Source organism: Macrotis lagotis, chromosome X, assembly GCF_037893015.1.
Source record: "Macrotis lagotis isolate mMagLag1 chromosome X, bilby.v1.9.chrom.fasta, whole genome shotgun sequence".
Taxonomy (NCBI): domain Eukaryota; kingdom Metazoa; phylum Chordata; class Mammalia; order Peramelemorphia; family Peramelidae; genus Macrotis; species Macrotis lagotis.
In genome coordinates, this window is record NC_133666.1 from 493,798,624 (window position 1) to 493,942,802 (window position 144,179).

A 144,179-nucleotide genomic window follows, 5' to 3' on the forward strand; every position below is an offset into this window, starting at 1 on the left:
AAAGTCAGGAAGAAGAGAAGATAGGGGGAGATTTCACTTATTCCCCATCATCACTGAGACTTAAAGACATTCTTATTAGACCAAATGCTTTAATTCACCTCTCTAAGCACTCAGAATCAATAAATCAATGTTCAAAAGATTCTCACATTTTGTTTTATATCTCATCAGTGACCCGAGAAGGTCCCTGAGCTAGCTGGTTATCAATAGCATCTGATGACCTTCAGAACACTACCTCATCTCATTGTTGTTAGTATGGGACACATTGTTTCTTTCTTTCCTCATCTGTAGAACTGACTGGATTTCTCTGAAGCTTCTTTGTTTTCATCTTGTGACCCTGAACTTCCTCTTGAGAGGGGGCATGAACTGACGGGAGTTTGTATAGCTATTAAATGGGACTGGCTCAGTAATTTCGGCGTGATTTTTGCTTCTTTTCTCTTTAGGGTCCAAGGTCCCTGTTTCAGGGCTCAGACCAGCTTCCAAATGGATCCCAAACTAAAAAGAATGGTGAGTACAGAGAAGGCACCTCCATCCTGACTGCCAATTAAGATTGGTGATCTGTAGAGTTGACAAGATTGCAGACATCTTATTGAAGCTATTTAAGGAAAACTGAAACTTGAGCTTCTTATATAGGAATAGAATAGGTCTCATCAGCACAAATAGGTCTTCTCTATGTGTTAAGTCCAGGTTTTGAAATACCTCTCTGAAGAAATATTTTACTAACACTTTTGATTCTTATATTTGATTCTTGAAAAGAATAAAATGGCATTTCTTCTAAAACTTTAGGAAATTCAATCCTTTTGGGAATTTAGAATCACTTAATTAATCCAACTAGATGATGGGGGGGGGTGTTCCTTCTCATTTTTTCCTCTTACTGGTAAGGTTGATGCTTGGATTGATTTGTATAAATGCTACATTGTTAATTAGTGTATGGTTAGGATTCTTGCTCAAAGTTTTATTGGTTTTATAAGTTATTTATTCTCAAGGGACCATTGCTCAAACCAATGACAGATACTCTTCACTCTGGTATATGTGAGATACCTATTCAGTGCTCAGTACTACCGAAGAACAGAGGCAAAAAATTATTGATGTGGTGTTTCATCATTGTGAAGGAGTACATCAAAATGGCAAGAGGTTATACATTACTGAGGAAGATGAATGATAGTGAAGTACAAGGGTATGTGTTGAATTTAATAATTCTAAGTTCCTTTTCCTCAACTCCCTCTGCTTTCTTTCTGAAGAGTATCAAGAAACTCCTCAGGAAAATAGTCTAAAGTTTAGAAGAAATATTTAAGTCTGAATTTCTGATGAAAAGCCAGAAATAAAGAGGGTAGGTTTACTGGCTGACCTACATGTAAATGGATACAGTCCATAAGCCAAGAAGGGGAAAAGGCCTGCTTCAATGCTATCTGGACTTTAATAAGCAACAACAAGAAAGAACCACAGATAATGTTTTCTGATGGACGAAAAATAGGGGAGAGGCAGCCTGTGATCTGGTTGTATCATAAACCCTAAAGGTTTGCCCTGATAAGAGTTTAAATCTCCCAAGTTCCTTATTGTCCATAGTCTGGAAAAAGTAAAACTTGTGAATCAACACTTTGTTGAAGATGGGATTATTACCTTTATTTTTTCACTTTCTTTAAAGAAACAGTGTTACTATGTAAAGAACAGTGTGCTAGGCCATAAGATCTGAAAAAGTGAAACATTCATCATCTAAGTTCCCAATTCAGAATTTAAGGAAGACTTATCTCTTCCTCACCACCCCCAAAAAATCATTATCTTTTCAGAACAATCTAATATTTTCTTAGTTGTCATCATCTTTTTAAAATAAAGTTGTAAATAGAAGAAAACTTTATTTTTCCCCCCACTTGGTTCTCTTTCCACAAAACAAACTTTATATCTGTCTCATACCTTGAATGGAGCCTCTATTAGGAAAATTTACAGTTTTGTTCATGAGTGAATAAAGTTTTGCTGAAATGAAGCAAGAAAAAGCTAGTTGTTTCTGAAATCCAAGTGACTTAAAGGGAAACATAGAACATTCATCATTTGAGGAATAGAAAACAAAAAGAAGGCAGCTAGTAGCACATTGAATATAATCCTGGGCCTGGAGTCAGAAAAATTGGAATTTAAATTCAAACTCACTCACCTGTTATCTATGTGATTCTGGGCAAGTCACTTAATATCTGCCTCAGTTTCCTCATTAATAAAAAACGGTTGTTGTGAGAATAAAATAAGGTAATTATCAAGTTCTTTCCAAAACTTAATAAATACTAATTATCATGACTATTTTTTATTATTAGAAATAAATTCAGAGGTCTTTTAATTTTATTTTTTTTGCTTTTTAAATGCACACCCACTGCTCTTCCCTCTAATTTCCTATTCTTCTCTCAGTTCACAGACCACTCTGGCAGGGCAACAATCCCCAGCGAACATTTACCTCACCCATTCACTTACTTGCTCCTGCAAATTCCCTTCCTCCTTCCACATTTCCTACCCCCAAAGTCAGAAATTAATCATGATTAATAAAAAAGGTTGGATTAATTCAGGGGAGCTATTAAGAAGAGATTCAAAAATAATCAGATCTGTGATTTCATTGATTCAAGGATAAAGCAAACTTTTTTTAAAAAACCAGTGCAGATGGTGCTTGCTCAGCAATTTAAAGTATTCATCAACTACCTAGGGCAATGAGAAGTCAATGACTTGCAGAGATTCATATGGTCAGTGGGTGTCAATGGCAAGACTTCAACATAAGTTATTCTGACTCCTTAACCAGGTCTCTAAGTAGTATTTTAAGCTAACTCCCTCAAGATATAACAAAAAAGTAAATTCTTCCCAGAGTATAGATATTATAATGTTATAAACATTAAAGTGATAGTCAAACAGTCTGAAAATCATCCGATGTCATCAAGAATACTTCAAGAGGGGCGCCTAGGTGGCACAGTAGATAAAGCACTGGCCCTGGAGTCAGGAATACTTGAGTTCAAATCTGGCATCAGACACTTAATAATTACCTAGCTGTGTGACCTTGGGTAAGCCACTTAACCCCATTGCCTTGCAAAAACCTAAAAAAAAAAACACTTCAAGAATCTGTGCTCTAGATGAAAGGTCACTCAAAATTTTAAAAAAAGCACCTGTTATTCAACTTCATTATCTTATCTCTTTTGCTAACTCATTTTTATTACCTTTTCTTCAGCCAAGAAAAACAATGAAATATCATGATAAAGTGAATCCAAGATTGGTCCAATACTTTCTCTTAATATGGCATATGGATCAAGGGTCAAATTTCTGTTGGTCAGATTAATAAATCCTCTTAATTCTTGTTCAGTCACTTCACTCTTTGTGACTCCATATGGAATTTTCTTGGCTTAATTTGCCATTTCTTTCTCCAGCTCATTTTACAGATGAGGAAACTGAGGCAGAGTTAAGTGACTTATTCTGGGTCATATAACTAATTAAGTGTCCAAGGCAAGATTTGAATTCATAAAGATGATGAATATTTCTGACTCCAGGTCTGGCATTTAATTCATTTAGTCATCTGACCATCTTTTAACTCTAGTTCAAACAACATAATCCAGATCTCTACCTTAAATTCATTCTAGGAGTTTTGTTGTCACTAAATAGTTTTCACTTTGCAAAACTAGCCTATGTGAGAATCTGTATTTCCCCTTAAAAAATATACCTGTGATATAGGTAAGCTCCCAACAGGTGAAACCTCATGGTGTCCAATGCTCTTGTTTCAAATGACTAGTTTTATCATAAATTTTATCATAAATTAGTCAATTATACTTTTTAAAAAATCAAAATAAAAAAATATGTGGTCACTTCCAGCCTACCCTAATGCCTTTTCTAATAACCTTTAGTGTTTTTTAAAAATCTTTGCTTCACATAAATGGTATTCTGTCTTTTTGTTTGAAGAGAATGACTTTCTCTGGGATCTGTAGCCAGATCTATAGGTATTTAAAAGACCTTTACAGTTTTTCTTCTGCTTAATATGAGTCACTTTGATTAGCAATATGAAACTCCCTAATACCATTTTTTTCATTAAGAAAAGAGAGAATTTATTTCCATGAAACAAGAGTTTTTCCCTTTCCATCATGCATTTGATGGATTAATTATTGGCAACAGTTTCTTTATAAGCAGTTCTAGTCTACTCCCAACTCTTCAAATCTTCTGAAAGGAGATAAAGTCCTTCTCCAAGAAATACATTTTAAAATGTGTTTATTTCTGTATACACTTATGTACAAATATTGTTGATAGGTATATCTAAATATATATTTATAGTTATGCATTCCATATCATGGAGATTAAGGGATAGCACCTCTATGATCTAAAAAAAAAATTTGAGTGCTCATATCAAAGAAATTTGATTTTTTTCTCTTTCTTTTATGGGGTATTTCCAGGATCTTATTATAAAATTTGGGTTAAGTAATTGGTCATAGGCTCTGTGTTATCTGCTGGCCTCCATGTGTTGTTGGTAGCTTCTGCAAAACTCCCCCCCAAATTTCCATTTAATTTCTTATACTGACCTTCTATATATCAAAACTGTAATGGAGAAAGTTGGAATGTAGAAGGGATAAATGCATTTCTAAAATACTATAGGTCTGTGAACAGACTACATGTATGTCATTAGAGTATTAGTCTACCTTCGTTTTGGCCATAGCCACCTAAAAATAATGAATTTAAGATCTAGATTTTTAAATCAATCAATGAACATTTATTAAGTGCCTAAATGCCAGGAACTAGGCTAGAAGCTGGATAATACAGATACAGTAAATAAAATCATCTATATCTTTAAGTTCATTCTTTTTTCTATAAAATATTAAATTAAATATTTAAAAATACATTTAAAGGATAGAGCACCAGCCCTGGAGTTCAAATCCAGCCTTAGATATTTAATAATTACCTAGCTGTGTGGCCTTGGGAAAGCCACTTAACCCCATTGCCTTGCAAAAAAAAAAACCTTAAAAAATTACATTTAAACAGAGCCCAACATTGTTTTTTTAAAATATATCACATGATTTCTTCACATATAAAGATAGCCTTCTCCTTTCATATCTTCTAGTTTCAAATCTAGGGGTGGGGAAACTTTTTTTCCCACTAAGGGTCAATTGGATTTTATAACATATTTTGTGGGCCTTTAAACATTTAATTTAATTACTTCACCAGTACAAATGCTCCTAGAGTTATTGAATTTCATTTCCCACCTGTGGTTGCCTTGGCAGTACCAGGGTAGGTCAGATGTTCAGAATGGGATTTGAAGAACAGGACTTGATTAGGCCTTTATTTCATTCAAAACTCCTATTTCATACTAGCAAAACATAAGACACTCTGATAGGGTTGCTGAAGATACAAAAAGCAAAAATGTCCTTTGATTTATAGAGATTACAGCCCAATGGTTCTATCCCTTCCTTATCAAAAAAGACCAAAATGACTTCACTATGTTAGAGATGAGTTACAGTGTGTCTGACTGTAACTGATCAGACCAATATGAACCAGTAATGCTCTACCACAGGTCAAGCACAAATAGTCCAGGTGAACATGTGGGATGGTTACTCTAAACCTGCGCATGTCACATTTCCTTTGAGTTGCTTCCATTATTGCTCATAGAGTACTCACTGAGGAGGGCACGTCATGCTGGGGTGATCCTGTGCCAGCCCAATAAACTGTGATAATATCCTTTCTTGCCCAGTGACCAGAAAACTAGACAACCTAGAATATGCAAAACTCTCCCAAAGAAATTCTTGTTCCTAGGATCCCTAGAAAGTATGCTTACCTCACTTCTGAGGAAATCTCTTTTCAGTCAAATTATGTCATGTGTGGGAATGTTTCCCTCTCTACAGAGGGAAAAGTTTAGGACGGTAGTAAAGGGAAATCCATACTGTCTCCATTTTAGAGGAACTCATTGAGTTAAACTGGCTTATTCCCACTGTATTCCCACAAATAAATTATTCATTCATTCAAATTATTCCTATTCCCTGCCCAGTGTCATGGATGTTGAGACTAGGAACACAGAAAACATCAAAAAGAAAGTGATGCTAACTTACCAGAAGCACAGAAAACAAGTCAAAGGAAAATTGAAATACCTACTTTAGACAAGTTGAGGGGCAGCTGGATGGCAAAGTGGATAGAGCACTGCCCTGGAGTCAGGAGTACCTGAATTCAATTCTGGCCTCAGACACTTAATAATTACCTAGCTGTGTGACCTTGGGCAAGCCACTTAACCAGATTGCCTTGCAAAAATGAGAGAGAGAGGAGAGAGAGAGAGAGAGAGAGAGGGGAGAGAGGGGAGAGGGGAGAGGGGAGAGGGGAGGGGGAGAGAGGGGGAGAGAGAGGGGAGGGGAGAGAGGGGGAGGGGGGGAGAGAGGGGGGAGGGGAGAGGGGAGAGAGAGGGGGGAGAGAAAGGGGAGAGAGAAAGAGAGAGAGAGAGAGAGAGAGAGAGAGAGAGAGAGAGAGAGAGAGAGAGAGAGAGATGAGTTTGAGGTGTGTTTCTTGGATCACTGCCATATAAATTCCTGAGATTTAAATGATAGATGCAGAAAGCCAGCTAGGAAAGTGTGGTCACCAGCTACCAACCTAGTAAAGGCTGACCCTGTAACTGAGGCTCAAAGAAACTGGCTTGTTTAATTCACAGTAATTAGTGGCAGAATTGGAAATGGAAACTAGAACACTTGACTTCCATTCAAGAACCATTCCTTTAGGACATGCTACCTCCCTTAAAATTTTTACTTTGACAACTTAAAATCATTATTGTGAATGTGCTCAGATGCCTTGGGGCTCATAAAGGGCCACATCCTGCTTCTCTAATTCTTGTGCTTTGATCACGTTTTTTTTTCCCTGTCTCTTCACTCCCTGCCAGCAGTCTCTTCTAATTGTTGTTGGTGCTCTTGGGAATCCTCTCCCTCCCATCCAACTTGCTGCTTTTTTTTTAATTTCTTGTGGACTTGGGACCTTGAAGTTGAGTTTGTAAGAGCTATGTGTAATCTAATAGTCAATAATTATAAGTGGGGAAAGTTCCTAGGGAGTAAAGGGCATGACCATGCTGTCTTTATGAGGGCCATTTTCTTTCCTGTTTTTCTTCTGTCAGGTTCTTGATTTGAGTTCTGGCTGTTTGAATATGCTATAGTTGTGGTTTCTGATCAAGTGGGAATTACCTGTCAATATAGACAATCACACGTTTAGGTCTGGAAAGGGTTTTGGAGATCTAGTCTGACCCTCCCCCACCTTTTCTAATATTAATCCTATTTCACAAGAAAGCTCCAAAAGAATGGGAAGAAAGTGAGCAGGAAAGTCATGAGAAAAAGGACAAGGTGACAAAGATAAAGAAAAAAGAATAGAATGGAATGATAAGAAACGGTCTCTCACTTTACTGGAAATTCATTTAGACAAACAGTTAAATTCTTACTATGTGTAAGTATTTTAGCTAGGCAGCAAGAATACAAAGTTAAAATTAACATAGGCCCTACCTAGAGATTACAATCTACTAAGAAATATTGTAAGTGTATATATTACATTTACCCAAGCATGAAACAAAGGAGAAAACCAAAGTACACTAGAGAAATATGAAGGAGAAACCAAATAGTAAGGAATATCAATTCTTCATTCTTTCCCTTGGGCTTTTGGCCAGGTCTTCTGACTTCAGGTCCAATGTTCTATTCATGGCACCGCCTAGTTGCCTTCTACCAGTGATTGTTACAAGTTATGATTGTAACAGTGGAAATTTCAAGCACCATAGTAAACCAGTTGAGAGATAATTTGAGGTACCTCCATTATCGTCCTCAACCAAATCTTTTTTATTCTTTTTTTTTTTTTGCAAGGCAATGGGGTTAAGTGGCTTGCCCAAGGCCACACAGCTAGGTAATTAAATGTCTGAGGCTGAATTTGAACTCAGGTACTCCTGACTCCAGGGCAGTGCTCTATCCACTGCGCCACCTGGCTGCCCCAAATCTTTTTTATTCTTAAACTCAAATGGAACCAACACCTTCAGGATTTCTTTTCTTAGTAGACCAGTTCATACTGTCCTTTCCCTTATCTGAATTCCTCTAATATTTTCTTTATCACTGGTTTGAGCACTTGCCAAGTTCTGCCTCACATTGTCTTTTAAATTTGAACATGATGTCTTGCCCTTTCAACTAGGTTGCAAATTACTAGCCTGAGATTAAGTAAAAAAAAATATCCTTTTCCTGATTTCAGAACACCTAATACAGTGGATGGTACCATAGGAACTCATTCTAGGAGCTCAATAAATGGTACTTAAATTGAATTGAAGCAATCCGAGGAGAGATTCATATTTCATTTTCACAGTATAGTCTGAGTATTCTCATTATCTTAGCATCACTATTTTGGGAGTTCATATGTTTATAAAGGGGTCTTGTAAGAGAATTACAGCTTATTAGCCATAATGCCATGGCAATGATGGAAACTGTGGCTTATTAGACAAGGAGTGAACAAATGGTCTCCCTGTGGCTTCTTGGTCTACCTCTCCTTTCTGACCCAGCACTTTATGAAATGACTTGATGAACACCAGTAGGTCCAGCTATCCCAGAGGAGCTCCCAACTGGTTTAAGTATGATATTTGAAACTCCCACTGTTACTATCAAAACTTATAACAATCACTGTTAGAAGTCAACTAACCTGAAGTCAGAAGACCTAAATTCAATCTGGTCTCAGATACTTACTAACTTTGTGACCCTGGACAAGTCAGTTAGCCTCTCAGTTTCCTCAATTGTAAAATAGAGGTAATAATAATAGTAGCTACCTTCTAGGGTTGTTGTGAAGCTCAAATGGGATAATACTTGTAAAGTACTTAATCTAGTACTTAGCATTTAACAGGTGTTTAATAAATTAGTTATAATTATCATTCTTTTGGGGTTTATCTTTTTTTTTTCTCCTGAAAGAATGGGTTGCCTGTTAATGGGCACATATGGTCACATAAGCTTTATGCAACTGACTATGCACTAGGGTGAGATACCTAATGTCTGGCATAGATCAAGAACAGGATAGGATTCTCAGGATCATAGATTTAAAGGTGTAAGGGATTTTACAGATTATCTAGTGGGGCACCTGGGAAATTGGGGACCAGACTGAGGGTAGTGCATCAGAGAGGTGATGAAAGGTAGGGATGGAAGATCAAAGACAAGTTTTTGCTCCATCATGTATTTGCTGAGAATCAACTCCATTACTTGAAATAATATACTTTGCTTCTTGCCGAAAACAGTAATGGGAATAGAATGTAAGAAACAATCAGCTGAGCTGGTATACCTGATGACAGTGCCTCTGAATTTAGAATATGAGCACATGAAGTATATTCTGGGGCTAGGCCTCTGTTCCAGATCATTGTTGATACTCTTGAAATACAATTAATGATTTCAAAAATTGACTTAGTTGAGTTGAGATTCTTTAATTTAGCTCTGCTAAACTCTCCTTGCTTACAAATTAGCTTCCAAATAGGAGGATGTTTCTTATGTTTGTCCTGTTACTGGAAGAAGTAAAATGACTACAAGATGCTCATGAAGTATAGATAATATTTCAAAAACTGATTTATTAGAGTTTGTATTCTTTAATTTAGCTTTTGCCAAACTCACCTAGTTTACAGATTAGCTTCCAAATGGAAGTATTTTGCATGCTTGTTCTTTCTTTTTTTTTTTTTGCAAGGCAAATGGGGTTAAGTGGCTTACCCAAGGCCACACAGGTAATTATTAAGTGTCTGAGACCAAGATTTGAACCCAGGTACTCCTGACTCCAAGGCCGGTGCTTTATCCACTACGCCACCTAGATGCCCCCACATGCTTGTTCTAATACTGAAAGAAGTTCAATGGAAAGAACCCAGGATTCAGACAGGGGACTTGGGTTTGAATCCTAACTTGGAGAGAAAAGTCACTTAAATCTAAAACATATTTCCTCATCTATAAAAATGAAATAATTGAACTGGATTATCTTGAGTTTCCTTCCATTTCTAATCATGTGATCTTTAACTGCTGAATCAGCACTTTAATAAACACTAACAATGAATCATGATGAATCAATAAGTATTTATTGCCTACCATCTACTCAGTATGGAAGGAATCAATTTGGAAATAGTTTTGTCAAGCTGCTTGAAATTTTACTATATACTTTGGACTGATTGAATTACAATTATTTGAATATTTACTGGAGGAAAATAAGTCACAACAAGGTTTAGTAATTTTCAAAAGTTCCCAAAACGATAAATAGAAGAGTTAGAATTTGAACCCAAATCCTCTAATTCCAAAGCCACTCTTCTTTCCATTATATCATGCAGTCTACTAATTTTCTAATGAACCTCCAAATTTCCTCACCTGGTGTCCATTATTTGGATTAAGTCTCTGTGTTTAGCTAGCCTGAAAATTTTCTGTTCTGCAAAATTTCTCTCTCAAAGGTTATCAGTGATTTCTAAATTGCTAAATCTAATAACTCAAAAATAAAATTAATAAATCTAGTGAACTTTTCTTAGCTATCATTGGACTTAACCTCTCGTCAGATTCGTATGTGCCCACTATATTTTGTTTTGCTCATTGCCCTCCTATTGGCTTTCAAGACACTATTCTCTTCTACTTTTCCTCAAACATGACAGACTGATACTTTTTCATTGTTTTTTTTTTAGTTGTTTTTTTCAAGACAATGGGGTTAAGTGGCTTGCCCAAGGCCACACAGCTAGGTAATTATTAAGCATCTGAGGTCACATTTGAATCCAGGTACTCCTGACTCCAGGGCCAGTGCTTTATCCACTGCGCCACCTAGCAGCCCAGATTGGTACTTTTTAAATGTTTTTTTTTTGGCTGATACTTTATCTTCTTTGCTAGATCAAAATTCCTTTCCCTACACCTAGACATGGGTATCCTTCAATCTTAAGTCCTATTCTCTCTCTCTATTCTTTTTTCCCTTAATGGGTTCAATTATTTATGCAAATAACTCCAAATGAAAAAGTAGAGCCTTAATCTCTCTCCTAAACTCCAATCATGCATCATCAATTGCTCTATGAATATTTCTACTTTGATGTCTTACTGGCATCTCAAATTCAACATATCCAGCATATCCAAAACAGAAGAATAAAGATGAAATATGCCACTTACCTTCTCACAGAGAGATAATGAACTTAAAATACAGGGAAAAAAATTACACATATTCAAATATGTCTGATGTGGGGATTAATTTTTTTAAATTTAAAGATTTTATTTTTTTTCCAATTATATACAATAGTAATTTCCATCATTTTTTTCTGCAAAGTTTTGAAATTTAGCATTTTTTCCCTTCTCCCTTCCCTCCCCATTTCCCCTCAGAAGGCAGTCTGAGAGTCATTTGTTTTCATGATATGCAAAAATCAAAATTGAATGTGTTGAGAGGAAAAAAACATATCCTTATTGAAGAAAATATTATGTAATATGCAAGATGACTTTTTAAAAAACTGAAGATAATAATCTTTGGTCTTTATTAAACTCCACAGTTCTCTCTCTGAATATAGATAGTATTCTCCATCACGGATTCCCTAAAGTTGTACCTGATTATTGCAATGATGGAATGAGCAAGTCCATCAAGGTTGAGCATCACCCCATGTTAAGGTGTACAATGTTCTTCTGATTCTGCTCATCTCACTTAGCATCAATTCATGCAAGTCTTTCCAGGGTTCTCTGAAATTCCATCCCTCCTGATTTCTAATAGAACAGTAGCATTCCATCACAAACATATTCCACAAATTGTTTAGTCATTCCCCAATTGATGGAAATCCCCTCAATTTCCAATTTGTTGACACTACAAAAAGAGCTACGATGAATATTTTTGTATGTGTAGGATTTTTATCCTTTTTCATGATCTCTTTAGGATATAGACAGAGTAGTGGTATGCACATTTTTATTGCCCTTTGAACATAATTCCAAATTACCCTCCAGAAAGGTTGGATCAATTCACAGCCCCACTCACATCCTCCAACATTGATTATTATCTTTTCTGGTCATGTTGGCCAATCTAAGAGGTGAGGTGGTACCTCAGAAATGCTTTAATTTGCATTTCTCTAATCAGTAATGATTTAGAACAATTTTTCTTTCTTTTTTCAATTAAATTAATTAATTTATTTAGAATTTTACAATTTTCCCCCAATCTCACTTCCCTCCCCCCACCCCCAGAATCTGTTAGTCTTTACATTGTTTCCATGCTGTACATTGATCTAAGTTGAATGTGATGAGAGAGAAATCATAACCTTAAAGGAAAAAATAAAGTATAAGAGACAGCAAAATTACATAATAAGATAATGTGTGTTTTTTTAATTAAGGGTAATAGTCTTTAGTCTTTGTTCAAACTCCACAATTCTTTCTCTGGATACAGATGTTAATCTCCATTGCAGATACCCCAAAAGTGTGGAATGAGCAAGTCCATTAGGGTTGATCATCACCCCTTTGTTGCTGTTAAGGTGTACAATTAGAACAATTTTTTATATGATTATAGATTGATTTCTTCATCTGATAATTGCCTTTGCATATCTTTTGACCATTTGTCAATTGGGGAATGACTTTTTTTTTTTATTAATTTGACTCAGTTCTCTATATACTTTAGAAATGAGTCCTTTGTCAGAAACACTAGTTGCAAAAAATTGTTTCTGTGGGGATTCATTTTTTTTTTAGGATTTTGCACTGCAAATGGGGTTAAGTGGCTTGCCCAAGGCCACACAGCTAGATAATTATTAAGTGCCTGAGGCCGGATTTGAACTCAGGTACTCCTGATTCCAGGGCCAGTACTCTATCTACTTCACCACCTAGTGGCCCCCAGTTTGGGGATTCATTTTTGCCAGACTACCTAGTTAGGACCTGAGGACTTTTTTTTTAAATTTGCCTAACCAGGTAAGGGTAGTGGGAGGGATAGATTAATATTTTAAAAGTATTTGTTATTTAAAAAAACTTTAAAATTTTAAATATTATAAAGCCCTCTTTTTTTTGCATCAGTATTGCTAATGACAAAATCCTGCTGAGTCTTCCAAAGAAAGAAAATCCTCTTAAGAAATAACCATCGGGGCGGCTAGGTGGCGTAGTGGATAAAGCACCGGCCTTGGAGTCAGGAGTACCTGGGTTCAAATCCGGTCTCAGACACTTAATAATTACCTAGCTGTGTGGCCTTGGGCAAGCCACTTAACCCCATTTGCCTTGCAAAAACCTAAAAAAAACCCATAGTTGGGGCAGCTAGGTGGTGCAGTGGATAGAGTATTGGTCCCTGAGTCAAGCAGACCTTTTAAACGCCAGCCTCAGACATTTAATAATTGCCTAGCTGTGTGACCTTGGGCAAGTCACTTAACCCCATTGCCTTAAATAAATTAAATTTAAAAAATAGAAATAACTATAGTCAGACAAAACTAATTCACCCAGAGGCTATGTCCAAAAATGTTTCTGTACAGAAGTATCCATCATCTCTCTTACATTGATGGTTCAAAATGCTTTATAATAAATTTTCTGGTGATATAGCTTGTCACTTCACTAAGATCAGAGTTCTTAAGTCTTTTTTAAAACTTTTCTTCATTTTTCAATCAATGAAAATCTGCTTTATTTCCCTCCCATTCTCCTCATTAAAAAAAAAAGAAAGAAAAATAATCCCCTTGCTATAAAGACTTATAGTCAAATAAGGCAAATTCCTATACTGGCCATATCTATGCTATGAGTTCTCTTTCAAGAGAAATTGGTCATTGTATGGATTAGAATTCTTAAGTCTTTCTTTTTTTAAAAAAAATTTTTATAAAGTAATGGGGTTAAGTGACTTGCCCAAGGTCACACAACCTACATACTAATTAAGTGTCTGAGGTCGGATTTGAACTCAGGTCCTCCTGACTCCAGAGCAGGTGCACTATCCACTAGCACCATCTAGCTGCCCCCCCCCTTAAGTCTTTCAAAGATTTTTATCTTTACTTTATTGTTATTATAAAAATTGTTCTCCTGATTCTGCTTACTTCATTCTACATCTTTGAAGAGTTCACACTCTACAGAATTCATCATTTCTTAGGGCACAATAATATCCCGTGACATTCACATGCCACAATTTGCTCAGCCATTCCCCAGCTGTATAAGCTGTGTCTTAAGGCAGTGCCTTAAATTTTTCCAAGCCATTTTCTGCAAAGCTGTCAAAATAACCTTTCTAGGATCCAGGCCTGAAAGTGTCACTCTTTTCCTCAAAAGCATTCAGTTACTCTGTCAGTTACTCAGATAAAATGCAGACTCCTCAGTCTGGCATTTAAAGTCTTTCACAAAAAAAATAAAAATAAAACATCTCACAATCAGGTTCTAACCTATCTTGTCAGATCTCTGTTCTCTTACACATTTTATGTTCAGAAAAAAACTGAACATTTCCATTTCTATTTCTATGCCTTCAAATAGGCTGTTCCTCACTGCCCAGATTTCACTCCCTTTTCACCTCTGCCTCAATGAATATTTGTCCCTAATCAAAATTCAATTCAGGTGCCACCTCTTCTGGGCAATTTCTTTTAATCCTTTCCTATCTCTGTTACTTCCCTGTTTCCCCTCCCCCGTTATTAGTGAACAACTCTCCAGAAATAAGCTGGCATTTATGGGTTTATATATCATTTTATGCTCTCATTAAAAAGTAATCCCTTTAAGAAGAGAGAGGTCATTTTCTTTTTCTTTCCTCTGTATTGAAAGCATCTTGTACAGTGCTTTAGTGGATGCTTACTAAATATTTTAAGATTAAATTGAATTGAATTAATACATAGCTTTCCAACTGGGATCTCCCCAAACATTGTCACTTGATGGAACCTGTTCTTGTTTTTGTCTTTTTTTCTTTTTTTAGGTTTTTTGGGGTTTTTTGCAAGGCAATGGGATTAAGTGGCTTGCCCAAGGCCACACAGCTAGGTAAATATTAAGTGTCTGAGGTTGAATTTAAACTCAGATACTTCTGACTCCAGGACGGGTGCTCTATCCACTGTGCCACCTAGCCACCCCTCTTATTTTTGTTTTGAACAGCATAACCTTCATAATCTCAGGGATCACCTCCACACCACAATTAGGTATAGAGTTAGACTTTTATGAAAGGCTAACCAATAAGTGCACATAAGTTTTTGATTTATTGGTCTATCTTTTCTTCAATAATATGATAAATGAACCAGCATTCCTTAGTAAGGAAGAATAACAGTTATAGAATAGTTTATGTACACATCTGTCAGAATTATTTAAAAAAAAACTCTAAGTAGCTTTTTTCCAGTCAAATACTAAACCCTGACTGTTCCAAATGTTGGGAATATAAATACGAGGTGCAGAGGGGGGAAAGAGGGGGTGGTTGTTGGGTGGTTGAATGGTAGGAGGAGAGAGAGGAGAAAGGTTACACAACCCAGGAGCATGATGAAGAAATCCAGAGTGTAGTCTAGTGAGAATGAAGAAATGTCCAGCCCTCCAGTCAGAGGGAGGGGCTAAGGGCAGAAGAGGGTAGGACTTGGGACTTGGTGAGTTCTCTAGGGAGAAAGTCACCTTTCAAGATGAAAGAGCTTTCTGGGGCATCTTGAAGACATCTGTGGAGTGCAGCCTGGAGAGAAGGGGAAAATTTCAACCTAGATTTACTGGGATGGATGCTAATAATGATGGTTTTACTTCAGTTTGTTGGCACTAACTTTCTCACTCAAATTGAAATTTTTCCAATTAGCTCCATTTTTCTATTTCACTCAGAGTTAAGCAAATACATGGGCAATTTGGGAGTGAAAAAAGCCAGAGTTTGAATCCCACCTCAAAATACTTATTTTTGAGCAAACCACATAACCTCTCTCATTCTCAGTTTCTTTATCTGTAAAATAGGGATAATAAAATTAGCACTAACTTCACAGGGCTATGGTGAAGATTAAATGAGATATGTAAAGCACTTAGCAAACTTTAAAGTACATATGTAAGTCAACAAATCTACATAGATGTAAATACTGACTATCATCATTACCACTACCACATCATGTAGGACTTTCAGAAAAGTGCTACCATCTGGTCAATTGTGCTTTATTTTTGGACAGGTTAAGGAACTTCCTCCTTCCCCATAGTTACTATTTCTACTTGAAGACTGAGGCTTGAGGAACTGAGTCTTCCCTTTATTTCCTGTGCTCCTCACAAGAAGTGATCAACAGAAACTCTTAGAGTAGTCCTTGAGGGAAATAAAAACTTTACCAGAGACAGGAGGCTCTATCATGGCACTAACTATATATGTGTGTGTGTGTGTGTGTGTGTGTGTGTGTGTGTGTGTGTGTGTGTGTGTGTGTGTGTGTGTATGTAGGCAAATATAGTACATACAGGAGCATCAGAGTTCAATTTTGTCTTCATTAGAAAATGTTTTAACTGAAGATGCTTGATTCCAAGCCAGGTCATTTTCAGCTGGGTCCTAGTTTCTCTGGATTTCTATACTCTTGTTTATCACCTTCTTCCTATTTTTGTTCTCCTATCTAGGTTGAGCTTTCTCACTCAGCACCCACCCCACAAAACATTGCCATCTAGCCCCCCATTTTTTTCTCTCAGTCTAAGCTGAGTAATGTGACCTTCTTGCCTGGGCTCCTTCTCTAAGTAGTAAGTCTTTCCTACTTTGTCTGCTTTTCATCTATTAGTTCCTGAGATTCCAGACAGATCTAATGTCTGGGAGAGGCAACATATGATTATCTGTCACCTACTTTCTGATCTTAACCTCTGATTTCATCAATAAGAGGACCTCCCAACTAAGCCTGTTCAGTTGTGTACAACTCTTTGAAGAGGAAAGAGGGGGTTTTTTTGACAAAGATACTGAAGTGGTTTACCCTTTCCTTCTCCAGCTCATTTTACAGATAAGGAAACTGAGACAAACGGGGTAAGTGACTTGCCCAGAGTCACACAGCTAGTGTCTGAGGCAGATTTAGACTCATGAAGATGAATCTTCCTGACTCCAAGTCTAGTGTTCCATCCATCTCACCACTTAACTGACCAAACAAGCCTAGGTTACTTTAGAAAGTTCCTTGAGAAATGCAGATCATCAGTTTAGCTCTAATTTATAATATGAGAGTCTCCAGGGGCACCAAAAGGCCAAAGCATTTACCCGCAGTCTCACAGCTAATATAAGTCAGTCAGGAGTGAGATATGAACCCACTTCTTTCTGACTTCAAGGCCAGTCTTCTATCTTTAAGGCCACATTTGACAATTAGTTAAAGTTATTAACAAGCTAAATAGAGTTGAGAAACAATGATCATACCAGGGATTCCCCACATAAGTACATTGTGGGGGGTAGCAAGTGGGTGGAAGACAGGAAATTCATGACAGACATGTTTGTAGTGTCTGCTGTCATGCCTATAATATGCATCTGACCCTTTCCCAGTTCTCTACGCTATTCCTATCGATAATCTCAATAATGAATATTCCTTAAATCACCAAATTATTCGGAGATCCCTTTCTGTGGAAAAGAAAAAGGGCACAATTAGTCATTTTTATTGTTGTTATTCATTCTCTTTCTCTCCATTTTTTAACCAAAAGCTGCTGGCTTGTGTCCGGGTGACTGAAGGTCTCAGCGATGGTGTAAAGCTGGAGCTGTCTCTTTCTCTGGTGTTCCAGGGAGGGCTAACTTCCTAATCAGACTCAAGGGAACAAAAACACAATAGACCTTTCTGAAGTGACATTGTTCTCAGTCTCATGGCCCCAGCACCAACTGTTAACAATGGGATCTTTCTCTTAGCAGTTCAGTTGGGAGGCCTTGTTGGGTGACCCAGGCACCCATTGCCTCTGCTGGGATGGAAACCTGAGAAGGTATGAAACTTAAAATATTAAACATCTCTTCACAGCTTTCAGAGCCATGTCATAATCAGAAGAATCAGACCTGGCTTTCCTTTTCAATCTAAGCCCTTTTGTGTGTTCGTCTTTTTTTACATTTGGTTAGGTTGCCCTCTAACTAACTAATCCTCATGTCTAAAGGTCAGAGTCTATGCCCTTTGAGTTCCCAAGCCTAGCTCTCTGGATACTCTGTCACTTGTTAATCTTTCCGGACCCTTTCCATGAGATCAACTACCTTTTAATCAGACTGGTTGAAGAGAAGATAGGCCCTTGGCAAAGATTCCCTTTCTGACTGTGAATGAATTTATTGAGTTCTTTCAGATTAGATTTAACTTGGAGGCCAGGAAGGTTGTTGCTCCAGGGTTCTTCTCAGCTCAACTCAGCAAGCAGGTCCACCCTACCTCTGGGAGTGCAGAAACTTTCCTTAGCTGTGCTTTTTAAATAAGACAGGCTTCTTAAAACTGCCCAGTAGCTTGGAGACTTCAGAGAGCTTTATCTGGGGATTTGAGGCTTAATTGCAATAGTTACCTTCTCTATCCCAGTCAGTCCAGGTAGTTTGTACCACTAAAAGAAAACTAGCAAAGCCGGTTCTATAATCTAGTACTAAAGAAACCAAAACCCCTTTAGGCTCTAAAACTTAGCCTGCATTACAAGAAATACAAACCAAGAAGAGACCACAAGTAGCCTCTGTTAGTGGAGCAAACAGGATCGAGCCTGAGAGAAGCATAGGTGAGTAGAACTGGATGATCTGGGTCTGCAGTGGCATAGACTTCACTAACCATAGAGCTCTGGACTGAGTGAGTGAGTGGATGTAGACTGAAGAAGGAAGAAGTACTCTTGGCCCAGAAATATTTGAGAGGGGAAGAGTAGAGCCAGGAGGGACAGTTTGTACTATCCAACTGTAAAAAATAGAATGGAGTTAGGGAGGGTCTGGGTTATTCTCTGGTCATATTTTTTGTTTTATGCTGATATTTTTCCGACATGACAATCATTGCTCAAAATATCATAAGCCTAATCCAGTCACCAGTAGAAGCAACCCTCAATTATGTTGTATGGAGGGCAGCTAGGTAGTCTAGTAGGTAGAACACTGGTCCTGGAGTGAGGAGGACCTGAATTCAAATCTGACCTCAAGACACTTAATACTTGCTTAGCTGTGTGACCTTGGGCAAGTCTCTTAACCCTATTGCCTTACAAAAGTAAAAAAACAATTATGTTGTATGAATCATCTGGACCAGCTAACTACTTCGGTGGATAAAGCAACCTTCCTAGATGCAGGAAAACTCATTTTCCTGAGATCATAACCAGGCTCAGACACTTACTAGCTATGTGATCCTGAGCAAGTCACTTCACCATGTTGGCCTCCATTTCCTCAACTGTAAAATGAGTTGGAAAAGGAAATGACAAACCACTCCTATCTTTGGCAAGAAAACCCAAAAAGGAGTCCCAAAGAGTCAATGTCACTGAATGACTGACCAACAACAAAAATGAATCATTTAAATTCAGAAAATTGTGATGCCTTCCTTTTAGGTTAATTTCCTCTAGCTCATTATTTGAGGCAATAATAGTAATAACAACAAACATTTATATAGTGTTTAGTATGCATGGGCATTGAGCTAAACACTTTTTAATTATTTTCTCACTTGATCCTCACAACAATTCTGGGAAGTGGGCACTATTATTATTTCCATTTTACAGTTGAAGAAACTGAAGAATTCAAGTTAAGTGACATGCCCAGAACAAATAAAGCAAGTTGTCTAATGCTAACTTTTTTCCTTTGCCTTTGCTTCTTCTTTGGTAGTCGTACTAATAAGGAAGAGTGCTAGTTTCTAATGTCAGAACACTGGATTCCAATCCTATCTCTGAAGTTCCTGAGAACTTGGGCAAGTCACTAACCTTACAGGGCCTGGATTGCTTTATCAATGGATGAAGGAATGAAAAGACACTTATCAAGTGTTCCCTAAGGCATTTTGCTAAACAAAGAAATTCCAAAATAAACCATCAAGGTAGTTCCTCCTCTCCTGGACTTAAGGTTCTAAGGGGGGGGGGGGGGGGGGAGGAAGGAATGCACCTCCGAAGGAGGTAGGGCAAAATGATATCCTGATATATTTTGAAAAGAGCTGGGTAGTGATGTGATTGACCTGGTTTTGGACAAAGTAAAATAAATACTCAACTCACACCTGGAGAAAGGAATCTGAGTTAAAATAAAGGGATTAGATTAGAAGGCCGATGAAGTCCCTTCCAGGTCTAGATTTGAAATATCAAGAATCCTGTTATCATAATACTTCTTAAGTGTGATCTTAGGCAAGTCAATTTGACCCTCTGAGTCTTCTTCTGTTAATTGAAGGTAATACTTTTACTGGCTAGTTTACATGATTATTGTGAAGAAAACATTTTGTAAGTCTTAACACATTATAGAAATGTAAGTTACTGTTATTATAATTAAATATATATGTGTGTTTTTGTTTTATGCTGATATTTTTCCAACATGACAATCATTGGTCAAAATATCATAAGCCTGATCAAATCACTAGTAGAACTAACCCTTAATTATTAATTATGTTGTATGGAGGGCCACTAGGTAGTGTAGCAGATAGGACCAATGGAGTCAGGAGGACCTGATTTCAAATCTGACCTCAAGACACTTAATACTTGCTTAGCTGTGTGACCTTGGGCAAGTCACTTAACCCCACTTGCCTTGCAAAAGTAAAAAAAAATATGTTGTATGAATCATGTGAAAACCCCTTTTGGGTTTTCTTGGCAAAGATAGGAGTGGTTTGTCATTTTCTTTTCCAACTCATTTTATAGTTGAGCAAATGGAGGCCAACAGGGTGAAGTGACTTGCCCAGGGTCACATAGCTAGTAGCCTGGGTATGAACTCAGGAAGATGAGATTTCCTGCATCTAGGAAGGTTGCTTTATCCACTGAAGTAGTGAGCTGGCCCAGCACAACTATGTGATTTTGGGTAAATCATTTAATTTCTGAGCTTCAAATATCCTCATATGCAAAATCTGAAAGACTCCATTATTGTAAGCACAAGAAATGAAGATCTCTTCATTACACTAAGTCAGGGTAGCCCTACCCACTTAGCTGAATTGAACTCAGTCCTAGAGCAAATGACTCACTTTTGTGAACTTGGATAAATCACTCAATCCCTGGTTTCTTTATCTGTATAATCAGAGGGTTGGACTAGAAGATCTTCCAGATTAACAATTTCATATCTTATAATAATTAAAAAAGACCCTGAGTAGCAGGATGTTAAAAGAGGAAAAAGACAAGGAATAAGAAGAAATATTCTGGCATCTGAGTAGATTTACAAGCAGTGAAACTGATGACAACAATTCCCTTTTACTCAGATTACAAAGACCTAGATGCTCAGATTGCTTTTCAGGAGTTTAAAAGCTTAATAATAATCATCATTCATTAAGCACCTCCTATTTACCAGAGACTCTGAAGATACAAAAATAGAAAAAATTAAAGACCCTGCCTACAATGAATTTACAATCTAATGGGGGAAGACAAAATAGAAAAAGAGACTGAGAAAGTGGGAGGGGGCAGGGCAGGTAGAAGTGCCTGACTTGAGAATTTAGTGAAGTCAGTCAAAGAAATCTCAGAGAAACAATAAATCCGAACTGAGGTTTCCCCTTAAAACAAGGTTTGGAGTTCATAGCTGTACCCTCCAGTGAGAGAAGCAGAGGACAATGATGATGTGAAGAACCAAGATGATGAGGGTTCTCCAATAATGAAGTAAGGTGGAGAATTCATAATTTGTGATTTAAATTCATATATTGCCCAGGATCACACAGCTGAAGTTGGATTTGAATTCAGGTCTTCCTGAGACTAGACCCAGCACTTTTGTCCACTGTGCCACTCAGTTGCCTTTCCATACCGAATTGAGTAGAACAGTGATTTTGTTGTTAAACTAAAATGACTTTGTGAGAAAAAATTGGAAACAATTATTTTTCCATATTTTGATGAACTGATGCTGTAGAAATTTCCCCCTACCTACGTGGAAATTAAGGAGAAATAAAATATAACAAGGCAACTAGGTGACACAGTGGATAGCATGCCAAGCCTGGAGTCAGGAAGATTAATCTTTCTGGGTTCAGATCCTAACTGTGACCCTGAGCAATTCACTTAGCCCTGATTGCCCCAGTTTCCTCATCTGTAAAATGAGGTGGAGAAGGAAATGATAAATCACTCCAAAAACATTGCCAAAAAACCCTAAATGGGGGTCAAACATCATTCTTTTTTTCTTTTTTCTTTTCATTTCTTTTTTTTTAAGTTTTTACAAGGCAAATGGAGTTAAGTGGCTTGCCCAAGGCCATACAGCTAGGTAATTATGAAGTGTCTTAGTCCAAATTTGAACTCAGGTACTCCTGACTCCAGGGCTGGTGCTCTGTCCACTGCGCCACCTAGCCACCCCAGAGTCGGACATGAAAAAAAACTGAGCAAGAACAAAAATATAACAGCATACAAGGATATGGTAAAGTAGATGATCTTACTGTTGAAACAGCTAGTTGTCCTTATATGGTTACCTCAACTCTACAGTTTTGTCTAAAATTATTAAAATATTTATTCACCTCACCTTATCTCCTGCCCTGGAACAGAAAATATTTTCTTATTCTGATAATAAATCTTTCCAGTTACATTCCAAATATTTCTCTTTCTCTCCTTTCAATTAAACCTCCTTTCTCTATTCCTTCTCTTCTTGTGAAATACTTTATTTTTCTATCTCAAGTCACTGCAGAATGCTACGGATTTTCTTAGCATTAATTAATTAAATTAATTAAACCTTTACCCTAAGATTCTGAAACTGTGACAGGCAGTCTCCTTAGCATGCCCATACATTTCTTAGTTTTTGGTTTGGTCTCCTATCTTTGACTCACAATTATTAGATTCCCCACTTATAGATAAGTCTCTCACAAAAGATATTCTTCCTCTCAGGCAAGAGAATTCCCCAACTACTTTAGAACAAATACTGAAACATGGAAAAATGATGCTTGCTCTCCATACCCATAGCATGTGAATCTATTTTTATATTTGTTAAAATGGCAAGAACTACTAATATTGATTGATTCCCTATTAGATCTCCAATCAAAGAAGAAAGACATCTTGAACTTGAAATGTAAGAATGGATCAAAGTATCATAGATTTAAAAAATGGAAAAATCATTAGAGATCATCTAAGGATTCAAATTCCTAATTTTACAAGAAGCTGAGAGCTAATGAAAATTGTCCAACATTACACAGACAATAAGTGGCAGAGCTGGGATTTGAACTCAGGTGACTAAGTAACTTTAAAGTGACTCTAAGATAAAGAGCTCATGAAATTTTAGGTCTTCTTGACAGAAAAAAAGGAAGTTCCCTTGGTTAAACCAAAAGCTCACTTCTTTAAAATTTTCTTCTACTAATTTTCCTATTGTAGTCTAAAATTTTCCAGTCATTTCTTAGACCCTGAATAAGAGAAAAATATATACTTATTTTAGGATATACATGGCTAGGCTGGAGGTTCTCAGTAGAAAAGCATCAATGTTTGTGATATATACTTTAAAATCTGAATCCTGAAATGAGTAGTTACTGTGAATAAATGGCTTAGAGTAACATGAGAGGAGATTTCAATTTTAAAAAGTCAGAGGAAGAAATAAGATGACTGATCTTGACAATTGGAAACAATATAGAAATATAGATATATAGAAAGTGAGTCTATAATGTATCCTCCAAATAGGTCAGATTTGTTTTAATGGTGCCATTTCTAGTTTGTATTTTCATAGTTTTGTGATTTCATCAAAATTGTTTCTGTACTGATGAAATAAGAAGTATAGACAAAAACAATGGGTGACAAATTATTGAATGCCTTTCCCAGGAGTTAGCTGTGCCTAGGCACCTAGGACACCAAAGGCAGAAAATAAACAAACAGAATGGAAGCTAGGAAATCTGAAAAGAAAATCAGGAGAAACCAGGAAAGCCCCGGCAGGGATGCAATTCAGCCTGAATTTAGAGTAGAAAAATTGGGGGGACCAGGAGAACCCTGAGGGTCTTACCTTCCTAGAATAATAAGGGGGGGGTGGGGGTTTGGAAGTTATCATTTTTTACCTCTTAGCTTTAAAAGACTAAAATCCCTTAGTACATCCAGGGCCATCTCCAGTCCTGCTGAATAATGTCTGGCCAAAGGACCAGATGACTCTGGAGGAGAAAGTGAGATTAATGACTTTGCACATTCCTCCCCCCACTCCCTAACCCCCTTAAATCCAATTTATTTGCATGTCATAGCATCACTTCCCCGATGTCATGGTCTTCTTTGAGAATGAAGGATATGGGGTGGCTAGGTGGCATAGTGGATAAAGCACCGGCCCTGGAGTCTGGGGTACCTGGGTTCAAATCCAGTCTCAGACACTTAATAATTACCTAGCCTTGTGGCCTTGGGCAAGCCACTTAACCTCGTTTGTCTTGCAAAAACCTAAAAAAAAAATTTTGGTGTGTGTGAGAATGAAGGACAAACAATAATAATGAAGCCCTTACAGAGGTTTCACAACCACAAAAATGTTCCCTGCCCTTCAGGAACTCACAGTGGAATACAAGGGACTACATGCAGACAACTATGAAGATATGAGCAAGAAACTTATAGGATAAATTGGAAAAAATAAATAAAAGGAAGGCATTAGAATTAAAAGGGATTGGGAAAGACTTTAAGGAAGTTTGGAGGAAGAAATGAGTGTTTCAACTCTGAGAAACAGCATGTCAAAAAGCCCAAATTGAGAGAGGGAATTTCTTGTTCAGGGAACTGCCAGTGTCACTGGATTTCTAGAAGAGGGGGTGGAAAAATAAAAGGAGAAAGAAAACTAGAAAGGTAGGATTGAGAGACGTTTATGAAGGGTTTTGAATGCCACAGAAATGTGAACCCCTGGAGTTTATTTAGCAGGGAGTAACATGGCTGAACCTGTGCTTTAGGTAATTCACTTAGACAGTTGTGGAGGATTGACTGGATTGGGAAGGGGTTTGTGGCAGGGAGATTAATCAGCAGGCAATTGGAAAAGTCCAGGTTTGAGATGAGGGCCTAAATCAAGGTGGTGGCAATATCAGAAGAGAGAAGAGATATGATGAAGATAAAATCAACAAATGTTGTCAACAGAGAGTGAGAAATTAAGAATGAAGAGATATGGGAAGAGGCTCCCAATTTACAAGGTTGGGAGGTTCATAGATGTTACACATTGCACATAGACCTTTTCAATATATCAGTTGACTTTTTTTTCCTCTCTAAAAAAAATACTGTTTGTCATATGGGATGGTTTTCTGCAAGAAGAGTGAAAGGGGGGCGGCTAGGTGGGGCAGTGGATAAAACACCGGCCCTGGAGTCAGGAGTACCTGGGTTCAAATTCGGTCTCAGACACTTAATAATTACCTAGCTGTGTGGCCTTGGGCAAGCCACTTAACCCCGTTTGCCTTACAAAAAACTAAAAAAAAAAAAAAAAAGTGAAAGGGATGAATGGAAAGCTATGGTGATGAATGAAACAGAAAATAAAAATATAAATAATAAAGAGATCCTTGGTGATTTGGAGAGAATTATTTCTGTTAAACAATGTGATTAGAAGCTAGTCTATGTAATGAGTTGAGAGTAAGGAGAGGGAAGGCATCTGTGGGAGATGGAGAAGCTTAATACATTATTATATAATAAAAGGTATGCCAGCTATCATTATTCATTCATTTATTTCTCATATCACAAAATAGTACAAACTCTTAAAATAATAACCAAATCCAAAAATGAAAAGACAGTAATATTTAGCCATAAAGAAATTCTAAGGTAGATTTAAATGTCAAATTTGTTCTTTTCTTGACTGAGAACACTAAATTTGAAGTCGAAGACTTGCATTCAAATACAACTTTCTTATTACCTGTGTGACTTTGGACAAATAATTCCATCTCTGCCTCAGTTTCCTTTTCTACAAAATTACTGGCAGACCAAGATTTTTATTTTTAATTAATTTATTTTTTTTTAGGTTTTTGCAAGACAAACTGGGGTAAGTGGCTTGCCCAAGGCCACACAGCTAGGTAATTATTAAGTGTCTGAGACCGGATTTGAACCCAGGTGCTCCTGACTCCAGGGCCGGTGCTTTATCCACTGTGCCACCTAGCTGCCCTGGACCAAGATTTTTAAAATTACTTTCAATTATAAATCTTATGACATGCAAAGTAGGGAAAGGAGTGAAATGATTGAGATATTCCTGGATACTTTATCAGAAACAATAAATTGAAAATAATCATTCCTCAAAACAAAGTTACCTTTGTTTTGCCTTGTTTTGTTGAGTTTTGTTTTGACTGCAACTAAGGCACTATCAGTAGTGCTTATTTGAACCCAAGTAGTGCTGGATTTGAACCCAAGTACTCCTGACTCCAGGGTCGGTGCTTTATCCACTGCCCCACCTAGATGCCTCTTTCAATCCCCAGTACTTAGCACATAGGAAGTTCTATGTAAAAACCTGTTGACTAGTGAGGTGGCAGAGTGGCATGTTGGAGAGAGCACAAGGGGGTCTGAGGTTGACTCCAGAATTACATGCTTAATCCTGTGGATATCACTTAAACTCTCTCAGTTGAATTTCAGTTGAAATTATTATTTTTATTTCTTTTGGTCTTCTTTTACTTCATTTTTAACCTTTAATTCTGTTGGTTTGAGATTCTAATAAAGCCAATAAAATTAAAAACATATGAAAATTCAAAAAATTAATTTAAACGAGTCTCTTGTAAAAATGCCCCTCTTCGCTTCCTTCAAGATCATTGATTTTTAAACTTCTCAGTTGCAGGAGATAAAGGACTTAATTTCTTCTTGGTTCATTTTCAGCCTTTTGGCTCTTGATCTTGTAGCTTGTGGTTTAGCTTGACCTAAACTGCTTCCTTTTAGGATGTGAAATCAGTTTAGTCATTGTTTCCACTGGAAAAAAAAAAAAATGCAGTGTGTATGAGTAGTTTGTTAGCACCACCTTCTGGCTAATGTTCTTACTCTCATCAATTAAAAATATCTCATTTTACCTTTATTTTGTCTTTATAAAATTACTATTTAAAGTTTCTACTTCATTCACAGGGAGCACTGCAAGGAATATTTACTGGAAATTTAGTTCTGATTAGTTTTTTTTTTTGCTATTTTCCTTCAAACAATAAATCATCTTGCCCATGTAAAGCACATAATTTTAAATTCTGCTGTTTTCTAATAACATCCTAATTATCTCCTTATATTATGCCAACACTGAGCTCATTATCTTTGGTTCTCTCTCATTTCAAATAAAACTTTACATTTCAGAATTATATCCCCCACCCCCATTTTCAACTTCTTTTCTTATTCTGATTTTCCAAGAGCAAACTTATTACCTAGCTGGGTAAATTTGATTACACCAATCTTGTTGACATTAAACTAATCATCTACACTTGATTACTTTTTAACAACTGAATGGCAACTCTTGCTTTCTGGTTGTTGACAAAAAGTAGGATTGCATGAAATTTGTATTAATGAGCTACAGAAATAGTAATGGAACACATAAAAATGTATGGGATAAGAAGCCAGTTCCTCTTTCAACTTTCTGCCTGGATGAATTATATTAGTCAGTTTTAATTAATTTGCTGCTATGATGCTAATTTTCAGCTCAGTCAGCCATTGATAAGGGATGAATGAATGCTGGGGGACAATTCTCTTCTTACTCCCTTTTCACTATATTATTCAACCCAAAAAGAATGTTCCTATGGGAAGCCTAGCTATATCATAGACTCATGATATTGATCTGAAATTGGAATTTAAAGATTAGTTCTATCTAGATCCTCACAATAGCCCAGTATGGTAGGCACTATGGGGATGATTTAGCCCATTTTACACATTAGGAAACAGACCAGTGAGGCTGAGTATTATTACTGTTTACTGATTCTCTCTCACCACTTGTAACTCCTCCAAACCCATCCAAATCCAATCAATTGTCAAATCCAACTCCAGTTGCTCACTGCCGCCACCCTGGTGTAGGCCCTTGGTACTTCACACCTAGGCTTCTGCAATAACCTACTAGTTGGTCTCCCAGCCTCAAGTCTCTTCCTATTCTAGCTCAGGTCTGACCTTGTCAGTAAATCTAACTTCCATGATCAAAGAATAAAATTGCTTGACGTTTAAAGCCCTTCATAACTTGGCCCTTCCTTCTTTCCAAACCTTCTTACAATCTATCCCCAAATTCTATAGTCCAGTGACATTAGCCTTCTTGCTGTCCCCTGCACACTCACACTGTTTATGTCCCAACTCCTGCATTTTTTTGACTGCCCCCCCCCATGCTTGAGCCTCTCTCCCTCCCCATTTCTGCATTCTGTCTTCCTTGGCTTCCTTCACAGCTTGACTAAGGGTCCACCCTCTACAAGAAATCTTCCCTGATCCTCCTTATTTTGGGGTCCTCTGAAATTATCTCCAATTTATCCTGTGTATATTATGTTTACATTATTGTGTATATTGGTCGATTGCATATCGTCAGCCCTTTTAGACTGAGTTCCTTGAGAGGAGGGATTATTTTTGCCTCTCTCTCTCTCTCTCTTTTTTTTTTAGTTTTTGCAAGGCAAATAGGGTTAAGTGGCTTGCCCAAGGCCACACAGCTTATTAAGTGTCTGAGGCTGGATTTGAACCCAAGTACTCCTGACTCCAGGGTCGGTGCTTTATCCACTGCCCCACCTAGATGCCTCTTTCAATCCCCAGTACTTAGCACATAGGAAGTTCTATGTAAAAACCTGTTGGCTAGTGAGGTGGCAGAGTGGCATGTTGGAGAGAGCACAAGGGGGTCTGAGGTTGACTCTAGAATTACATGCTTAATCCTGTGGATATCACTTAAACTCTCTCAGTCTGTTTCCTCATGGGTCATAATAATATGGATTGGAGGGAAGCTGTGAGTATCAATTGACATGATGTATATAAAGTTTTTTGCATCTATCACCTCACTTGCCAAGGAAGAAGAGCCTCTCTAAACAGCATTCCATAGTGCTCTAGACACCCTCTGGTCTCCAACAGCTGGTATTCCTTTCTCCATCTTCTGCTACTCACAGATGCCTGATGCCCTGGGATACCCCCACCCTGAAGCTGAACCCCTATGGATGATGATAACCTACTTGAACTCATTCTTCAATGATTAACATTTTTACCCCATCCCAATGTTTCCGAACCCCTGACTGGCATTGTTCGAACCCCAAGAATGAGATGTCCTCGTTGTCCTCTACTGACTTCTCCCTTATTTCCATCTCAATCACCTTTCTTTTCCTCCCTGCCATCTTTTAGTCTAAAACTAGCCACCCCAGTCATTGTTCTCTAGAATATCTACTCCTTTTCCATTCCCGCTCTCACTATCTTCTGGCTCATACTGAAACTTGGCTCTCTCCTAGTGACACAGTTTCTCTGGCCATCTTTCCTAGCACTGTTTAAACTTTTACTCATGCCTCCTCTAACCCATCATCCCTACTCCTTGGTTGAGGTAGTGGAGTTGGAATGCTCTTTGTTCCCTGTCACTTCTAGGCTCTTCCCCTACCATAATCAATAACCTCTCCTCCTTTGAAGTTCATTCAAGCCTCATCTACCACCCAATCAAAATCTAGGTGTAGCTACTGTCTATAGAACTATAAGACACTTCCTTTCTTCCTCAACAGGTTCAGCTTGATTGACACTTTTTCTTTACTCCCCAATTCCTACCCTCATATTAGGGTTGATTATTGATACTTCCTCAAAACACCCAAAACTCCCAATCCTCAATTTATCCACTTGCCATGACCTACTCCTCCATTCTACCTGAGCTGCATCAATAGATTCTGGTGATATCCTTGATCTTACCATCATCCACTAGAGTTCCATATTCATAAAGTTCTTTTAACTGATCATAATCTTTTGCTGCTCCTTTCCCTCTGCCTTGAATCCCCTGATCTTCATCCTGACTCTGACCTCTAATTCCTCCATCCCTTAGTTCTTTCCCAGACCATCACCCCATAATGATTACATTCTCCTCCCCCATTTTGACCCTTTGTTGAACCAATTCAGTTTTATGTTCTCATCTTTCAGGGTGCTTTCCCCCCTTAAATTATAGCTTATCTTGATAGCCTCAGCCTTGGATTACTCCCACTGTCTGGTGCCCTCACTTGGACTCATGTTCTGTTGAACAAAGAAGGAAAAAAAATCATGAAATCTTGCTAAGTCCACTACAACTTTATATTCATATTATCAACTGGACCTTTATCAAGTCAAGGCAATTAATTCATTATTATCCCGCTCATCATGGCAGCATTTTCAAATCATTTCATCCCTCCTTAAGGCTTCTATAGGACTCCTTTCTTCCATCCTCTCAGTTGAGAACTTTGCCAAAAAAAACTTAACTGGAAAAAATTGAACCTGTTCACCAAGATTTCCCTCTTTTCCCATTTTTCCTTTGTCACATCATTCTGATGCCTTCTACTATTACTACTTTCTTCACTCCTATCTCATTTGAAGAGATACTCCTTTCACAATTTTACATGTGCAAGCACCGGCCCTGGAGTCAGGAGTACCTGGGTTCAAATCCGGTCTCAGACACTTAATAATTACTTAGCTGTGTGGCCTTGGGCAAGCCACTTAACCCCATTTGCCTTGCAAAAAAATCTAAAAACAATTTTACATGTGCAACCTCTACCAGATTGCTTTCTGCAATTTGATGGGGATAGGGGTGGAAAAGGAAGATAATGGAAAAAATGTGAAACTCAAAAGTTTGCAAAAGGATTAATATTGGAAACCATCATTGCATGTAATTATTAAATAGAAAAATGAATGAATGAATTAAAAATAAATAAATAAGTAAACAAATAAATGAATAAATAAATAATTAATTACATAAACAAACAAACAAACAAACAAATACATAAATAAAGGAGAGAAACCTATTCTCCTAGACAATGAAAACCCCTCTACATCCACAAGGGATATCACTACATCCCATCTTCTCTAGCAGATTATTCCCTCAATGATTCCCCACTCTCTCTTTTATCTTCAGTCTCTCCCTGCCTATTGACTACTTCCCTACTGTCTACTAATACTTTCATTCTTTCCTCATCCTCGGATAAATTTCACTTGATCTGAACATCCCTACTAGCTAAGCATCCTATATATGTTCCCTTATTTTCTGATTAAACTCCTTGAGAAGTCTGTCTACAGTATGGACCTCATTTCCTTTCCTCTGATTCTCTTCTTAATGCTCTGACTTCTTTCCACATCATTCAGTTTAAACTGCTCTCTCTCTCCAAAGTTACCAGTGACCTATTAATTGTCAAGCCTAATGACTTTTCCTCAATCCTCATCCTCCTTGACCTCTCTGCCACAGTATCAACAACCCTCTTCACCCTGATGTTCTCTTTCTCTAGGTTGTGATGACACTACTCTCTCTTTATTCCTCTCTGATGTGCCTGATTGTTCCTCCTTTTCATGCCTGCTAATTGTGGTTGTCTTCCAAGGCTCTGGTCTGGACACTCTTATTATCTCTACTATTTCTCATTGTGATCAGTTCCTATAGAGTCAATTATAATTCAATCAAATGATTCTCAGGCCTAATTTCTAGACCTCTCTGCTGATTTCCAGTCTTGCATCTCCAATATCCAGTAGACATCTTGAACCCAATGTGTCCCAAAATTGAACTGATTGCTTTTTACTCAAAACTCTCCCTCCTTCCTAACTTTCGGCTTAATGTCAAGGCTACCACCATCCTCTCAATCATTCAGACTCAAAACTTGTATCATTCTTGACTCTTCACTCTCTCACCATCCTCATTACTATACCATATCCAAACAAATCCTACTGATTCTTCAGTCATAATATCTCTCATCTCTTGCATATATTTCTTTCTCTCCTCTTTCACTGCCTCCAACTGGGTGAGGATTCTTATCCCCTCACTCCTAGACTTATTAAAATAGCCTGTTGGTTAGTCTCCTTTGCCTCGAGTCTCTCCCTATTCCAGGTCAGATTTGACCATATCACCTCCCCATTCAATAAAATCAAATGACTCCCTGTTACTTCCAGAGTAAATTAACAGCATATATTTTACTTGACTTTTAAATCCCTTTTTACTTAGCCCCCTCTTATCTTCCCAATTTTCTTAAACTCTGCTTCTCTCCACAAACCCTTGCTGCTCCTTCACAAGACACTGTCTTCCAACTCCCTTTCATTTTCATTGTCTGTCTCCAATACCTGGAACTTTCTCCCTGCTCAATTTTGCCTTCTGACTTCCTTGACTTCCTTCAAGGCTCAACTAAAGTTCTTAGACTGCAGGAAATCTTCTTTGGTCTTTTTTTCTTTTCTTTTCTTTTCTTTTTTTTTTTAAGGTTTTTGAAAGGCAAATGGGGTTAAGTGGCTTGCCCAAGGCCACACAGCTAGGTAATTATTAAGTGTCTGAGACCAGATTTGAACCCAGGTACGCCTGACTCCAGGGCCAGTGCTCTATCCACTGCACCATCTAGCCACCCTCTTGTATTTCTTAATATTGATTCCTTTTTCCTGAGATTATCTCCAATTTATCCTGCATATATATATATATATATATATATATATATATATATATATATAGTGTTTGTATTTAATTGTTTACATGTTGTCACCCCTATTAAGCTGAGAGGTCTTTGAGAAAAGGAACTGGTTTTGTCCTTTTTTTTATGGCAATTGCTGGCATATAGTAAATGGATACTTAATAAATGCATGTTAACTTGGCCATAACTATTAATATTTGGATTAATCTGGCAATAGTAGTGGAAAGAGCACTGAACTTGATGTCTACCTCGTGTGGTTATCTTGAGGATAAACCAAAATAATATATTTAAATCACCACATAATAAAATGTCAGCTATTATTATTGATGATGATCACACAGACAAAAGTGGCAGAGAGGATTTAAACTAACTCTCCTCATTCCAATCAAATGCTCTTTCCACTACACTAATCTGCCTTTTCTACCCAGAGCAATAACACAGAAATGAGGCAGTTATTTCAGGTTATCATAACCACCCCTGGGCCTCATTTTCTAAGGATAGGAAAGTAGAATTTTTCACTTAAAAAAAAAATACATTGGTGTTATTGACAATGTAACTCTCACATTCAGTTCAATCACTTTTAACATTTAAAACTGGATTTTTTCATGTGCTTGAATAAATAGATTTATGGATTATATCATCTTGTTTTACCTGTTATCCTAACACAAAATGAATGAGTGGTTTAAAAACACCCTGGCAAAGAAGCTGGGATTGAAATTATTGACGATTTGAACATAATAGGATGGGGGGGGGGGAAGGACAACTCCCAGGATTCCTAGTTCTTTGTCAGGTATGTTACAAGGTGACAATGATGACAATCACACTTAATCTAAAACTTAACAAAGTTTTTCAAAATTTAGTGAAAAATGTTTTGAAGCCTTTTCTTACTTGATGGAAAAAGACAAAAAAAAATCTACCAACTATTAGGGAAATGCTTGTTCTTCCTAAAAATTGTTGAAATAATTCATGAAAAGCAATGTGAAAAAGAACTAAAATGCATTCTATTGATAGCAAATATTGTTGCAAGATGCATAAAAATGCTGCTGAAGATTTGAAGAAACAAGTATTATAATAAATTACATGGGAGAGGAGTGTTTCTTTTTACATTTGGATGAGAGTACTCAGCTGAGTAAGGATGACAGACAATCTGTATGTTAAAACTTAGTAAAACTTTTCTTATTTTTTAGACAGTACTAATATTTCCTTGCTGCACCCCGAGGGATCATCTTGCATGTTTTATTTTGGGAACTATTGTTTCAAGCACATTATTTTGACAGCTTTGTGGAGGCTGCATTGGAGAGGGAGAAATGAAACAGGGAGGCCAAATAGGATTGGATGATAAAGACTATTACTGACCTGCAATGCAGGAAAGGATTATTGAGTGATAAGACAAAGGGATAACCTGGAAGTGAGAGTAAGAAGTAAAGAGTATGTCTACTATTACACTTGGCCAACTTTACTTTCAACCAGGAAAAATAGTATCTGCTTGAGGAGGCAATACCGAGAGTAGTAGGAAAGTGTTTAGTCAACCTGTCTCTCTAAAGATTTGGCCTTTCATGGCTGACTGTATTCTTTAGCCCAGTTCCTTACACAGTACCCTTTAACCCCAGTTCCTTACACTGACATGTTGTTATGATCATGGATCAGGTTTCCTCTTTCTGATTGATTCAGTCACATTAGTCAGTCTATGAACTCAGACATAAAATTGTATTTGGCTCCAGCTATGCACAAGAATAAGGCCATTATCTGCCTAAATTTTTGTACTTTAAGGAGTCTATAAGGCCCTGATCATTTCCATCACTACCAACTTGCCTTAGTGCCTGCAATTCTCTGCATTAATGGCAATCTTTAAGAGTTGGATTTCTAATATTATAATTTAATGTATGTGAAAATATCTTAGGACACATTTAGAACACATCATTGGCCCTGAAATTGCAAATGAAACAGAGAAGTGGCAGATGCATACTCAACTGCATCTAAGTGTAAACTCATTTGAAATATCTGAAAATTAAACCAAAGTGACTAGTCGCATAACCCTTTCTTACCATGGCAATTACCCTTTTTCTGTTTTGCTCTTAGAAATGATCTAGCCACGTGATTCTTTAGCTCAGTTGATAAGGGCAGAGGTTTTTAACCAGAAAACTGTAAGACTTTTAGAATAATGAGAATAAATTTCTCCAGCATCCCTAACACCAATGAATAAACTAAATTGATTCACCACAGGCACTTACATGTGATGTGTATGGGGGGGGGAGAACAAGCAGAGCAGAAAAAAGTTCATTAACTGCTCAAAGGTTAATCTTTGAAAGCCCCTCAATACTGAAAAAAAAAAGATGTAAGGAGTATTAGATTTAGTGTCAGAAGATCTACCCCCATTACCAGTTGTGTGACCTTAGACAACTCATCCTATCCAAGTCTCATTTCTTCATCTGTAAAATGAGTGAGTTAGACTAGTGATCTCTAGGATTCTTTCTACTTCTAAATCTCAATGTCCTATTTGTAAAGCCAAAACAAAAATCATGAATGTTTTACAAAATGCAAATGTTAAAAAGAACGAGTGAATCATCAAAAACAATAAACACTTATTAAGTAACTATGGCATACAGAGCACTGTGCTAGGCAGTAGGAGAGAAAGCATACAAATATAAGGAAAAGTTAGAATCTAGGGGGTCTGTGGAGCATTTTGCTATGACTAATTCATGCTTTCAATCTTTAATCAGAACAGTAACCTTTTCTTGGTTGTTTGGTCAACGACATTGTCCATTCTATAGCCATTCATTTTGAAAAGGTATCCCATAGGTTAAAAAGGATTTAAGCAAGAATGTGTCAGCATATGAAGCCAAAGATTTTCACAATGCTGGAAAAATTACTCAGAAAATGTGACCTAATGAAAGATCATTGAGTGCATCATTATCATGATTATACATTCAGTCATTATGGTGAAAGAGGGTGTATTGCCTAATGGCATTGGAGTCAGGACAACACAGATATAAGTCCTGTCTCTGACAAATACCAGCTATGTGTTACCCTGAGTAAATTCCTTCTCATCTTAGACAGTATGGTGCAGAAAATTTCCATTAATATAGTTATTTTCTTTAAAGGAAGTATTCATCATAGGCCTGGATCTAAATAAGTGAACAACTAAAAAAAACATACAGAGATAAATTGATGGTGGAGAGAGAGATGAGAGATAAATGGATGGTTCAAGAAAATTGGGTTCTTTTGTGATTCAAAAGAATACTATTTCTTTTCTTTTCTTCTTCCTTTCCTTTTTTCCTTCTAACTCCAAGTTTCTATGAATCTATGATTCTAAAGAATGTAAATACTAACATCAACTTACTATATATGTATATCTGTATATACATATATGTTGGACCCACAGAGAAAGAATAAAGTAAGCTTCCCTCTAAGATTGCCTTTTGGCTGCTTTACCTACTCATCACAAGTTTGATAATAACATGCATCTTCTCATACTTCACCATGTTTGGAAGAAGGATGTAAGAAGGAAATACAATTAGCAGAGTAAAACCTTCATGAGGTTGCAGCTTGGTTTTCAATGCTCTCTCCAAACTTAAAATGTACTTCATAAATCTTGACCCTATACTGCGAAGATCCCTTTGTGGTATAGGGAAAATACAGAAAATACAGATCCCACAATCTGAGGATCAGGGTCCAAACTCTAACTTGAGACGCTTACTCTGTTTGCCCCTGAGCAAATCACTTAATCTTCCAGAGTCTCAGTTTACTCATCTGTAAAATGAGGGGCTTGAATTAGATGACCTCTGAAGACAGCTAGGTAGTGTAGCAGATAGAGGATCAGGCTTGGAGGCAAGGAAATCTACAGTCAAATGTGGCCTTAGAAACTTACCCAATGGGGGTGGCTAGGTGGCTCAGTGGATAGAGCACCGGCCCTGGAGTCAGGAGGACCTGAGTTCAAATCTGGCCTCAGATACTTAATAATTAGCTAGCTGTGTGGCCTTGGGCAAGCTACTTAACCCCATTGCCTAGCAAAAAATAAAACAAACAAAAAAAAAACCCTTACCCAATGACAAAATAATCTTTGTAAAGTTCCTGGCATATTGTCTCATGTAAATACTAGTTATTTGTTGTTGTAGTAATATTTTTATTAATATAACATTATATATGGTAATATATAATATTAACATATAATATTATTATTATCATCACCATCATCATCATCATCTCTTACATCATTTGAAGTTAGATACTCTTACCATCAAATATATTGCAGTCCCCCCATTCCTCCAAATATAGTCTTCATGAATTGCTTTGGCTGAAAAAAAATAATCCCCTTCTAGTAAAAGAATGAAAGCACATGATGCTGAGCAAAGGGAGCAGAAGAACCAAGAGAACATCAAACACATTAACAACAACATGCTGAGATAATCTACTATGGAGGGATGCAGCTTCTCTCTGCAGTTCAGAGACCTGGGAGAGTCCTTATGGACAACACCATCCACATCCAGAGGAAAACAAAACAAATGAAAAACAACCCACAGAATCTGAATGGATACTATGTTTACTTTTTAAAAGCTTCTCTTAAGTTTTTTCTTTCTATTCCTTGGTATTCTTTCTTTATCCTTAGTCCACATTCCTCATACACAAAATGGCTAATATGTAAACATCTGTAAATACACATTAGTCATTTGACTAATATATAAACAGGGCAGCTAAGTGGCATAATGAGTAGAGCACTGACCTTGGATTAAGGAGGATGGGAGTTCAAATCCAGATTCAGACACTTACTAGCTGTGTGAGGCTAGTGACTTAACACAGTACCTCTTCATTCAAATCCAATTTATGTCCTCTCTGACGTTGTGTTCTTCTTCAAAAATGAAGGACAAATATTAATTAATATGTAAGCATGTTAAACACATACACACAAAAGAATGAAAGTACATTACTAATTCTAGAACCTTGTATCTTAGTCCAATTATTTCTTAAGCTAAGAGAAGAAAGAGCTTTAATTAATGTGAAGGACTAACAATAAATGTTTTTTACTTTATTTGAACTGACATTTTCCACCTTTGACTTTACAGGCCTCCTCCATCTTCACAGTGCTTCTTCTTCTTGAGGGAGGGTTGTTCTCCTCTTCCTCCCCTCCCTCTTCTGGAATGTTAGAGAATATCTTCCAGTACATTGATCTTCATCAAAATGAATTTATTCAGGTAGGAATAAATGCCTTTGTACAATTTAAGGATGTACTCCTCAGGTGAAGAGGGTGGACTGTCAATGATTCCTTACACCTTTCATTGGAAAGCACTCACTTGAAATAAGGGGGTTGTGGGTTCAAAATATGATTCTGTCATCACTGAGACCTTAGACAAGTTATTTCTCCTACCCGGACCTAAGTTTCTTTATTTGTAAAATAAGAGAATTACAGGAGATGGGCTCTGAGTCCTTCCTAGTCTAAATTTGGCTGTGCTGAAGTTTCATGCAGAGGAGGAAACTAAATTTCAGGATGGCTAAGTAACTTGCTCAGCATCACACAGCTAATAACTGTCTGAAAGAGGACTGGAACTCAGGTGTCCCTGATTTTCAGTTCATTATTCTTATCTTTTACACTGAACTACCATTTATCTATAAAACAGAACCACCTCAAATTTTGCTCTAAGTCACAAACATGTATTGAAGTCCAGTCAAATAACCCAAGACTTACCTTAATTTTTCTTTTTCATTGAATAATTGAATTGGTAGCAAGACCTATTTATTAGAATTTTAATGGGTATTTATTGAGTAGAATAGCATTAATTTAAAAAAAAAGGGTCCTAAGTTGGGTTTTGAAGTTCAAATACATCTTTCTCTGCTGCTGAAAATACACCCTCTCTTATAACAACCAGGTCACAGTAATGATGTTAACAAACAGGGAAATCAGAAAGGCTGAAAAAAATCCAGGTTAAAATTCTGCCTTCTGGGGGGCGGAGCCAAGATGGCCACATGAAGGGATTGAGTCTTAGGAGCTCTCTGATAAAAACTCATAAACTAAGGACTCCAACTAAACTTTCGAGAGACAGAACCCACAAAGGGACCCAGTGAGGCAGTTCTCCTACTCAAGGTAACCTGGAAAAGAACAGAAAGGCTCTGCTCCCCGGGGTTGGAGGGGCGGCCCGCCAAAGGGGTGGCCCGCCAGAGCCAAAGAACTTCAGCCTCCCGGAGGCAGCCCCAGGGCGCTGAGAGCCTCAGCTCACAGCAGTGGGGGAGTCGCCTGACCTGCACCCTGGGGAGCACCGGCACGGAGTGGGGGGAGCAGTGGGGGACCTCTGCCAGAGCAAGCACGTGGAGCCCAGCCCTCAGGGCACACAGCCAGCAGCCTGGTCTTTCCGCAGCCTAAACCTGGAAACAGAAACAGGTGGAGCCAAGCCCCCAGGGCACGAGCCCATTGAGCTGAGGGAGGGGAGTGAAGAGAGACTGCAGAGCTCTGTCCTCTGCCCCTGGAACCAGACTCTGGAGCTCTGACCACATTCAGATCCTGATCGCAGTCTAGGCCCCCCCATAGAACAGCAGGCCCCCCTGCCCACCTCGGCCCCATGGCAGAGGGGGCGCTTATGGTCATTCACAGACCAGGAGGGAGGACAGAGCCTCACACACTGAGAACCTTGTGGGAGTGTCCCAAAAGCTCAGGAAGCACCCCAAAAAACAGGCTTAGGCTGGGAAAATGAACAAAGAAACAAGAGGAAGACCATTGAGAAATATTTTGCAAATGAGACCAACAAGGATCAAAATACTTAGTCTGAAGATGAGGAAGCACAAGCTCCTGCATCTAAAGACTCCAAGAAAAACAGAAATTGGGCTCAGGCTATGATAGAGCTCAAAAAAGACTTTGAAAATCAAATGAGGGAGTTGGAAGAAAAACTGGGAAAAGAAAGGAGAGAGATGCAGGAAAAACATGAAAATGAAGTCAGCAGCTTAGTCAAGGAAATCCAAAAAAATGCTGAAGAAAATAGCATGCTAAAAACCAGCTTAGGTCAAATGGATAAAACAGTTCAAAAAGTTATTGTGGAGAAGAATGCTTTAAAAAGCAAAATTGGCTTCATGGAAAAAGAGATAAGAAAACTGAGGAGAATAAATCCTTCAGACAAAGAATAGAATTCAGGGAGATTGATGAATTTACCAGAAATCAGGAATCAATGCTTCAAAACCAAAAAAATGAAAAATTAGAAGAAAATGTGAAATATCTCATTGAAAAAACAACTGATATGGAAAACAGACTTAGGAAAGATAATTTGAAAATTATTGGAATACCTGAAAGTCATGATCAGGAAAAGAGCCTTGACATCATTTTCAAAGAATTACTATAGGAAAATTGCCCTGATGTTCTAGAAGCAGAGGGCAAAATAGAAATGGAGAGAATCCACCGATCCCCCCGAGAAAGAGGTCCCAAAAAACCAACCCCCAGGAATATTATAGCCAAGTTCCAGAACTCCCAAGTCAAAGAGAAAATATTACAAGCAGCCAGAAGGACACAGTTCAAATATTGTGGAGCTGCAGTCAGGATCACACAGGACTTAGCAGCAACTACATTGGAAGTTCGTAGGGCTTGGAATACAATATACCAGAAGGCAAAAGAGCTTAGAATGCAGCCAAGAATGAACTACCCAGCAAGGCTGAATGTCCTCTTCCAGGGAAAAAGATGGACTTTCAATGAACCAGGGGACTTTCAAAGGTTCCTTTTGGAATGGCCAGAGCTGAACAGAAGGTTTGATCTTCAGATACAGGACTCAGGTGAAGCATGGAGATTGGAGGAGAGGGGGGAAATATGAGGGACTTAATGAGGATGAACTGCATGTATAGAAAAATGATACTGATAATATTCATATGAACCATCTCAGTTAATAGAGCAGGTAGAGGGAGCTTTTATAGTTGAAGCACAGGAGAAAGCTGAATTCGAAGATAAAATATGGTGTAAAAATGGAGTCAATAAGAAAAAAAAAGGGAAATGGAATGGGAGAAAAAAAAAGGAGAGGGGAATAGTCCAAGCTATTTCACATAATAAGTTTTTTTTATTACATTAAGTTATTGCAATGATATGGAAGGGGGGAGGCAAGGGAGAATGAGGGAACCTTTGCTCTCATCAGAGATGGCTAGGAGAGGAAACAGCAAATATACTCAATGGGGTATAGACAACTGGAGTAAGAAGGAGGGGGGAGCAGGGGGAAGGGGTGGGGATGTGAATAAAGGAGGAGAGGATGGACCATGGGGGGACAGTGGTCAGATATAACACATTTTCTTTTTTTTTACTTCTTGCAAGGGGCTGGGATTGGATGGCCTGCCCAGGACCATAGGGCCAGGTGGATTCTGGGCCTAAGGGGTGGTATGGGGGCTCAGGGCTTCTTGGCCCCAGGGCCAGGGATCTGTCTGCTGTGCCACTCAGCGACCCTACAGCAGAGTCAGAGTGAAAGGAGAGAGAAAATAAAGTACATGGTAGTGGAGAAATAAGAAAGGAGGGAGTTGCGATCAGCAATGGCAACATTGGAAAAATATGGAAGTAACTTTTGTGATGGACTTATCATAAAGAATGTGATCCACTCATGACAGAGTTGATGGTGTTGGAACAAAGACTAAAACACATTTTTTGTTATTATTATTTGGGGGAGGGTGCAGGGCAAGTGGGGCTGGATGGACTGCCTGGGGCCACATAGCAGGGTGATCTTTGGGTGTCTGGGGCCAGATTCGGACCCAGCCACCCCTACTATTATTACTATTTTATTTTATTTTGGGTCTTTTTTTTTTCTTTTTTTTTGGTTTTTGCAGGGCAGTGGGGATCGGGTGGCTTGCATATCACATGGCTGGGTGATTATTGGGTTTATGAGGCTGGATATGGACTTGGGTGCTCATGGCTCTAGGGCTGATGCTTCGTCCATTGCACCACCTGGCCATACCTACAAATATTACTATTATTTTTTTAATTTTAATTTTTTTCTCCCCCCTTTACTTTTTTGCCCAAGCAAGTCTATCTATATTCAATGGGGGGAGGGGTATTTTGTTTACTTGTAAACAAGTATATCTTATTAATGTAAAGAAGAACATTTGTACAAAATGAGAATAAAAAATAAATTAAAAAAAAATTCTGCCTTCTGAATTCCTGGTCAAAGAAAGTATATGTTTAAAACAGAATTTATTCCACCAGTGAATAATTAGACTCTCTCTTGGAAATGGGTCAGCAAAAGCACAGCAATTTTGTCTAGAAAGATCATAAAAGGAATGTGAGATGCAGAATATTAAGGCCAAGAGTCCAAGAAAAATCTTTTTCCCCCCTCTGAGAATATCATTTAAATAAAAATATAGATTTAGAAAAAATACCATACCATAAATATTAGTTAAAATGTGGAGAAGACAGAGGCTTAACAGGCCATTTCATACCAAACTAGAAATTCAGAATCTGTTTCAATGCAAGAAAACTGGATATAGACTGAAAAAAAAAAAGGTAGCCTGGACTAGTAGCTATAGGGCTATCCTTGGAAACCACAACATCCAGGTTAAAATTCTGCCTTCAACAAATATTGACCATGTGTTCATTGGATAAGTCACTTAATCTCTTAGTATACTTGGTACCTCTCTAAAGTTCTAGATGATAGGCTACTTCTAGTAGTGTATGAGGGGTTTCCACACTGGAAAATTTCCCTCGCCAATGAAATGAATAAAATAAAATGCCTAACAATTCCTTTAGGATTCTTATTGTCTTAAACAAAGCTGGTATATTGCATTTCATGATATCCCAAAGTAGCATAAGGGTGAGCAGTAGCCAAACACAATCAAGATGAGAAAAAAGACAAGGCCATAGCTTGACCCTTTGCTGGGAAAAGCCAAAAAAAAAAAAAAAAAAAGACTGACTGGTCTCACTAAATCCTTAAAAATTCTAAACAGAGAATATTCACTCTCCTCAGACCAATCTATGACTCCAAAGCCCATGTAGACACATGGTAACAAAAAGGTAGGTGATCATAGTCTCTTGATCTCTTGATCTCAAAATTATTTAATATATATATATATATATATATATATATATATATATAAAAGGACAGATGCTTATTAGAAAATGCCTGCATTTCTGAAGCTCTTAATAAAGATTATATATCTCAGAGCAATAATTTTTAATCACTTTCTTGGTCAATAGTCTTTCTCATTGGATAACCCTAAGAATAGTTTGTTACTCTTCTTTCTTTCTATTATATGCTTATAGTTTGCTTGCTTTTAGGCAAAGGGAAAAGAAGACAATTCAGACTTGAAATATTCTTGAATATTCAAGGGGCAGATTTCTCTAGCTATTGTTGTCCCCTTCTCTTCCCCTTTCTCCACCCTAACTTGATCACTGATTTTCCTCATAGTCCCTTAAAGAATGGGTGGCCATTGAGAGTGATTCTGTTCAACCCCTGCCTCACTTCAGACAAGAAATCTTCAAAATGATGGACATAGCTGCAGACAAACTTCGACATTTAGGAGCCACTGTAGATTCAATGGACATGGGATATCAACAGGTAAAGTACCTTATCTTGTTTCTGTTAACCACTGAGATTCTCTGACCTCCAACTGTCTATCTAAATTCTAATGGATATGGTGATGTGTCTCTTTAGTAATTATAAGATACCAGATAAACTTTTTCCTTCAAAGTGTTTGCCCTATTCCAGTTTACTTTACCCTAGGCAAGGATTTAAAATCCTACCTAATTCTACTTTATACCTATCAGATTAGCTAATTTGAGAAAAAAGGCAAATAACAAATGCTGATGGAGATGTGGAAAAATAGAGACACTAATGCATTGTTCATGGAACTGGAACTAATCCAAAAAATTTGGAACTTCACACAAAAGGTTATATAAAACTGTACGTACCCTTTGATCCAAATGTTCACCACTAGGTCTGTATCACAAAAAGATCAAAGCAAAAGGAAACTGACCTATATATACAAATTTTTTTTTATAGTAACTATTTCTATGAGGTCAAAGAACTGGAAATGGAAGAGATACCCTTCAAGTGGAATATGGCTAACAAGTTGTGACATGTGATTATGATGCAATTATTATACTATAAGAAATGACAAAGGGGATGGTTTCAGAAAAAAACTAGGAAAACTTATATGAAGTGATGCAAAATAAGGTGAGCAGAACCAGAAAACTATATATAGTAACAGCAATACTGTAAAAATGATCAACTATGAAAGACTTAACTATTCTGATCAATACAAAGATCCATGACAATTCCAAAGAACTCATGATGAAAAATGCTATCCACCTCCAGAGAGAAAATAGATGGAAACAGTACAAATTGAAGGGTTTTTTCTACTTTATTTTTATTGTCTTTCTTTTTTTTGCAACATGGCTAAGATAGAAATGTTTTGCTGACTTCACATATAATGAATATCATATTGCTTGTTTTATCAAAGGATAAGGGAAAATCTGGGAGAGAGAGAGTTTGGAACTCATAGTAAAAAAAGAATGTTAAAAAATAAGCCTAATTAAAAAAAAAAAGATTCAGACTCTCCCAATAACAAAGCCAATGGAAAGAGACAGCTTCCACTGCTTAAAAAAAAAGTTTAGTTAAATTCTACCTAACACTGAATGTGACTTAGCTAAAATGATGATTTCATAAGGGTGCATGGTCTCTCCACCAGAGAATATCCTAATTCCTCTATGCTTTTTTCCTATTTATAAAATTTACAAGGGAATATTTATTTCAAAGATTTAAGAACAACAAAATTATAAACATTTGTTGCATGATACTTCACAGGCATATATTCCCCTATACTTCTTCATTCTTTGTGAAGAGTATGTATATTCTTAGTACAATTTCTACTTAGTTTTGGTTCCACCAAGTTCATATCCAGATATGGTTTGATTGTTGGATATGTCCTTGCTTCAACTACTACTGGATTAGGCCCTGAAGATCAGTTTCTTAGACTATTCTTTGATTCCTGGGGCATCAATTTTGGACTAGTGGCAAAACCCAGCATAGTTCAGATTCTGGACCTTTCGAAACTCAAAAAATCAGAGGCTCCAATCCCTTTGTCTGAAACAGAAAAGGACAAATACAGAGGCCAATAATTCAGGTCCACATGAGTTCAGAGGAGAGAAGTCCCAAGGCCTCATGGTTAGAGCACTGCCTTTCATTGGACATCATCTGTTAAATCATTACACCAAGTACTGAGTGGTACAACCCCTTCATGTTTTTTTCACTGTAGGTACTATTATTTTTGGTTTTCCTTTAGTCCTTCATGGAGGAGTCACCTAATATACCAAGACCTCCCTCTGTGTTTTTTCTTATCATGAGGATGTAGCATTCAGTGCTAATGTAGCTCTGTCCATCTCCTGTCTCCTAATTTTTTTGCATAATTTCCCTTTATGGGAATGTCCCTATATGTCCTTTATAATATTTTTGTCCCAATTCTTATTTGTATAATTCATCACTGACACATCTAACATACTATTAGCTATTCTTATTGATCTCAGTGCAGTTGACCTTTGAAGACTCACTGAAGGGAAGGAATAAACCCATGCATTATTTATTTGTATATTAGTGACACTTTATTTCTGTTTTTTAATGTTTTTTGCAAGGCAAATGGAGTTAAGTGGTTTGCCCAAGGTCACACAGGTAATTATTAAGTGTCTGAGGTCAGATTTGAACTCAGGTACTCCTGACTCCAGGGCTGGTCTCTATCTATTGCGCCACCTAGCCGCCCGATGCTTTATTTCTAATTAAAATTTTTAAAAATATTTTTATTTCATCAAATATTTCCTAATTACAGGTAAAAAAATTTGATAATCATTTTTAAAGTTTTGAGTTCCAAATTCTCTTCCTCTCTCCTTTCCCCCTCTTTCTTAAGAAAGCAAGCAATTTGATAGTGATTATATGTAAAGATATAAAAAAATATTTGCACATCAGCCACATTGCAAAAGAAAAGACAATAACAACAAAAAAATCCAAGAAAAATAAAGAAAAAAATTTTTTAAAGTATGCTTCAAGTTGCATTCTGAGTTCATCAATTCTATATCTATGCTATTTACATAGCATTTTTCATCACATGTCCTTTGGATTTGTCTTGAATCATACTGATCAGAATAGCCAAGGATTTCATAGTTGATCATTGTTACAATACTGCCGTAACTGTGTACAGCATTCTCCTATACTTCACTTTGCATCCTGTTTGTCATTTCTTAAAGCTCAATGGTATTTCCTCACAATTATTGTTCTGTCATTCCCCAGTTCATGGATATTGCCTCAATTTCCAATTTTTCACTACCACAAAAAAATTACTATAAATATTTTGAATAAATAGGCCTTTTTCATTTTCTTTTATGGCTTTGGAATACAGATCTAGGTCTACATTTTTTTGCTGGGTCAAATGATCTGTTAAGTTTAGTAGCTCTTTGGGTAGTTCCAAATTGTTCATTACTCCAAGAATGGGACATTAGTGTTTTTTGCTTTTCCATGTCCCCTACAGCATTTGTTACTTTCCTTTTCTGTTGTCTTAAATAATTTAATAGGTATTAAATGGTATCTTAGAGTTGTATTAAATTGAATTTCACTTATCAGTAGTGATTTAGAACATTTTTTGAGATGATTATTGTCATTTCTTCTGAAAAATGTCTGTATCTGATTCTTATCAATTGAGGAATGGCTTTTATTTTTTATAAATTTGACTCAATTCTCTATATAGTTAAGAAATGAGGGGTGGCGTAGTGGATAAAGCACCAGCCTTGGAGTCAGGAGTACCTGGGTTCAAATCTGATCTCAGACACTTAATAATTACCTAGCTGTGTGGCCTTGGGCAAGCCACTTAACCCCATTTGCCTTGCAAAAAAACCTTAAAAAAAAAAAAGAAAGAAAGAAATGAGACCTTTACTAGAGAAACTTGCTGTAAATTTTTTTTCTCCAGTTTCCTGAAAATACTTTATTTTTAATTAGGCTTTCCCATAACTTCCCATGAAGAGGATAAGTTATATAATACACATTTTTCTCTCTTATTTGATTTTTTCTCAATTACATGTAAAAAAATTTTAACATTCGTTTAAAAAAAAATCTTTAGTTCCAAATTCTTTCCCTCCCTCCTACCTTCCCTACCTTGAGAAGGCAAGCAATTTGGCATAGATTATACATACTGTCATGTAAAACATATTTCCATGTTAAGCATGTTGTAAAAGAAAAGACACATGGAAAAAAACACAAGAAAAATAGTGCACAAAAGTATCAGTCTTCATGTAGACTACATCAGGTTTTTTTTTTTTTGGAGATGAGTAGCATTTTTCATCATAAATTCTTAGAAATTGTCTTGGATCATTGTATAGCTAAAAAGAGCTAAGTCATTCACAGTAGATCATCCTTAAGTATTACTGCTACTGTGTATAATGTTCTCCTGATTCTGTTCACTTGATTTTGCATAAGTCCATATAAATCTTCTCAGGTTTTTCTGAAAACATCCTAACTCATCATTTCTTATAGCACAATAGTATTTCATCACAATTATTTACCACAACTTATTTAGCTATTCTCCAATTTCTAATTCCTTGCCATCACAAATAAGAACTGCTAAAAATATTTTTGTACAAATAGTTCTCTTACCTTTTTTTAAAAACTCTTTGAGATACAGAAGTAGTAGTGGTATTGCTGGTTCAAAAGGTATGCATAGTTTTATATTCCTTTGGATATAGTTCCAAATTACTCTCTAGAATGATTGTATCAATTCACAACTCCATCAAAAATGCATTAGTCTACCAATTTTTTTCACATCTCCAACATTTGTCATTTTCCTTTTCTGTCATATTAGCTAAACTGATAGGTATGTGATGGTACCTCGGAGTAAGTTTCTTTAATCAAGAGTGATTTAGAACATTTTTTTCAGATGACTATTGATAGCTTTGATTTTTTTCTGAAAATTGCCTGTTCATATCTTTTATCCATTTATCAACTAAAGAATGACTCATAGTCTTGTAAATTTGAGTGGGCTCTCTATATAGTTGACAAATGAGGCTTTTATCAAACTTGCTGTAAAAAATTCATTCTATTTTACTTGAAAACATTTAATTTTAATTAGGTTTTCCTATAACTTTTCATGAAGATCAGTCACATAATATATATTTTAGAGATAGGAAAATTAGTCAGGCATAAAATACTTTATTAATATAATCTCAGGGGTGGCTGGGTGGCACAGTGGATAGAGTACCAGCCCTGGAGTCAGGAGTACCTGAGTTCAAATGTGGCCTCAGACACTTAATAATTACCTAGCTGTGTGGCCTTGGGAAAGCCACTTAACCCCATTTGCCTTGCAAAAACCTAAGCACATACATATGTATAATCTCAGATACCAGAGGTTGGTAACCCTTTTGGAATGTTGAACTTCAGTGAGCTATGATGCCAGCCAGTGTTTGTCTAAGTTCAGCATCAATATGTTGAATCTTCAGGATCAGGAAGAGGGGAGATGGGAGAGGGAGAGAAGCCCTGAATTTACTAAAGAAAGATAAACTTGCCCAGGACTGAAATGAAGTAGGACAAAACTCTTCTTAATGGGTGTGGTTCTAACCTGGGTAGGACAGAGAGACCTGGTCTTAATATTAAAATCAAATAAAATAAGAAGAAAAGCCAAGATAATAAGTCAAATAAACAATTATTGGCCATACAGTGATTCAAATTACATGAGACCTAATCCCACATTTCTAGGTTCTCTAGAAGACTGATACTATTTTCTCTTTCTTTTTATAATTATGCTTCATTAATTTATTTATCTTACCATTTAAAAAAAAGTGAATTTCAAATTCTTTCTTTCCCCTATCCATTGAGAAAGCAAGCTATATTTTAATGTGTTCATTTGTATTTCTGCAGTTACCTGATGGGCAGAACCTTCCAATACCACCCATTCTTCTAGCTGAACTTGGTAATGATCCAAAGAAACCCACAGTGTGTTTTTATGGTCACTTGGATGTACAGTCTGCCAAAAAAGAAGATGGGTGGCAAACAGACCCTTACACCCTGGTAGAACTTGATGGTTAGTATTGTTCTGCTTCTTTGACATACTTTTACTTCTAAAGTAATTAGTTGTTTACATGATTTAAAGTGTTGTTCAACTTTGTTAACATTATCATTAAAATCTCTCATTATCTTACTGGCTTCTTTCCAGTGAATAGGTCACTATCACAAAATTATCTGCTTGGAAATATCTCAGAAATATTTGATGAGAATTCATGTGAGATGGCAGAACAGAAACCAGCTATGTCTAAATCACCTCAAGAAATTAGGTGGTGAAGTGGATAGAGCACCAGCTCTGGGGTCAGGAGGACCTAAGTTCAAATGTGACCTCAGAGACTTAATTATTACCTAGGTGTGACCTTGGGCAAGTCACTTAATCCCATTGCCTTGCAAAAACAAACACAAAAAAAACAAACAAAAAATAAATTGAAACTACTGCTCCATATTCCCTTTCTATTATCCATAAAAAAAAACAAAAGGAGAAAAAGAAAACAAAAGCAATTTGCAAAAATTACCAGGATAGTAGCAGCAGCAGCATTTTATATAGCAGTTTATGTTTTATAAATGACATTACATCCATTATCTCAGTTAATAATGACAAAAACTGTGTAAGATTGATGTATGTATTATTATTCCTCTTTTAAAGATGAAAAAATAGAATGAGAGGTTGAGTGAATTGACCAAAATGACACAGCTATTGTGTCAGAGACTGGATTGAAATCCAGTTCCAATCCTCTTTCTTCTACATCATACTGTCTCTGGAGGAGAGATTATTTACAATCACTACCTGTAGAATCATAATGTCTTGCTATCCTGGAGTTCTTGAGCCTAGAAAGAAACATACACATCCAGTTGCTGGTGGACTTCCTTCTTTGGCAAGGCAAGGAAATTCATTTGTAGCCTATCAACTCTGATTTTTTGAGTAAGTCAATGCACTTGGTTGCTATTCACATGCAGGCCTCAGAAAGCACCACACACACACACAGATCCCAACAGAAGCCAGGACAACATCTAATTTCCCAATCCCAACTTTTAGCCTGAGATGAGGAGGGAGATCCCGTGTTTCTAGGTCTATTTCCAGGTGAGATTCCAGAACCAGATTGATCCAGGTTTCTGGAGGACACCTGGTAACTCACCAGAACAGTTAGTATTCTTTCTGGCTCTCTTTCCAGACTTCTTTATTTTCTATGCTTGTCCAAAGCCTGAAGAAAACTTGGGCTTTCTGCCTTACTCTAATCAGTAAATAATAAAAATAACAAGCCTACAATATAATAGAGTTGAAAAAACAATTAACTGTAAAATCGAGAGCAAGTAACAGTTTCAAAAGACAAAGATGCAAAAGAAAACAGTCAATTGGGTTCACAATATCAAAATTTTAAAAGATACTACATTCCAAAATTTAGAGAAAACTTTCCAGAGTGAAGAACAGTACAGAGGACCCCTGCTTGAAGAAATCCTAACTAAAATCCTGTCATATAATTGCTAAATTACAAAATTGAAAAGAACTAATTTCCTAAGAATTGAAAAAGGAAAAAGAAATTATACTTTTAAAATACAAGTTGGAGCAATATCAAACTTTTTTAAAAATTGGACAAATGTTGAAGATATATAAAACAAAATTTTAATAATTGGATTGTGACCAGAGGTCAGTGATGAAGAATGCTACTCATTTCCTAAAAGAAAAAGTGATTAACTCAAAATATAGAAACATATTTTTTTTAACATGGCCATGTAGCAACTTATTATGCTTGACTATGCATATTTGTTGCAAGGGTTTTGTTTTTCTTTTCCTTTTCCCTTAACCTTGGGGGGGGTGTAAAAGTAAATAAATGTTCATTAGTGGGGAAAAAAATTAAAAAATAGTGCTACATTCTAAATCACATACTTTAAACATGACTTTTTTTTTTAGGGTTATTTTTTTTTTTTTGCAAGGCAATGGAGTTAAGTGGTTTGCCCAAGACCACACAACTAGGTAATTATTAAATGTCTAAGGTAGGATTTGAACTCAGGTACTCCTGACTCCAGGGCCAGTGCTCTATCTACTGTGCAACCTAGTCACCCCTAAATATGACTTTGTAAAAAAAAATTATATCATGTAACATAGCACACAGCTAAAGTCTAAAAAATAGAAAATTTAAAGACAATAGATTATTACCTACAGAAATATGAATTTCCAAAATTGACATTATGGAAAATTACTCATCCAAATTGAACAAGGACAGAGACAGAAATAAGATGCCATCAAAGAATTACACCACAAACAACATGGCTTAGATGATTCACAGGTCAGTTCTTTCAAACTTTCCAAAAACTAATAATTTCTACATTCAGTGGTGGGATTCAACTAATTAACAACTGGTTCTCTGCTCTAATGACCATTTTAAGTATATAAAAAGATATACCACTAGATAGGTTAATATTTCATGTATTTAAAACACAAATAATAACAATAAAAGACACAAAACTAGATTATGTTACATTACTCACAGTAACCTTATGGAGCAAAAGTAGCCACATGACACAGTAGTCATGTTGGGATATATGTAGAACCAAAACTCATTATACCTATTCTAATTTTTTTTTATTTCTGCTTCCATGGTATATGAAATGGGTTAGAAGATAACCCTTGAAATCTAAATTTCATTGGTTCATTGTGTCCCAGCTTCTTATTGGTTTCACCATTCAGGGAACACCAGTGCATTCATAATATCTTGGAGGAATTTGGGGTACAACAAAAAGTAGAAGTAAATAATTGCTTGTCGCCCCCTAGTTGTTTGGCACTTTTCCTCTTGTTCTCTTATATATGCTGAAGTAACAAAAATGAGGTATAATGAGTTTTAGGAAATGAATAAATAAATGTTATAAGCATAGTTCTATTGGAAAACATTACTATGGGCGCTTAGAAAATGGTGTTGCACAGAGCACATTAAAAGAGTAAGGAATGGAAATTTGTGATTTCCACATTGGGCAGCTGCACAGAGCACCCACCTTAGAAAGAATCCTGATTACAAAGGCCATTTTAATAACTGGTTTCCTGAACTCAACATAAAATTAGATATTGGTGTGAACTGGATGAATTCCACCACTGCCTACATTACATAGATTACATTATTTACAAATACAGAGAATGCTGAGATATTATCCAGTACCTTTAATGAAGGAAATAAGTTACATATTTAAAAACCTGGTAAAGAGAACAATAGAAAATAATAATCATAGCCCAATTTCCCTAATGGATACAGGTGCAGTGCCAAATGAAATGTTAACAAAAATATAGCATTATATTTTTAAAATTATACATCATGGTAAAACAGGCTTTATAAAGCACATAAGTCTGCTCATCATCAGAAAAACTATCACATAATGAAAAATGAACAAAACCATTTAAAAATCTTTGAAATTATATCAATAACATTCTTAGAACAAAAAAGAGTAAAGCATGTAGAAATGGAGGGAATTTTTCCTTAATATAATAAAAGTACTCAGCTTATGCTGTTGACATAATCAGCAATGGAAAAAATAGAAGATTTCTTACCAAAAAAAAGCTACAAAATAAGGGTATACATTTTCATCACATTTATTTAGCATGATTTTAGAAATTCTAATCATTTCCATAAGACAAAAAATATTGGAAATTAATTACTCAAAATATCTTTATTTGAAGGCAGTTGGTATGTGTGGAAATTCCAACTGTCTCAATAAGAAAATTAATGATAACAATACATGAACTTAGCAATTGCTCAGAATTCAAGATCAATCCAGGAAAATCATTTGAATTTTTATTTGCCAACACTAAAAAAAAAAATCATAAATATGAAACCCAATTTACAATAACAGTAAAACTCAAACATATTTGGGAATTATCTTTTTTTTTTTAGGTTTTTGCAAGGCAAACGGGGGTAAGTGGCTTGCCCAAGGCCACACAGCTAGGTAATTATTAAGTGTCAGAGACCGGATTTGAACCCAGGTACTCCTGACTCCGAGGCCAGTGCTTTATCTACTACGCCACCTAGCTGCCCCAATATTTAAGAATTATCTTACCCAGAAATACATGATCTATAAAAGTACAACAGTAAAGTTATAATATTGGAAATAAAGGAATACCTGAATAATTTGAGATCAATGTTCAGGATAAGTCAGATTAATATAATAAAAATGATAACAATCCTCAAATTCACTTACATGTTTTATGCAATACCAATCAAAAGAGCAAAGTACTTATTTATAGAAATGGATGAAAACATAATGAAATGTATATAGAAAAAACAAATAGTCAATAAAATCAAAAGGAAGGCTAAGGGAGAAAAGGTAATAATGACAGTTATACATTCCTAAATTTTAAGTACAAAGCAGTTCTTAAAATTATCTGGAACTAGATTTAAAAAAAAGATCAATAGAACAGCTTACAGAATCAAAAATCTAACCAAATATACATAAAATACTAAAATTTGATAAACCCAAAACCCACAGTAGATAAAAACTGGGGAAATGGTTCATTATTAATAAATGGACTTGAAAAAATGTTTAGTAATTTAGTGGAAAATAGATTTAGACCCATTTCTGATGCTATATAGCACACTGAATTTTAACTGGATAATAGACTTAAGCATACAATGAGAAACTATTTAAAAGAAAAGGGTATTTATCAAAATTGTGAAGGGGAAATGAAATTTCTATTAGTCAGAAGGACTTATTAGGGTATGATAAATGCATTTGATTATGTTAAAAACAAGAATTTTCTCTACAACAAAAACAATACAAAGAAAAATAAAAGTAAGAGATTGGAAAAATACTTATGGCTAATATGGCATATAAAAACTTTATATCTAAAATATATAAGGAACTATTAAAATTTTCATAGGTCCAGTTCAAAATATACAAATGGTCAAAGGCTATAAGAGGGCAATTTTAAAAAAGAGGAAACATAAATTGTTAATAATCACTTGAAAAATGCTCAACTTTAATAATTAAAAGGACTACAAATTAAAACAGCTTTGAGTTAACACCTCAAATTGGCAAAAATAATTAAAACATTAAAACTCAGTGCTAGTGGGGTTGTATTAAAACTGGTGCACTCATTAATTGTTGAAAGAATTTCAAACTAGTAGAATCTTTTTTGGAAAGCACTCTAGCAATACACAGTAAAAGTAACCAAAATAATCATACCCTTTGACTCATTAATCCTGGTGTTCAGAATATATATCCTAAGAGTATTATCCCAATGAAAAAAGCTTCTGTTAAAGATTTTTATAATAGTGTTATTTATAAATTACAAAAAGAAAGGAAGAGAGAAAGAGAAAGAAAAAGAAAAAAGAAAGGAAGGAAGGAAACAAGGAAGAAAGGAAACAAGGAAGAGAAGAAAAGAAAAAAGAAGGAAGGAAAGAAAGAAAACAAAGATTTAATAATATAGGAATGGTTTAATAAATTATGTTACATTAATGTAAAAGAATAGTATAATAAAATTCAAATTAAAAAGTATAAGAAACATGAAGAAATATGCAAAGATCTTTTTTGAAATAATAAGAAATATCAGATCCAGAAAAATTGAAAACATTGGTCACAAAAGGGATCAGGAAAAATGGACAAGAATGAATGAATGCATCCTGGTAGAAATTGTAAAAGAAGTGACTGAAAAGTGATAACATTGTATACACTGAAATTCATTCATTTATTTAAATACAAATAGTTGCATTGAGTAAATGCGTTAGTTGCATGGATGTTTGATGTTAAGTTTATATAGAGATAGGAATTAGACCAGTGATTTCATTGCTATAGGGAACTTCCAGTTTACAGAACTCAGTTCAGGCAGCACCTGGTCTGCAAGCTATATAGTACACTGGCTATAGCATGCTGAACTTGGAATGAGAAAGAACTGAGTTCAAACTCAACCTCAGACACTTAATTGCCAGGCTACCCTAGATAACTCAGTTAACCCTGTTTTGCCTCAGTTTCTTCATCTATAAAATGAACTGGAGAAGGAAATGGCCAACACTCCATTACTTTTGCTAAGAAAACCCTAAGTAGGGTCGCAAAGAATTAGACATGACTCAGCATCAAAGCACTGACACTGTGACTTCCTCAGGGTCACACAGCCAGTGTGCATCAGAGGCAGGACATGAATTCAGGTCTTCTTGGATACTCTTTTCAAGAATTTACAAAAGATGATGTCATTCTACTCCACTCTCCAAAGGAATCTAGTCTTTATTTATTATTTCTGCACCTTTTTAAAATAAATTTTATAGATAACTTTTGCCTTTATTATATATTTTAGCAAATAAAATAAATAGAAATGCTGTTTCACCTCCTCTAGATCTTTTCCCCTCATCAGATCATTTGGTTTTCTAGTACTGATTTCTTTTCCACTTTTTTTCTGGCAAGGCAATGGGGTTAAATGACTTGCCCAGGGTCCTATAGTTAGGTGGTAATTAAGTGTCTGAGTACAAATTTGAACTCATGTCCTCCTGACCCCAGGGTCAGTGCTCTATACACTGTGACATCTAGCTACTCCCTTTTTTTTTCACTTGTTTAAGAGACCACAAGCTCTTCAACTGTTGGAACTTTCTCACCAGTAAGAAAACTTCTCAACTAATGGTGAAAATGTTTTCCTGCTTAGAAATGCCAAACCAATAATTCATATTTTATGAAGACAAAAGAAAAAAGCAAATTGTAAGGAACCATTGAGAGGAACTTAGATATCTTTCATTCATTCTTCATCTAGTTGCATATTTTCAGAATGTCAGATAGATTGTATGACATTCAATGGCCAATCTTCCAATGAGACATGAGGGGTCAATCTGATACCAAACCACTGAAATAATCATTGTCTTACATTGTTCAACCATTGGGTAAATATGAAATTTGTGTCTATGAAATGAACTTAGTAACTTCAGACAAGATTTGTGCAAGGTTAAAATGAAAATGTGCCAATTAACATAATAGTTCATCTTGTTAAATTTGTTTTGAATTTTTTAAACTTGGCAGAAGTATAAAAAACTGTTCTGACAGTTTTTTCCCCCTTTTGCAATTAAAGGAAAACTTTATGGACGAGGAGCAACAGACAACAAAGGACCTGTTTTAGCTTGGATTAATGCAGTGGATGCCTTCAAAGCCTTAAACCAAGTATGTTACCAGGGGTCTATAATATTGATTTTAAAAGGATAATTATAAATAGAAAATGATTATTAATTTCATGGAAATAATAATAAATGCAATCATAATAAATAACTGGAAAGGATCTCTGAATAGATAGAAATACATTGAAGAAGAATTTTTTAAAGTTATATTTAGATGTGATACTTTTTAGGTAGGACTGTGTTTTATTGATCCTCATATAGATATATAGATATGTGTGTTTATAAATAAATATGTGAAAAATGCCTCCACCAGCATATTTATAATTTCAAGACATTAGGGAACATTATTTAGTAATCCCTAGTTTGGAGGGATTAGGGTAGGTGGTTTCAGTCATTTTTTCAGTCATGTCTAACTCTTTGTGACTCCATTTGAGGTTTAATTGGCAGAGATACTAGAGTGGTTTGCCATTTCCTTCTCCAGTTCATTTTTTTTTTTTAGGTTTTTGCAAGGCAAATGGGGTTAAGTGGCTTGCCCAAGGCCACACAGCTAGGTAATTATTAAGTGTCTGAGACTGGATTTGAACCCAGGTACTCCTGTCTCCAAGGCCAGTGCTTCATCCACTACGCCACCTAGCCGCCCCTCTGTCCAGTTCATTTTACAGAAGAGGAAACTGTGTGTCCATGGTCACACAGCCAGATTTGACCTAAGGAAGATAAGTCTTCCTCACTCCAGATCAGGCAGCCTATTCAGTGTGCTACCTAGCTGTCCAGGGCTGGACAAATTCAATATTTAAAAGATCTGAAATTTCATTGCTATAGGTGATTTCTTGACTTGTAATAAACCTGATAACTTAGCAAACAATCTTTAAGAGATACTATGACTGGAAAATAAATCACCCTACATATAACTTGATGATGAATCTCTCTGAACTTCATTAAACTAGATCTTGGATCATAGACCTGTGATTGAACAATGAGCAATACTCACCTTTGCAGGCTGATAGGACATAGGAGAACTTGTTTTATAGTGGTATAGCCATAGAGAACTCAGGGTCAGTACCTCCAACACTACAATTAAGTTGTCCTGATTGTTTGGTTTTTTTGGTGAGGCAACTGGGACTAAGTGACTTGCCCATAGCTTGTAAGTATCTGAGGTCACTTTTAAACTCAGGTCTTCCTGACATCAAGGTTGGTGCTCAATTCATTGCACCACCTAGTTGCCCCAACAATAAGGTATTGAAGTAGAAATTTACAGGAAGATATTTCAGCATATTTGAATCTTAAAAAATTTTATAATATTGCTCCATTAGCATCCTTTGAGACTGACTATGGATACAGTTTTTGAATCTCACATAGATTGATAATTCATACTAAGAAATTCAACAAACATTCTACTAAGTACTGAAGGAGAGACAATATTTAGATTACACATGACCTTTGTCCTTAATTGTTTGCAGTCCGTGGTATCAGAGCACCCTAGATTTAGGACTAGAAGGGACCGTAGAGGTTATTGAATCCAACCTTTCATTCTTTGGTAAAGAAAAAGTCCCAGAGAGATTAAGAGGCTTGACAACACCCCAGATTTGAAACCAGGTCCTTTGACTCTAAATGCAGCATCCTTCCACTGTATATGGTATATGTAGTAAGGGGATGCAAAGATAATGACACAAAAATTTTCATTAATATTTTATATTGTTTGTATATATATTTTATTACATTAGTAATACTATTTGTTCTGATTGTGACCACTAGAAATAGCCATTTAAAATCTTTAAATATTATACCATTATTTAAGAGTAAACTGGATTGGGTGGAGTCAAAGGTAGGGACTACCTTGACTTCTTCCCCAAGCCACTCCAAATACCTTTAATTAATGACTCTAACCAAATTCTAGAGTAGTAAAACTCACAAAAAGAATGAGAGAAACAATTTTCCAGCCCAATACAACTTGGAAGATCAGAGGGAAGGGTTCGTTATATCAGAATTGGAAAAAAGGGAAGAGAAATGAGAGCAATGTAGGAAAATCATGAAAACTGAGTCAGCAGCTTTGTGAAGGAGATACAAAAAATCCTGAAGAAAATAACATTTAAAAAAACAGTTTGGGTCAAATAAAAAAAAAAGTCCAAAATGCCAATGAGGAAAAGAATGCCTTAAAAAATGGAATTGGACAGATGGAAAAAAGGGATACAAGAGCTCTCTGAAGAAAATAATTGCTTCAAATGTAGAATGGGAAGCTGACTTTGTGACAAATCAAGAAATAATTAAACAAAACAAAAAAATGAAAAATTAGAAGAATAGGTAAACTATCTCACTGGAAAAACAAACTGACCTAGAAAAGAGATCCAGGAAAGATAATTTTAAAATTATTGGACTCCCTGAAAGTCATAACCAAAAAAAAGCCTATATGTCATTTTCCAAGAAATTATCCAGGAAAACTGCCCTGATATCCTAGAAGCAGAGGGTAAAATAGAAATTGAAATAATTGGGCAGCTAGGTGGCACAGTGGATAAAGCACTGGCCCTGGAGTCAGGAGTACCTGGGTTCAAATCCGGTCTCAGACACTTAATAATTACCTAGCTGTGTGGCCTTGGGCAAGCCACTTAACCTCATTTGCCTTGCAGAAACCTAAAAAAAGAAAAAAGAAATTGAAATAATTTACTGATCATCTCCTGAAAGAAATCCCAAAATGAAAACTGCCCAGGAATATTATTGCCAAATTTTAGAATTCCCAAGTCAAGGAGAAAATATTACCAAGCAGCCAGAAAGATACAATTCAAATATCATGAAGCTCTAGTCAGGATAATACAAGATTTAGCAGCTTCTACATTAAGGGCTCGTAGGACTTAGAATATGATATTTGATTACAACCAAGAATCAATTCCCCAGCAAAACTGAATATGCTCTTTCAGGGGAAAAGATGGACATTCAATGAAATAGGGGAATTTCAAGCTTTCCAGATGAAACAGCCAGAGCTGAGCAAAAAGTTTGATCTTTAAGTACAGGACTCAAGTGGTGAAACATAAAGAGTGTAGATGGGAAAGGCAAATTACGAAGTACTTAATGATGTTGAATTGTGTGTATTCTTAAATGGGAAGTTGATGCTGATAACTTGTATGAAACTTGTTATTTAATGGGGCAGTTAGAAGGAGCATATATAGACAAGGCACAAGTGGGAGTTGAATTTGAAGGTATATTATGTTAAAAAAGATGGAGTTAATGGAAAAGAAAAGGAATGTTCTGGGAGAAAGGGAAAAGAGAGATAGAATGGGTAAATTATTTCACATAAAAGAGGCAAGGAAAAGCTTTTTCAATGGAGTGGAAGTGGGGGAAGGTGAGGGAGAGTGAGTGAATATATAAATCTATCTTAATCTATAGGAAAAAAGGAGAATAAGGAATAGGAGAAAAGGGATGTGAGGGGGTATAGGTGATGGAAGAGAGGGAGTCAGATGCAATAAATTTATAAGGAAGGACAGGGTGAAAGGTGAGAGAGCATGGAATAATTGGAAGTGGGGGGAACAGGATGAAGGGAAATGCAGTTAGCAATAGCAACTATGGGGAAAAAATATTGAAGCAACTTCTCTAATGGACATATGATAAAGAACGCTATCCATCCCAAAGACAGGGCTGATAGTGTCTGAATATAAACTGAAGCATCCTTTTTTTTTTCCACTTTAATTTTTCTTGGGGTGGCTAGGTGGCACAGTGGATAAAGCACCGGCCTTGGAGTCAGGAGTACCTGGGTTCAAATCCGTCTCAGACACTTAATAATTACCTAGCTGTGTGGTCTTGGGCAAGCCACTTAACCCCATTTGCCTTGCAAAAAAACCCCTAAAAATAATAATAATAATAATTACCTAGCTGTGTGGCCTTGGACAAGCCACCTAACCCCATTTGCCTTGCAAAAAAAAAAAAGAACCTAAAAAAATTTTTTTTGAGGTTTCTCTTTCTTTGTGGGGAAGAGTGTTATGCTTACTTTTACAACATGACTAGTGATGTATTTCTTGGTTACACATTTTTAATCTATACCAAGTAACTTACTTTCTCAATGAGGGTGTGTGGGGTGGGAGGAAGGGAAAAAATTTGGAACTCAAGTTTTTGGAAGTAAATGTTGAAACTTGCTTTTGCATGTAACTGGGGAAAAATTTATTTTTAAAATTATTTTTTTAAAAAAGAGTAAACTGGATTAAAAATAGTCATAGCTTATAGGTCTCTGCTGCTTCAGCTTAATTATTCTTCTTTCTTAGCCAAATAGCTTTCTCTCCACTACAATTCACGTACATTATTGGAGATGTGTGAATTGGAACCAAAGCAAGCTTAAACATCAGAGCTCAGGGAAGTTCTGAGTTACATTTCTGCCTTTTATAAGCTAAGGGACATGAGTCAGCTAGGTGATGTAGTAGATAGTACCTTGGGCATGAGTTCAAATCTATCCTTAGACACTTATAAGCTTGTACAACTCTGGGCATGAAGTTTAATTTCCTCATCTGTAAAATGGGAATAATAATAGCTATTTCCTAGCATTATTGTGAGAATCAAATGAGGTAATAACTGTAAAGCACTTAGGAAACAAATAAATGTTAACTGTTTTTAATAATATGTTTTACTATCATGTCTCAAGCAACTCACCAAAACTATAAAGTGTAGAAAATGTTCTGGGACTGTATTAGAGGGAGTTCCTCCCTAGAAGTTCCCTAACACTTGTGGATTGTTTTTCATTATTATTTGTTTTGGGGTTTTTTTTTAATGTAATGCAGACTGGAATTTTCTGGTTTTAAAAATATTTACATTTATAAAACATTATATTTTAAAATTTCTATTACCTTCTCTCTTTCTATCCCTGCTTATCTTGTTTATTTCTAGATTTTAAAAAATTGTTTAGAAGAACAGAATCACAAAAATCATAGATTGTTAGAACTCCAAGGAAATCTCCTTCTAATTCAGTACCCTCATTTTATAGATGAGAAAAAGAACTTTTGTTACTGTTGAAGACAAACCCAAGCTTAGCTGGGTCTCAAGTCCAAGATAACACCTAAGAGCTCACATAGCTCTTGCAAGGGGTTCCAGTAGAGTCCATATTGCCAGGACTCTTCCAGTGTTGATTAGAATACTCAGGATTATCTTAATTTAGCAGGAGTGGGGCCTTCCCTTGATGATATTCCCCTTCACTCTGGACTCAGACTGCATAGGGTCACTGTGGTCCAGATGAATCTGAGAACCACCATGTAATTAAGTTTCCCATGGCCAGAACATAGTTTTTAAGGCAACTTTATTCAGTTCATAATAAACTTGGCAAGCTTCCATGAAGATTTACACCTGCAGGTCTGATCTGATCCAAAAGGTCTGCAGTTCTGTTCTTTTCAAATGACAGGATTATTGTTTTATATAAAACCTTAAAAGTACAATTTAAAAATCTATGAACTTTCTTTATGCCAGCCCACATTATTAATCATAAAGAAAAATGCAGAAAACACCTCAGACTTTTAGCAGTCTGAATATACTTTTGTATGTACATTAAAAATGCTTTCATGTAAAAAATCCTGTGAATTCTCACTTCTCACAAACCTTAGTTTCCAAAGTTGCCAAAAAAAACATGGTAGGTGTCAATGACTTTCCAGCAATTACTTATTAACCAAGTGCTGCTATAGTGTGCTCTCATATCATTAAGATTTCAGTACTCTCAAAAGATTTGCTAAAACATATAGAAATACCAATGGAATATAGTTTCATAAATCAGTATTCCTTTCACTTATACTTATCTAACTAAATGAATAAAGTTAACTTATTGTCTTTATACAGCCCTCTTTTTTTTCCTTTTTTAAAAAATTCACTAATCTAAGAGTTTCTTCTCACCATTAGTACTAATTAGTGTGATTCTGCTATACTAAGCTTACACTTGACCTTACTTCTGTTTCTTTCTCTACATTTGCATTAGTCCAATACTTTCTGCTCTGGGTAAGGATTTGAACCTTATTTCCTCAAGGGGATCACAAAGACCTGAAGTTATAAGTTATAAAGATACAAAAGATCAAAGGTGAATAGAGAGGAAAAAACATTTTGCAAAACTTTAAAAGACATTTTTCCATGCACAAACATTAACTAGAAAAGAAGTTGTTTCATTTTTTTCCACAAGATCAAAGTCCTTTGAGAAAATTCAAAAGACGATTGAAATGATAGTTGAAAAGTAACAGCTACTTGAAATAGAAATTATTCTAAGGCTTAAATATTGGAAAAACTTCTGAAAGATGTGCTAGTTTATGATTTCAAGTATGATGGGATTTTTGTTGCTACCATTGGTTTGTTATGACAAAGAGATAGAAAAATAAAAACTACAAAGCCCGTGACTGAGCCAAGAAAAAAGGGGGATATTGTCTTAAAGATGGACTGACCTAGGATTGAACCTTTCCTTTTAGAAGGGAGAATAAAATGTCAGTATCCTTAGAGAACACAATGAAATTGTCTCTGACCAGAGAATTCTTTTTCCCCCCCGGGAATTCTTTATGACTCTCTCCCCACTATCCTAAGAGAAAACTGAGGTATTCTCCACGACATGCCACACACTTCTCACTCTACTCCCTGTGCACCTAGATTCTCCTCATACTTTGTTCATTCTTACCTTTCCTTTGAAGCCCAGCTTCACCAATGCTATTTTCTCCATGTTACTCCTGGACATTATCATAGAATTAGATAGAAGGGACCTAAGGCATCAATCCAATACACATCTGAAAAGAATTTCTAATCTAACATACCTGACAAGAGATTGGATTTCATATACCACTAAGTTTTGCCACTTCTGAATGCACATATTAACATGTTAAATACTGTATCATCATAATCTTTGCTTGTTTCTTCCTGAAATAGATTATGTACTATTGAGAGAGAGGTAGCCTCAGAACCAGGAAGATCCTCTCACGGATATTTAACAAATTATCTAACCTGTCTTCTGATCAGCTCCTTAGGACAAGAAAAGGCATAGAAGGTGCCAACTTGCAATTAAAGAGCAATTTCCCCATCAGGACCTCCTTTTAATAGTGAAGTCACTGGTCCAATCTCTATTCATTTAATGAAAGGCAGCATGGCCACAGAGAAGAGAGCCATCATCTCTGAGTTAAGAACACTTAAAACTCAGGTCCTAGTCTAGAATACACTGGCTATTTCCACAAGATCCAAGTTCTTTGAGAAAATTCAAAAGAAGATTGAAATGATAGTGATAGTTGAAAAGAAATACATACTAAGGCTCAAATATTAGAAAATCTTCTGATGGAAGATGTGTTAGTTTATGATTCTGAGTATGGTAGGATTTTTGTTGCTATTATTGGTTTGTTACAACAAAGAGATAGAGAGAAAAATAAAAACTCCAAAAACCTTTCAGTGACCTAGACAAAACAATTAATTGCCCATCTGCATTGATAGAATGAATTTTCTTTTTTCCTTTTTTTATTAAGGATTTTATTTATTTTGAGTTTTACAATTTTCCCCATCTTACTTCCCTCCCCCCCACCCCCACCCCCACAGAAGGCAATTTACCAGTCTTTACATTGTTTCCATGTTGTTCATCGATCCAAATTGAGTGTGATGAGAGAGGAATCATATCCTTAAGGAAGAAACATAAAGTATAGGAGATAACAAGATCAGACAATAAGATACCAGTTTTTTTCCTAAATTAAAAGGAATAGTCCTTGAACTTTGTTCAAACTCCACATCTCCTTATCTGGATACAGATGGCACTCTCCATTGCAGATAGCCCCAAATTGTCCCTGATTGTTGCACTGAAGAATGAGTGAGTCCATCAAGGTTGATCATTGCCCCCATGTTGCTGTAAGGATGTCCAGTGTTTTTCTGGTTCTGCTCATCTTACTCAGGATCATTTCATGCAAATCCCTCCAGGCTTCCCTGAATTCCCATCCCTCCTGGTTTCTAATAGAACAATAGTGTTCCATGACATACATATACCACAGTTTGCTAAGCCATTCCCCACTTGAAGGACATTTACTTGATTTCCAATTCTTTAGCACCACAAACAGGGCTGTTATGAATATTTTTGTACAAGAGATGTTTGTACCTTTTTTCATCATCTCTAGAAGGAATTTTCTTACCAAGAGTTCCTATACCAACAAAATCACAGAAGGTGAGTAGGCATATAATTAGTTAATAAGATGTTTTGCTTTTTTAATTCAGGATATCCCAGTGAATATTAAATTCATCATTGAAGGAATGGAAGAAGCAGGTTCAATTTCATTAGATGAGCTTGTTCGTAGAGAAAAAGACCGTTTCTTCTCTAGTGTTGACTACATAGTCATCTCAGACAACCTGTGGATTAGCAAGAAGAAGCCTGCACTTACCTATGGAACCCGAGGAAACATATACTTCACTGTGGAGGTACTGAGAAAATATCAGAAAGATGAATGAGAAATATCTGGCTGGGAAAAAGTGAAAGGAAACTATAGGTGTGGTTATAATAGCACTAATCACCCAAGAAAGAGCTGGTTGGTCTGACTGATTCAGAATTATTCCTGAGGATTATATACAAATTTATAACTAACTCTCATATAAACTATTTATGTATACACATACACATATATTCTATGAAAGATCTCGATGATTTTATCAATTGTGGTTGTAAAGATTTGGTTTCAACAAACATTTTTCTAGCACCTACCTGATTTATACACACACACACACACACACACACACACACACACACACACAGAGACACGTGTGGTAATACCACTTCTCCAAATACATAGCTAGGGAGAACATCCATTGCCCCAGACATCATTATTCCTAGGGATTCCTGCATATCCTTGCATATCTAAACCAGAGAGCACAGGACCTGAGGGCATTATTTCCTAAGTGGTTTGGCTCCTGATTCCCATTTCAATAGCCTCACCTTATTGATTGTGGAAGTAACTGGGTTTTTTTACTCTGAAGAAGAGAGTAGTGTTCCACATCATCTCATCTCATTAATTAAAATTCACAAAATTTAATAAAACATTCAGAACTTACTATTTCCTCTTTGAATTCTAGGTGCTTTATGACAAAATCAGAAACTTTCATTCAGAGATTGTATTGGCAGATGTCTACTTTCTGACATTTTACCAAGAATACTGAGGAAGTCTTGGTAGTGAGGTGCAATAGATAACAGGGGTTTCCAATGAAGACAAAAGCCACCTGTGCCTTCTTTCCAACTTATCTTGTATATATTTTGTTTGTGTGTATTTGTTTGTATGCTTTCTCCCCTATTTTAGATTTACTTGAGAGCAGGGATGAAGGTTTTTGGGGGTGGGGGAAGGGCTTGTATACTTATTACTTAGCACAGTGACATAGAAACTGCTTAATAAATATTTGTCAACTTGACTATATAATCTCTCAGTAAAGAGTTTATGGACTACAAATAAAGAATATTGCACAATCTATCTGATGCTACTCCAGCAATGACTTGATTTGCTTCTCTCTTTTTTCAAGGATGAGTTTTAGCAGATGGGAAGTTAGAGCAGTTATGGGAAAATGATAGTGTTATAAAAGATAAAAAGCATCAATGAAACATTAAGCACCATCACCATCACCATCAAAAGATAACACTGTAATGATTATCTGAGTCAGGGGAAAGATTTAAGGTCTTTCCCCACTAAATAGGAGTTTTCCCAGAGAATTTTGAAACCAGAAAAACATTAGTTTTTGTCTTCTTGTGGATCAATCATCAAACCCTCTAAAAGTCTCCAGAGAACAGCCCCATCACTCCTCTCTTTCTTCATTAATCTGTTAAATTACTTTACTTCTCCAAACATTATTAGCCCATTATCCTCCTAAAACTTTCTGGTTGATTACCAGAGGAATGGAGGAGGAAGGTACACCTTCCTCAACTACCTGATCTAAATGTCCATTTCCCATGACATTCCAACATATGAAAATAGAAACATCTTTTTCGGCTTCTTCCAAGAAAGCCTGGAAGAGCAATATGAAGACATGATTTGTTGGAGGATGAACAAGGTACAGAATAACCACACACCTACTGAAAGAATTTGCAATTATCCTTGGGTGGGGTTTGTCTGAAAAAGCACTTGTTTTAGGCTGTCATTAAATTACAAGTTCCGCAATATCAGGGACTGTATCTCTCCAAAAAAAAAAGGGAAGTTCTTGGACAAGGGGATGAATCTTAGGGAAGTGATATTTTTAAGAAGATTAATAAGGCAAAAAGAACGAGTTGGAGCAGAAAAAGACCTTTTAAGAATTTGAGGTCATTTAGAGATGGTGATGGCAATAGGAATGGAGTGGAAAGAGTGGATCCAAGAGACATGTCTTCAGGACTTCCATTCAAAAACTATCTATTAAACATCAACTGGGTTTAAAACAGGGTTTCTGACATTTTGATAAAGCAATATTTAGCTTTCATAAAAGTTACAGGAAATAGGGAGATATAGCACATATTCCAAAAAACTATAATCCAAAATAATTTGTGAAGGGGGAAAAGTGAAATCTTGGATGCTGCTCCAGCAGGGAAACTGACTAAAGAATTATGGAAGATTTAAGTTGGGCTTTAAGGGCTGGGAGATAGGATTCAACAGGAGGGCAGGTTGGGAAGGAGGAGCCTTTTTTACATAGAGAAGAGCATCAGCAAAGACCCAGAAGTGGAAAAGTATAGAATATGTACAAAAGATAGTAAGCAATTCAGTTTGATTGGAATTTAGGCTATATGGAGGAAAGTAGTAAGACATAAGGCTATAAAGGTGTTTAAAGGCACCCTTGAGGGTCCTTGAATGATAAACTACAGAATTTGAACTTCATTTAAAAGATAATTGAAAGACTTTTGTGGTTTTGAATAATAGTGAGAGCTATGCATATGGAAGATTATTTTGTATTAGCATAGAAGATGAATAAGAGGTGAGAGAGAGTGAAGGTTGGAGAACTAGAAGGAAAGCTATTTTAATACTTCAGTGAGGTAGTATTGTGAGGCTGGATTGGCAGAGCAGGCAGGAGAAATAAAGAAGAGGTGGATCTAATACATGTTGCAGTGGTAGAATTACTCATCTGGATTTATTAACTGATTGGATGTTAGAGGAGAGGAAGAGGAAGATGGTTTGTTTTCAGGGAATACTAAGGTTTCAAACATGGAAGACTGAATGGTTTACCAGAGAATTCAGAAGGAAAAAGCTAATAAGTGGCAATGATGGAACTCAGATATTCAGATCCCAAATCCAGTATTCTTTCTTCTATATGCCAATAGTGGAGTCATGGGAATAGGAACCAGATTATAGGGAATTGAGGAAAGAGGAGATAATGAAGAAACTTAGGCATTGGGTATAGTTTATTGACAATGTTTGACCATAATAAGGAGAAAGGTCACTAAGGTGAAAAAAAAAGTTATACAGCTTCAGAAAGTAAATACTTATATGGATGTTGCTATTTGAGCTTCATCTATTTTTCTTAGAAAGTTAGTGCTAGGGGTGGTTCAGTGGATAGAACACCAGCCCTGGAGTCAGGAGTACCTGAGTTCAAATGTGGCCTGAGACACTTAATAATTACCTAGCTGTGTGGCCTTGGGCAAGCCACTTAAACCTCATTGCCTTGCAAAAATCTTTAAAAAAAAGTTAGTGTTAAAGCAGTTTAAAAAACAAGAACTTTCAACAAAGAAACAAAAATCAGTAAGTCAATTACCTTTTTTCTTTCAGGTGAAATGTAGGGATCAAGATTTTCATTCAGGAACTTTTGGTGGCATCCTCAATGAGCCAATGACTGATTTGGTATCCCTTCTTGGTAAGAATATTTCATTTCATATATCAGTCAACATTTAAGTATAAATTAATTCCCTAAAATATTCTGTTTATCAATAAAAGGGAAGAAAATAGTTTGAAAATTGTAAGCTGATAGACTTCATGTTAGTTCCTTGAAAAATTCTAGAACATATTAAAAATATGGCTAGAAAACATTTAGAAAGTTGAGCAGGCCTAGTTTCATCAAGAACAGGTAATAGAATTACCCTATTTTCTTTTCTTGATAGCTGTATTAAGTTGACACATCAGATGAATGCTCCAGAGAGAGCTTGCCTATTATTTCAAACTATTGTTATGGAGAAGATGGAAAGATACAGATTAGATGATCATCATTTGGTTAGATGGATTCAAAACTGGTGGAAGCTGGACTCACAGTTATTCTTAGTGGTTTAAAGTCAACTTAGCAGAGAATTTCCCCAGTGGAATACTTAAGGCACCTACCTGTGCTTAGACCTGGGTCATTAACATTAATTTGGATAAAAGTACAGATGGCATTCTTATCAAATTTGAGTTGACACAAAGCTTGAAGGGACAGCTAACAGACTTGATGTCAGGGTCAAGCTCTGAAAAGATCTCAATAGTTAGGTGCTGGAATGAAACTAAGATGATAACATTCAATAGGGATAAAGTCATTGCCTTATACTTTGGTTCAAACAATTTCACAGAGAATGGGGGAGGTATGTTTGGTTCAATAGTTTGTCTGAAAAAGATATGGAAGTCAAAGAACTGCAAAATCAATATGAGTCAGCAGTGTGATATGGGAACTAAAAAAGTTCAGGCCATATTCAGAAAATCACAGTTCTGGGAATAAGGAAGTGATAGTCATTCTATAGTCTAGCCTAATCAATCTACATCTCTAATATCATGTCAAATTCTGGGCCCCTTAGTTTATGACACAGTGAATAGAGTACTTGAAGTCAGAAAGACTCATCCGCATAAATTCAAATCTGGTCACATGCCTGTTTGCTTCAATTCCTCATTTGTAAAATGATATGGAGAAGGAAATGGCAAACTACTCCAATATCCTTACCAAGAAAACTCCAAATAGGATCATGAAGAGTTAGACACAACTGGAATGATTGAACAATACCTTAGTTTAGGAAACACATGGAATAGCTAGAAAGCATTAGAAGAAGGCAACAAGGTAGTTAAAGACTTTGAGTTTATGAGGAATATTTAGAGAAAAGAAAAGCAAGAAAGGGGGAAGAGAAGCTACCTTTAAATATTTGTAAGGTCATCATGTAGAAGCCGTATTAGCCTTATTCTGTTTGGTTCCAAGGTCCAGAATCAGGATCCATGAGTAGAAATGGAAAGTGATAAATCTAGGTTTGATGTAAGGAAAAAAAGTTCTAACATTCAGAGCTGTCCAGAAATGGAAGAGGGTTTCTCAGGAAATGAGGGCTTCTCCACAGACTAGATGACCGTTTGTCAGGTATACTGTAGTGGCAACCCTTTCAGGTCTTGGCTGAACTAGGTGGATGCTAAGGTCCCTTCCAACTTTCAGATTTTATTCTTTTTGAAGGTGTAGAATTTGGATTTAAGTCCAGGATTTAAGTCTGATTAGCATTCTTACCACTATAGCATACAACAGCCAATTGTTAATTCTTGGACAATTTTGCCATTATAGTGATTCCAGAGATATAGGAAGTAAGATTTCCTAAGATTCTGCATCTGCAACCTAAACGGACCATGATGATTAACAAGCAGAAGATATTACTACTGCTCATCACTGTAACTCCATAGAGCTAGGTCTCTGTAAAAAGGCCTGCCCTGATGGTATGGAGGATGTTTTTCAGGTTTGTTTTAGATAGCACCAAACTTCACAGAGGTTTAGGAGGGTAGAGCCAGGATGGGGGAAAGAAGTCAGGAAGTTTTCTGAGTTCTTCCCAGTTTCCCTCATAAACAATATTAAATCAGGTCTGTAAATGGATTTTAGAGTGACAGAACCCACAAAAAAGAGTGAAGCAAGCAATTTTAGAAGGACTTTGGGAAAAATTTTATCTCCTGTGGGTAAAAGGGGAACACAACCCAAGACAGGTGGGTGCAGGCAAGTAGGAGGGGGGAGCTCTATCAGCAAATGAGACTCTGGTTCAGCAGGTCAGTGATATAGCAGACCAGCTGCAAAGGCTCCTCAGAAGGCATATTGGGAACCCTGAACCCTAGAGCCCAGGATAACAAGAAGAACTAGGCTGAACCATCCCAATAGGGATAGTCACCAGCACCTGAAACCCCAGAGCAGAAAGTCAATGACCAGACCTCTGGCCCCTGGCACAAGAAGTTTGGGGTTTTGCCTCCTGTGTCCCAACTTTTAGAAATGAGCAAAAAACCCCTAAAAAAACCCTAATCGTGGAAAATTACAATAGCAAAAGAGAAGTCATAAATGTGAACTCAGAAGAAGAAAGTGGCAAAAATACTTATATGTAAAGTCTCAAAGGGGAATATGAATTGGTTTCAAGTCCAAAAAGTCCTATTGGAAGAGCTCAAAAAGGATTTTAAAAATCAATAAAAGAGGTGGAAGAAAAATTGGGAAAAGAAATGAGAATTATGGAGAATTATGAAAAAAGAGTCAATAGCTTAGAAAAGGATGCACAAAAAGAACCTGAAGAAAACAACTCATTAAAAAGTGTTTGTCCTTCATTCTCAAAGAAGACCACATCAGGGAGGTAAACATGACAAGCACATGAATTGAATATGAGTAAGGCGAGGTTGTGCTAAGTCACCAGCCTCACTTTCTCCTTCAGAGTCATTGGGATATGAATCAGGACTAGATATATATCAGGATGACTGGAGATCAGATCAGGAGATGGTCCTGGATTTGAGGTCATCAGAGCTAAGTGACTTGCCCAAGGTCACACAGTAAGTGCCAAATATTGGAACCAGGATTTGAACTCAGGTTCTTCTGACTCTAAGACCAATGCTCCATCCACTATGCCACCTAGCTGCCCTCCTTAAAAAATAGTATTGGTCAGATGAGAAAAAAAATTCACTGAAGAAAATAATTCCTTTAAAAGTAGAATTGATCAAATGGAACAGGAGGTACAAAAGCCAACTGAAGAAAATAATTCCTTAAAATTTAGAACTGGACAAGTGGAAACTAATGACTCTAAGAAACATCAAGAATTCATCAAACAAAATAAAAAGAATGAAAAAAATGGAAGAAAATGTAACATAACTCACTAGGAAAAACAACTGACCTGGAAAATAGAGAAGAGATTTTAAACTTATTAGACTACCTGTTTAAAAAAAAAAGGAACCTAGACAATTACTTTCAAGACATTCTCAAGTATAACTGCCCTAATATCCTAGAATGAGAGAGTAAAATAGTCATCAAAATAATCTACCAATAATTACCTGAAAGAGATCTCAAAATGAAAACTCTAAGCAATATTGTAGCCAAATTCCAGAATTATCAGTTCAAATTAAAAATACTGCAGGCAGGCAGAAAGAATCAATTCCAAGATCAAGAAGCCACAGTCAGGATTACATAGGACTTATCAGTTTCAACATTAAAGAATTCAAAAGGCCTGGAATATGATATTCAGGTAGGCAAATGATTCTTCAACCAAGAACCAACTACTCAACAAAATTGAGCATGATCTTGCAGGGGAAGGTGGACATTCAATGAAATAGAGGATTTTCAAACTTTTCTGATGAAAAAAAAATCAGAGCTGACTAGAAACTTCAGTCTTCAAATATGACTCAAAAGATGCATAAAAAAAGTAAACAGGAAAGAAAAAAACGTGTTATTCATTAAGATTAAACTGTTTATATCCCTACACAGGAAGATGATACTTAGGACTTGAGAAGTGTATTTCTATTAGAACAGTTAAAAGGAATAAAGTTAGAAGGTGAGGGTATAAGTTGATTTTGATGTGATAATATTAAAAAAATAATTACGGCATGGAAAAGGAAGGATTGTACTGAGAGAAGAAGAAAGGGGGAGGCAGAATAGAGTAAAGTACATGATAAGGCATAAAGGACCTATTATAGCAGAAGAAAAGAAGGAGGGCATTGATTAAGCCTTACACTCAATGGATTTGGTTCAATGAGGGAACAGCATTCACACTCAGTTGGACATTTATCTTACCTTACAGTGAAGTGGGAGGGGGGAAAAAGAAAGAAAAGGGAAGGAGGGACTGCTAGAAAGGAGGGCAGATTGAGAATAGTGGTGGCAAAAGCAAATTTCACAGAGGCTCTAATGAGTTCTTTTTTTCTAGGTAGGAATGTTTTTAGGAGACTGGTATCAATACTTTATAGTCTTCTATGAATGTTTAACAAATTAATCTTTAGTTATGGTGCCCCCCCAACTCCCTATGAAATTCTGAGATGTGAGGGTTGCAGAAATGATACAAGAAAAAATGCATTATTTAATAATTGTGTTATCCTGAGAAGATTACTTCCAGTCAGTGTTCTCATCTTTAAAATGAGAATAATAATAATACTTTGCCTGCTTTCTTTACAAAGTTGCTATGTGGATATCACATAGAGAATCTATATATCTATCTATGCTATAAAATAATATGTAAATGTAAGCCATTACTATTTTTGTTATTATTTTGCAGCAGTCTTTTTAGTTCTTCTGATTTGACTCTTTGATAAAATCCCCTGCACTTTTCAGTTTCAGAGAGAAATATCATGAGAGATTTTCTTCCTAAGTATTTAAATAGTTTCTAGCTGAATACAGAAAATATGGAGCTCAACACTAAAAAAAGGGTTCATTTTCATTTTCCATTTTATCTGAACCAATTTTCCCTTTTCTAAGAACACTGCATCATCAAATCATTAGTAGTACATTTCAATTTTTCCCCCCAAGCATGATTGTAGCACATGATTTCTTTTTTTAGAATGTATGCTTTAAATCAAGCATAGAATTTCATTTAGTCCAGCAAATGCATAGTGCATTGCTAAGGAATACCAGTTTGGGGTTCATGAATGGAATATAAAAGCACATTGTTTTACTTTCTTTAATTTTCTGAACAAATCAAGTGAGAAATTCATAACAAATGGAGTGATTTCTGAATTTGCTGTTTGTGGAATTTCTGTATACCTTGTACATATGCTCACATATATGTGGCCCCAACATTCTGAAATGTAACATTGTATAAAGTCGCAGTCATAATTCTGCCTTGTGGATGGGGAAAGGGATGTCCTGGAGGGACCATTCACTATTGATTTAGGATCCACAGCTTGATGGCCAGTTGTGCATATTTAAAATATGACAAAGAGAGCAACAGAAATATGGAAAGTCGAATAGAACCAGGCTCTCTGATTTCACCAGGCTTTCCCCTTTATCAGTCTGGAAGATGCACAGAGATATAACTAGCAATTTTTTTGAGAGAATGTGGGGAGGAGGGAAGAGGCATAATATGTGCCAGTTGCTGGCAGGAGAGAACTAGACCCTACGACTAGCAGAATCTCACCCAAGGTGTGACCACTTCTGTGAGGAAACACAAACTATTTTTGTTAACTAGGTATTAAATCCAGTTGTTTCTAAACTACCAAAAAACAACTGCAGATGCTGTCAATGCTCTCTCAAGTTTAGCACCCTGGAATAAACTCTTAGTTATGATTCTGACCATTTCTGCATTAAATTTCAATGCCTCAGTTTCCATATATGCAAAATGAAAGGGTCAGATATATTAATGGTCCCTTTCAGCTTTCTAACTATGACACTTCTCTTTTGTAGAGTTGTTCTTTGCCCTGCTTGGTCCCCCTGAGGCAAAGTAGCAAAAGGGAGAATTGAGCAAGAGTATTTTTATAAGTATCAAATATTGGATATTATTTAAGCTGTTAAAATTTCTAAGAAGACTATTAAGGATTAAGAATTACATTTATTATATGCAGTTTGAAAAGGCAGTACTATCAACCTACCATTCATTTCCTGAGGTTATGATCCTCTTGGATGTGATGGTTGCTGTAGAAATTATATCACGTAAAGGGGATTATGTTTTCAAGTGGAAAATGAGCAGTGGGAGAAAATGAACTCTTAAGCATCCTGTTTTCATGCAAATTCACTCAATACTAAAGAACTAGGGCAGAGAACTCCTGAAAATAGGATATGTAAAATAGAATGATTTCTGAATAGAGTATATATCAATGTTTTCCCATTACCCATCCTAGTGATGGTCTTTCAGTTAAAGCTGAATTTACCGAGAAATACTCAATAGCTCTGTCTAATCAAATTTCTCTGTGAGTTAATTAAAAGGAAAAGGAAAATGAGCAAATAATATTTCTCTTCTGGCAGGGTGTATTCAATGGCACTAGTCCTGAGCTTGCAGCTGGGAAGGTTTCTTTACACCCTGTGGGAACAGAATTAATGAGTGATTTTAAAATACAGTGTGAGGTCTGAGGCTAGAGCAATTTTGCTGGTGAAGTAGAGTGAGTGTATGAAGAGCCATTTCCTCTTACATCACATCCTAATTTGCTAAGGACAACTAAATTTATGTCCACCATTATAGCCATGTCTAACAATACCTGCTGAAGTCACAGGGAAAATATCCCAGCTCATTTCCATTTCATATACCCCTTACATCCTGCTGAGAGTATTTTTATTTTAGCTCCAGCTGTATTTTAATCTTTTGGTCATTCATTACTCCCAATATCCTTCCCTCTCCCCACCTTTTTTAAAAGCCAAGTAAAGAATTATATAGTTTTCACCATCAAAATATTGCTTAACAACCCCCAATGTGAAAAAGAAATTTGGCAAATAATCTGGAGTTTTTTGGTTGTTATTTTAATCAATGACAGTCCATCTTGATAATTCAGTCACATTTCTCCTAAATGGATTTTGCCATTAACCAACTTTGGTCTGTTTAGATATAAATTAACTTTTAAAAATCTAGGCTTTTGATGATTGCTTTTTCTGAACAAAAATTAATAGCCAGGACATATATATATATATATGCCCGTTTGTGGCCCCTTAGCTTGCTTAAACTATGACTTCATAGCACCAAATAAATTTATTCACTCTTCATACAAGCTGGTCAGTTGATGAGAGGAGGTAGTTTGAATCTGTGATACTAAATTCATGGGATCATAGACTCAGAGCAAGAAGGAACCATAGAGATAATCTGGCCCAATCTCTCACTCCCTCCTCATTTTATAGATGAGACAACTGAGTCTTAGAGAGGTTAAATGATTTGTCCAATGTCGCTTGGTACCATGTTATCATAGCCACAAATTCTTTTGAAATTAGACCAAATAGCCTCTCAGGTATCTTACAACTCCAAGTTTCTATGGTTCAATTTCCTGCTTCAGAGTTAAGATTCTAAGGTATAGCAGCAATTTTTTCCTATTTCTGACATTTATTTAAATTTTTTAATATTATATTTGGTTTTATCAGGGATCTTGACTCTATAAATATTCTATTACCTGACTAGACACAATTGATGGTTAGTCTGAATTTCCTAAATGAATTGATTAGAAAACTTTTTTCTTTCATTTTTCTCCAAATTTTCTACCTGGCAAGATAATTTTTTATATATACACTTCAATTTAAATTTTTATTGATATTTTACATATTGTTTATGTTTGTATTCCTACCCCTTCCCTTCCCAGTGAACCATCCCTTAAAAAAGAATTTAAAATAAGAGATAAAAAAAGTTCAGGAAAATCTATCACTACATCAACCATGTCTGGCGGTATTTACAATATTCCCATTCCTAGTCCTCCATCCCTGCAAAGAAGATAAGGAAGTTGAAGATATGCTTATAACCCTATATTGAAGTGAACAAAAAGTTAAACTCGAGATAAATAGCAAATTGTTTTTGTGTGTCAATAAGATCCATTTTCCTATTCCTATCAATAACATAAAATTGGAAATAAAGACCAAAGAGCTGATTATGTTTACTTAGCATAGATAAATACTTCACCAATTATCATTATCCTACTGCATCAAGTTTCTAAAAGGCAATTCAGTTTGAATGAAAGATTCTTGATCATATCACTAATGCCTACAAAAAACATGATAGCTGCCAAGTGATATTTGTACATTATGTGTGATTTAGTTAGTAATGGTACACCATGTTTGTTTTTATCAGTAAATTTGATAGTTATGGTCATTTCAATGAAAGGAATATGACTTAGATTAGGTCCATATAATAAATGGTCTGTGAAAAATATAATATCATTTGTTTGGCTTTAAATATATATATATATATATATGTATGCACATAAACATTTATATACACACATATGTATATAAATATCTATGTATATATGTATGTATATAATGCTTCACATGATTGAACAGGTATAACAATGAATTGTTTATGTATCAGGTAAAGAAAGAGGTAAGGGGGAGAGAAGGAAGATTTGGAACTCAAAATTTCTCAAAATGAATGTTAAAAACTGTCTTTACATGTAACTGAGGAAAAGATAAAATATTATTTTAAAATATTTACACACAAATGCATGTATATATATTTGTATTGAGCTAGCTAGCTAGCCAGGAGGTCTTCCCTAATCCTCCAATGGTTTGTGTCTCCCTTCCTCCAATTATTTCTATGTGGCTGCCAATGATCAATGCCCAGTAGAATGTGAACTCCCTGAAATGAGGAACTTTTTTATTTTTATTTTTATCTTCATATCTCTGGTGTCCATCACAGTAGCTTGCATATGTTGTCAGCCAGTAGAGTCCGACCCTTCTTGCCCCATGTTTCATAGTTCATCTATACTGTCTATGGCAAAGATAGTGGAATGGTTCATCATTTCCTTATCCAGTTGATTAAGTCAAACAGAGGTTAAATGAATTGTTCAAGGTCATACAGCTAGTGAGTGTCTGAGGTTGAACTTGAACCCAGCTCTTCTTTAAAAAAAACTTTTTAAATTTATTTTTAGTTTTTTATTAGGCAGTAGGGTTAAGTGACTTGCCCAAGGCCACACAGCTAGGTAATTATTATGTGTCTCAGGTCACATTTGAACTCAGGTCCTCCTGACTCCAGGCCCGATGCTCTATGCACTGCGTGTCCTGGCTGCCCCCAAACCCAGTTCTTCTTGACAACAGGTTTAGTACCCTATTTATTGAACCATCTAGTTTCCTTCTATACATGCTAAGCACTTAATATATGGCTATTGAACTGAATTGAATTGAATTATTTTTCTTCTTTCTTCTTGATGCATTCTTTTTGTAGGTAGTCTGGTAGATTCCTCAGGTCATATTCTGATCCCTGGAATTTATGATAACGTGGCTCCCCTTTCAGAAGAGGAAAAGAAGATGTATGAAGCTATTGATTTGAACCTAGAAGAATATCAAAATAGTAGCCAAGTGGAAAAATTCCTTTTTGACACCAAGGTACAGTCACAACTTGATTAATGGCTGAAAGAGAGTTGTGGAAAAAATGAATTCAATTCTTCCACTGGTCAGTTTGATTTCAGAGTTCAAATCTTTGAACTTCAAAACTTTGAAAGCTGAGCAATTAGTAAGGCTTACAAGCCAGGGAACTATTCTATAAATTCCTGCTACCTATAATCAGGGCATAGGGTCTTGGGAACCTGATGCAGTCATAAAGGTGTTAATTTTTTTATAAAGGTGTTAATTTAAGCAGGAGTAGTGATAGCCCTAGGAAAAGTTAGATTCTTCTCTTGAAATATTCATTCACATGGTATTAGGAGTTATGGCTCTTTTTTCTGGGAGTCCTGGCAGATGGGGAGGAATGTCTAACTGGGAAAGAGCAATTATTCCCTCTGATTAGTTTGGAGGATTTGGAGTTTTCAGAGAAAGAGGATAATTGTTCCAAAATTTTAATTTTTTGATATGTTCTCAACAAATTGTGCTCTATTTCAACAAACCTTTATTAAATATTTGCTGTGTTACATCCAGAATGTTTTACATTTTTAAAATTTTTATTGTTTTCTATTTTAAGGGGAGGCATCCCTTTTGGGGTTGAATTTGGAGTTCCAGGATGCATTTAAATCCTGGCTTTCTCTCTTACTACTTGGGTAATGTTGGGCAAGTCATTTAACCCTTTTGTGACTTTTTTCCTCATCCATAAAAATAGAGGGTTCTTCCAACTCTAGAGCTATGATCTCATTGGTTTTGTGCAAATTTTGATGGGGGAAGGAGAAAGTGTATCAGGGGTGCAGAATGTTAGAAATGAGGTATCTGGACAGGATATATCTGGACAGCTTTATATGTACCCCATTGCTTATCAGTGGCATTTAATTTTTGTTGAATACATTTCCAATTATTGGTGAGGTAGATTTAAATCTGGAACCCATCCATCTCTAGATGAATATTTCAGAATGAGACCCTATACCTTTTAAGTAAAGAATACTCAATTCTCCAACAGAGAAAACAACCTCTGTAATGAGGTCACTGAATATTCCTTGGCACTATGTTTCCATTTAGGAGGAAATCCTCATGCACCTGTGGCGATACCCATCTCTTTCTATCCATGGAATCGAGGGAGCATTTGATGAACCAGGAGCTAAAACGGTCATACCTGCCCAAGTAATAGGAAAATTTTCAATCCGCTTAGTGCCTCATATGAGTATTTCTGTTGTGGAAAAACAGGTAACAAAAGATGAATTATTTATTGCTATCCCATCAATGGAAGTATAATTATAAACCATATGTTGTGTATATATATATATATTATATAATATTATATATATATATATACATTTATGTCATAAATGAACAATTAACTTAATGACATTAACTCACTATAATGTGTCCTTTGCAAATCATTTGACTTTTCTGGGCCCTAGTTTCCACATCTGTAAAAATTAGAGATTGAATATAAAGTGACATCTAAGGTCTTTTTTTGGTTTTTGCAAGGCAAATGGGGTTAAGTGGCTTGCCTAAGGCCACACAGCTAGGTAATTATTAAGTGTCTGAGACCAGACTTAAACCCAGGTACTCCTGACTCTAGGGCCGGTGCTTTATCTACTGTGCCACCTAGCCGCCCCTAAGGTCTTTTTTAAACTCAAAATCTGGGTGATCTATAAGATGCTGGACAATTCTGAAAATTCATCACTTTTTATTTAGAAACTTTAAGAGAAGTTTTCTGTAATTTGTAGCAATACACCATATCAGACAATAAACTCTTAGGCTTTAGAACTGCATTTCATTTGTGAGACAGTTGTCAATTGTAAGATCAATAATTGCTGAAGAATTGGGAAAAACTTTTCAAAAATAGGATAATTAATTAGGCAAAATTGACCCTATGCTTAGGTGGCCTAGGTGGTTTTGAAATAGCACCTTACTGGAGTGGCTAGGTGGCGCAATAGATAGAGCACCGGCCCTGGAGTCAGGAGTAGTACCTGAGTTCAAATCTGGCCTCAGACACTTAATCATTAATTGTTTAGCTGTGTGGCCTTGGGCAAGCTACTTAACCCCATTGCCTAGCAAAAACTAAAAAAAAACCAAAAAAAAAAAACCCCTAAAATAAATAAAGAAATAGCATCTTACCATCTCATTGTGAAATTTTAATATTGAAAGCAATACTTGGACAGACAATTTTATCTAGGAGAGATTATAGCATTATTTTCTCAATTTGAAAAAATATATCAGATTAATAGAGAAGGGCACTAAAGGAAAAGGGCAAATTTTGATGGGGGAAGGAGAAAGTGTATCAAGGGTGCAGAATGTTAGAAACGAGGTTGAAATGTTTTACCTAGTACTTGGGCCTTTGTTTAGGAACATTTTACAGTGTTTCCTTTCACAAAATATGTAACGGGGTAATATCTTGTAAGCATCACAGAAAGTTTTATGATTAATTAAATGAAACAGCATATTGATCATAGATGTAAGACTACTCATGTTCAAGTACTTGCCAACCACATATTTGCAAGATGCTATATTGTTTGATACAGTATTTAGTAAAACTTGGGCTAAGTGTTCTTAACACTGAAATAAAATTGAAACCTCTTTGAGATGTCAAAAAAAGAATTTTACCCTGTCTCCAACATATCAGTGTGATTATGAATGCTTGGTGGACTTATAATAAAAATAATAATATAGCCTTATATCAAATACAATTATATGGTACCATAAATTTTGCAAAGAAAACTTAATGTATCTGATTTCATCTAATTCTCAAAATAATCCTGTGATTATGCCCATTTTATGGATAAGGAAAATGAGAATGAAGGAGGCTACTAGAGTGAGTAAAATGAGGGAGTAAATAGAAAATATCTGTATTTCTGATAGAGATATTGTCTTTTAGGTGAAAAAATACCTTGAGGATATATTCTCTCAGCGCAATAGTTCAAACAAATTGAAAGTCACCATGATTCTGGGAGTCCATCCGTGGATTGCTAATATTCATGATCTACAGTATGTGGCTGCCAGAAGAGCGATCAAAACAGGTGGAACATTAAAGGATTTGTTTTATTACATCATGGAACATGACAAAGGACTAATACACAGAAAAGGGACTTTGTTTTTTTAAGTTCAGAAAGTCATTTTAAAATTAGTGATATAAATCAATGGAACTAAACTCAGAATAGTGGGACACAAAACCCATACATAAGTATTCTATGTAGGCCCCATATTGACTTAGAAAGCCCCAGTTAGGAGTATTGCAGAGTGTGTTTAAACCCTTTGACAAAGGTACAAGAAGGACAGAATGCTGTCATTTAGAAAAACTATATAGAGGCAGCTAGGTAGTGCAGTGGATCAAGCATCAGTCATGGAGTCAGGAGAATCTGAGAAACTACAATGTCCTCCCAATTTAAAAGGAGATGGTTAGATTGCTTCAGTTTTAGATATTTAGTGATAATTATATGAAAAATAATGAAGAATTGGAATGTTACAATAAGAGTAGTATAAATCTCCTTGTTTACAAAAAAGGAAGAGAATTACATCCACAAACAATAGAACAATGCTACTGACACCTATTCCTGCTAAATTTATTGAAGGTACTAACAAAGGGATGGTTAGTGAACATCTAGATTATGAAGTGGTGATCACTAAGATCCAGGATTGCTTCATCAAAATAATTTTGCCAAGGTTCATGTCATTAACTTATTTTTTAAATGTTCTTTTCTTTTTTCAATTACATGCAAAGATAGTTTTCAAATTCATCTTTTTGTAAGATTTTTGAGTTCCACATTTTTCTACCTCCCTCCCTTTCTCCCCCCCACAAACAGCACTATAGATTACACATGTTGCAGTCATTTAACATATTTCTGAATTAGTCATGTTGTGAATGAAGAATCAGAATTAAAGGGGGGAATCATGAAAAAGAAAAGAAACATAAAACAAGTTTTAAAAAGTGAAAAAAGTATGCTCTTCTCTGCATTCAGATGCCACTGTTTTTTTTTTCTGAATGTGGATAGCATTTTCCATCACAAGTCTTTTAGAATGGTCATTGATCACTGAACAGCTGAGAGGAGCTAAGTTGGTCCTAGTGATCAACACATAATTTTGCTTTTAACGTGTACAATGTTCTGGTTTTGGTTCTGCTCAGCAACAGTTCATGCAAGTCTTTCTAGACTTTTCTGAAATTTCTTATTCAGGATTTCTTAGAAAATAATAGTACTCCATCACATTCATACTGTTATATTTGAGATTCAATTTGTTCAGCCATTGCCAATTAATGGCATCCCCTCAATTTCCAATTCTTGGTCACTACAAAAAGAGTTGCTAAAAACATTGTTGCATTTTGGGGTCTTTTCCCCTTATTTATGATCACTTTGAGCATAGTTCCAAATTGCTCTCCAGAATGGCTGGATCAATTCACAACTCAACCAATAGTGCAGTAGTGTACCAGTTTTCCCACATCCCTTCCAACAATGATCATTTTCCTTTTTTGTCATTTTAGCCAATCTGATAGGTGTGAGGTGATACCAAAGAGTTGTTTAAAATTACATTTCTGTAATCAGTAGTCATTTAGAGAGTTTTTTCAGATGACTATGGTTAGTTTTAATCTCTTCATCTGAAAAATTGCCTGTTCATATATTTTGACCATTTATCAATTGAAGAATGATTTATATTCAAGACAGATTTATTACATTGTTAGACCACAGATGTGCTGTTTTTAACAGAGAATTTTAGTAAAGTCTTTTATGTCAGTTTTGTGGAGGAGACATGAGAGCAAAATATTTGGTGGATTTAGGATTGATTTATTGGGAGAAAGTAATCCTTCTCGATCTGAAGGTAAAATGGGCTGCCCTGGGATGCAAGAGGGCTGGAGGATCATTAAAGTGATGGTGAATAGTACCCTACCCAAAATCAATCCTTGGTGAGGGAACCATTTGTGGCTGCTTTTGAGCCTCACGGCCTCAGAGACAGGGTGGTAAACACTTCAAATGGATTAAATGGAACAATGGAGACAGATCCTTTACTTTTGCTAGAGGGTTAGGTCTTTTAGAGGACACCTCTGCCTCCTCTATCCTAGGAAATTTCATCTTACCTTGATATTTTACCTTTCTCAGCTTCTCAACCTTTCCTTCAAAGGGAATTCTAGGGAGTGGAGGTAGGAAGAAGTAGGTTGAAAATGAAGAGAACCCTCTGAATATAGTAGGGTTACTTCAGGGAACAGGCTTCAACAGTAAAAAAAAAAGTCATAAAAATCCTAAGAGTTCTTGAGGGGAAAGCCCTTTTCAGTGGCTTCCTCTCAGCATAATCTACCCATTGAAGGATGAAGGTGGGAGGCCACTTTAGGGAGGGCAAGGCAGAAGGATGTAGTCCCAAAAAATCTGCTGGAAGGCCATAGTTATCTGTAGAAACCCCTGCTTTCCAAACCCCAGGGATATTTTCCTTCCCTCTAAGATCTGCTTTCCCTCTTCTCCTGGGTCTCACAATTTTCTCAACCCAGCTCCAATATCCAGCCCTTTCTTTCAGAGTGGTGGTGGTAGGTTGCCTTGGGTCAGAGTACACATAGTAGAAAGGACTGAGGACCCAGCCTTCATACTCAGCTGCTTATGTTAAGTCATGATGTCAAATGGACTGGTCTAGAAGGGCAGAGACTAAATTTCAACAATACGAATGCTTAGACTAGGAGTTAGAAGAGAAGAAATGGCACTGAATTTGGAACTCCCTTTCTCCTTGGTAAAATGAGGAATAAACAAAATGATCTCTAAGGGTACCTCTAACCATTTCTAAGCAGGTTCTTTGGATGCCAAAAAAAGAAGAACCAACTGATCATAGCACATAATTAACAAGAATGAGAAGATTTTTATTTCAATCAGCTACTAAGAAAACTCTATCCATTTTACAGACAGAGATGCAGAGTGAGGGATCATTTTTGCCTCAGAAGTTGTCATTACCCAGATCAATGTGTAGCTAGTAGTAAGGCAAAGTCTAGCACTATGCCAGTAATCAAGAAAACTTAATCAAAATGGGAAGCTATCAAGTACTGTGCTTCCAAGGAAGGGGAACAGACTCCTAATATTGCTATTTTGGAGTCCCTAGGTCTCTGACTACTCCCATGGGGTGATAACTGCATCTCACCTCTAAGGTTTCTTGCTTCTTGCCTTGGAGCAGTTTGAACTATTTGCCTCAGGTGCAAAAATTCTGACTTAAAGCTTGGTCCATAGAGCAGTTATTTTTCAGTTCTATCAGAAAGCAGGTTACCAATTCCTTTGGTTCTCTTCTGATCATTGAACATGTTATTTGCAGCTATTTGCTTTGAACAATGTAAACTTAAACTATACCATTTATAAGGAAAAAGTACTTCTCCCTCCCATTTAATTCAAGAAGCAGTAATGTAATTTAAATAAAATGTGTGTGGATTGATTACCAAAGGCTTTCCCAATCTCTGAAATGTCAAACCATTAAAAAAAATGTCATTGCAAACAGTGTCTTAGAAGATTACTGATACATAATGTCTGTATATGTATACATGTTCACATGTAGAAAGACAGAGAGAAGAGAGAGGAACATATAGATCAGGCAATGCTCTTGTCTGTGCATCTTCATTTCTAGTACATAGGTGAAGTCTAAGAAATGTTGATTGTAGAATTGAATGTACTCAGGTGGTTATTTTATTTGAATCATTTTCTCTTTTTCTGTGTTTCAGTGTTTGGAGTAGATCCTGATATGATACGAGATGGATCAACTATTCCAATTGCTAAAACATTCCAGGATATTATCCAAAAGAGTGTGATGATGCTACCAATAGGAGTTGTTGATGATGGAGAACACTCTCAGAATGAGAAAATAAACAGGTTAATTGGAATACTTAGTGGGGTGACTCTCTTGACTGTCTGATTATTGGGGATTTTCTGAGAGATGATCCTTCACTAATTAAACTCACTAATTAAGAAGGACCGAACATTTAATTTTAATTTTTTATACAAATGATTTTTATACATTACTAAAATATTCTTATTTAAGAGTAAACATAATACCCCTCCCCCCAAAAAATATAGACCCTCATGAGCAATAAAGTAAAGAAAAAAATTTAAATTTAAATTAAAAAAAAATAATAATAGGGACAGCTAGGTAGCACAGTGGACAGAGCACCCAAGCCCAAATCTGGCCCCAGACACCCAACAATCACCCAGCTGTGTGACTCTGGGCGAGCCACCCCAACCCCATTGCCCTGCAAAAACCAAAATAAAATAAAATAAAATAACACATAATAATAATAATAATACTAATAATAATAATAATAATAATAGTGGCTAGGTGGCGCAGTGGACAGAGCACCAGCCCTGGAGCCCGGAGCACCCAGCCTCAAATCCGGCCTCAGACACCCAACAACCACCTAGCTGTGTGGCCCTGGGCAAGTCACCCAACCCCATTTGCCCTGCAACCCCCCCCAATAAAATAATAATAAAATATGTGCTTCAGACTACAGAATCAAGCATTTAAAATTTTAAAATTTTGTTGTCCTATCCATTGAACCATCACTTGTAATAAAGATTTTTTAAAAAAGTATTTCAGTAAAAATAATCACGCAATCTTCTATGTATCTTAGTCAAAGAAGGAAGGGAGTTGCATTTTTTCACCTCTTCTTCATTTATAGCTTGTCTCTATAATTACAGTGTTCAATTACATTTATTTGTTGTTGGGGCGGCTAGGTGGATAGAGCACCTGCCATGGAGTCAGGAATTCCTGAGTTCAAATCTGACCACAGACACTTAATAATTACCTAGCTGTGTGGCCTTGGGCAAGCCACTTAACCCCATTGCCTTGAAAAAACCTAAAACAAAAAACAGTGACACATTTGTTTGTTGTTATTATTCACATTTTAGTAGTCATATAACATTATTTTCCTGACTCTGCTTACTTCATTCTGCTTTAGGACTTATAAGACTGCCCATTATTTCTGAATCTTTCATATTCATTGTGATGTTCTATTACATATTTCACAATTTTTTCAGCCAACTGTTTTCAGTTGCTATTATTAAAGAAGTGCTGTAATAACTATTTGACATAAATGCAACTATTCTTTATGTTTTTAAACTCCTTGAAGTACATATGCCACTAGTGGGATCTCTAAGGCAAAGTTTGGACATTTCAATCACACATAAAAAAGACTTCTAATTCCAAGTTACTATCTGTGGATAAAATGCCAGGCCTGGAATAAGAAAGACCTGGGTTCAAAGTCAACTTCAGACACTAACTGGGTGAACCTCAGTAACTGCTGTTTGCCTCAGTTTCCTCTTATGTAAAAGGAACTGGGGAAGGAAATGACAAACCCACTGTGAATTGGTGTGCTTCTCTTCCAGAAATCCTTCCAAAATTGGCAATTTCCATTTTTTGTTATGGCAGGTGCCTCTTAGATCAGGGATTAAGTTGTTGCCTTTTTTAATCTCCACTGCATAGCACAATGTTGGACTTTATAAATTCTTGACTGGCTGAAATTTCAAGTTATCTTGTTTGTCTGTCTGTACAAAGCAATGGGGTTAAATGATTTGCCAACAGCTAAGTGGCATTCTGAATCTGAGGCTGAATGTGAACTCAGATCCTCCTGACTCTAGGACCTGTGCTATACTCACTGCATCATGTAGCTGTCTCCAATGATTGACTTAATCTGCATTTCTTGGTCCTAGTGATTTGGAACAATCTTGATTATGTTTATTAATAGTCTACAATTCTTCTTTTGAGAAATGTTTTCTTTATACCCTTTGATGACTACTTATCCATTGTAAAATGGCTCCTGCTCTTATGTAGGTGAAACATGCTTTTTAAAAGAACTCCCTTTATTGCATGGCTTGTTGCCAGATTGTATAATTATCCCAAACTTCACACAACTGGGGTAGACAAAAGAAATTATAAAATTTAGAAGCCTTGACATGTCAGTGGTTAAAACTAAGATGCTCATTTTTCTCGGCAAAACCCATAACCTCCTTAGTCATGTGACAAGGTAGCGCCTATTACTACTATTTTGTTGACTCTGTCCTCTTCATAATAATAACATTGCCACCTTAGTACACAAAATTACTTTTCCCCTGTGATTTTGGAACACTAAATTACAGAAATCAGCTTGATTTTAAATCTGTAATCTTCCTTTACAAATACTGAATTTTAAAAAATTTTATCTTAATATGAGCTGAAATGAATTTTTATTCATTTTTTCTTGCATTTAGGTACAATTATATAGAGGGATCCAAATTATTTGCAGCCTTTTTCCTGGAGATTGCTAAAATGCATTCATAATTTACTCAAGCTTCCAACCCCAAGACGACTAAACTGCCAGACCCTACTGGACAAGGATGTCATCCAAACACAGGAAAACTTTCCTCTCCAGCCAATTGCTTGTTTAAATTGCTTTATTTAAAATATCTTGGGGAATTTGGACAAATAATAAAACATTCTGAAAGCAAAGATGTTGAAGATATTTAATGGTATTTGTCATGTGGTCCTAAACTCAAAACCATTTTCAGCAAGCTAATTCTTACCTCTATCTTGCTACTACAAAAACAATGCCAGTAAGGTCCATTTTAACCTTTTTAATAGATTGAGAACAGGTAATTACTTTAATTAGCTTCTCCGCTTGCAATCTGATCAGTACAAAATTAGCCTGGCCTTCTTAGCCCTTCAGTTATGAAGTCTAACAATCCTGCCTAACAATTCTTTCCCTTTGCAGTCAGTCCTTACATAGCACTTAAAATCACCAAGATTTCTTTTTATATTAATAAAAATGCTGGTCTCCACCACTGACTACACTGATTTCCCTATGGATACATTTTCAGAAAAGTTACTATAGCATAGCAGAGTATTAACCTCTTACCTCTATTTCACTTATTTCTGCTACATGAAAAGTTTGGAATGTGAAATGATCAACATTAATACCACAACCACTTGGGAATTCCTATTGAGCTGAGTTCTAGTTGAATGCTTTCCTCTACCCCTACCCTTTCACACTACGACATTAACTTCAAGTTTCAATCTCTTCCACTGAGTCTATCAAGAAGGCAGACTCATACTGAGCATTTGTGAAAAGTTGAATTCCTGATGTTCCATCTAAACTGTAGATAAGTTTACAGAATCTCCATAGAAACCTTTTTTGCAGCATTGGAAATTTTGCTTTTTTACTACCCACATCTACATTGCTAAAGACTTTCAACAGCATCAGTTTTAGATTGAGAACTAATCAACCCTGACAATAAGTAACACATTTTGAAATTAGAGCTTTCAGCTAGAGCTGCATTCATTAATCATTCAGGGTAACCATCTAGTTTGGCTTGATTGGATTTGATGGTGTAAACAAGAAAGAATGCACTTATTTTCACAGTTGAGTTTATGTAAACAGAAATCAATTCAACCTTTAAAGTTAAGTTATTGAAATCATGCTAATGGAGAGGAATTTAGATTTGTCATCCCAAAATGCCTTCCTCATGATTTTGTTTCTGTAATAGTGACTTGCACATATTTTTTCTTTTTTGGCACTAGAGGTTCACTCAAAAACTTAAAAGGATTTATATTTTCATTGATGTTGAAATTTTCTCCAGAAATGCAAATTGCAACCCACCTATCCCTCCCCCTGTGGTTTTTAACTTGCATATACATAATTGTTTGCATGTGTCCATCCCCCATTAGAATGTGAAAAGCTAGAAGGCAGGTCCTGTTTTTGCTTTCTTTGTATCCCCCAGTGCCTACAATGCCTGCACATTCTAAATGGTTAGCAAATGCAGTTGACTTGATTGAGCTTGTGAGCTTCAGAAGATATCACTTAAGAAAGATTTCACTTTTTTTTTTAGATTTTTTTTCCAAGGCAATGGGTTTAAGTGGTTTGTCCAAGGCCACACGTCTGAGGACAATTTGAACTCAGGTCCTCCTGACTCCAGGGCCAGTGCTCTATCCATTGCACCACCTAGACACCCCTGATTTCACTCTTAAGACTCATTTTTTTCACTGGTCTTCTTACAAGCTTTATAGTATCATAAAGTCTCAGAGTTGGAAGGAAACCCTGAAGCTATCTAGTGCAACCTGAGACCAAATAAGAATCCCCTTTGCAGTATATCCAATGAGTGGTCAATCTGCCTTTGCTTAAAGATGGTTTGTGAGGGAGAACCTCTTTCCTAATTAAGGCAGACTCACTTTTGGACTGCTCTGGTTAAGAATATGTTTCTTTAATTAGAATCCAAATCTGCTCCATTGTCATTTTTATCCATTGCTTCTTGCTCTGCCTTCCAAGACCAAGAAAATTAAGTCTAATTTCTCTTCCTCTTGCCAGTTTTCAAATATTTGATGTTATGTTTCCCTTAAGTCTATTCTTCTCCAGGTTAAACATCCTTGGTACCTCTCTTGGCTTCATCTTAAGGCTTCTAAAAAGGCAAACAAAAACTGGTTCTATCCAATGCCAAGAGGATGAGGGGATTAGAACTGACCTTAATATTACTGAATTAGTAGACTAACTGTGTGATTAACAGACCCTTGCTTAGCATGAAAGAGAGGCCAGAAGACTATTTTTCTTGACACCATAAACATACTGGCCATACTATCAAACTGAAAATTGGGGCAGTTGATTATATATTAGACATTTCTAGATTAGATTGAGACTGTGCCAGACTATCTATAACATGACCACTGACCATTAATGATCCACATATTCATGGTGTTTTGTGTTACAGGAAGCATGGTATCTTTTCACTATTGTTTTATGTATATAAACTTGTGACATTTGAAGTCCTTCTTTGTGTAATTGATTGACCTTTATGGATCTCAATGCCACCAAAAACATGATGGAAAATATGCATGCTAAAACATAACTGTTTATAGGTTAACAAACATAATAATTCTAAGCAATGTTCTTTAAGGAGCAGAATGATTTTTACCTGGTTGATACTTAACAAATGTCTATTAAGCTGAATTGTAGTTTAAAAAAATCAACTAATTAAAAAAATTGTCACTCAAGAATTTTGACTTTTCCTCTGATATCCTTAGTTTGGCCAGTCCTTTTCCTTCCCTAGATAAAAGTAGTCATTCTTTGCATTTTTGCCTCATCTCTTTCTTATCTATCCTTAAACACTGACTGGTTGTTACTTCAGTCAAAGTGAGATCTGTTATAGACCTTGGTTTAAAAAAGTCAAGGTCTCCCACTGCAACTGGGGTCACCTCTAGTGGTCCTTGTACATTTCTGGGCACTGGACCCAGATGAAGTGATACTGGTAATTTTGCATAGCTCCCCCTCACTTAAGTCCAATTCATTTGTACATGGGGGTATCTACTTTCCTGATGTCATGGTTTTCTTTGAAAATGAAAGACAAACAATAATAGCAACAAGAGCTCAAAATTCAGTTCAAGTGCTATCTCCTACAAGAAACATTTTCCGATTCTCTAATATGTTATGATCTTCACTAGATTTTGTATATATGATTAATTTACCTATCTGTGTATACCAGAGGTATCAAATATACCAGGATTTCCTCTTGTTGCTAAACCAGATAAAAATGTAATTGGAGAAATACTTAACAAAATAAAAAATACAATAAAACATAGTTTTACATTTTAAAACTAAATCTATATGTGACCTGCAGAGATCCTTGGATTAGTGTCCCTGTTCCTAATTTGAGTTTCACACTATAATTAGTGAACAAAATATGTTGCCTCAACCTTTCTCTCCTTTACCAGTAAAAGTAAACTCCTAGAGGGTCTCTTTCCTAGCTGAGAAGTCCATGACCTCCAAAATCTGACATGGGATATTGAGTCAAAAATGGAAGAATTCTGCCCTCAAGGAGCTTATTGAGGGAAAACAAATGTATATATTCAATATATATATATATATATATATATATTTTAAATATAAAATAAATATGTGATAATTTTGGAAGCTTAGGGCACTAGCAATTTCCAAGTAGTAAGATCAAGGAAGCTTTCACATAGAAGGTGGATCTTGGGTGGATCTCAAGTTGAGTCTCTAAGGAAGTAAGAAAAAATTCATTCCCAGTCCTCCATAGGAGCAGAGTTCAGGAGGTATCATCTCCACAATAGTTACTTTCCAGGAAATATTATCTAATCAATCTCATTATTTCATAAAGCATCTGGCAAAATATTGTGCTTCAAGCAAAATTGAAAATGTTTTATTTTTAAATTAGCAAAAATTATTATAATTATTCATTAAATTTAATTAAATAATCATTTGTCTTAAAAATTTATATATGATCATTTTTTTAAAAAATGAGTTCTAAATTCTCTCCTCCATCTATTAAGACAAATATATCATTTCCATATTAGTCATAGTGTTAAAAAAAAGCAAGAAAAATGAAGAAAGTGAAAAAACACACTCAGAGTTCATTAATTGTGAATAGCATTTTCATAATTGTGAATAGCATTTAAGATTTTTGGATTTCTCATGGATCATTGCCTTGATCATTAGTAGCTGTTTTTCAAATTGACCAACATCATAATATTGCTGTTAATATGTACAGTGTTCTGGTTCTGCTCACTCAACTTTGTTTTAGTTTATATGTCTTCCCATGGTTTTCTGAAACCATTCCCTTCATCATTATTTATAGCATGAGAATATTCTACCACAATCACATGCCACAACTTGTTTAGTCCATTCCCCAACTGATGGCATTCCCTTAATTTCCAATTCTTTGCCACCATAAAAAAAGCTACTGTAATTATTTTTATATGATAGTTGCTTTTCCTTTTTCTGTGATATCTTTGGGATTCAGACCTAGTCTAGTGGTGTATTCAAATAATATATTTTTTTGAAAGTCAAAGGTTAAACTTATCAGATTTTTAGGAGGTAAAATAAACTGTTCATAATATATTTGTGGTTTCATGTGCAATCCTCTTTTTCTCTTCTACTTTGTATATGGAAATTGTCATTTTCTTTGGTATTTAAATTTAGAATAAAAAAAATGAAAGAAAATGGACCTGTCACAAAATGAGAATAGTAAAAGACTGATAGACAGTCTGAGGGCCCCACTGGTCTCCCTGTAATGTCAGGAGATCTAGGACAGGGGTTCTCAAGATGGAATATGTGAACTAGAATTGTTTATGTGTGTGTTTGTGTGTATTTACATATTTTCATTTGAGGTTACGATTTAATCAGTGTAGAACACTCCGGTTGGGAAAAGGGTCCCCAGCAATGCAGAGCAACAATGTATCTCCAGAGCCTTTGAATCTGCCTGAGAGGATTAATGATTTCCTTATCTTCTCACACCCAGTAAATGTTACAGTCAGCAATATTTTTTAATGAATCAATTCAATTAATAAATATTGATTCAGGATGTCCAGTATATTAGGTACTAGGATAATTGGAACATTCAGATAATAACTAGTTTTTGCCCACTGGAAGCTTACAATCTAGTTCCCTTATGGATACAAGGAAAGAAGAATTATCAAATCAACAAGTACTTACTAAATTCCCTGTGTACCAAATACTGAACTAGGGTTTGTGATACAAGGCTAAAAACCCCCAAACAGTCCTTGTCCTTAAGGAGGGGGATGGGAGTGGGGATTGGAGTTAGGAGAGCATATACTTATAACTAAAAATAAAATACATAGGGGATGGGAGTGGGAATTGGAGGGAGGAGAGCATGTACATATAACTAAAAATAAAATACATATGAAATAAATTCAAGGTAATTGCTATTTAAGGGGAAAGTGGCTGGGAAGGGGTTATCAGGAAAAGTGTCTCTTGATCTGAAGAAAACTAGGGATTCTAAAAGGCAGCAAACTCCAGACAACCTGGTGCAAAGATATCAAGAATGGAATTGTGTCAGTATGAAAGAACAGACTATAGATGAAGGAAATCTTTTACTAAATACTTACCAGTTGTCAGACACCACACTAAGCACTTTATTTCATTTGATCTTCACAACTCTGAAAAGTAACTGCTATTGTTTTCCCCATTTTATAGTTGAGGAAACTTAACAAGAGTTTGATGATTTGATAATTCTTTCTTTTCATGGATCCCTAGGAACTAGACTCTAAGCTTCCAGTGGGCAAAAATGAGGCTAAGTGATTTGACCCTGAGCAATTGAGTAACTGAGTAACTGAGGTTGGATTTGAATTCAGGTCTTCCTGACTCCAGACTCATTCTCTATCTACTACATTATCTGATTGATTTTGTGAGGGAAATCAACTGGTAAAAAGACTGAAAAGTTAAGTTTGAGTCAAACTGTGAAGGGTTTTAAATGAAGAAGAGAAGGGTTTGGCTCTTAGAAATCATTCAGAGTTATTTTTCTGGGTAAAAGAATGTTAATTTTGTGCTTTAGGAATATCACTTTGGCATCTTTTGGAGAAGAGACCAGAGAGTCAAGAAGTACAGACAAGTTAGGAGGTTACTGGTTATCATAATAGTTCAGGGCAAAGGGCTAAGGGCCTGAAGAAGGGTAGGGATCATGTCAGTTGAGAGAAGGGGACTCAAATGAGAGTGACTGAAGAGGTAGAAGTGACTAATGATTAGATGTGGCAATGGAGGAGAGGAAGACTAAAGACTCAGGGAAGACTCAGATTGTGAACCTGAGTGTCTGCCAGGGTGAGGGCCGTGGTTTCTTGACAGAATGGGAAAGCCACATAAGTGACTAGTTTGTGTACGCAGGAACCACCTTGTTTAATGGATTAACCCTAGATGGAAGGGAAGATTCCTTCTAAAATATGGTGAAGGGTGCTTTTGAATGATTTTCAGTCAGGAATAGAATGAAAATATAATTCTTAATAACAAGAAAAACCCTGGAATTGTGTTTTACCTTGTTTCTAACCAGCCCCAAACCTCTTTATTTCTAAACAGCATTAAGATCTACCTTCCATTAATAGCTGCTGTCTCATTATAAAAAAAAATCTTCTCTAAGAGTATTATTCATCTACTCTGTGACAAGGCCAAATTACTTTCAAATTGTACCCATTAGTTTTCAATTTATTTAATGTTATCCAAATGTTCAGTTTCTATCTTATATTGTAACTGTGCCCTAGGCCCATCCTCCCCCACTTCCCTATTCCCAATTTTGCCCATATGAGCATTAGATTTTCTAGGAAGCAAGTTAAATAACTGACAGATTCAAGGCCTCTACTGGACACATATTGGCAGTCTGAATCCTTTTAATGCCTAAGAGGACTGGCTAATGCTGCAAGTTACAGATAAGTTTGTACTGGAAGAGGCAATTTCACCAGTTATTCTCTACACCAATGAAATCACAAGTCCCAAACTAAAGGTTAAAAAATATAATTGGAGCCTTGATTAACATCTACCAAAATAAAACTATTTAAAGTTGTTTTCTGTAAGTTTGGTCTCTGCTATTTCTGGCTTTCATTACACTCTCATACACACAAATGAGTTCAGTGGGCAGTAAGACCTAAACCAGGAGCAATAATATGCCCTGATGAGATGATATCTGTAATACTGAATTCAGTTCTGGGCACCTCATTTTTTTTTTTTTTGCAAGACAATAGGGTCTTGCAAAGGTCACACAGCTAGGTAATTTTTTAAATGTCTGAGGTCTGATTTGAACTCAGGTCCTCTGGACTCCAGGACTGGTGCTCTATCTACTGTGCCACCTAGATGACCCTGGGTATCCCAATTTTAGGAAGGAAATTTGTCAACAGGAACCTGATCAGATAAAAGTAATCAGGATGTCAGGAGGAGTGGGAAAACATTCCATGTGAGGGTTGGTTGGAAGAAGTGAAGTTGTTTAATTTACAGAAGACTAAGGGGACGAATAGTGACAATTTTCAGGGATGAAGGGCTCTCTGGAAGAGAGATTAGTTTTGTTTTATTTGATCCTAAAGGGCAGAGTGAAGAACAGATTGAATAAAAGAAAGTTGTCTTCAAATAAAGGAACTAAAAACCACTAACAATTAGAATCGTTTAAAAATGGAATAGATTGTTTCATGAATTAGTGAGTTTAAGGCATTGTAAGATTTTCAAATAAAGACTGGATGATCATTTTCTTTGGAAGTAAGGTCTTCTGGTCTCTGAGATCACTTCTATCTCTCAAAAATCTGTGTATCACAAGTTTTTCTCCCCCCCCCCCCCCCAATGCTCACTTACTCTCTGAAAATGGAGCTTGTATACAGAATATAATTTCACATTTTGGATTCCTCAAGAAGGTGGTTCACTTTGTATGGAAGAAAGAAAACCCTCCCCCATAAGACAAGCTCATTTCCTTTTTAGGAAATAAACTCCTAGAGGGTGGAGATGGTGCAGGGTGTGTTCTATATGTGGGGAAGCACAGTTAGGGCTCCTAAAAGAGGGGAATACAAAGACAGGAAGATGGGAGGACTTCCAAGGCAAAATGAAGAGTTCCTTATTTGCATTATGATGAGGGAGAGAAGGGATGGCAGGTGTAATCACTATAATTTCTTAACAGCTATGATAAGTAAATATACACTTCTGTGCTATTTTAGTTTGGGTAGAATTGAGGAGGAAAAATTTGTCATTGTGTGGAGAAAATTTGATTTTTTTTATTTTCTAGTGAAATTCCCTATTCAGAATTAAAAAAAAAAAGATGTCAGAGAAAGTGTGTCTTTGATTATAATGGAAAATATGAAGTTCTAAATCATCTCACCTCCCACATTGAAATTCTCCAAGACAGGACTCAAAAAGAGCTCAGTTTTAAAATTCTAGTGTGGGTGGATAAGTATTCATAGCATATTCTTACTGTTATTGTAGATAGGAATTTAAATGTAATGACAGAAATTGTTAACTTCAAGGAAATAAGAGCTTGAAGTGACACTATTAAAGTAGGTTAGTCACCAAATATGACTTAATGCTTCCTTTATAATATTCTAAAAGCTTATAATCTAATGAGGAATGCCATCTAGAATTTTTATTTACTAATTGTTTAATGGAAAGAATGCTGGACCAAGACACAGGAGTAATTTGGGTTCAAATCCTGCCTCTGACATTTAATTGCTGTGCATGACCACAGGCATGACCTTAACCTTTTTGAACCTGAGTTTCCTAATCATCAGACTGTTGTGAGGATCCACTAAGATAATGTGCATAAATTACTAAAATTATTAATATGAGTGACTATTATTATCTGAAAGCAGCAAAATGGTGCAATATATAGAGTTATTTGGTATTTAGGAAAACCAGAATTCAACTTCCACCCCAGACAAACACTAGCTATGAAGCCCTGGGCAAGTCCCTTAAGCTCTCTCAGGTACAGATTTCTTATGTGTAAAATGAAGATGTTAATAACACTTCACAATTTTGTTCTGAGAATCAAATGAGATAACAAGCACTTTGAAAACCTTAAGGTTATATCTCTTGTAGTTTTGCCATAAAAGGATATATGCTCAAATTAAATAATTTCTAAAATCCCTGTTTGAGAATATCAATCAATCATAATTTAAGTGCCTACTATATATCTTGGGCACACATAGTAGTAGGGGTACACAAGTCTTGGGTGCACAAAGAAAAAAATGAAGTTAGAGAGACAACATGTACATATATAAATACATACAAAATATATAAAATTAAATACAAGGCAATTTTTGAGAGATGGTACTAGTGATTGCAGGCTTTGAGTGTAGTTTTATAGAGGCAGAAGTGAGGAAAGGGAGGAAATATATACATGAAATATAGTTGATGTGGAATTTGGAGAGAGATGTGTGTGTGTTAGGAACAATAAGAAGGTCAATTTGGCTGAACTGTGGAGTTTAGGAAGGAGAATAATGCATGATAAGGCTATAATGGTAGATTGGGCACATATCAGAGGAGTTTAAATAGATTATCGCAACAATAAGGAATTATTGGGTTTATTGGGCAGGACAACAATATGTTATACATAACCCTTAAGAAAATTACTTTGGCAGCTATGTGGTCAATGATCTTGAAGGAGAGATAGGAAACCAATTAAGAGGTTATTATAATGGAACAGGAAAGAGATGATAAGATCTTGAATTGGAGTGATAGCTGCATGAGAAAGGGACAAATGTGAGAAATATGATGTAAAAATAAATTATAAGATTTGGTGATGGACTGGTTGATTCTTGTCCTTCGTTATCAAAGAAGACCAAAATGATATCACTATGCTTAAGACATAGTGTGTCCTACCATGGCTGATCAGCCCAGTATGAGCTTGGAATACTCTATCACAGGTTGGGCACAAATAGTCCATGTGAATATCTGGAGTGGATACTTTATAGTTACAGATGACATGTTTCCTTTGAGCTGCTTCAATTCTGTCTTCCTCATAGAATACAGCACCCTGTCTGATAAGGGCACACCATGTTGGGCAGTCCTGTGCCAGTGTCTTCCATGCTATACAGTCAATTCTAAGTTCTTAAGAGGAAACCTTCAGGGTGTCTCAGTATTGCTTCTCCTGACCTCCTTGTCAGCACTAGGCTTGTGTGAGTTCTCCATAGAACAGTCTTTTTTCTCAAATTTATGTCTGGCATTCTAACAATGTGTCTAGCCCATCATAGTTGCACTCTCCCGAGGTAAAGTTTGAATGTTAGGCAGTTTAGCTCAAGAAAGAACCTCAGTGTCTGGTATCTTCTCCTGTCAGGTGGTCTTCAGAATCTTTCTAAGACAGTTTAAGTGAAAGTGATTCAGTTTCCTGACATGGAGCTGGTAGACTGTCCAGGTTTCACAGGTATATAGCAATAAGGTCAGCACCATGGCTCTGTAGACCTTCAGTGTGTCAACTGCATTGTCAATGTGTACCTCCCTGGAAAGGACACTGCCAAGGTAAATGAACTTGTCTTCAGTACTCAAAACTTCTCCATTTGCTATAATCGATGGTTCCACACATGGATGATGTGGTACTGGCTGATGGAGTACCTGTGTTTTCTTGTGTTAATTGTTAGACCAAAATTAGCACAACAGAGAATCAATCCATACTCTGTTGCATCTCAGCTTCAGAGGACATTGGGTGCACAATCATCTACAAACAGAAGATCATGTACCAACACTCCCTCCATTTTGGTTTTGACTTGTAACCTTTTCAAGTTGAAGAATTTGCCATCAGTGTGGGAGCTGACCTTGAGGACATGTTCATCCTCAGTGAAGGTGAGTGGTGATGGACTTATACAAAGTCTGGAAGAGGGGTTGGTTTTGGGGGAAAAGATGAGTGCTATTTTGAACATATTGAGATTGAGATGCTTATGAAAAATTCAATTTGAAATGTCTAAAATAGTAGCTAGGTGGATGGCTATCATTCCAGATACCAAGAAAACTGAGGGTAGTATATTTTGAATTCTAGAATTCTGAACTGTAGTAGGCTATACCAATTGGGTGACAACATAAAATTTGACCTCAATAAGGTGATCTCCTGGGGTGTGAGAAGAACAAGATTGCTTACAGATAAATGAATTGAGGGCACCTAGGTGGTACAGTGGATAGAGCAATGGCCCTGAAGTCAGGTGGACCTGAGTTCAAATCCGGCCTCAGACACTTGATAATTACCTAGCTGTGTGACTTTGGGCAAGTCACTTAACCACACTGCCTTGCAAAAAAAAAAAAACCCAAAAAGGGGAGGAAGTATTTGCTAGACAACTGGGGATATGGGAGTCATTTTATAAAGATGATAATTGAACCCATTAGAACTGATGAGGTCATCAAGTGAAAAACTATAGAGTGAAGAGGGCTCAGAACAAAATCTTGTGGTATAACTACAGTTAGAAGGTCAGATATGGATGGTGAGCCAGCAATGAAAACTGAAAACAAGTAAATAGTCAGAAAAAAGAATAAAAGAGCAAGGCCACAACAATGCAAAAAAGAAGGTGGTCAATAATACCAAATGGTGAAGAGAAGTCAAGAATAACAAAGATTGTGAAGAGGCTATTAACTTTGTAAATTAAGAAATCATTGGCAACTTTGGAGAAAAACAAATTCAGTTGAGTGACTAGGTGAGAAGCCATATGCAAGGGGTTGAGAAGTAAAATAAGTGAAGGCAGCAATTATAGATAGATTTTTCTATAGATTTGCTAATGAAAGGAAGGAGAGATATAAGCTAGAAACTTGATGGGATAGTAGAATCTGAGGGTTTTCAAGACTGACAGAGACCTGGGAGGTATATGTAGAAGAGGAGAAACTAGTAGATAAGGAGACATTAAAAATTAGAGTAGATTATTAGAGGTACAACTTGGGGAGATGGTGTGATCAAGTGAACATGTAGAGGCTTGATGACTATCTTTTCATAACAATATGTTACAATTTAGTTAACTATATTCATAGCATCATTAGTCATTATATATCATAGATTTAGGATTTGAAGGGTCTGTAAAGGTCCTTTAGTCTAAAATCCTTATTTCACAACTGAGACAAATGAACCAAAATGAGATTAATTGACTTATTGACAAAAGTTAAGACAGGTAGTAAATGAGAGGAAGGATTTACACTCATCCTCTTTCATCAAATAAAGTTCACATTTTGTAGCATGGCATAAGGGAAAGAACTCCAAAGTTGGAATTAGAGGATTTGGGCCTACATACTGTCTTTAATGCTTACCATTTGTGTAACCTTAGAAAAAATCATATGATTTCATTGAGTCACAGTTTTTTAACTAATCTATAAAATGAAGAGATTGTACTACATGACCTATATGGCTTCTTTGAGCTCTAGATTTATCATCTTATAATTCATGATTTCATAAGTTTTTTCTTCATAGAAACAGGTTGCTACTCTTCTGTACTTAATGTAATTTTAATGCATGTTTTTCCATAAATCTTACACAGATTTACCCATAGAGGTTGTCCTTTGATTCTTATATTATTACTGCAGAGGTATGGAAATGCCATGGACACTGTCCATATATCAGGCTTTCATTCTCATTAATTTCTTTCAGTATCATAATCTTATTTTCCAAGCATGCATAAACTTTTATGTCTTATTATATTGCTTCTCAAGTGCAAATATGATAAATAAGATGCTAATTATCAATCAACAAGCAATTATTAAGCTCCCACATGCATATTTCTGTTGGTTTCTGGATTACTCACTATTTTTATTTTTACAATTTATAGTACTCCTCTAAGATCCAAATTGTCATATTTACAGAGGACACTGTGATGGTTGTATCAAACTCAAATATGATGGAGAGGCTCCTGGAAGAGATCTATAACCACTATAAAGAGTTTGACTTATGTTATAGCTATCACAGGTTCAGTATCTTTTTTTTTTTTGAATGGTATCTATTCCAATATTGGCCTGAATTCCAATCTGCTGTGTCACTTAATTGTTAGGCATATCTGAAATATAGAAATCCTATAGAAAAAAAAGCATTTAATTAAAACATGATATACTTGAATGATTTTACAGGAGTAATAATCTAATTCCCCTTTAATCTCTCATTCTCTAGCATAATATGAAGTTACAGTGCTTTTCACACACAGATTGAGAAATAGATATTTAATGTGGGCAGCAGGCTGCTTATTTCAGTCTGTCCCCTGGAAGGAACTGATAGATCTTATTTAGGCTTTATAATCACCTTCTAGACTAGACCAGGGTTGCTCTAGACTCAGGGCTCAGTATAACGTGTCCCCAGGGTGTGCATAGTCATCTTCTCACCAATTAAATACTTGTCCTTCTTACTCATATTCATATTCATAGTCTTCACCTCACCTGGTCATGTCACCATAGTTGAGAAATATTTAAGTACTGAGACTACAAAAAACAGATAGTGTGAGGCCTCTGGAAGTTTTCAATCTAATGGAAGAAAATATACACAAAATATACAAAAGAAGGGTGGACTGAGAAGGGTGAAGAAGGGAAGTTGGAGATGTCACAGAATGGTGCAGTCAGGTAAGAAATGAAGAGCCATCAGGCTGTGGGTTCTTGAACAAACTTCTAAGATATTTTATAGAATTTAACTAGATGAGTAAGGCTTTCTTAGTTCTGAGAAAGTAGCTTTTGTGGTTAAAGCAAGCTCGGGATAAACATGTTACAATTTCCCAACTGTGACCTAGCTAAACTTCTTCATTTCTGGACCTTTGTTTCCTTTTGTCTCTAAAGAATAAGAATAAAGGAATTCTTTCAATTGCTGACTAAATGACCTAGTGGCATGAAAAGGTCCTGGGACTTGTATGGTTTTGGGGGAAAATACTGAAAAGCATCTATGGTCATGAATTTTATAAATTTTATTCAGGGAAATAGGAAATTGTCAATAATTTAGTGTGTTGATAGAGAGGAGGAGATATTTGAGATAAACATCTCTTCTTGATTAAGAAAATATTAACTTGGTTATAATTGTAAATTAGTTTTACCACATTATATAAATAAAATTTCTTATATGAAAATTTTTGTAAGCTAGATTAAAAAAAATCACTCATAATCATAAAAGTTTTGTTACACATCTATGTATTTTATAATACTTGCAAGTTAGTATTCTCTTTACTATGCAACTTTAGTTACCATTTTGCAGAAAAGGACTTGGAGGTTCAGGGACAGTATCTGAGCTCAGATAAAGTGACAGATACGAGATCAAACTCAGTTTTCTGAATGAGGAGTAATTTTATACTCTTGTCAAATGAGCTCTAGCACATAATGGATCTTTGGTTAATTTAATAACAAGAGCTCATATTAGTAAATTATCCACCTGAACTCTTTAGAATGCTATTCCTGTGAAAAAAAGTTGAAGAGATATGGATTAGATTTAGATAATAGTGCAATTAAATGGGTTTAACTATTTGAATGGTTAGACTCAAAGAATTAAGGACTTGCAAGGGTTTCCTCAGAAGAACTCCTCAGGGATCTGTTTTTGGCCTTGTGCTGTTCCATAGTTTTCCCAATAGCTTGGATAAAGGCTTATTTTTTTTTTTATACATTCAGGAGAAATAGTTAACACAACTGATGAGAGTCAGCATCTTGACAGGCTATACAACTTTGGGGGGAAATCTAAGGATGTAATTTAATAAGGATAAATATGAAGTTCAAAAATCCAGATGTGTCAAGAACAAGAAGGGGGAGGAATGTCTAGATAGCACTTTGTTGGAAAAAGACTTGGAAATTTTTCCCCTCTGATCAAACTGCCCTGCCCCAGAAGCATCTCTAGTGCCAGGACATCAAAGGCTCAAGATCTTTTCTATTTCCTTTCCCTGTTTCTGCCACCCCCCCCCCCCAATATGGCTCAGACTCCCTCCCTTCCTCAGGATGCTTGTTCCTTCAGTAACGAGGGTCTCCAGGGGAGGTCTCATAGGGGTAGAGTGATATCTATTAGAAGGCTGACTCTCAAGTCAGGATATCAGACAGTTCAACCTCTGGTCCCTTTCAACAGACCTCTTCTCCAATAGTGATACTCTGGACTTGCTCCTTAATTGTTCACATACTCCTACCTCTTTATACTTAACCCAGACTGAATCTCCTGATGCATATCAGCTCCTTTTTTCTATACCATGATCAGTCTCCTCTATATACCTCAAAACTACTCAATGATCTCCTTCCACTGTGTTATCTGGAATATGTGTTACATCATGTACAAATTTTCTTTCATCTTAAACCTTTTTTTCCCCACTCCTTTCATTTTTTAACCTTCACTTAGAGATGGATCCCTCCTAATGATCAAATATTTGTAAAGTGCTTTACACAGTGCCTGGCATAGAGCAAGTGATTAATAAAGGCTTATTCTGTTCAATTCTTCCCCCCCCACTTCCTCTGCCCCCCCTACCCCATTATAATCTGCATTTTCTCCACTCATCTTCTCTTTTCTAGGCCCAGTATTTACTCTCATCTGTTCCCTGTCTCAGTGCCAGTAATAAATAAACCACTTGAACTCTGTGGAATCCTTTACTTTCAAATCACCTCCCCATCTTGTCTTATCACCATTCACGCTTTTTATAATGCTGGCTTACACTCACCATCTGTATGAACAGAGTTGGAAGAAATCACAAAAGAGTTTAACTGGGTCCACTATAAATTTGCTATCTAATCTCAATTGAGCCCTCTCTGTAGCAAGGCAATCATTTTATTCCTCCCTAATAAATTTGTTATTCCATTGTCTACAGTGTCCATTTAAACCTCATATCTCCTCAGTCTTCTTAAAGCATCCTCTGTCCATCAGAACCTCAATTCATACTATACCTGGGGTCTCCCCCCAAGAAAAGAAATTGCTGAAAACTATAGTTTTGCTTTTTATATCTCATGTTATTCTGATATCTTCTCCCACTTCATTCCATGCTCAGATAAAGAAATGGTCTTTCTCATTGGTAAAGCCAAACCCTTCTAAAATGTAACAATCGATCCCATCCCTGAGTCCTCCAACATTATCTTGATTATCCTCTCTTCATCTTAAATCTCTTCTTTTTTTTACTGACTCTGGCTCTGATACCTAGACACAAGAACATGTTTCTCTTATCACTAAAAAAAAAAATCCTTACTTGATTCTATCATTCCTATATAATATATAATCATTTTATATTTCTCCTTTCCTTGGGAAAGTCATTTATACTCATGATTCCCACTTATTCCCTTCATAATTAAAATTTTTTTTTCCACAAATTGGCTTTCATCTATCAACTGAAACTACCCTTTCTAATGTTTTAAAAACAGATTTTATAGCCTTTTTTTTACATTGATTATATTTCCCATGAGGCAACTCATGAATAGACTGTCAGAAGTCAGGAAGACTCATCTTCCTGAGTTCAAATCTGACCTTAGACACTTACTAGTGGTATCCTTGGAACAGTGTCTGTGGCACTAGACCCTGGGCAAATCACTTAACCTTGTTTGCCTCAGTTTCCTCATCTATAAAATGGGCTATAGAAGGAAACAATAAACCACCAGTTTCTTTGCTAAGAAAACCTTAAATGAGGTCAAGCAGAAGGCAGACAGGATATTGAAGGTCCTCTAATCCATCCCAAGGTGAGTTAAAAGAACTAGACACATTTAGCCCGAAAAGGAAAAAAAAAAGGTAAAAAGATATATAAAATGCCAACTATCTCCAAATATTTGAAAAGCTATTAAATGGAAGAGGGATTAAATTTATTTTGTTTGCCCTCAAGGAGATTATATTCTAATAATAGCAACAAAACAGGATGGCCAAAGAAGGGGCATTTTGGTTTAGAAAATTGAAGGGATGGTAAGGATGTTGAAATAAAGATTTTCACACCCTATTTAGGAACAACTGGAAGAGTTAATTTGATTATGATTGTCAGTGCAGGAGTAGGAAGGAAACTATCCTGCTTCTTGTATGTGTATTCCCAGCATAGAACTGTATTGGTATAAAGTAAGAATTTGATACCTCTATCTATCTATCTATCATCTAGTTACCTATCTACTTATCTACCTACCAACTGTGGGGTTGCTAGTGGAGAGAAGCCATTCTGGATCTGTACTTCCATTCATTTAAAAAAAATTGTTTATATCCTATTGCTCAAATTGTAAATATCATATGCTGGTGACTCATATACTTTTCCCCCAATTATATGCAATGCTAGCTTTTCAACATTCATCCATTTGCAAATTTATGAGTTCCAAATTTTTCTACTACCTCCCTTCCTCTCCCTGTTCCTCAAGGCAGCAAATAGTTTGGTAAAATGTGTTTAACACATTTACTTAAAATTAGAACTAAGGCGGGGGAGAGGGAGATGCAGATTCATATACTTTTACTACCAGCATCAAACTTGGAAGCCTTTCCATTTTGGTAGTTAAGTAGTACAGTGGAAAGAGTGTTGGATCTGGAGTTAGGAAGAATCATCTTCTTCTGTTCAAATCACTGTGTGATTCTGAGCAAATGACTTAACCCTGTTTGTCTCAGTTTCCCCATCTGTAAAATGATCTGGAAAAAGTAAATAGCAAACCACTCCAATATCTTTGCCTTTTCTTTCTGTTTTTCCCCAATTAGGGTCATGAAGAATCTCTAGTATGACACAACCTTCATGAATCCATTTTTTTCCCCTTTCACAAGTGAGAGTGGAATATTAAGGAAAACTTTTGGTTGTAACCCTACATGAGTGGAAGAAAAGTGGATTTTATCATTCATTGCATTTGTATCTCACTGCCTAACAGTGCTTAGAAGTATGCACTTAATAAATACTTGATAGATCTATGTAGGATAGAAGCTCAGGAGAACCTAAGGAAGAACATATAAATGACCATCTATAGCTAGAAGGCAATTGAATTTATGAAAGTTGAAAGGATTACCAGGAGTGTAGAAAGCGAAAACAGAGGGCCCAAGATAAAGATTAGATGAGGACCTAGATGATGAATAATTAACGGAGGCTGAGGAGCAATCTGATTGAGAACTGTAGAGGGCCAGCTCTTAAGAGTGATATACACATATTTTTGGTGACCTTGGCCACCAAAATAGGCATATGCATGTATTCTTGCTTATTAAATGGATTTTTTGGCTCACCAGTGAACCATGACCTAAACATCTGCAGAGCTAGAGGTGTGTGGGAAACTTTCTGATAATGAAATCTACAGATGTCAAAGGAGAAATGTTATAAATTCTATCCAGGAAGCTATGCATCAGGGTTCCATCTAACCTGTCATGTCTGAGATGTTTTGTTATAAAAGTATGAGTATCCAAGAATAAAGTAACAGAGTTTGTTTCACGGCCTTACTTGTAAATATCTCTATTCAGCTTCTCATTAATGCCAGATCCACTCCAGAGCTATTGCTGGTGATAGAGAACTAGGAAAATGAAGTTATGAAAATGGAAAGGGGAGAGGAAAGCATACAGAAGGGAGGGAGAGAGGGAGTCACCAGAATCAAAAGCTAGAGAGATCAAGAAGTATGAAGTTGAGAAGAAGTCATTGGTGGATACTGTAACCTTGGATGCCAGTTTTATTTGAATATCAGAATTCAGTTTGTAAGGGACTGAGTGGAAGAAGACAAGTGTAGTTGGCTTTTTTTCAAGTTTATCTGATAAAGGGGTGAGAGATGAAGGACTACAGTTGGTAAGGATGGTGAAATTGAGTTGTTGCTGGAAAATGTGGTCAGCTAAAGGTTTCAGGGGTTCAAGCAAATGGGAAAGAATTGACTTAAAAGGTTGACTCAACCTCAAAATTTGGGGACTAAAAAAATATTGCTGTCGTTAGTAGAAGTTAAAGGAAATAGAATAGCAGTAGCAACATCATCAAGGGTAGCTGGTATGAAGGAATAAGCAGTAAGGAAAGGTAAGGGAGCATGAAAGGTTATTTGTGGGATGAAGAATTTTCACAAAAGATAAACAACTCAACTGAGGAGTGAGTTAACTTTTAAAGGGGCAGGAAGATGAGGTAATTTAGGTATTATATTGATGGGGGCAGTAGCTCAGAGACCAGTGATGAGGTAAATAAGATATGTGATAGTAGTAGCTCAAATATATGGGGTAGTAGCTCAAAGTCTTAGTTTCAGGCTAAGGCTGGAATCCATTGTTCCGTGATAGGGGCTTGTCTTGTGTCTGGAGGTGGGAAGATCAAAGATCTCATCTTGATACCTTAGATAATGGGATGGGGGAGTGGTTTAATGTTAATGTAAGGTACATGGCCAGTGGAGAGGGAAGAGATTGACTATAGAGCATATTTCTCTTAACATCTCTTCTATTTCAGAGTATGGATTTTTCTTAAGGGATTAGAGATGGGTATGTTTACAGAGCAGGAACAGTTTCCTTTTTGTCTTTATATTCCCAATTTTTGGAGCAGTGACTGAAATATATAAAATTTAATAAACAGGTAAAGTTAATTGAGGGGGCAGATAAGTGGAGCAGTGAAAAGCACACTGGTCCTGGAGTCAGGAGGACCTGAGTTCAAATTCGATTTCAGATCTTGGGAAAGTTGCTTAACCCCACTGCCTTGCAAAAACAAAACAAAACAAAACAAGTTAATTGAATCTGTGGGTAGATGCTCATGATGCACCTTTGACCCCAATTCACAAAGTGGATTTTCAGGAATTTTATATTATGAAAATTATAATACAAATGTATAAAACAGCAATTATTGCAGCATAAAGTTTGTGACCATAAATTTCTTTTTTTTGTACTTAAAGATTTTATTTATTCTGAGCTTTACAATTTTTCCCCTAATCTTACTCCCCCCCCCACCAAAGAAGGCAATTTGCCACTCTTTACATTGTTTCCATGGTATACATTGATCCAAATTGAATGTGATGAGAGAGAAAAATCATATTCTTAAGGAAGAAACAAAGTATAAGAGACAGCAAGATCAGACAATAAGGTATCAGTTTTTTTTTTTCTACATTAAAGTTGATAGTTCTTGGTCTTTGTTCAGACTCCACAGTTGTTTCTCTGGAAACAGATGGTATTTTCCATTGCAGACAGCCCCAAATTGTCTGATTCTTGTACTGATGGAATGAGCCAGACCATCAAGGTTGATCATAGCCCCCATGTTGCTGTTAGGGTGTACAGTGTTTTTCTGGTTCTGCTCATCTCAGCATGCAAATCCCTCCAGGCTTCCCTGAATTCCCATCCCTCCTGGTTTCTAATAGAACAATAGTGTTCCATGACATACATATATCACAATTTGCTAAGCCATTCTCCAACTGAAGGACATTTACTTGATTTCCAATTCTTTGCCACCACAAACAGGGCTGCTATGAATATTTTTGTATAAGTGATGTTTTTACCCTTTTTCATCATCTCTTCAGGGTATAGATCCAGTAGTGGTATTGCTGGATCAAAGGGTATGCACATTTTTGTTGCCCTTTGGGTATAGTTCTAAATTGTTCTTCATAAAGGTTGGATGAGTTCACAGCTCCACCGACAATATAAATAGTATCCCAGATTTCCCACAACCCTTCCAACAATGATCATTATCCTTTCTAGTCATATTGGTAAGTCTGAGAGGTGTGAGGTAGTACCTCAGAGAAGCTTTAAATTGTATTTCTCTAATAAGTAATGATTTAAGGCAATTTTTCATATGACTTTGGATTGCTTTGATCTCCTCATCTGTAAGTTGCCTTTGCATATCCTTTGACCATTTGTCAATTGGTGAATGGCTTTTTTTAAAAATTTGACTCAGTTCTCTGTATATTTTAGAAATGAATCCTTTGTCAGAAACATTAGTTGTAAAGATTGTTTCCATTTACTACATTTCTTTTGGATCTTGGTTTACAGTGGTTTTGTCTGTGCAAAAGCTTAATTTAATGTAATCAAAATGATCTAGTTTGTTTTTAGTGATATTCTCTACCTCTTCCTTAGTCATAAACTGCTTCCCTTTCCATAGATCTGACAGGTAAACTAGTGCTTGATCTTCTAGTTTGCTTATTGTATTATTTTTTATGTGTGACCATAAATTTCAAATGTGTATGTAAATTGTAAGTGACAGACATGCAAGTTAATTACTGTAATCTGGAAGCAGAATACTTGCATTTTTGGCCACTGTCATTCCTTATATTATTCTCAAATGGAGAGCAGAAATCATTTAGTTTGTGGAAGATAACATTTGAGGCCAATAATCACAAACTGACTTCACTCTGTTGGTTAAACAATTAGAGTAATGACACCATGTAAAATCTATTTTTAAAAGAGAATAAAAATTTTCAACTTGAAAAGGCTACAAGCCAAGACTAAAGTGGAGGGAGTGTTGGTGCACGATTTTCTCTTTGCAGATGAATGGGTACTCAATACAGCCTCTGAAGCGGAGATGCAACAAAAAAAAATTGATTCTCTGCTGCTTGTACTAATTTTGGTTTAACAATGAACACCAAGAAAATTCAGGTGCTCCTTCAGTTTTAAGATACATATACAGGGTTATATAGAATTTTTTCTTTGCAAATTAAGAATTTTTAACTGATAAAACAATTCATAAATGGGAAGGGAATAAGCATTTATATATTGACTACCACTGTGCTTCTGTCACCTAGCTGGAGGGAAAACTGATCCAACACATGGTTTGACAATTGAGCAGAAAAAGAGTGAGTAGCTTTCAGAGATCTGGTGTACAGCACTACATTTGCTTATTTAGGCCAGAACACTCATAAACACAAGACTGCTTGGATGAAAATGAAGGGAAAACACAGAAGCTGTTAAATGAAATACAAGAAGTCTACAGGGTTTACCAGCAGGATAGTTCATCCATTTCTTGGAAGGCAGCATTTAATTCCATCAAAAGAAAAGTACAAGTGAAGCTTAGAGAGATGGAGGACTCTTGGCTCAGTAAGAAGGCAGATGAAATTCAATTTTATACAAACAGTAACAAAATGTTTTTATGATGCCCTCAAGGCTATTTATGAGTCAAAGACATATGGTGCATCTCAACTACTGCTGATGGATCTTTTTTTTTAGGTTTTTGCAAGGCAAATGGGGTTAAGTGACTTGCCCAAGGCCACACAGCTAGGTAATTATTAAGTGTCTGAGACTGGATTTGAACTCAGGTACTCCTGACCCCGAGCTCTATTCACTGCGCCACCTAGCCACCCCTAATATCTGACTATAAATATATTTAGTTGCCAGCCTAAGTTTTTGAACAAAAACGAATGCCTGCAATTGCAGGTAATTAAAATTGTGGCTATAATAAATATTAGAGCAATAGAAAATGAACTTGGAGATCACTAATATTTCTATAAAAATCAGTGACTTGTAGTACCATGGCTCATTTCTATTTTTTATTAGGAAAAATTAAGTTCACTTCCTATTGGAAGTGATGAGAAAAATGTTTAGATTGGTAAACTGAAATGTGAACATTATTTCTTTGTGAGCCTTCTCATTTTTGGAAAACTTCAAGAGAATGTCATTATCATATATGGAAAACAAATATTGTTCCCTAAGAACGACTCTGAACCATAGTTTATAAATGAATTTCCAGGGGTTTTAGGAAAATCCCTCCATATGGTCTAAAACTACTTCTATAAAGGTTATAGAATGCTTTCTTTTCTCCCTCCAAATATTCTCTAATGGAAGTCTTTCAATGACAGAAATATTCTGGAGACATTTCTATTTAAATCATAAGTTTTATAGCTGTTATCTCAGAAATCATTTAGAAACTTTCTGGAAACAAATTCTGGAAGAGGTTATGTTCAGGGAATCAGTATTGTGAAACATCACTGGATTTGGAGTCAGCAACTGTAATCCCTACTTTAGGAATTACAATCTGTGTGCCCTCAAATAACTTTAGCTTTCTGGGGAGGAATATTCTCATCTTTAAAGTCAAGAGCTTGGTTAAGGTCCCTTCTGATTCTAAATTCTAAGGGATTTTTTTTCCACTTGAGCAGGGGTCATGCTGAAAATTAAAAAAACACAAAACCCTATCAAACTAATAATATTCTTAATGTATGGCAAAAACCAGAAAATGGACTCAGTTTTGATTCCTTTAATTAAAAAATGGAAGAGGAAATATGAATTTAATTTCCATAGTGAGTAAAAAGGCAACATCAATTCTTCAAGGACTTTCTGACAGCTATCTGCCCAATATAATTTTAGAAACTAGAAGTGAATCTGGGGGGGAATATGTAAATGTAGCATGATAGTCTCTACTCTTGAAAAACTTATAACCTAGTTGGGTAAAGAAGTCTAAGACTGTCAATTAAGTGTCAAATTATATAAGTGATGAGAGTTGAAAACCTATCACTGCTGTTCAGGATAATCAAGTCTTTATTTTTTTTTTTAAATATTCTATTACACTTTCTTTACGTTATTACTATATTAAGAATTACCCTGATTCTTTCTTATGACTTGGATTTGGAAAGGTCCTAGAGAAATCTCAGCTCCAGGACAGTTCATTTCAATAAACATTTATTATTTTCTAGTTTCACAGACAATGTCAAGCAAAGGGTAAACAATTAGGAAAAAATAAAAGTCTCTGACATCAAAGAGATTATAATTTAATGAGGCAAAGGAGAGGGAAGATAACACACAAAAAGGAGGTAGCAAGTGGGAAGGGGAGAATGATTCCAGGATTATTTTATTTTGTGGAATTGAAACTGATAATGTTGTCCATGTTCTCAAAAAACATCAAGACATAAGAAGTGATACATGTCCATTGTGAACTGGATTGATGTACTAAGATACCAGTCTCACTTTCTCCTATGGAGCCATCTGGGTCCAGTGGTTCTGTTGTGACTTCAAACATGCCAAGTTGATATTTTGTTGACAGATAAGGCATACTGATGATTGGAGCTCCAACTTGCTAATAAGAAAGGAAAAATCATTCTGAAGGATAACCTCCCCAAGCATCCAGACTATTACTGGAGGACCAGTTTCCTTTCAAATCAGGTCATGGGGTGAAATGATTCTGGATAAGGCAAATAAAAGTACGTCTGCATAATACATACCTTACCATAATAAAACAATGTGCAAGTCATGCTTCCATGAGCATGGCTGGCATGGTCTTCTTCGAAATGAGGATAGCAACCAACTAGTGGCCAGATAGTAAGGACACACACATAGTAGGTGCTAAGTATATAAGGACGATTGAACCCAGGTCCTTCCAACTTCAGAGCTGGTGCTGTATATACTGCACTGGAGTTGAAACTAGGCAAAGCAGCAGGTACAAGAGTGAGTTTAGAGTTCAGCAGTTATGTGGCACAGAGGGCCTGGCCTGGAGTTAGAAAAAGTTCAAATCTGGCCTCGGACAAGTTTTAAGAATGGTGATAACAGGGGCAGCTAGGTGGCATAGTGGATAGAACACCAGCCTTGGAGTCAGGAGTACCTGGGTTCAAATCTGACCTCAGACACTTAATTACCTAGCAGCTGTGTGGCCTTGAGCAAGCCACTTAACCCCTTTGCCTTGAAAAATCTAAAAGAATGGTGATAACAACAGAAATGTGATCTCAGCCTCAGTATTAGAATTCAGGCAGGGTAAGAAGATAAGATATATAAATTGAGGTGAGAGTCCAGTTTTTGTTTTCTATAGAAGGCCTTAGGAAAAGTTTCTACTTATTTTCAAGCAAATAAACTATTGTTATGAGGAAAGAGGACCAAAAAGGTCAAGTGACTTGGATATCAGGTGGATATATAGATTCTTTGTTTTTCCTGAGGCTGCATTTTCTGCCAACAATTTTTCTGTTGTGGAGCTGACAGAGTATTTGAAATAGGTTAAAGACTCATGATTTCATTGATTCAACCAGCAAGGCAGGGGTGACTAGGTGATGCAGTGGATAGTGCACCAGCTCTATCTGGGTTCGAATCCGGCCTCAGACACTTCATAATTACGTAGCTGTGTGGCCTTGGGCAAGCCACTTAACCACATTTGCCTTGCAAAAAAAACTAAAAAAAAATTAATAAAACAAACAAGGTAATACTTTAGTATGGCATACAGAGTTGAGTGGATAGAATGCCAGGCCTGTGTCAGGAAGTCTCACCTTCCTGAGTTCAAATCTGGCTCATACAGTTACTAGCAAGTTACCTGTTTCAGTTCCTCTTCAGTAAAATGAGCTAGAGAAGGAAATGACAAACTGTTTTGAGTTTCTCTGCCAAGAAAACTGCACATGGGGCCACTAAGAACTGGACATAGTTAAAAAAACAAAAACCCAAACCAACTGAGCTGTTGTTGCAAGTCATTTAATGGTTTGCCTGTTTCTTCAACTGTAAAATGGGGAACAATAGCATCCACTTCCTAGAGGTGTGAGAATCTGAGATTATTTGTAAAGAGATTAATGAAGAGCCTGAAAAACATGACTAAATATTTATTCCCATCTCTATGTTTTATCTTCAAAATTCTGAAAGCTAAATAATTTCATTACCTAACCATTAGCCTGCTGTGGGTTGGTGGAAAATATTAAGACTTATTATATTCAACTTGACCGATTAGATGTGTAATCACGAGGGGAAGTCAAGTCATTGGCATCCTCTTTTCCCCATACTTAAGACAGCCGCAGTGCCTCCCTCGAGGAGAGTCCGATGCCAAGCCGCAAAGCGACTCTGGCTCATGTGCCGGTGCAAGGGCCCAGAGAAGTTTAAGCGGTTTGCTCAAGGTCACCCGGGTACCGGGCATCACCCTGAATGGGCACCAAACCCGTACCCGGCCCTTGGCTAGCAGCGAGGATGCCCTCCCGGGGGCACTGCTAGCAGGTCGCCTACAGGAGGAGGGGAGGCTCCGGCGGCCCTCGCGGGAGCTCTCCGCAGCCTCGGGCCGCCTACGGTCAAGGCCCCCCATTTGGGAGCCTGGGCCCCCCCAGTCACCCGCCTGAAAGGGGCGTCTCCGGCCCGGCCCCGGCCCCGGGGCGGCCCGGCCCAAACACATCCGGGTCACCCGCCCGAGCGGGCGAAGGGAGAGCGCGCCGGGCCGGTCCGCGGCAGGGGCCGGTCCTGCCCAGGGGACCCGGTTGTTTCCCAGGCACCGTCCTCGGGCCGCCCGCGGGGGTCACGCCGGAGGGGCTTTCGGGGCTGCGGGTGGCTCCGGGGAGCGGGGAGCCGCCCCGGCCAGATAAAAGCTGACCTTGCGGCCACACGCTTTGCGCTTCGCTCCTAGCTTCCTCCTCTGATTGATTCCTTCGACTCGCCGTCTTCGCTTCGGGGCGGGACTTCCGGTCCCCCAGCGGTGGTTTCCGGCGGGAAGCAGAAGACCCGATCCGGACGGTGTTCTGGGCCGCCGGGCCGCTCGGGACCAGAAGGCGGAACCTGGTATTCCCTCGGCGACGCCGGCTCGGCCGGCTCGGCACCAGGTTTTACTTTCTCGGCCCGGGTATCCGGCCCTCCCTCCCGGATCGGGTCGCCCAGCTCCCGCCGGAAGTCGTTCAACTGCGGGACGAGAAGTCCCGCCTCCTCCCCGAAGGGAAGACGGTGAGCCGGAGGAGTCAGTCGGAGGGGAGAACCGGAGCGAGTCAGCCGGCAAACAGGTAAGTTATTATCTGGCCAGGGCGGGGGGGGGTGGGGGCGGGGACCGTCCGGCGTCTGGGCCGAGGCCCGGCGGCGGCGTGGGGATCGCGGGCTGGGGCTGCTGGCCGCCGGGGTCTCCGGCTCCCTCTTCCTCCCCTCCCCCTCCCCCCTCCCCCTCCCCCTCCCCTCCCCCTCCCTCCTCTCCCTCTCCCTCCTCCTCGCCATCTCGCCCTCTCTCCTCCTCTCCCTTCTCTTCCCTCCCTCGGCCTCTCCACCCCTGTTTTCTTCTTCCTGCGCCCCTTTTTCTGGAGAGTGTCCCTTCCCCCGAGCCGCCTCCTTCCACCCTGTGCCGGCGCCTCACAGTTGAGTCTTGTGGGGATGATTGCCTCTCCCTCGCTTTTAACCCCAACACCTGCACGTCCCCAGGCCCCGAGGTTGCAGCGCCTTGTCAGCACACACCTTGGGGAGGGGCATGGCCTTCCTTCCTCCGTTCACAGGTATTCAGCCGCTCCTGCACCTCGGAGAAGATGAAGCCTGATTATTACCCCCTTTAATGTTCTGAATAAAGAATCCTCAATAAACCTGGAGATTAAAAGTTAACACAAAGGTCTTCAGCAACTGTTTTTTTTTTTTAAGTTAGACAGCGGCACATACCATCCACTGTGAGCACTACCACCTCTGCCTTTTTGTGTAAGTGATACAGATGTTGGTGAATGGTTGGTTTTTACCTCCAGCAGCAGCACTGGCGAACAGGAACATCATCACAGAACTGTAGTCAACACGCTTTATAGATCTCTATACCTCATGAAGCAGATCTGGTAGCCACCTCATAACAATCTTGTTGTTGCTTTTTTATATGGTTTCAGCCGATTTCCACTTTCAGAGTTTTTGGATACTTTTATCTCGTCATCCTTTTATCATGATAGAAGCTTTAGTGTACTGGGTCTCTAGGCAGTTTCTATTTGTCACAGCTGGATTTTCTGGAGGTAGGGTTAGGCCATCTGAGATATATAGTCAGTGAAAAGATTAGATTCTAGGATCAGTCATCCTCAAGATAATGGAGATTTGGTGGGCAGAACTGTTATTTAACTCTTATGACCAAGTGAAAAGGGAAAGGATCATGAGAAGTAATGGCTTGAATGCAATGTATGATTTTACATGGACTAAATTTTGTACTCACATGTAGACCTGATGTAATTTTTGTTACTACTTTAGTAATTCCTTAATTATCCTTTAAGGAAAAGTGGCTCATGTTCCTTTGACTTTCCTCTTGCTCCGCAGTGCTTGCATGTGTCCATGTCAAATGTGCCTTAGGCAAAAATTTTTCAAATCCTTCACAAGGTTGACACCAAAGTCTGTTGTTTTCCTCTGAACTAATTTCTTTTAAGTAGAAGTGATAGAAATTAAAAGGCCTAGAAGAAAGTGGAGATTGAGTAATCTGAGAAAGGGATAGAGTGGGCTAGAGGCTTGGTCAGCCTATTTCTAGGAGTTGTAGCTAGCCTGTACCCAGTCCTTTCACTCTTAAGTCATGGCTGAGTTTTGGATTCCAATTAGGTGCACTGGTTAAATTGCTTCCTTTTATTTCTTTTGGTAACATACCTTAGGGAATCATAGGTGAAATGATTGTCTTGATCTGGAAGAAGTAGTTAAGACATTGTAAAGTATGTTAATGTCTTCCTTTGGTGTATTTTGGCTGTCTCCTTACCAGTCTAGAAATGTCTTATTAATTGACTTAGTTTAGCCTATCCTATCAACTGTCAGTACCTGTCTGGTGTTTACCACTAATTTGTGTTCTCTTAGGTTCCTAAAAATTGAGATCTGAACCACCAGAATCTCTAGAATTTTTTTCCTTATACTGCTACTCTTTTCAGCTCCTGTCACTATCAGGAGTAGTGCTGAGAACATTGACAATAATTTCTGTCTTTTAACTGATGATATGATTACTCATATATTGAGGGAAAGCAATAAGTGAGCTACTTGATGTTGGTGTTTATGAGCATCATTATTTTTTTTTGTTTGTTTTTATCAAATTTCTTTTATTTTTTACAGTTCCTCATTCATCTTGATTCACTTATTAGTGCTGCTTCCGTCTGAAGGAGCATCCTTCTGTAAGTCTTGCCTTTCCTCCAGTGGGCTGACAGAGCACAGTGGAGCATCCGACACAGAGAACCACTGTCTGTGCGTGGCTGAAGACCATGGTGATTTTATAGCACCCGGGGCACTTTACGTCCATGAAATAGGAATTGGGGCTCTGCACCAGGTGTTTCTTCTTGTGTTTCCGCTTCTCCTCCTCGGGAGAGGGGTGCAGGAGGTCTTTGGCAAGAGGCATGTTGGCGTGGGGAGATCTGGGGAGATCTTTACCGCCAGAAAGGGATCATTATTTTTTAAGATGAGGAAATTTAAGAGGAGTTAAGTGACTTGCCTAAAGTCATACAGTGTAATGTATGCTCTAGTCCATTTCATTTCTCTAGTGGAATGAAAACTCCTTGAGTACACAGTCTTTTTTTTTTTTAAGTTTTGTCTTTATATCCTCACTGCCTAGTATTTGCCTTGAATATAGGTGATTAATGTTGAATTTATTGTTGAACTATTAAATACTAGCAGATATGGGATTTGAATCTTTTGTCAATGCATCATTCATTTCCATATATTATACCATGTTATCTCTTTTTTTGTGTCCATTTTATTATATCGAGTTACTTAGCCATTTGTTAAAATAATTGGTTCTCACTTATTTATTGCCAAGGTTAGAGTCTGTCCATAATTCTGGTCAGATTTGTGGAGTCAGATTGGATTAAGGTTGGTGCATTTGTCTTAGTACAGGATAGTTTGTAGATTAAGGTTAGTACATTTGTCTTAGTAGAGGATAGTTTGTATGAGTTGGGGTTGATCAAGCAGAATTAAACTTGAGTTGCTTGGAGATAGTCTTTTAGTCTCGAGTTCATTTTGAGTTAGAATGATCAGATTTGGGTTAGGACTGGGTCTATGGTGGCCTGAATATCCCCGCCCCCCCCCCCCCCCTTAGTGCCTTGATTTTCTTTTCCCTTTCTGGACCTGCTGTAATCATTAGATTGGGTTAGATTGGAACTGGATTGGGCTCTGATGAGTTGTTGGGTTGAGTACAGAAGAGAAGTCAAGGGAGAGTAGGATGTCCACTAAACTGTATTTTTCTTGACAAGTTTATCATTGATTTATGTAGGGATTTTTTTTTCAGTGACTTCAGTGCAGATACCTAAGGAGGAGGAAAGGAAATTTCTTCTATAGTAGAAGAAGGGATTTGGCAGATAATTTAAGCAATTAACAAGAATTGCTCAACTTTATACTGTATCCGCAATCTCTGTCCCAAAGGAGCTTTCATTCAAGTGGGGGTTTTATATATATATATGTTTATGTCTGTGTGTCTTTACATATATCTATAGATATATATACCTGCATATTATGCATACTTGCACATGCACCTAGGTGGTATTGAAGATAGAGTGCTGGCTCTGGAATCAGGAAAACTTGTCCCTCTATTAAAGTCACTTAACCCTGTTTATCTCAGTTTCCTCATCTGTATAATGAGCTCTAGAAGGAACTGGAAAAGCACTGTAGTATCTTTGCCAAGAAGACCCCAAAAGGGCTCATGAAGTATCAGAGCTTTAGACAGGACTGAATAACAATAGTGCATGCGTATTTGTGTATGTTTGTGTGTGTGTGTGTGTGTGTGTGTGTGTGTGTGTGTGTATGTGTGTAAAAGTGTGTAAAAGATACATAGTAAGAAGATACAAGGTAACCTTAGAAAAGAAGGTACTGGCAGGTGGGTTGGGAGGTCAAGGACTTGGAAGATTGGTACACAGTGTCACTTGATCTGAGTCTTGAAGGAAGCCAGGGATTCTGTGGGTCAGAGTAAAGAAGAGCATTTTAGGCCAGTGGGGTAGCCAGTGCAAAGGAAATGAAATAAGAGATCAAGTGCCTTGTAGGGCCATAAAGGCTGCTAATAGACTGTGTCTAGAAGGAAAAATAAAAGGCACAAGGTTGCAAAGAGCTTAAAGACCAAACAAAGGAATTTTTATTTTATCATGGAAGTAAATTTTATTTCTTGGGGAGGGGATGTGTGGGCATTAGGAAAATTGCTTTGTCTTTTATGTGGAAGATGATTGAAGAGGGAAAAGACATGAACAAGGACCCCAGTTAGAAGGTTCAGTGAAAAGGATCTGAATGAAGTTGGTGGCTGTGTGATTGAGAAGGAGTGTTTTTTAGAGTTGAGTTATTGTGGAGGTAGAAAGGTCAAAGTTTGAAAACTGATTGGATATATACATACATACATACATTTTGATAAGAGGGAGATGGAAGGATAATTTCAAAGTTATAAACTTAGGTCATTTGTGGTTGCCAAGAATAAAGGATCAACAGCAGTGACAGGGAAGTTTGGAGAAGGATTGGGTTTTTGGGCAAAAGATAAGTTCATACCAAGCTGTGGTCTTGGAACTAAATTCAGCCTATATGTTGAGGGAGGGAAAACATGAATGCAAAATTCTGAGAGAATTAACAACCAATTTGCTTTGTTTAGGTCAAGGAACTATAGAAATTAGTTTAAGGTTGAAGTTGAACCTCTTAGAGCAGTCAAACTACAGGCCACACAATGGATTTAGAAAATGAACATTTTTTAAAAATTTTTTATTAAAGATATTATTTGAGTTTTACAATTTTCCCCCAATCTTGCTTCCCCCACCCCACAGATAGCACTCCGTCAGTCTTTACTTTGTTTCCATGTTGTACCTTGATCCAAATTGGGTGTGATGAGAGAGAAATCATATCCTTAAAGAGAACAGAATTCTCAGAGGTAACCAGATCAAACAATAAGACATCTGTTTTTTTTTTTTCTGAATTAAAGGGAATAGTCCTTGTACTTTGTTCAAACTCCACAGCTCCTTATCTGGATACAGATGGTACTCTCCTTTGCAGACAGCCAAAAATTGTTCCCAATTGTTGCGCTGATGGAATGAGCAAGTCCTTCAAGGTTGAACATCACTCCCCTGTTGCTGTTAGGGTGTACAGTGTTTTTCTGGTTCTGCTCATCTCACTCAGCATCAGTTCATGCAAATCCCTCCAGGTTTCCCTGAAATCCTGTCCCTCCTGGTTTCTAATAGAACAATAGTGTTCCATGACATACATATACCACAGTTTGCTAAACCATTCCCCAGCTGAAGGACATTTACTGGATTTCCAATTCTTTGCCACCACAAACAGGGCTGCTATAAATATTTTGTACAAGTAATGTTTTTACCCTTTTTCCTCATCTCTTCAGGGTATAGACCCAGTAGTGGTATTGCTGGGTCAGAGGGTATGCACATTTTTGTTGCCCTTTGGGCATAGTTCCAAATAGCTCTCCAGAAGGGTTGGATGAGTTCACAGCTCCACCAACAGTGTAATAGTGTCCCAGATTTCCCACATCCCTTCCAACAATGATCATTATCCTTCCTGGTCATATTGGCCAATCTGAGAGGTATGAGGTGGTACCTCAGAGAAGCTTTAATTTGCATTTCTCTAATAATTAATGATTTAGAGCATTTTTTCATATGGCTATGGATTGCTTTGATCTCCTCATCTGTAAATTGCCTTTGCATATCCTTTGACCATTTGTCAATTGGGGAATGGCTTTTTGTTTTAAAAATATGACTCAGTTCTCTGTATATTTTAGAAATGAGTCCTTTGTCAGAATCATTACTTGTAAAGATTGTTTCCCAATTTACTACTTTTCTTTTGATCTTGATTACATTGGTTTTATCTGTGCAAAAGCTTTTTAATTTAATGTAATCGAAATCATCTAATTGGTTTTTAGTGATGTTCTCCAAGAAAATGAACACTATCTGTTTTCTATTGTATTTTTATTGATTCTTTTAAACTTTTCTCAATTTTTTTTAAAAGACAAGTTTTTATTAATATTTTGTTTCTTTTATCACCATAGTTATCCCAAGTATCCTTCTTCCTCTTTCAGAGGAAGACAAACATACTCTATGACAAATACTGTATGACAAACAGTATTTTTTAGAGAGAAAAAAACCATAACTGCCAAATATGTTGAAGTCTGAAAACATGTTTAGTGTGTAATGACCAGACTTCCCACTCGCTTGATCTTTATAATTTTATCACATTTACTTTTGATTTTTTGATGTCATTCTTTGCGTTTACATTGTTGTTGTTACTTTGTCTTATTTTCTTGGCTCTATTTTATTTACTCTGCATTACTTCATACAGACCTTTTCATACTTCTTTGTATGTATTCATCACACATATCATTTCTTTCAGCACAGTAATATTCCATTACATTTATGTATCACAATTTGTCTAATCATTCCCCAATTGGTGTGCATCTACTTTGTTTCCAGTTCTCAGCTATGCTAATTACATATTAAATCTTGCTTGCAGCACTTGGATGTTTGTGGGCTTCATGTTTGACACATCTGTCTTAAAGTATGCTGTCAGTGGAGAAAACTCCCTTTTGACTTAATAATGGATGCAAAGTCTACTTTTCAAGCTTATTTCCTCTTTGCAGGACTGATGAGTTTCTGCTGACATTGATAGGATGGTTGTATATAGGATGTTAAATTAAAGCAGAACTTGTTTCTAGCTTCATAAGTTTTTACTACTTTTGGAAGGATAGGAAATAAATTACATTTTAAGGGAATATAAGTGAAGTGGGTTTCAACTTCTTTGGGGGCAGAGTTGCTTTTTTATAGAAAATAAGTGACAAAAATGACAAAAAACAAATCCATAAACAAACAGATTTGATGATAAGTATAATAAAATATTTTTCTTAAGGATCCATGATTTCGTCAGCATGGGAAGTTTGTCTTTTATCCAAGGTGAAACTTCTATGTGACTTAATAAGACCTTTATGGTTTTTTTTTTTTTTTTTAGGTTTTTGCAAGGCAAATGGGGTTAAGTGGCTTGCCCAAGGCCACACAGCTAGGTAGTTATTAAGTGTCTGAGACCGTATTTGAACCCAGGTACTCCTGACTCCAGGGCCGGTGCTTTATCCATTGTGCCACCTAGCTGCCCCTGACCTTTATGGTTTTTGTGGCTGAAAATGTTATTTGGTTGCAAACATTTTTCTGGTGGCTCTTCAGAGCTTTATTAGACTGATCCTTGGATAATAGAAAAATTGGTTTTCTTTCCTTTGGCGAATACCTGGAAACCTTTCTGAGGTAGGGGCATAAGGATCTGTCCCAGTATGAATTCTTCAAGGATAGCTTTCAAAACCTAACATTTCTCTTATACCACTCTGAGGCACTAGGGAGGGGGAAAAAGAACCTATCTCCCAATAAAGGAATATACTGAATTACTGAATGAAATGAATTACTCAGTTCAGTTCAACAAGTGTTAAGTTTTTAGGTTTGCTATTACTTGTGGTATAAAAACTCCTTGAAAGCTTACATTTGATTGAATTTAATATGTATGCACCAAAATGAATACACAAACCCACATATAGTAATATTTAAGGGTGAGGAGAAACACTAATAGCTGTGGAATCAAGAAGGGCTACTTGGAGGGGACTCTTAGGCTGTGTACTTTAAAGGGGAGGGAGAACTTATCACTCATGGTAGGGCAGTTTATATGAGTATGAAGGTACCTACACATGAAGAAGGAAATGAAATGTTGTGTATGTGGAAAAGATAAGTTAGTGCCAAGTTTGAAGGCCCTTAAATGCCAAACAGGAGTTTGGGTTATTTATGAGAGGTAATAAGGAGATAGTGCAACTTCTTACACAGGAGAGTGTGTGTTGTGACCTATAATGAAAGCTTTCTGGATTGGCTGTCAGAACATAAAATCTATTTGAAAGTTTGGCTCTGACTAGCTTTGTGACCTGGTCCAGGTTACCACTGCTTTTCACTTGTATTCATTCATTCATTCATTCACTCCTCTTCTGTTAATTGAGGGAATTTGCAAGTGTAGAATCATGAAGAACAAGTTGTGACTTGATCTTATTTTATTTTTTGACATTTTTTTGTCCTCTGATAGATCACAGAAATATCATGAACATAATATTTCCCTAATTTTTAATTTTATTTATTTTTAGTTCCAAATTCTATATTCCTTCTCCTCAGTCATTAAGAAGGCAAAAAAAATATGAAATGTACTATCCATATGAAGTCATGTGAAACATTTCCACTTAGCCATGTTCTGAAAGAAAAAAAAATCAAGATAAAGAAAAGAAATATGTTTCAGTCTATCCTTTGAGTCCATCAGTTCTCTAAATACTTCTCTGGAGGTTTATAGTATTTTTTATCATGGTTCCTTTGGAATTATGGTAGATCATTATTTTGATCAATTACTAAGTTTTTCATAGTTGATTATCTTTACAATATTGCTCTTATTATATAGATTGTTTTCCTGGTTTGCTCACTTCATTTTACATTACTTCATCTAAGTCTTTCCAGATTTTTCTGAAACCATCCCTTTCATCATTTTTTACAACACAATATTACATCATATTCTTATACTATGACTTATTCACTTCCCAGTTGATGGACCTTTGCATTGTTTCTAATTCTTTGCCACCACAGAAAGAGCTGCTCTATTTTTCTATATATGTAGATTCTTTTTCTTTTTCTTTGTTCTCCTTGGGATACAGGTCAAAGGGTATGCACAGTTTGAGTCTGTTTCAAAATAGTATTCCAGAATGACTGGACTGATTCACAGCTTTACTGATAGTAATAATACTGTATATATAATTTATCTATTTTATCACATCCCTTCTGATTTTTGTCCTCTATTTTGTCATTTTCTCTTATCTTTGCCAATCTGATAGGTATGAGGTGATATTTCAGTTATTTTAATTCGTATTTCTCTAATTACTAGTGATTTAGGACATTTTTTCATATGACTTGATACCTTTGATCTTCCTCTGAGAACTGCCTGTTTATATCTTTTGACCATTCATCAGTTGGGGAATCACTTTTATTTTTATAAATTTGACTCAGTTCTTTAGATGTTTGAGAAATGAGACTTTTTTCATTCTTTTTTTTTATTAAAGATTTTATTTATTTTCAGTTTTACATTTTCCCCCCAATCTTACTTCCCTCCCTCCCATCCCCCCCAGAAAGCAATTTGTCAGTCATTACATTGTTTCCATGTTGCACATTGATCCAAATTGAGTGTTATGAGAGAGAAATCATAACCTTAAAGAAGAAACATAAAGTGTAAGAGATAGCAAAATCAGACAATAAGATATCAGGTTTTTTTTTTCTTAAATTAAAGAGAATAGTCCTTCAACTTTGTTTAAATTCCACTGTTCTTTCTCTGGATACAGATGGTATTCCCCATTGCAGACAGCCCCAAATTGTCCCTGACTGTTGCACTGATGGAATGAGTGAGTCCATCAAGGTTGAGCATCGCCCTCATGTTATTGTTAGGGTGTACAGTGTTTTTCTGGTTCTGCTCATCTCACTCAGCATCAGTCCATGCAAATCCCTCCAGGCTTCCCTGAATTCCCATCCCTCCTGGTTTCTAATAGAAAACAGTGTTCCATGACATACATATACCACAGTTTGCTAAGCCATTCCCCAATTGAGTGTCCTTCATTCTTGAAGAGGACCATGACATCAAGGAAGTGATGCTATGACATAAATGATGAATTAGATTTGGGTAAAGGGGTGCTGTGCTAAAGTTACCAACCTCACTTTCTCCTCCAGAACCATCTGGATTCAGTGGCCAGATACGAATTAGGAGGACTGGAAATGTCCCTGGATGTGGGGCAATCAGGGTTAAGTGACTTTCCCAAGGTCACACTGCTAGTTGTCAAATGTCTAAGGCTGGATTTGAACACCTAATATGACTCCAAGGCCAGTGTTTTAACTGCTGTGCCTCTAGCTGCCCTTCCCTCATTCATAGGTATTTCTCTCTTTTAGAGAAGTGTTTGACAGAATATCATAATGTATTTGTGGGTGGGTTAGATGATGCTTCAGTTATTTAGTTTCAGAACTGAGTAACTGATTGAATCTTAAGAGGAATGACTAATGGAATAGTGATTTTTAACCTGGATAGAATTGAGTGCCAAAGGTTCTGCCTTTGACTCTCTTCTGCTTAATAAAGTAAGCAGTCAATAAAATAAAAATTTTGTTGGTGTGCTTACTAAATTTTGGCATGGTTTCAGTTTGTGAGGTCAAACTATTAGGCTGGATGACTGAAGCAGATTCAGCAACATTTCCACAAGCTTGTTATCACAAGAAAACAAGACAATGAAAATTCCAATACTTAGGTTATGAAATAAGTCATACAAGTATAGGATGGAGGAGATATTACTAAGAAATAGTTCATGTCAAAAGGACCTAGGTATTCTGATGACTTCATGCTCAATCCAAATCAAGTTCTTAGGGTGCTTTGATAAAATTTTAGAATTTGTACAGACTTCAGGTAATAGTTATGTATTTTGATATGTTCAGACTTTATCAATATCCGATAATGTCTCCTTCTGGGAATCATGTTTCAGAGGAGACTTTGATAAGTTGGAACATATTCAGAAAATGTTAAACAGGATGCTAAGAGGCCAACATGTGATTATGAGGCCTTTGTGTATCCCAGAGAAAAAGATGAATATGACTTGAGGTGGGGAGAGAAGGAGGTATATTTGAGAGATGTGGAGATAGAAAATGGAAGATTTGGAAACTTTGGATATATAGGATGACGGAGTGTGTGAGGAGTCGAGAATATGGATTTCAAAATTGTGGAACTGGGAGGATGGTAGTGGCCCTGACAGTAATTGGGAAATTTATAAGAGGGATGGGTTTGAGGAGGGAAAGGTAAATCCACAACTAATCACCAATATTTACTATGTGAACAAAACACACAAGGAAATATTAGAGAGTGGAAGACTTTGGGGAGTGTTAACAATAGTTTTCAAATATATAAAACTATGTCTTATTGAAAGAGAGGTGTCCAACCTTTTAATTCTTCGTGGTGCTTCGCCTAACAAAAATCCCTCAAGGGCCATAAACAGAATTCAATACCCATTCATGAATGCAATGCCACACCAAGTTGGGCACATCTGAATTTGAAAGGGCTCTTGAGTTTAGAACTGAAAAGAACTTTTAAGATCATCATCCAACCTTGTTTTACAGATAAGACTGCCTGCTGTTCAGAAGACTGAGTGATGTACCTAAGGTTATTCCATGTCCTGTACATTAATAGTAGATATGATGTGATTCCAACCAGAACTTTAACTCCACATCCAGTGCTTTATCTCACATAAATGTTAGGGGTAAGATTTGAATCTAGGTTTGTTTTATGCCAGGTCCAATACATTGATCTCTAGTGCCATCCTGCAAAAAGTGTTAAGGTTGATATTTGAATCCAAGTTTTCATGCTATCAACTTGAGCACCTTCTGCCCATTCTGTGCTTCTTTTGCTTGACTCTTGGGAAGAAGTTTTTTTTTTTTAAATACTTGGAACCATTTAAAAGTGAGATGGCATGTCTCAGGGAAAAGTGAATTTCCTGGAAGTGTTATAAATATAGGTTAGGTGACTACTTGACAGTAATATGGAAGATAGAACTCACAACTTGTTTCAGATAATGCCTGAAGTCTCTCCACTTTGTGTTTCAATGCTAAAATAATGTCCTAGACATGAAGTCAGTACTGAATTTGAATCTCAGTTCTACTTCTTTTTACCCATATGAATTTAGGCAGGTCACAGACTTTCTGACTTTGGTTTCTTCATCGTTAAAATGAAGGGTTTGTAGATGATTTCTGTACTATTTTCTTGCCCTAATCTGTGATCCTATAATGTCATGATTTGAGGACCTTCGTGGAGAAAGGTAGTTGTGTCTGACTGAACAGATATTGATCAAGTATTGCTTAGGTGCCAGCTCCTGGGCTGAATGTGGGAGATGCAAAGAAGTTTGAAAATCATCCCTCAAAGGTCTCAAAATCTATGGAGGAAATAATTTTTCATTTTGACTTTGTGTAGGATCTTTAGGATACTGGTTGGAGAAGGGTTGGGGGGAAGGTAAAAATAGAAATGAAAGAACATTTTAACTTACATTTTAAAAAATGTTTTTAGCTTCCATTCGCAGCAGCTTTCGTAGTTGGAGGGGACACTGGCCAGCAGCTCTTCCTGATCCTACCTAGCACATGAGGCTGTCACAGGTTCCTGCACTGGAGAGGCAAAATTTTTTTCTTGCTGCATTCTTCTTTCCCTCTTATCTTTCCTCCTTCTTCCCCCATTTCTTCCTTTCTACCCCCCCCCATATCTTTTTTTGCCTCTGCAAGTCTCCAAGCATAGTTACTGAGTGAAATTTAGTGTTTTGAAATTAAAATAGCATCCCAGTTATCTGGCAATCAGATTTCCAGTAGTCTCAATCTTGAACAAAGTTAAGACAAGGATAAATCAAACAAGGTCTCTGGGCCATGGTAATAGTTTTTGAAGGTTCCATGCGTTCAAGCTTGTGCTTTTACTTTAAAGAAGAGAATCTTTTCCCAGAATTTACTAATTTTTAATTTACATAGAGTTATAATGTCAATGGTGATCTGAGTTCTTAGATAATATATAGCAAAGTGAAAATGACAAAGTTTTTATTCAAAACGTCTTGAGAGTTATTTAAAAATAAAATGAGTTATGTTGGGGTGTTGCAAATTCTGAATTTGGTGTTCAGTGTTAAAGGAAAATCTCATCACCTAGGTAGTGTTTGGGTTAGAAGGTCACTTCTGGTATACTGATATCATACGTGATTACTGACAGCAAAAGCAGGAGAGTATACTGAAAAGATACTGCATTTTTAAGGGCCAGCCTGATTTTGGATGACTATAATTAATGATGACTGATAATGATAGCCTTTTTTTTAATTTTAAAGATTTTATTTATTTTAAGTTTTACACTTTTCCCCCTAATCTTACTTCCCTACCCCCCCCCCCCCCCCCAGAAGGCAGTTTGTCAGTCTTTACATTGTTTCCATGTTGCACATTGGTCCAAATTGAATGTGATGAGAGAAGTCATATCCTTAAGGAAGAAACATGAAGTATAAGAGATAGCAAGATCAGACAATAAGATATCAGGGTTTTTTTTTTTCTACATTAAAGGTAATGGTCCTTGGTCTTTGTTCAAACTCCACAATTTTTTCTCTGGATACAGTTGGTATTCTCCATTGAAGACAGCCCCAAATTGTCCCTGATTGTTGCACTGATGGAATGAATGAGTCCAATGATGATGGCCTTTTTAAGACAAGGTTAAATTAGATTCAGTAGACTCAGTTTCAGAAAGTGGGTTATGTAGTGAGCCAGGGCTCCTGTATAGTTGGCCATTTTCTCCTGTGTTCAATTTTTCATGACCCCATTTGGAGTTTTCTTGGCAAAGATACTCAAGTGGAGATATCTGAGGCCAGATTTGAACTCGGGAAGATGAGTCTTTCAAACTCCCGACCTGTCAGTCCATTTCATAAATTAAAAATCAGCACCACCTAGTTGTCCTGCAGTACACTTACCCCCCCCCCCCCCCCCCCCCCCCCCGTCTTCTGATTTGAAACCAAGTAATCTTTCTACAGTACTCTGCTTCTTTATTTTAGAAACTAATGAAAGTTAAAACATAGAGGAAACTTTTAGTTAGTATGTGACATAAATAATATGTATTCTTCAACTTCCAGTGTCCAAATGCATGGTATATTGGAAAGAGTGTAATATGAGGAGTTAGGTGACCAAATCCTAAGTTTCTGAACTCTGCCACCTTATTGTATGAACATGAGCAACCTTTTTTGGGCCTTAGTTTCATAGTTTTCACTGTATTAAAAAAAGAAGTCATACTACTAGATTACTGTTAAGGCCCCCTTTAACTTTTTTTTTTTTAGATTTTTTTGCAGGGCAAGTGGGGTTAAGTGGCTTGCCCAAGGCCACACAGCTAAGGTAAGAGGCCAGATTTGAATTCAGGTACTCCTGACTCCAGGGCCGGTGCTCTATCCACTGGGCCACCTAGCCACCCCTTAACTTTTTTTTTAGGTTTTTTTTTTTTGCAAGGCAAATGGGGTTAAGTGGCTTGCCCAAGGCCACACAGCTAGGTAATTATCAAGTGTTTGAGACTGAATTTGAACCCAGGTACTCCTGACTCCAGGGCCGGTGCTTTATCCACTGCACCACCTAGCCACCCCACCACCCCTTAACTTTCAATCCTATGATCTTATGATAGAATTATTCTTGCAAATCTTAAATCAGTATTCAAAGACAAATAAATAGGTAACTTCTTTCTGCTACTATTTGATCTTGACTTTAGTGGCAGGAGATACTTGGATTTCAAATAAGGCTGCAAATGTGATTTTTTTTTTCCTGGTTTGTGCCCGACTTCATAGATAAAAGCATTTTGGACATTATATATAGTTACCCCCTTTTTTAAGGCATTCTAAAAAAGCTTTGTAAATCAGTGCTTCCCATGCTTCATGAATAAAGTGAATCTTTTTTATCATAATTATTTTGAGGCACTGCAAGATCTTCAAATCCCAACTGAATTATCATGGATTAATTTAGGTTCAACAGTATTATGCTGAAGTTTTAATTCTTTGAGAAGTAATGTTCCAGTGTGGTGTACATACAATAATCAGTCATTAAATGGAATATTTTATTAACCAGAGCAACTCATTTCCCCAACATGATGGATAGCAATGTTATTTGGTTGATAGCATATATTATCTATGGCTAAAAGTTGAAACAGATTAATGTCTGTCAACAGTGAGGAATGTTTAATTATTTAACTTTTTTTAGTCAAATAACAAACAGTATTTTACACTTCATAACATGACAAAAATTCTTTTTTTAATAGATGTGCATTTTGAGGATCAGAGTAAATTATATACTCCTTTAGTTTGTAGCAGGAGGCAGGACTAGAGCCCAGGTATTTTAGTTCTCTTCACATCTGCTTTTGTATTGTCAAAGATAGTTATTTGTTAGGTTAAGTAAAAACCTGTACCAAATTGTCATTTTAGTAATGCTGAATAAGCCATTGTATCACTAATAGAAGACCAAAATTCAACATACACACGAGAAATAAAGGACACTTATATAAACTCCTCAACTTGTTTTTAAGACCCTTTAATTTAGTTTCTCCCCCGTACTCTGTTTCAGCGAAATTGAAGTAATAGTGCTTCAATGAACTCTGAATTCTATTTCCTCCTTCTGTGTATTCCTTTAAGCTGTTACTTGTATCCTGAATTTTTCTGTCCTTTTCTCTGCTTCTCAGAAACCATCTTTTATTCAAGGCTTTTTTTTTTTTTAAGTTCATGTTATCCTAACCAACCTTTCTCTAATTTTGGGTCAGTCACCACCTTCTCTGTAAAAGTCTTATCCTGATGCTTCCAGTTGTTTTAATGTTTCCTCCTAGTTTACTTTTGTATTTATTTTTGATGTGCACATAGGCTGTATGCTGACCTCACATTCCCACTAGAATATAAGCTCCTAGATAGCAGGGACTATTTTTATCTTTGTTAATCCAGTGCCTTTTACACAGAAAATACTTAATAAATCTTTGATTTGAATGAAATAATCCCTATTCTCATGGAGTCAATGATCAATTTCTGGGGGGGAAGGAGTTTGTATTGATACATACACCCAAATATGCAATTATATACAATAATTACAGTGCCGAATAGTATTTGGTGTATAGCAACATAAAAGCAGTTTTTAAAAAACTTATAAATTAAAAAATCAGCATAAATTAAGAGATTGTTAATTTCATGCTCAACTCAACACATCTCCTTGATCAGCTGTGAAGGTACAAGAAGAGGATACACTTAATTGAAAAAAATGAAAGCAGTTTAGCTTAACTCCTCACATATATCAAATGCCTTCCTACTTAATGAATCCCTGTAATTATTTCCTTTATTCTTATTTTTTAGGTTTTTACAAGGCAGTGGGGTTAAGTGACTTGCCCATGGTCACACAGCTAGCTAATTATTGAGTGTCTGAGACTGGATTTGAACTCAGGTCCTCCTGACTCCAGGACTGGTGCTCTATCCACTGTACCACCTAGCTGCCCTGAACCCCAGTAATTATTATTAATGTTGGTAATTATTGTAGTCCTTACTTTTCAGGCAAGAAGCAATCATCTGTATCCCTTGGGTATTTCACCAGGGACTTGAGTTCATTGAAAAAACAGATGTTTTGGAAAATTTAGTTCCAATTTCTCACCAGGCTTGGCAGATCAAGACCCAGATCAGATCTGTAGAATTATAGATTATTTCCCCAAGGTTATCTTTCATATTCCAGTATGCTATTGTATCAACATTTAGAGAAGCAAGGAAGAGTAAGAGAAAAGCAGTTATCTTGAATTGTATTTCCTCTAAGATTGTTCTTTGTGCACACTTTTGTTCCATATTTACAACAGTAAGAATAATTGCCAGAGCTTTACTTTCTAACTCCAAAGGTTTTAAGTAAATTCAAATAGCTCAAAATGTAGCAGATGCTAGGGGATGGTCAACCTGGAATGTAGAAGAAAAAACTATCTCTATGAAGAGATAACTATAATTACTTTTGTTTTTTTTGGGGGGGGGTTGGTTTTGTTTTTGCAATGGGGTTAAGTCACTTGCCCAAGGCCACATGGCTAAGTAATTATTAGGTATCTGAGGCTGTATTTGAACTCAGTTACTCCTGACTCCAGGGCCGGTGCTCTATCCACTGTGCCACCTAGCTGCCCCTCATAATTACCTTTGATTAGACATTGGAAAGCACATCTGTTGTGATTGTCAAATAATGGAATGTATATTCACATATTTTATTGTTCTCATCAGTAAGGTCAAGTATAGAGTTGTCTTTTCCAATGATTTCTATGTAGGTATAACTATGCTTTTGATCAACTACTTTTGTAATCTAAACTATCTTTCATCCTATTTTTTTTTTTTTGCCCTCTATAGCCAATCTGTTGCCAGGTATTGTAGATTCTACCATCATATCATTTCTTTTTAAAATTTTTTTTTTATTTATTTAAAGCAATGTAGTTGAGTGACTTGCCCAAGGTTACACAGACAGGCAATTATTAAGTGTCTGAGGTCAGATTTGAAGTTAGATACTCCTGACTCCAGGGCTATCCACTGTACTGCCTAGTGGCCCACATCATATCAAATATTTCTCCTATTGTTGACCTTTTCTACTTCTCACTTGTCCTATTGCAGTAACCTCCTAAAGTGATTTCCCTTATACTTTTCCCCCTCTAGTGTTGCACATTTGCCAAAGAATTTTACATTACTTAATTAAAGAGTTTTATAGTTTGTAAATTGATGGCCATCTAGTCCAACATTTAAAGAATCCCTTCTGCAATATACCTGGAAATTGGCCCTCTACTTTAAAACTTCCTTTGAGGGGAACTAGCCATCCTTCTTCTTAGGGATAGCTCTAATTTTTATAATTTTTTTTCCTGAATATAATTTCTAATTTTACCTATGCAATTTCAGTACATTCCTAAATAGAAAAAGTCGGAAGTCTTTTCCATATATAACCATTCTGTAAACTCTTCAAAGACAGCTATATCATCCCCTTATCTTTTCTTCAGATTATATTTAGGCATCTCCAATTATTTCTTTTTTTATTTTATTTTTTAAATTTATTTTTTTATTCTCATTTTGTACAAATGTTTTTTTTACATTAATAAAATATTCTTGTTTACAAGTAAACAAAATACCCCTCCCCCATGAATATAGATAGACTTGCTTGGGTGCAAAAGTAAAGGGGAGAGAGAAAAAAAATTAAAAAAATAATAGTAATAATTATAGGTATGGCCAGGTGGCGCAATGGACGAAGCACCAGCCCTGGAGCCACGAGCACCCGAGTCCATATCCAGCCTCGTAAACCCAATAATCACCCAGCCATGTGACATGCAAGCCACCCGATCCCCACTGCCCTGCAAAAACCAAAAAAGAAGAAAAAAAAAAGACCCAAAATAAAATAAATAATAGTAGGGGTGGCTGGGTGACAGACAGAGCATTGGCCCTTGAGCCAGGAGCACTTGGGTCTGAATCCGGCCCCAGACACCCAAAGATCACCCTGCTATGTGGCCCCTGTCAGGCCACCCAGCCCCACTTGCCCTGCACCCTCCCCCAAGTAATAATAACAAAAAATGTGCTTGAGTCTTTGTTCCAACACCATCAACTCTGTCGTGGGTGGATCACATTCGTTATGATAAGTCCATCACAAAAGTCACTTCCATATTTTTCCAACGTTGCCATTGCTGATTGCAACTCCCTCCTTTCTTATTTCTCCACTACCATGTACTTTATTTTCTCTCTCCTTTCACTCTGACTCTGCTGTAGGGTAACTGAGTGGCGCAGCAGAGAGATCCCTGGTCCTGGGGCCAAGAAACCCTGAGCCCCCATACCACCCCTTAGGCCCAGAATCTACCTGTCCCTATGGTCCTGGGCAGGCCATCCAATCCCAGACCCTTGCAAGAAGTAAAAAAGAAAATGTGTTATATCTGACTACTGTCCCCCCTTGGTCCATCCTCTCCTCCTTTATTCACATCCCCACCCCTTCCCCCTGCTCCCCGCTCCTTCTTACTCCAGATGTCTATACCCCATTGAGTATATTTGCTGTTTCCTCTCCTAGCTATCTCTGATGAGAGCAAAGGTTCCCTCATTCCCCTTTCCTCCCCCCTTCCATATCATTGCAATAGCAGCTATTGTAATAAAAAAAAATCTTATTATGTGAAATATCTTGGACTATTCCCCCTCTCCTTTTTCTTTCTCCCATTCCATTTCCCTTTTTTTTTCCTATTGACTCCATTTTTACACCATATTTTATCTTCGAATTCAGCTTTCTCCTGTGCTTCAACTATAAAAGCTCCCTCTACCTGCTCTATTAACTGAGATGGTTCATATGAATATTATCAGTATCATTTTTCTATACATGCAGTTCATCCTCATTAAGTCCCTCATATTTCCCCCCTCTCCTCCAATCTCCATGCTTCACCTGAGTCCTGTATCTGAAGATCAAACCTTCTGTTCAGCTCTGGCCATTCCAAAAGGAACCTTTGAAATTCCCCTGGTTCATTGAAAGTCCATCTTTTTCCCTGGAAGAGGACATTCAGCCTTGCTGGGTAGTTCATTCTTGGCTGCATTCTAAGCTCTTTTGCCTTCTGGTATATTGTATTCCAAGCCCTACGAACTTCCAATGTAGTTGCTGCTAAGTCCTGTGTGATCCTGACTGCAGCTCCACGATATTTGAACTGTGTCCTTCTGGCTGCTTGTAATATTTTCTCTTTGACTTGGGAGTTCTGGAACTTGGCTATAATATTCCTGGGGGTTGTTTTTTTGGGATCTCTTTCTCGGGGGGGATCGGTAGATTCTCTCCATTTCTATTTTTCCCTCTGCTTCTAGAATATCAGGACAATTTTCCTGTAGTAATTCTTTGAAAATGATGTCAAGGCTATTTTCTGGATCACGACTCTCAGGTATTCCAATAATTTTCAAATTATCTTTCCTAAGTCTGTTTTCCATATCAGTTGTTTTTTCAATGAGATATTTCACATTTTCTTCTAATTTTTCATTTTTTTGGTTTTGAAGTATTGATTCCTGATTTCTGGTAAATTCATCAATCTCCCTGAATTCTGTTCTTTGTCTGAAGGATTTGTTCTCCTCAGAGAGTTTTCTTATCTCTTTTTCCATCTGGCCAGTTTTGCTTTTTAAAGCATTCTTCTCCTCAATCACTTTTTGAACTGTTCTATCCATTTGACCTAAGCTGGTTTTCAGCATGCTATTTTCTTCAGCATTTTTTTTGGATTTCCTTGACTAAGCTGCTGACTTCATTTTCATGTTTTTCCTGCATCTCTCTCCTTTCTTTTCCCAGTTTTTCTTCCAATTCCCTCATTTGATTTTCAAAGTCTTTTTTGAGCTCTATCATAGCCTGAGCCCAATTTCATCTTCAGACTGAGTATTTTGATCCTTGTTGGTCTCATTTGCAAAATATTTCTCAATGGTCTTCCTCTTGTTTCTCTGCTTGCTTATTTTCCCAGCCTGGGCCTGGTTTTGGGGTGCTTCCTGAGCTTTTGGGACACTACCACAGGGGTCTCAGTGTGTGAAGTTCTGTCCTCTCTCCTGGTCTGTGAATGACCATAAGCGACCTCCTCTGCCACGGGGCCGAGGTGGGGGGGGACTAGACTGGGATCATGATCTGAATGTGGTCTGAGTGCCAGAGTCCTGTTCCAGGGGCAGAGGACAGAGCTAGGCAGTCTCTCTCTCTTCACTCCCCTCCCTCAGCTCAGTGGGCTCCTGCCCTAGGGGCTCCTGCTCACCTGCTCCGCCTGCTTCTGTTTCCTGGTCTAGGCTGCAGAAAGACCAAGCTGCTTGCTGTGTGCCCTGGGAGCTGGGCTCCACATGCTCGCTCTGGCAGAGGTTCCCCGCCGTTCCTCCACTTTGTGCCTGGTGCTCCCCGGGGTGCAGCTCAGGAGACTCCCCCGCTGCTGTGAGCCGTGGCTCCCAGCGCCCTGGGGCTGCCTCTAGGAGGCTGAAGTTCTTTGGCTCTGGCGGGCCACCCCTTTGGTGGGCTGCCCCTCCGACCCTGGGGAGCAGAGCCTTTCTGTTCTTTTCCAGGTTACCTTGAGTAGGAGAACTGCCTCACTGGGTCCGTTTGTGGGTTCTGTCTCTCAAAAGTTTAGTTAGAGTCCTTAGTTTATGAGTTTTTATCAGAGAGCTCCTAAGACTCGATCACTTCATGTCGCCATCTTGGTTCTACCCCCGAAATAATTCCAATTATTTCTTTATTATTATTGTTGTTTTTTGGGGGGTTTTCAAGACAGTGGGGTTAAGTACCTTGCTGAAGGTCACACAGCTAAGTAATTATTAAATATCTCAGGTCAGGTTCCCCTGACTCCGGGGTGGTGCTCTATCCACTGCATCATTCAATTATTTCTAATAATTTTCCTGGGGCACAAACTTGAGACTTTGTACTATCTTGATTGTCCTCCTTTTTATCTTAAAAAAATCTTTAAACTGGGGTACACAGAACCAAACATGACATTCCATATATGTTCTATGAGAACAAAACACAAGAATTTTCATTCCCATTTTAGAAATTATGAGTCCCAAGAGCACAGTTACCTTGAATTTGTCATCCACTAAAATTCCCATCACAGAGAAATAGCTCTCTGTAAACTTTTTTCTTACCCTTGGTACTTGTGAAGTCAATTTTTTTGAACTGAAGTTCAAGATTCTATTTGCTGCTATTAGACTTCATCTTATTTTTAAACTTAACTTCTATCTCTCATGTTAGGTATTCTTCCTAGCTTACCTCTTACATTACCAAAAAATAAATGATGCTATTCTTAATTGACTATTATTTTCTTCAATTCTCTTTATTTCAAAACCTCTGGACATTATCTCCCCCCATACCTTTCCTCCTGGGCTCTGACACAGAGACTTAAGTCTTTCTTAGTCAAGGTTCACTCTTTAATGTAGATTTGATTCCATCCCATTCCCTGCCATCTTTTTATTAGATTGCTTCCGCAATCCTTTCCTCTGAATCTTCACCTTTTTTTCTAGCAAATAGATTCCTTTTCTACTATCTCGAAGTTTTACTAAGGATAGAAGGGATAAGTATATTTGAGTTTGTAGATTCTATCATCTCCCCAGGCTATTGCTTCATTTCCTCTTCCCTTTCTCTCTATTTTTTTTTATTTTTGTTTTATTGCAAGGCAGTGAGTGGGGTTAAGTGACTTGCCAAGGTCATGCAGTTAGGTAATTATTGTGTCTGGGGCTGGAGTTGAACTCAGGTCCTCCTGTCTCCAGGACTGGTGTTCTATCTACTGCATCACCTAGCTGCCCCCTCCTTCTCCCTTTCTGAGGCAGACTGCTTGGAAAAGATGTCTATACTGTCTCTACTTTTTCCTTTTATCTACTATTCCGACCTTTGAATCTAGCATCTGAGCCCATTATCCAACTAAAAATAATTTTTGATTCAGTCCTAATCCTAACCTCCATTTAATGCTCTTGAATACTCTTTCTGAATACTCTGTCCTATGTGGTTTTTCATAACACAACTCTCTCCTAGTTCATTTCCTACTCGTCTCTGCTCAGTCTCCATTGTTGGCTCATGATGCACATTATTTCCCTATATGTTGATATTCTTCAAGTTCCTATTCCCTAGGCTCCTTCCCCCCCCCCCCATATTTACTTTTCTTGGTGACTTCTTTAACTCTCATCAGTTTATTACTTTTATGCAGATGACTCTCAGATCTGTATAAATAGCCTTTCCTTTCTTGCCCTTGAGCTTCAGCCCCAGAATACCAAATATTTATTGGATTTCAAGCAGGATATCTTAGAAATATATGTTATTATCTTATTAGAAATATATGTTATTATTATAAGTTATTAAACATAACATGTTTAAAATTGAACTCATTTTCTTTCTCCTTAAGGTTCCTCATTCCCCCTCTCGCAACCCACCTAAAATATCGATATTTCTCTCAAAGGGATTACTATCCTTTCAAAATCGTAGGTTTGTAATCTTGGCGTTATCTTGGACTCCTCACTTTTCCTCAACCCATATATATGTGGTTTATATTAGAATGAGGGTTTTCTCATAAGAGAGCTATTCCAAAGCCTTCTCTTCATTATTATTTTTTTTAGTGGAACGATAGGGTTAAATGTCTTGTCCAAGGTCAAACAGTAAGTATCAGAGTAAAGCTCAGGTACTTCTGACTCCAGCCATTCTGTGACTCTACCCACTGTGCCACCCAACTGTCCTCATGAGTCAGTTGTCCCTCCCTCAGGTCTTTTCTTTAATTAGACTTCCTCAGGGTAGCTAGGTGGTGAATTGAACGAGGAAGACCTGAGTTTAAATTCAGCCTCACACAATTAAAAATTGCTTAGTAGCCCCATTGCCTTAAGTAAATAAAATTAAAAAAAATAATTAGACTTCCCCAGTGACCTTTCAGGAATGCTTGCAAGCCCTTTATTTTGTTAAAGATTCATTTTCTTTCTCCTCTAGGATTGTATACACTCCTTTTTATAGGAAGGTATAAAATGTATGATTTTTCTCTCTTTACACACACACACACACACACTTCTAGATTTTGGTTATCATGATCCTGGGAGTTTCCATTTTTTTTTTTTTTTTTTTTTAAGGAGTTGACCAGTGAATTCTTTATTTCTGCTTTGTCCTCTGGTTCCAAGAGTTCTGGGCAGTTTTCTTTAAAGATTCTAGAAATATAGTGTTTAGGATCTTTTTTTTTTTTTGGTCTTGGTGTTCAAGCAGTAAAGTGATTCTTAAATTTCTCATTGATCTGTTTTCAAGATTGTTTTTGCAATGAGTTGTTTTATTTTTTTCAGACTTTTGATTTTGTTTTAATCTTTCCTGTCTTACAGAGTCATTGGTTTCTATTTGGTTTGTTTGAATTTTGGAATTTTGTTTGGGCTAGGGTTTTGTACCTCTTTTGCCAAGTTGTTTGTTCCTTTCAATTTTTAGTCCATAGCTTTCATTTTTTAGCATTCTCATTTTAGTGATAAAATCATCTTAAAAATCTTTTTATAAAAAAAAATTTCTTTATTTCTACCAGGAATTCCAGTTGAATTTGTGTTCTGCTTTTTTTGTTGAGACTTTGTCAATCAGTATTTTGGAGTAATTCTTTTTTGGGTTTGTTTTCTTGAGCACCCCTCTAACCGTAAAAGCTTTTTTTATGATAGGGTTCTTCCAGCCTACTTCCTGACTTTGAACTTAATGTTTAGGCCAGGCTCTGCAACTTTCTGGAGGGAATTTCTGGGCTGGTCTTTTTTCATACATTATATCATTTAGATTATCATGTTATTCCAGGATTTCAGGAATAGCTTAGACTGGTTACCTGCAAGTTTTTAGTGCATTCAAAATAGTTGCTTCTGCCCTTACCCATGATCTGAGCTCTGTGTTTTCTGATCTGAGTTTGAATTTCAGCAACGACGGCTTCCATCTCAGCCATTATCAATCAGTTGTAAAGCTCTGCTTGTTCAGATTCCCCTTTGGCTTGGGATTCCCACCCTAATTATTTCTCTGGGTCTAGACTGGGCTAGAAGCTGGAACTAAGTTTGTGCTCAATTATTATTTGCCTTTGAACTTGCTCCTTTCTGTGTAGACAGCCTTAGGGGCTTCAGATGATGACTTGACCAGAAATACTATTCCTGACCTCAGGGGACCTGAATCTGTGGCCCAGAATCAGGTGGAGGGTGACAAAACTGCCAGGTTCTACCTGCTTCCTTCACAGTACCCCAGCATGCATCTGCAGTTTCCCTGGTATGATTCTGGGACTTCTCCTGGCTTGTGCTGGAGTTCTCTGAGGAGCTCCACACGCCTTCCTGGGCCCAGCTTTTGGTTTCCGTAGACCATTCTTTCTGCCTCCTATGCCAGTTTGGGCAGGAAAAATGACTTACTTTTTTCTTGAAAAGACTGTGCTTTAGGGAAATGGAGGATGGAGAGAGCTCACTCCTTTTCTGCTGCTACTCTGCCATCATGCTATCTCTTCCCTTATTCATTGTTTGAAAGGACTGTTATATTTATAGGTGGCTTTTTAAAGAAAACAATTTTGGTTATTGTTATCAAAGCTTACTCATATAGATTTGTGAATAATAAGTTGGGACTGTGAATAATTTTTATTGATTCATTAGACCTGTGAAGAATGTTTAGGCATACTTAAAGACAGCAATTGTTTATTGGGATACAGTCTTTGAAACTTGGTGTGATGTAAAGGATACTAGACCAGGAGTTGGGATGCTGGTTTTCTTCACAGGTCAAATGAAGAAAAGTAAGTTAACTAATTGTTAAGAGGCTGAGGTTTTTTTTTTTTTTTAATAATAGCTTTACTTACCTAGCCATGTGGCCTTGGGCAAGCCACTTAACCCTATTGCCTTGCAAAAACCAAAAAAAAAAAAATTCACTTTACTGTATAAGCATAGGAATTAAATTAGCATTTTAATAATTTTTACATGTTTTTCTTTCCCTTTTTTGCTTAGAATTATAGAGCAAATTGCCTTCTAATTCCTGCTAGTGAATATTAGACTCTCTTATTATTTCAATTAAGCATCAATACAAAAGTTGAAATAAAAAGGGGAAAATTACTATGCAATCCCCCAGTAAACGTGTGTGTGTGTGTGAGAGAGAGAGAGAGAGAGAGAGACAGACAGAGACAAAGAGAGACAGAGAGAGACAGACAGGTGCAGAGGCAGAGAAGCAGTTGCTATCTTCAGTGAAGGCAGAGACATTTTGGTTTAAGTCCTGCCTCTGACACATAATGATTGTGTGATTTTGGGCAAATCTCTTAACCTCTCAGTGCCTTAGATAATTCTTTGAGACTGTAAATTGTGGAGAAGATATCTAATTGAATTGGTAGAAGAATTTTGCTCGTCTGTAGAAGTTCTCAATATCATTGAGATCACAGACCCAGTTCTTATTTTTATATATCTGAATTAGGACTAGAGGATTCTTAAATTTATTTTGTGTCAGGAACTTCCTTTGCAGTTTGTTAACCCCATCTCAGAATAATGTATATAAATGTATAAAATAAAGATACATAAATTTATAAAGTAAAACAATTATATTGAAATAAATATTTTTTCCCCCTTTCCTAGTTCACAGATACTTTAAAAAAAGATACCTTAAAATCTCTCCATGGACTCCCAGATTAAAAACCCCTAGACTAGGCTTCATAATACAGAAAACTATTCCAGCTGACATTTCTGATACTATTTAAACATTGCTGGTGTTTCCCTTATGTCTTTCTTGGTCTAATTTAGTCAGATTAGAGTATCATAGATTTTAGAGCTCAGAGGAACCTTGATTGTTATCTAGTCTAACCTTTCATTTTTCAGATGTGGAAATTTAGGAACAGAGGGGTATAATTACTTCCAAAGAGTCACATATAGTATGAATTTCAATCCAGGTTATCTGACTCAACTTTGACATTCTTTCCAGAGGTTGGTCTGTTTTTTAAAATTTATGATCATCAAGGATGGAGACTTCCACAGTAGTCTTCCAATCTATATTACCTTAACAGGCAGAAAATTCTGCCTTATGTCTTGACAAAATCTCTTCTACTTGAATATAAGCCTGTTTCCTCTTCTGAGATATGTGCCTTTTGTTTTTGTTTTGATAAAGGTGTTCTTTGTGAAGGAGCACATGATATCTTATATTCCCTAGTTTATTCCTGAATGATATTTTTAAAAAATAGATTATAAGAGGGGCGGTTAGGTGGTGCAGTGGATAGAGCACTGGCCCTGGAGTCAGGAGTACCTGAGTTCAAATCCGGCCTCAGACACTTAATAATTACCTAGCTGTGTGGCCTTGGGCAAGCCACTTAACCCCATTGCCTTGAAAAAACTAAAAAAAAATTTTTTTTAAGAGTGGAACAGTTGGAAGAAACAACTTAATCTTTTAGGTATTGGGGAAAATTTGCCTGAGTGACAGTTGAAGATGAGAAAAGCAAACAGGAAATTAAAAAAACAGTAGGAGAAAGTGAGAAAGACTGTGATGAGAAATAATTCAGCACTATAGGGAACTGTGATTTCTTTGGTACTCATTCATATTGAGGTATGATAAAAGTTTGTAGACTACAGAAACCTCATGCTTATTTGTCAAGGATACTTTCTTCTAAAAGATGGTCAGGAGAACCTGAGCATAGCAAGTCCCTAATATAACTCCAAATTAAATTGTATTCTAGTAGAAACTTAATAAATTTGTTGGAGAACTTAAAGTGCAAATTAGAAGAAAGAATAAAAATAAGATGATATGGCAATTCAGTTGTGGCAGCTACAATATGACCTATTTAAAACATACTATTGATCTTGGAAAATGGGAAATGCATATCATAGCAGACATCAATGGAGACTCATCCTTACTCTTCTGACGAGACCATAAGGGCATAGAAACCTCTAGAATCAAGCTCTTTGCCAATAGAGGTATATGTAACCCAGGAAACAAGGTACCAAAAATGGGAAGAACAACTGTGTTGGGCCAAGTATAAATTGCGCAGACTTACCCTGGAAGAATGACTTCTCTAGATATCTGAAAGAGAGCAGAGGCTACCAAATGCATAGGTGATAAATGAATATCTTATTTTTTTAACTTAATTTTTTTAAATTTACATTTGTTTCAATGTTTGTTTTCTGTAAGATATTGAGTTCACATTTTTCTCCCTCCCTTTCTTTTTCCCTCTGCCCTGTCAAATGGCAATCTGATAGAGGATATGTATGCACTATCATGTTAAACATATTCCATATTAGTTATTGTTGTGAAAGAAGAGTCAGAACAAAAGGAGAAAATTGTGAGAATGAGTAAATGTACAACAAATTTTTTTTAAAAAAGTAATAATTGTATGCTTTTGTCTGCATTCAAGTTCCATTTTTCTTTCTCTGGATGTAGATGGTATTTTCTATCTCAAAGTCTTTTAGAATCATCTTTGATCAATGTATGGCTGACAAGAGCTAAGATTATCACATAATATTACTGTTAAGATGTACAATGATCTTCTAGTTTTGCTGACTTCATTCAGCATCAGTTCATGTTAGTCTTTGCAGGTTTTTCTGAAATCTGCCTGCTCATGATTAAATAACTATTAACTAAAAAAGTGACAGCAGATATGAATAGATACCATCCCATCTCCTTGCTTTTTCTATCTCCATTAAAATTTTTTTGAGAATACTTCCTCCATGTATATCAAGGGCATAATTGTTTAAGTCATGAAGAAAAGATGATTTTGGTTAAATGATATCCCATGTCAATTCACATTTTTGCACATGTTTGTTTGTTTGCTTGTTTTTTTAACTGACTTCGAAGTGAATTTTCTTTTTAAATTTTCAATACAGAATTAATTAGTACTTTATTTTTTTACTAATCTTTTTTCTTCATGATATTTATTCTTATTTTGTACAAATAATTTTTTTATACATTACTAAAATATTCTTGTTTAAATATAATACCACCTCCCCCCAAGAAAATATAGACCTGCATAAATGATCAAGTAAAGGGGAGAGAAAAATTAAAATTATTATTATTACTATTATTAATAATAATAGTAATAATAATAATAACAGGTATGGCCAGGTGGCACAGTGGATGGAGCACTGGCCCAGGAGCCAGGAGTACCTGAGCCCAAATCTGGCCCCAAATTCCCAACAATCACCCAGCTGTGTGAACCAATGCAAGCCACCCCAACCCCATTGCCCTACAAAAACCAAAAAAAAAAAGACCCCAAATAAAATAAAATAGTAATAATAATAATAATAATAATAATAATAATAATAATAATAATAATAATGATAATGATAGTAGGGGTGGCTGGGTGGTAGACAGATCACTGGCCCTTGAGCCAGGAGCACCCAGGTCCAAATCTGGCGCAGACACCCCACAGTCACCCAGCTCTGTGGCCCCAGGCAGGCCACCCAGTCCCATTTACCCTGCAACACCCCCCAGAAAATAATAATAATAATAATAATAATAATAATAATAATAATAATAATAATAATAATAATAATGATAATAATAATAAATGTGCTTCAGTCTGTGTTCCAATACCACCACCATGATGGGTAGATCACATTCTTTAGGATAAATCCATCACAAAAGTTACTTCCATATTTTTCCACTGTTGCCATTGCTGATTGCAACTCCCTCCATTCATACTTCTCTGCTACCATGAACTATATTTTCTCTCTCCTTTCACTCTGTCTCTGCTGTAGGGTACTGAGTGGCGCAGCAGACAGATCCCCAGCCCTGAGGCCAAGAGGCCCCAAGCCCACATACCACCCCTTAGGCCCAGCATCCACCCGGCCCTATGGTCCCGGACAGGCCATCCAATCCCAGCACCTTGCAAGAAGTAAAAAAGAAAATGTGTTATATCTGACCACTCTCTCCCCATGGTCCATCCTCTCCTCCATCACTCACATCCCCCCTTCCCCCATCCTCCTTCCTCTCCTTCTTATTCCATATGTCTATACCCCTTTGAGTATATATGCTGTTTCCTCTCCTAGCCACCTCTGATGAGAACAAAGATTGCCTCATTTCCCCTCGCCTTCCCCCTTCAATAGCTCATTGTAATAGAGAAAAGTCTTATTATATGAAATATCTTAGCCTATTTCTCCTCTTCTTTTTCTTTCTCCCACTACATTTCCCTTTTATCTATTGACTCTATTTTTACACCACAATATATCTTCAAGTTCAGTTTTCTCCTGTGCTTCATCTGTAAAAGCTCCTTCTACCTGCTCTATTAAATGAGAAGGTTCACATGAGTATTATCAGTATCATTTTTCTATACAGGAATACATGTAGTTCATCATCATTAAGTCCCTCATATTTTCCTCTTCTCCTCCTTCACCCGAGTCCTGTGTCTGAAGATCAAACCTTCTGTTAATCTCTGGCCATTCCAACAGGAACATTTGAAATTCCCCTGGTTCATTGAAAGACCATCTTTTTCCCTGGAAGAGGACATTCAGCCTTGCTGGGTAGTTGATTCTCGGTTACATTCTAAGCTCTTTTGCCTTCTGGAATATTATATTCCAAGCCCTATGAGCTTTTAATGTAGTTGCTGCTAAGTCCTGTGAGATCCTGACTGCAGCTCCACGATATTTGAATTGTGTCCTTCTGGCTGCTTGTAATATTTTCTCTTTGACTTGGGAGTTCTGGAACCTGGCTATAATATTCCTGGGGGTTGTTGTTTTTTGGATCTCTTTCTGGGGGAGATCAGAGGATTCTCTCCATTTCTATTTTGCCCTCTACTTCTAGGATATTCAGGCAATTTTCTTGTAATAATTCTTTGAAAATGGTGTCAAGGCTCTTTTCCTGGTCATGACTTTCAGGTATTCCAATAATTTTTAAATTATCTTTCCTAAATCTGTTTTCCTTCCACATCTGTTGTTTTTCAGTCAGATGTTTCACATTTCCTTCTAAGTTTTCATTCTTCTGGTTTTGAAGTATTGAGTCCTCATTTCTTTTAAAATCAGCAATCTCCATGAGTTCTGTTCTTTGTCTGACGGATTTGTTCATCTCAGAGAGCTTTCTTACCTCCTTTTCCATCTGGCCAATTCTGCTTTTTAAAGCATACTTCTCCTCAATAACTTTTTGAACTGTTTTATCCATTTGACCTATGATGGTTTTTAACATGTTATTTTCTTCAGCTTTTTTTTGGATCTCCTTGACTAAGCTGCTGACTTCATTTTCATGTTTTTCCTGCATCTCACTCATTTTTTCCCCCAATTTTTCCTCTATCTCCCTCACTTGATTTTCAAAGTCTTTTTTGAGCTCTGTCATGGCCTGAGCCCAATTTCTGTTTTTCCTTGGAGTCTTTAGATGCAGGAACTTGTGCTTCCTCATCTTCAGATTGTGTGTTTTGATCTTTCTTGGGATGACAGGCAAAGTATTTCTCAGTGGTGTTCCTCTTTTTTCTTTGCTTACTCATTTTCCCAGCCTGAGCCTGGTTTTGGGGTGCTTCTTGAGCTTTTTGGGACACCCCCATAAGGATCTGTATGTGTGAGGTTCTGTCTTCCCTCTTGGTCTGTGAATGACCATATGCGCTGCCCCCCCTCTGCCACAGGGCTGAGGTGGGGGGGGCCCTGCTGTTCTATGGGGGGGGCCTAGACTGGGATCAGGATCTGAATGTGGTCAGAGCCCCAGAGTCCTGTTCCAGGGACAGAGGACAGAGCTTGGCAGTCTCTCTCCACTCCCCTCCCTAGCCTCAGGGTGTTCATGCCCTGGGGACTCCTGCTTCCTGGCTTCTGCTTTCCGTTCCTGGATCTCCGCTGCCCTGGCCATGCTGCTTGCTGAGTGTCCTGAGGGCTGGGCTTAAGGTGCTCATTCTGGCAGAGGTTCCTCCCCCCAAGTTGTGCCCAGTGCTCCCTGGGGTGTAGGTTAGGAAACTGCCCCTGCTGCTGTGAGCTGGGGGCTCCCAGCGCTCTGGGGCTGCCTCCAGGAGGCTGAAATTCGTTCACTCTGGTGGGCCACCCCGCCAACCCTGTGGAGCCGAGCCTTTCTGCTCTTTTCCAGGTTACCTTGGGTTGGAGAAATGCCTCACTGGGTCCCTCTGTGGGTTCTGTCTCTCGAAAATGTAGTTAGAATCCTTAGTTTATAAGTTTTGCTCCAGAGCAACTAAGAGATGGTCCTTTCCTGTTGCCATCTTGGCTCTGCCCCCTAATTAGTACTTTAGATATGCATACTGTTACTTTAATAAAATTTTAATAGAAATAATGCATACTGATTGACTCATGTATATGGTTACTTATCTTAGTCCCAGAGAAAGATTTTTGTCATATTTCCATACTGCCTTAACCACCACTACAATTTATCTGGAATTAACTACCCAAGTTTTGAACATTATTCTTTTTTTTTTTTCAATTTTATTTGTTTTTCCAGTTACATGCAATGGTAGTTTTTACCAATCTTTTTTTTTGCAAGGTTTTGAATTTTTTCACTTTTCTCCCTCCCTTCATTCCTCCCTCTGACAGAAGGCAATCTGTTATAGGCTCTATATTTATAATCATGTTAACCATAGATCCATATTGATATTGTGAGAGAAGACAACTCTAAACAGAAGAAAGAAAACATTAGAGAGAGAAAAAAAGGCATACATTAAACAACTTTTAAAAATTGAAGATAATAAACTTTGCTTTTCATTTAAACTCCACAGTTCCTTCCCTGGATGTGGATGGTATTTTACATCACAAGTTTTTTTTTTTAATTTTTTTAAAATTTATTTTTATTAAAGATGTTATTTGAGTTTTACAACCCCCCCCATCTTACTTCCCCCCACCCCTCCATGGAAAGCAATATGTCAGTCTTTATTTTGTTTCAGTGTTGTACCTTGATCCAAATTGGGTGTGATGAGAGAGAAAAATCATATCCTTAAAGAAGAGGCAAAAAAGTCTAAGAGGTAACAAGATCAGACAATAAGATATCTGCTTTTTTTATAAATTAAAGGGAACGGGGGTGGCTAAGTGGCGTAGTGGATAAAGCACCGGCCCGGAATCAGGAGTACCTGGGTTCAAATCCGGTCTCAGACACTTATATTACCTAGCTGTGTGGCCTTGGGCAAGCCGCTTAACCCCATTTGCCTTGCAAAAACCTAAAAAAAAAAACCCACATAAAATTAAAGGGAATAATCTTTGAACTTTGTTCAAACTCCACATCTCCTTATCTGGATACAGATGGTATTCTCCTTTGCAGACAGCCCAAAATTGTTCCCA

General features: G+C 36.8%; 4 protein-coding genes across 9 annotated transcripts in view; 2 read left to right on the forward strand and 2 right to left on the reverse strand.

The window, feature by feature from the left end:
- Nucleotides 1-213: 213 nt before the first annotated feature.
- Nucleotides 214-88,433, forward strand: CNDP1 (carnosine dipeptidase 1). Its single transcript, XM_074208610.1, is given in 14 exon segments — nt 214-273; nt 275-323; nt 326-504; nt 37,354-37,482; nt 42,640-42,789; nt 48,124-48,286; nt 55,298-55,386; nt 63,516-63,716; nt 67,007-67,091; nt 76,240-76,400; nt 77,457-77,621; nt 79,279-79,420; nt 83,077-83,224; nt 85,595-88,433. Coding segments are annotated over 14 exon segments (1,791 nt in total). The 3' UTR covers nt 85,665-88,433.
- Nucleotides 88,434-108,952: 20,519 nt separating this feature from the next.
- On the reverse strand, nt 108,953-112,804 carry LOC141499302 (uncharacterized). Its single transcript, XM_074202090.1, has 4 exons — nt 112,774-112,804; nt 112,505-112,579; nt 111,666-111,988; nt 108,953-109,415 (listed from the first exon to the last, which is right to left on the reverse strand). The coding sequence occupies exons 1-4, from the start codon at nt 112,802-112,804 to the stop codon at nt 109,191-109,193; spliced, it is 654 nt and encodes a 217-aa protein (XP_074058191.1). The 3' UTR covers nt 108,953-109,190.
- Nucleotides 111,781-144,179, forward strand: part of ZNF407 (zinc finger protein 407) — a 654,777-nt gene continuing 622,378 nt past the window's right edge. For 3 of the 6 annotated variants that reach the window (XM_074201497.1, XM_074201498.1, XM_074201496.1), the window contains exon 1: nt 111,784-112,065. The gene's annotated coding sequence lies outside the window, so the exon portion shown is untranslated. Of the gene's footprint in view, nt 112,066-112,266; nt 112,736-141,431; nt 143,867-144,179 lie in introns of those variants that run through there. The other 3 variants (XM_074201492.1, XM_074201493.1, XM_074201495.1) reach the window with 3 other exon arrangements.
- LOC141498378 (small ribosomal subunit protein eS27-like) lies at nt 114,057-114,374 on the reverse strand. Its single transcript, XM_074201499.1, has one exon. The coding sequence runs from the start codon at nt 114,372-114,374 to the stop codon at nt 114,120-114,122; it is 255 nt and encodes an 84-aa protein (XP_074057600.1). The 3' UTR covers nt 114,057-114,119.

Excerpts from the sequence above, each read along its gene's own strand:
- LOC141499302 (XM_074202090.1), bottom strand. The coding sequence starts at position 112,804 with ATGTTCCTGTTCGCCAGTGCTGCTGCTGGAG. Across the intron at positions 112,580-112,773 it reads CGCCAGTGCTGCTGCTGGAG|GCTTCATCTTCTCCGAGGTG; the intron begins GTAAAAACCAAC and ends GGTAATAATCAG. Across the intron at positions 109,416-111,665 it reads GCAAAGCGTGTGGCCGCAAG|CAAGTTGGAGCTCCAATCAT; the intron begins GTCAGCTTTTAT and ends CTTTCTTATTAG.
- LOC141498378 (XM_074201499.1), bottom strand. The coding sequence starts at position 114,374 with ATGCCTCTTGCCAAAGACCTCCTGCACCCCTCTCCCGAGGAGGAGAAG.